The 144,179-nt window shown below is 35.8% G+C and overlaps 2 pseudogenes; both read left to right on the forward strand.

Moving 5' to 3' along the window:
* Positions 1-2,238: 2,238 nt before the first annotated feature.
* On the forward strand, positions 2,239-54,920 carry LOC131508072 (actin, cytoplasmic 2-like; annotated as a pseudogene).
* Positions 54,921-58,815: 3,895 nt separating this feature from the next.
* On the forward strand, positions 58,816-103,167 carry LOC131508073 (D-aminoacyl-tRNA deacylase 2-like; annotated as a pseudogene).
* Positions 103,168-144,179: the final 41,012 nt, after the last annotated feature.

Genomic DNA, 144,179 nt, shown 5'->3' on the forward strand with positions numbered 1-144,179 from the left:
AGTCATGTTTTGGACCTGCCACCAGGTGTGCTTCAATTTGTTCCTTGAAGTAGCCCTGGAAAGGAAAACAAACAAGAAAAACAGAAAACAAAAACACACATACAGGGGGGAAAAAAGCAAAAAAAAAAAAAAAAACAACCCAGAAATACAGCAACAAGTATAGAATAGGGTAGAGGAGGTGCTTATGTAAGAGTCCTTATCCCATACAAAGACAGAAATGACAGGGGCCGGGAAAAAGAAAAGAAAAGAAAAATTGACCAGACAGAGAAACTATTCAGCTTAATCCAGAGAGAGAGAGAAAGGAAAGGAAAGAAGATGTAGAACATGTATAAAGAGAATAGATTGAATATGTCTGCTTAAACCAACAACCAGAGTAACCATACTAGAGGAGGGAAGAGATATGGAGAAAAGGAAGGAAGTACGTGTATGTGTATATTTCTCTCTCTATATATATTTCTATGTGTGTGTGTGTGTGTGTGTGTGTGTATTTAGAGAGAGAGGATTGTCTGAGAATTAAATTGGGCAATGCAACAGTGCTGGTCTGGGGGATGGGCTGTCTGGTTTGTCAGTGTCAATCCAGCTGCAGTAGATAAGCAGCTACCCAGCAGAGGGGAGTGGTTTGGTGTCGGTGGGTCCTGCCTCTCCTGTGGGCCCACTGTCCCTTCCCTGAAGCCCCACCTTGTTGGTGATGGGGAGAAAAATGGCGACAGCCCAGTCTCTTCTTCACGGACCAGGTGTCCCAAACCACTCTGTTCAAGCCGTCCTCACTGTGCTAACGGTACAAACAAAGTGACTTGTCCTGCTCTGCCTACTCCCCTGCCTTCACTGGCGCTTGGCTGGGATTTAAACCCCGATGTCTTAAAGATTCCCACTGCCTGAATCCTGGCTCTCGGGAAGAGATGCCCCGCCGCCTCAGTGCCATGTGTGCAGTTTGTCCCACTCTGCCAACTCCCATGCTTCCCTGGTGCTCGGCTGGGACTTAAACCCTGATGTCTTTAAGGTTCCTACTCTGTCCCCGTTTTGGGGAAGTGCCGCCCTGTGCCGCTGATATATGGCCTGTGGCTGGTGGGCACAGGCAGCCTTTGCCCTTTGAGTGGGTATATACCCACAGCACTCCAGAGAGTGGATCGCTTTCTCCCAATGTGGACTGTTTCTCTGAACTAGTTACTGAGCCTGCAACTGGCTCCCCTCCTCCCAGGTGCGGGATCTGGGCAGCTGGCCCCAGTCTGGAGAAAGCCCCGCAGTTAGAGATTGGATCTTTCTCCACCCAACTTTGTGGTTTTTCTCTCCTCCAGATACTGTCCTACACTTTCCCAGCCTCTTTCTCTTCCCTTTGTCTCTTGGCAGAAAGGGATCCCTCCCCTCCCCTCTCCATTCCTCTGCCACTCGTTTGTTTTATCTCTCCCAGTTTGGGATCCAGGTACTTATGGCCCACCGGATTGTCCCCGTGGATCCTTGGAGGCATCTCTGTCACTTTGCCACCCAGACGCTTGGAGTTCAAAGTCCTTTGGCCTCAATACTGCTGTGTTTGCAAGACCAGGGAACTTCGGACCCCTCACTTCTTCACAATGTTGGCCCCCCCTCCCCAGAAACATATTAAATTCTTTTCCCCCAAGTTAAAATTGGTGACGGAGAAAAATTGGCATAACATATATATATATTTTCTTTTTTGCCTATATATGTTATGCATTCTCCAAAAAAAGATTAATCCCTAAAAAACATGTTCATACCATTGCTTTAAAATTAAAACAAACAAAACACCCCCCTCATTGGTTTACTAAGCTCAAAAGCAAAATGGGCTTTCTAATATGGGATACTCTTTCAGATAACTTATATTTCATGTATTTTTCAGCTGATATTTCACAAGGCTTTTCTGCTCATGATTCTGATAATCTTTCCACATTTTTACTTCCAAGAAACTTGCCAGAAGGGAGCAGGAGAAGATTGGCCGCTATAGCCAAAAATGTAAGAGCAAGTAGATCGTAGGGGAATCCAGCCAACCAGAGGGTGTTCCCATTAAATTGTCAAGTGCAGGTTATTTCAAGAGAACACTGAACTGCAGTGTAGATCTAGCATTTACCAAAATAAAAATGCACATGGCGTCAAGGATGTGACTGTAAATTATGGACTTACGGAAGCAGGTGATGTGGAAATTTCTATAATTCCCATTTTTGTCAGCATTCCTTTGAGAGCTATTTGTCTTGGTCTGCAACTTGATTGTGGTTTTTATCAGCCAGGATGAGCTCCTGTAGCAATGAACCCAACCCACAGTGGACAGATAAAAGCAGCAGAAACAATATCGAGGCTGATTTACACAGCACTTCTCATTTACATTCTTTACCTCTGCTCCGATTACCAGTGCCACTAATGTCACCATTTGTGAGGTGTTTTTTGGAGGCTTGCAGATATGAAATGGGTTCTGGAAGCCTCCAGGAATATATTTTAATAAGCTAAGGGAGAAAATAGTTATTAAGATAACAAAATGCTTTTGCACTGACACAATTAACAGGCATATTTTTTAAGCTGTTGGGGATAATAGCTGTTCTATTCATATAACTATCTTAAGGATACGAACTTTTGCTTTTACCTACAAAATGTGATTGTTTTATGCATGGGTGTGTGGGTGGAATGATGGTAGAGATAAAGGTATGTGTATTTACATCCACACTTTCCTGGAGTATTAAGTATACCCTAAATCGTAACATTAAATTAAAATTTTAAGGACAAATATTTGATTCATAGGTATATTTATATATTAGTAACTTTCAAATGAGAAGGTGTTTGATAAATAGTCATTTAGAGGCTGGATAAACCTTATCAATAATTTCTAGACAATGATTCTAAGCTGTTAAGGAAAATATTTTGTCTATGTATTTATTCCTTGACTGTCCACTAGAAATAAGGGAAGGTTGGAAAATGGGATATTAGATCTGTTTAAACATATACTAAATTAATAAACATATTTTCAAAAAAGTTTATAGACTAGTTCTTAACTCTCCAAGAAGCTGAGTGGATAAATATATTTAATGAAAGAAATATAATGTTAAAATATGCTTCTATTTGTGTTCATTATTCTTTTTATTTTAAAGTTGCTATTTTTTCTTTATCCCTTAGGGCTTCATTCCAAAAGACCAATTCTCTATTGGTATTAAAGTCATTCCCTGGCAGAAATGCAATGCTTAGGGGAACACATTAGCATTTCCTTCCCTACTAGTCTAGTTCAGTGGTTAAGAGCATAGGCTGTGGAGCCAGACTGCTTAGATTTGAATTTCAACTTTACAATTTAATAGCTGGGTGATTTAAAGCAAATTACTTAAACTCTCTCTAAGCATTCATCTTCTCTTTGGGGAAAAAATGGGAAAATACTTTCCTTATAGAAGAGGTATATGGTGAGGAGTAAAGCACTGAGCACAGTACCTGTCTCAGAGTAAAAACTAAATGAATGGGAGCCCTTATTATTTCCAAAATGTAATGGCATTCAGCAACCCCATGAGCAGCAGCTAACCAAGTATTAACTGTCTTGGTGACATTTAAAAGGCACGTGATGTCTACAAACATGTTACTGCACTGAGAATTATGATTGTGACCCATTTGTCTTCTCATCTAGAAGCTGATTTTTGGTGTTGCCCATTGCTAAATTCAGCCCCTTTATTCAAAGTTTACAAATTTACTAAGCTCTCATGGTTTTGGTAATTTTATTGACAATTTTAAAGGTCCTGTGGAGAAATCCTATTTAAAAATTCTACTTGATTCTTACCCAAGCCCATATTTTAAGTTTTTCTCCAGGAAGGGTTTATATAACCCCCATCATTGGCAACTGTCCTTTTCTTTAAACTTAACCCAGAGAACCAGAATCTCCTCACTATTGTCATTATACTGAGTAATTAAGACTAGATCCTGTTTCTACCTTTAAATTTTCTTTTTACCAATCATTTCATCTCCCAACAAAAAAAAAACCTTCCAATGGCAGATTCCTTTAGAATGTACTGATGGCTATATAAAAAAATCTTTCTCGGGGCTCCTGGGTGGCTCAGTCGGTTGAGTGACCCACTTTGGCTCAGGTCATGATCTGGTGGTCAGTGAGTTAGAGCCCTGCGTCGGGCTCTGTGCTGCCCAGCTTGGAGACTGGAGCCTGCTTTGGATTCTGTGTGTCTCTCTCTCTGCTCCACCCCTGCTCACGCTCTGTCTCTCTGTCTCTCAAAAGTGAATAAATGTTTTAAGAAAAATATTTCTCCCACCCTATTTCTCACCCTCCCTCCCCTTCTCTCTGTCCCTAGTATTTATTTCAATTTCTATTTAATTATTTGAGGCAAACACTTCCTTTGAATGTCATGTTTCCAACCTTTAATTCATAGACTCCATATTTGTTAAAGGAACAATTAAATGAGTCAGGGTAGGAATGTATTTCATAAACAAATTCAGAATGGAAACTTTACCTCAGGAAAACAATGTTTATATTCGGACACAGAACTATTTGTAAAACATAGGCTAATTATTATGCCTGGCCATGAGCATCATTCAATATAAGATTAAATTTCATAGATTTGAATACCTAGCATCCACATCCTCAAAAAATTTACTTTTACATTCATTCATCTGGGTTGTATTAGCATCAAAAATATATATCTTATTAGATCAATGATCCAGAGATTAAACTCATTATCTTTTGTGAAAGGAAATAGCTATAATTAATCAACTATTTTAAGCTTTCAGGAACATTAATACATTTACACACACACACACACACACACACACACACACACTCAGTGTTGAGCACTATATGCCTTCAATAAAGATGATCTATTAAGAGCTTACAGATATTGTTGATCAGAATATGGCATTTTACAGTTAGGTATCTGAGTTGTTATGATAATACATTAAAACATAATATTAAATGTCCCAAATCCATTACAAGACAATTCTATTTCTAAGAATTAAATAAGGCAGTGTATATTTTGAAATTTATAAATACATTTATAGTGATCTTTAGAAGAATCATGGACAGATTTTGCTAACGATCATTTACTATGGTTTGGGCAGTTTGAAATACCTACACTGTTAAGCCTTTAAAATTAAAACACCAAAATTTTAACATAAGATAATCTTTTTATAAAGCATATGAAAAAATAATTAGGAGATGAATTATGGCAAATTTGCACCAGGCAATGGTGTGTGAAACAGTCATACATAGGAGATGAGACTTTAACACCTGAGGAAAGAAAGGCAACATGGATTGGATTCTTACACATCCAGAAAATGCAAGAACAAGCTAAAAGTTACCTATGTTAAAACCATATTTAAAAAGATGTATAAGAACTACCAGTTGTCCTCCAGTACTTTCATCTGTGACTTATGGAAGCAACCCTTTGGTAGAGGATGCTCTGTGAGGTCTACCTGCCCCACAGCCAGAAGTAAACAGTGTTCCATTATCAATCAGGCTAGAACAAAGATGATGCATATGTTTTCGTTACTACAGTGATTAATTATTTTCACTGTGCCTTGGTTAATTTGCTCTGAATTATTGTACTTGCTCTCTTTTCACCAAGCTCATTTGCCTTCCTAACCGAGTACAGCACATAGACAATAACACTATGGTTCCATTAGTTCAGATGGCAGGTGGGCCTTAGAACTGAATCCGAATGGTAATAAGTAGTACAATTGAAAAAGACCAGTAGGGGCACAAGAAGAGGGGAAGAGGAAGAAGGGAAGGGACATTTATCCTTTTTAAAGGAAGCTTTGTGATTAAAGAAGAAAAAGACATAATGAGGCAATTTTATATATGTCATTTTTCATATGTAGAAACAACACAAAACTACTGGAAAAATAGATTATTCTCTGAGACTTAGAAGAACTTGGTCTAAAAACCCAAGAGTTTGTTCCTTATGGAAAAACAAGCCTCTTCTGTTCCTGTGCAGTAAATTTACCAGTAACAAGAGGAAATTAGCATGGAGATACTGGCTGTTAGCATCAGGATTTGATTTTTGCAAAGGATAAACAAGGACTTTTTATTTTATCTTTGCTTAATGAGCAAACTGGCTCCAAAGACATGCAAAACTTTTTCGGCATTGTGCCTACAACTTATGTCACAGCTTCAGGGAACAAGGTGTCAGCCCTGATGGTGCTCACACTAGGGACTTTATAGCTCATTCATTTCTGCCATGCTTCCCCCTCACCCAGGGTTACAGGGCCACAAGGGACAATGCACCCTTTGGACCATTTGTGGTTTATGAATTGTAAATCCAAAGAGAGGGAGAGACAGCTTGACTGAACCCAAATTATGTTACAATAGATGGTAATGAATGTCCTGTTTTAGCAGGATAATAGAACCCCTGCTTATTGGCAGTCATTCAGACTCGATCTCTCTCATCCATTTTCTCTCTTGGCCTTGACCCTAATCCAGCAATTGCACTTCCCCAGCTGCTCTTTAAGCTGCCTCATTAGCAGCGCACCATTGGGCAGCTCCCATGACAGTCATCCAATGGGATGAAAGTGACATGGGGCCAAAGACTGTAACTGATTGGCAAGCATTGCAATGAAATATGAGACAGGGTTAGATGAAGAAGGCTTTTGAGAGTGTTTGTAGAGACTGAACAGTTAAGGAATTTTAGTCACATGTTAACTTCACTATTCAGCTTCTTGTTTTCCTAAACTGTAGGAAAAAAGCCCACAAAATTCTTTATATATAGTCATAAAGGATAAATTTGGCATTAAATACATTTTTTTACTAAAATGTTAGGTTTATTTCACTGTATAATATAGATACTTTAGCCACAGAAATAGCTTAAATCCCATTGATATTTTCATAAAATTCTTAGAATAAGGTTGTAATTCAGCAACATGCTATTTTTAGAACCATTTAGAAATAAGCAAAAAATATCTACATCATTTGAGAAAATCTAGTGAATTTGTTATCTATTCTTTTCCTGTTATAAATCTAGTTTACATTTTTATAAATTCAAACAGAATGTAAATTTGTAGTAATAACTTGGCACTAAATTAACACAACTGAAAATAACTTTTTCAACATATATTATCTCCACATTAACTCTGTATCACAGAATTTATTCTAGTTATTGCAACATTCATGTAATACCCCACTTTAACTTCATTCTTATAACCTCCATGATATAAATTGTGTTAATGTTTATATTTATGTTGGTATTAATTCTTTTCATTGTCAAACTCCTCTACATCAAAGTAAGTAATTCTTTCCTCTGGACTCATAAAAAACATTTGTCATGTCTTGAAATTTCTTAGCTTCCAAATATTTAAATACTTACAGGCATTACCATTTTTATTCACCTGGTAATTTTTGAGTCTCTATAATGACCCAGGTACTATTCTGTAAGTCCCAGAACTATTCAAATTAGTCCAGTAGTGAACTTGTTTTCAAATCCTACCATTTGGTGGAAAAAGATATTTACTGGGCCACATAATAGAATGTAGTAAATGTGATGAAATGGGCATGACCTTAAGTGACATAGAAGTCTAGAAGAAAGCACATTAAGAATCTTTGAATTCCCCAGGAATGTACATCTGAACAAACCCTTACATTCATATATATAAGCTAACTGAAGGTAAGATTAGGTGAATGGAAAGTATTTCAGGCAGAGAGAAAACTATAAGGGCATCTAGAGCATGATTTTTTTTTTTTTTTAGTTTTTAACATTTATTTATTTTTGGGAGAGTACAAGCAGGGGAGGGTCATAGAGAGAGGGAGACACAGAATCTGAAGCAGGGTCCAGGCTCTGAGCTGTCAGCACAGAGCCTGACGTGGGGCTCAAACCCAGGAAGTGCGGGATCATGACTTGGGCCGAAGTTGGATGCTTAACCAACTGAGCAACCCAGACGCTCCTAGAACATGCTTTTTAAACTCTTGGAATGTAATGAACAGACATTATCAAGACAACTTAAGAGGTCAGGAGATATATACAAAGGGAAGTAAATAAAGTACAACTTTATGGAAATACAAACATGGGAATCTTCGTATAAGAAGACTTCATTGTGGGAAAGGAAGCATCATTGACAACCAAAGTCAGGTTCAGAGACCCAGTAGTTGCAGGAATATACATGAAGATTCATTCAGATGCTCTGTAATAATTCAACTACATTCCCTAGTCTTCTCTGTTTAGTTATCTTATTTGTTTATATGGTATCATTCTTACAAGTCTTGCAAGAGAGGAAGCATGATGGTTTCAGTATAACCAAAACCCTAGTTGCAGCTTTTTATAGCAATATAAGTCCTAAATTTATATTAGCTGCCCTTGAATCATATGTCCTTCCTTGCTTACATGAATGGTAACTAGGGAGAAGGTCAGAGAGTTGATGACTCAGTGGATTTTCAGGGTTAAGCTGCTTAAGGTTGAATCCTGCAGCAAGACTGTGGGAGGCACAGTTTTCTTTAGGAGGGATTATTGTTATAACAAGCCAATGAACGATGCTAGAATTCTGATAATTAAAGCCATGGAAGATTTCTATGATCTGTAGATCATGTGAGATTTATTTTAAAAAAAAAGTTTACTTAAATTTTATATTGCCAAGAGTTAAAATTCTATTAGTTACCTATATCATATTCTATTTCCCTAGTGGCAAGATAAGTTAATTTTCCTTTAAAAGTATATTCTGGGGCGCCTGGGTGTCTCAGTCAGTTAAGCATCCAATTCTCAGTTTCAGCTCAGATTATGATCTCATGGCTTTATGAGTTGGAGCCCCACATCGGGCTCCAAGCTAACAGTGTGGAGTGTGCTTGGCATTCTTTGTATTCCCCTCCCTCTGCCCCTCCCCTACAAGTGCTGTCTCTGTCTCTGTCAAAATAAATAAGCTTTAAAAAAATACACTCTATACATTCAGTGATTAAAATATTGTTTTGTGGTTATGTATAAGGTATCTGTCATCTTTCCCTATTCTTTTATCTAAATTATCTTTCAGTTTCTAGTTAAACTTGCCCTCTCTAATGGAAGTCTTCCTTTATTACTCCATATTGAATCTCTTTATACCTATAATTTTCCCATTTATACAGCACTTAATGACCTATTTCATTTACTTTAATTATTTTGTGTATTCCCATATTTTTTCAACTCAAGAATTCTCAATAGCAAAGATGTTATACTTCACCTTGCTGCCCCCACAATGCATTGCAAATTTGTTTTTCATTTGGTAGTTGTAATAAATACTACTTTACTGAAGGGGTTGAATCTGATATAAAGAATTTGGGGATGACAAGATTGTTTCAGAAGCCATCTGAGGCCGAATAGTAACCTAATTTTTTGGGGTCCTTCAGAAATACATAGGTTTACAAACTATAAGCAGAAATGTTATTTTTTTTCCTAGATAGATCTTTTGATTTGACTTTAAAAGTTTTTACCAAACACTGACATCTCACTTGAACTTTCTTAAATAGGATGTCTCATTCAGCATAATGGCTGTTTTCAATAAAACATGCTCACTAATGACCACAGTCTTTCCTTAGTAAACTAGAACCATTTGCAATCAAAAGTCCCCTACAGCTTATTTCTTGCGTAATAAGAGTGAGTGCATTTGGGAATATTTGTCTGCTGACTCAAGGTCTCCAAAGCATAGTGAACTGCCAATATTGATATTGTGCCTCAGCCATTGTCAATCTACTTTAGGAAAAGAACTGCCTTCTCTAGTGCAAAGACAAAAACAGTGGGCGATTTCTTTTTTCCTAATAAACTTTGACTTGCTCCAAGTGAGATGTATGGCCTACATGTACTCCTCTGTGGGACTGAGAAGACTAGTAAAAGTCAAAAGAGCCTATTTTAAATATAATAAACCTAATTATATCCAAGTTATTTTTGAGTACTCATTTCACTATATGAAACTATCATTACATTTCAAAGTGAAACACAGCCAGTCACCCAATATCGTTGTATATATTTGCAAGAATTCAAATGACTTAAATGTCCAAATTTCCCAAGAAACATTTGTAACCTGCTAGACAATGTGATGGGAAATGGGAAAGCAAACAGGTATTATACATGACCTGCAACCTCAAGAATGTGTAAAGGAAAGATTATTTTAATAACTATAATGCAGAGTAAAATGTGATAAATATGCAGAAAATATTACTGGATTCATGTTAAAGAAAAATTTTGTGTGTGTGTGTGTGTGTGTGTGTGTGTGTGTTTCAGAAAAGCAAAAGATAATTTTTCCTGAGTGAGTCCTGAAGAATGTCTGGTTTCTCCAGAGTCCAAATAGCAAGAGAAGTTCCCAAAGAGCTCTGCAATCAAAGATGGAGATAAATGAGAGTTCTCATTGTATTAGCAGAGTGGCTTGGTATAGGATAGATGGAATGAACAGGCTGTGCTTTCTTGCCAAGTCAATTAATTATTTGGCTTTTCCTTCCACCTCTTATTTCTTAAAATCTGGTGTCCTAAAATGCATAGAAGTCACCTTTGTTTTTATTTATTAATGTTTGTTTATTTTGAGAGAGAGAGAGAGAGAGAGAGAGAGAGAGAGAGAGTGTGTGTGTGTGTGTGTGTGTGTGTGTACACATTAAGTGGGGGAGAAGTGGAGAGAGAAAGAGAATCCTCAGCAGACTACATGCTGTCAGTGCGGAGCCTGACCTGGGGCCAACACAGGGCCCCACCCGGGGCTCAGTCTCACAAACTGGATCTTGACCTGAGCCAAAACCAAGAATTGGATGCTTTGGACTGAGCCACTTTTTTTTTTTTTTTTTTTTTTTTTTTTTTTTTTTTTTTTTTTTTTTTTTTTTTTTTAAAGTCAGTTGGAGGCCTGTGTCTAAGGCAAGGAAAAGATTGCTAAGCCAGGCTTTGCAATTGTTCTAAAGGATTCAGTAGTTTGTTTTTTTTGTTTGTTTTTTTTTTTTATAGAGTCCAACCAGATTGTAGAACACTAGAATTTGTAGAGAATTTTGACAAAACTCTGGCTAGGTTAACAAGATGTTAAAAAGGGGAACTATCTTTTTAACGTTTTCATAGTCTTAAAATCAGATGGATCAACCAGTCTTACATTTGAAAATGAGTGCTGAGCACCCATCCAGTGATGGGACTCAATCATTCAAAAACATACAGTGCTAAAGAATTCAGTAGGCAATTAGAGAAATAGATTTTTTTGAGACAACTTTAGGTATGCTGATAGTGTCACCTTCGGATCTTTAACACTTATCCTTGCGAGGATGCAAATTCGTAACTGAAAATTTTAAAACAGCCCGTGCCTGGAACACCCTACCAGGCAACAAAACAGAAAAAGTCTGCATTTGGTTATTGATTAATTCCCACAAAATGGTGAGTCAAGGATACTTTTCTGTGTGTTGTGTATGGAACGAGTGCTGGAAGTAGAAGTTGTAAAGCTCTGTCCCAGAGGACCCCATCAGGGTTTTGGAGCACTCAGCAGAAAAGGATCCAGTAGTACTCCCAAATACCCAGGTGCTAAGTAAGAAATGAAGAGTATCCAGGAGTGATGCATTCTCCCGAATCAAAGGAACTGTGAATGAATGACTTATTTTGAAATGAATCTCCAAAGCGTTCATCAAAATAAACATAGGAACAAGAGCCTGCTTTTGACAGCTGTCCAGCCTACGGATCTCTGTAGCCAGCTCATGAAGGTACATGTCAAGAAAGATACTTTTCATGCCCATAACACTCCTACTTCCCCCTGTTTTAAATTCTGGAGGTGTTAGTGGTACCACTAGTCAGAAGATATGTAAGTGCTAATGGTATAAAGAATAGAACTAATAAAACCCATACTCTTTTCTGGCTTCAGGCTTCCAAAAGTGGAGGAAAGAAGAAGTTTAATTTCAACTAAAATTTGGAAGATTAAAAAAAATTGTTTTAAGAGTAAACATGTTGCTACTGATCTGTTGGGGGATTAATGGGACCTGAAGTCTTTTAGTACCTGAAAATGACCATAAGTTGTCGGGTCCATCCTTGATTCAACCAAAAGGATGGTGAAGAAGCAGGACACAAAATTCATATGAAGGTTACAATCAGGACAAAATACTAGTAGGTGTTAGGTTTTATCCTGTGAGTCATGTGGTTTCAAAATAATAGTTACATTTATTTTTTTTATTATTTTAAAAAAAAATTTTTTTTCAACGTTTTTTATTTATTTTTGGGACAGAGAGAGACAGAGCATGAACGGGGGAGGGGCAGAGAGAGAGGGAGACACAGAATCGGAAACAGGCTCCAGGCTCTGAGCCATCAGCCCAGAGCCTGACGCGGGCCTCGAACTCACGGACCGCGAGATCGTGACCTGGCTGAAGTCTGACGCTTAACCGACTGCGCCACCCAGGCGCCCCAATAGTTACATTTATAATAAGGCAAATTGATTATGATATATTAAAAAAAGCCAATGCCCTGCTCAATGGTAAATTAAAGATTTGAAATTCTGGTTATTGGAATATCAAACTAATGATGAATGTTACAGTCTATATAGAATACAGGAATCTCAAATGGAACAAGGACTAAATGAATTATTTCATTTGGTAATTCAGAATAATATGAAAGTGGAAGACGAGATTGTCTTAAAGTGGATAGGAAATAAGAAATTGAAGATAGATGTCAGTAACTCTTACTCTTATTCTTTTCTCATAAATGAAAAAAAGTCTAGGGTGTGGGGTTCCAGTGCAAGATTTTGCTTAGCAATGAATCAAGTCGCCTAGGATGTATCCTAAATGAAACATAGGTAGTAAGAGTAATATTAATCATGAGAGTGACAAAACCAGCTTGTGTTTATTGGTTGCTTACTATATTTCAGGCCCTAGGCCAAGTAACTTATTACATTATATCATGTAATCGTCAAAACCTTTGATCACTATTTGATGATTTGATGATGAAGCCTCAGAGGAGCTAAAGAGCTCACCCTCATTGACCTAATAAATGATAGATTCTGGATTTTATCAAGAAGAGTCTATTTGCATACTCTTAATTTCTTGAAAAGAAAAAGGAACATCACTTATTCTGAGGCAGAATGGAAAGAGAATCAGGTAGTGTGCATATGCGGAAGAAGAAAATAGAAAGATTTCATTCCTGAAGTTTAAATGTTGTGAAGGTCTATGGCATTCCTAAATCTGTGCCCAACTTATAATTTCTGTAATGCTAGGGATGGACCACCATGAACCCTGTTTTTCAAAAGGATCTGCTGGATCTATTACATGGGGGATCCACTAGACTGCAGAAGTACGCAGATTCTGATTTGGGGACTGACTGCCTCTTATCAGGGAGAGAAGGCCTATATATATGGCACCCAAATAGTACTATTCAAATACAATCTAGCACTAAGTGCTATATGTAAGTGATGAATCACTAAATTCTACTCGTGAAACCAATATTACACTGTTAACTAACTAGAATTTAAATAAAAAGTTATATATATATATATGTATGTGTGTATATATATGTATGAGTATACATATGTATACACATGTATATATGTATATACACATATATACACATGTATGTATATATGCATATGCATATACATATGCACATACGTATATATACACATGTGTGTATATACATATATATACATATATATGTATGTGTATATATATACACACGTATGCATGTATATATATACATATACATATATACATATATGTATATGTATATATATACACATATATACATGCATACATGTGTATATATATACACGTATGTGTGTATATATATGCGTGCATGTATGTGTGTGTGTATTTTATATATATATATATATATATATATATATATATATATATATATATAATCCAACCCACTGCCTAGTATGCTGTTTATTGAGAAGAGACTAATCCCAAAACTGAGAGGATGAATTCACTCTTTAGGAAGCTTAGTCCATTAATTTTGATATCTTGGATATCTGTGCTCATCTTGAGCTCTGTTTTACATAATACTGGTGGCTGGGTAAAATAAAAGGTCTGTACTTATGTCTCCTTCACCTATGTCTCCATATTGAAATGGTAACAGTGACACAGGCAACTCTTGCTGATTGCAGGTATTAAGTCATGGAATAGACATTTTCCCAGTGACGCCACCAAAAGGTGTTTGAGGCAGCAAAACTCTTGGGTGAAAGGGATGTATTATCACTCTTGTTACTGTCAGCTCTAACAGATAAGGAAAGACAATTGAATCCAGCTATGAGACTGGCACTGTAAAAGTTTGTTCATTTACTTTACAATATCCAAGGCAGGATCCAACTTCCATATTAGTCTGAAATAGTCCTAATGATCTATGTTTCTCGTAAGATAAGAGAACATAGTTAATATTTGTTATTTATTATTTACTACACAGTATGATATTCATTCTATTTAAAAATATTGTCTGTTCAAATTATTGTAAATCCTGTAATGTAGAAATTATAATTATCTTTTTACTTTGGTAAGAAAACTGAGAGGGAAATAATACTTCATGTAGTTAATAGAAGATAGGGCCTAGGTTTGAAAGAAGTTCTGTTTTACTTCAAATCTAGAGCTTTTTTTTCTTTGAGATGTCTTTCTTTTTAATATAATTTATTGTCAAATTAGCTTATATATAATACCCACTGCTCATCCCAACAAGTGCCTTCCTCAATGCCCATCACCCATTTCCCCTCTCCTTCAAATCTAGAATGTTTAATCAATATATTAAGATAATCTTTGGGTAGCAATGACAGTAATTACAGGGCAGATGTGACCTAATGATTCTAGGAAAAAGGAAGGTGATTCAACTGCTTGTAACTGACCTCCAACTGAAGCAAAATAGCTTAATTAGGACCAGGTCTTAACCTACACCTGAATGATTCAAGACTGGATTGATGAAAAGCATTGTTCCTCAGAAATTCTGTGACGTCTGATGGACACTAGGCATTGGGCTTAATGCTACATGATTACCTAGAAATTACCCATTGGTGAATATGGTCTTCTAAAACACTTCCCACTTGATCAGGATTGCCTCAACAGTGGGCTGTATCCAAACCCTGGGGTTGATAAGCCTAAGTGATTGACAGATATCTACCCTTATTTTAAAACTTATCTTGCAACGTCGGTGTGGCCAGACCTATGGATTACATGGTTTATAAGATAATTTATAGCTTGTCTCTCAAATACATACACATGTAAGTATGTTGGGACCTCATGCCATTATTTGTTACTGAGAAGCATTCCTTGTAGTTGATCTGTTTTGGATACCGCGCAAGACAATATTATTTACTGAAGCGTAAAACCAAAACTTGCAAAATGACTTCACTCAAAGTTTAAGATAAAAATGTTCTAGCCTAGGGGCACCTGGGTGGTTCAGTTGGTTAAGCATCTGACTTCAGCTCAGGTCATGATTTCACAGGTGCATGAGTTCAAGCCCTGCATCACGCTCCATGCTAGCAGCTCAGAGCCTGGAGCCTGCTTCTGATTCTGTGTCTCCCTCTCCCTCTCTCTCTCTTTCCCCCCCCCCCCCCGCCCCCGCTTACCCTCTGTCTCTCAAAGATGAATAAACATTAAAAAATATAAAAAAAATATTCCAGCCTATAGTTGAAAAGAATTACATAGGAACATCAACCTACTGAATGAGAGGATCCACATGTTTATATCTCTTGCCATTTCAGTGCCCTTGTAGTTTTGTAGTTCTGGGCGGTTCAGTTTTGTTCTCTAATGCATTGGAAGGGTCAACAGTATTGATAGGTAATAGAAGGATCTGAGAATGTACCTCATCTCAAAGCTGGGGAAAAAGGCAGTTGCATGTTCTTCCTGATACACAGCCTAGCTCCTCCCAAACTCTTGCATGTTTTTTTTTTCCTTTACTTTTCCATATACAGCCACCCTGTAGTGATCTCAAGTAGGTATCCAACTTAAGGGTGAATCGATTAAAATGTCAAATGTCTTGATATTTTAACATGTTGAGTAATTTTGTGCAGAGTCAAGGAAAGTTCCGATACCAACCTTTTCTTTATTATCATTTTCTTTCTTCGAATAGAGCTTCCACTGAATTGAAAAGAAACCCCATGTACCAAACGATATAGGGCACAAAAAGGAGACTTGTGCCTAACGATCTATACAGACATATAATCAAGTAGTAATTGTAAACCTAGCTGATATGTGAGTGGAGTACAGTGTTAATGAAATTTCACAGCAGTTCTGGTAAGATGGTGATGGTTATTAAAGCTGACCCCCTTCAGCAAAGTAAATTGCCTTAGGTTTTAATTTTATTTTGACAGGATCCTTTATTACTTTTTCTGAAATCAATATTGACACACAGCACACTGTAGAAAACGCTAAACAATGCAGTACTCTCAACAGTGAAAATCTGAACAACAGGTGGTTTATACTTTTAGTTGCTACATATATCATGCACTGCACAAAAATTATATGTGACACATTGAAAAAAATGCTATGCATGCATTAATGTCATTAAGTGCATTTACTGTAGGCTCTAACTTTATATCCAATAAATACAAAAGGCAGTATGATCTGTCACCACCTTTGAAGGCTTCCTTCAAATGGATGATTAAGAAAGGTTACTATAAGTTTAAAAACATTCATATATCCTGATCCTGCTTTCAAGTACAAAGGCAACTTTGAATGTAGATCTTAATTTTTTGAGATTTTTTTTAAAGTGAAACTCAGAGAACGGAATACAATATGATACATAAAATGGATCTTAAAAATTATTTTACTAATTGAGTTTTCACACGTAGAAATCTAGAGGTTCTTTAGTTAAATAGATTAAGGTTACATAGTTAAATGGAAATAACCAGAACTAATGTCTCAGATAAGTTTGCCACTCTTGAAACAAGAGTTAAACATTTCAACAGGCAAAACTGAAGATGGTTCAAAGGAGAATATAGGTATATTGTACATACATGTATATGTATTTGCATATTTCTGTGTATGTGTGGGCACCATTAACTTAGCCCCATGCATTCTGTTATTCCTATCACATTTCAAACAAGACTTCTAATTGACAGATCTAAGAAGGTCCACTTTTAAAAAAATTAATGTTTATTCATATATTTTGAGAGAGAGTGACAGAGAGAGTAGGGGAAGTACAGAGAGAGAGGGAAAGAGAGAATTCCAAGCAGGATCCAGGCTGTCAGCACAGAGCCCGCCACAGGGCTCGGTCTCACAATCGTGAGATCATGACCTGAGCCAAAATTGCCAGTCACCCAACCAACAGAGCCGCTCAGATGCCCCAGACTTTTTATACTCAGAATAAAGGATTTATATATTAAGATATACTTTTTGCAGTGACATGTGTTGCAAAAATGTTACTTTGACCACTGAGTGTCAAAGGACAAAAGCTCTGTGATAAGCAGATAAGCAGCTTTCCCAGTTGTTGCTCGTCTGGGTGAATTCTGCTTTTCCAGTGCTTCTCTACCCTTGTCACCACCACTTTCAACTTTCCTAAGGAAAGCCTTCAACTTTCCTTAGGAGCCTCCACTTGTTTAAGGTTGTTACCTGTAGAACTCTTCCAACAGCATTAATTTTTTTTCTATGAACTTCACTGACATATATCCTGTTCTCATTTACCCAAAGCCCTTTCAAAAAGCTCAGCAATAATTTACTCACATTCCGTTCTGTGTGCTCTGCTCCATTCTAACCCTCTCTAAATTCTGTACATCATAACTACGCTCATTCTCGGAAGACAACTCGTAGAGCAGTACTCAATTTAACATCTCTGTAAGTTTCTGTCTTCATTCATTTTCTTTAATGCTACTGCTTTGTAGCCTAGAGGCCCATACTTTTCCTAGATATTTTGTCATTTCTTTTGTGCTTCCACATTTTTGCATCTTGCCTTTTCAAGGGTTTATCTCTCTTTCTGTTCCTGATTCTGTATTTTTTTGTGTAGATGTCACTCTAAAAAAAATCTCCGATTTTGGTCTCATCTTTAATTAGACACTAGTGATTTTTTTTTTTTTTTTTGCTAGTAATTCCATTACAAAGCATCTGGGATAAAAATACACATAGTGATTAGAAACAACCACCCAAGAATGAGCTTGCTGTTTTGCTGGACAATGTCATGAAAGCTAGCAAGTGTTCTGGGATCACTTGTGAATAATTGGGTAGATTTCAATTAATGTAACTCAGACATTAAAATAAATTCTGGAAAAAAAAAGATTATGTACGAATATGGAAAATAGATTATATTGTCAGAAGCTAAATTGATTAGCTTGACTTCATGGCAGTAGGCAAATATAGAAATTAAATGGTGAATTATCCTAAACAATATATAATATTCTCATTCATTTTGTGTAAAGGCATGACAAAAAATCTTTAGAAGCTGTGAAGCACTGCCATTATATTTATGCTCACTAAGCAGTATACCATAATTATTTAACTACAGTTTCAATGTTTTCATGTATGCAGCATTGCTGAGCCATTAGAAACTCAGTATTATTGTGTTCTTTTTCAATTACCTGAACATCCCCTGGGTCCAAGAGGATGAATAAGTTTTCAAAGATTGCTGACTCTCTTACTCTATTAGGAATGATTGTATCTACTCTTTCCACTTATATGAACCTATTTTTATTGGTGTTTGTTTAGCGACTTTAGACTTTTTATGAAGTCAATTAATAAAAGCCTTTTAAAAATTTAAATATAATGGGCACATAGCTATTTTCTTCCCACTAATGTTATTCAACTCTTTATATACAAAATTAAGGTCACCATAATATAAACCATTTATTGTTTTATCCAAGCGATATTTTTGGTTTTTCCTCTATGACTGTAAGAGCCCCTGTTTAGTCACTCCACTGAGAATATACAAAGAATAAATAAGTTTAAATTGCAGCATGTGGGATTTAAATGAGAAATAAATATAATACTTTTTCACAGTAGACACTGTTAAATAATAAACCTTATTTGTGGTTATTTTGTTAACTGATGGACTATATGTATTATATATTTTACTCTGCTGCTAGTATTTAATTGGCTTCTGTTTGGAGGAAACATATGAACAAAATGACTCAATGTTAGCCTTAATTCAAAGACAAGTATGAAAACTTTATGAAAAATCAAGAATGAAAAATGTTTTTTTTACTCACCTAGATTTTTTTTTTACAATAATAGTTACATAAATGTTTTAGCCTTAGTCAAAATTCTTGAATACAAAAAATGACTAGAAAAAGTGAAGTATCTTCTGCTCTTTGACACGGGAATAATGCTTAAATAGTATCTACTGCTTAACATTACTCTGTGTCAGGCATTTTTAAACATTTTATACATATTGTCACATCTAATCATTTCAACAGGCTCTTTAGGTATGTCTTACACTGGCTTATAGGTGAGAAAAAGAAACTTCAGAGAGGTTCTTTCACTTGACTTCGGTTGTTCAACTAAGAATAAATATAAAAGAAATTAAAATTCAGATTTCTGATATCATCTTTGACTCTAGGAGAAAAGTAATAGAAAATAAAGAAATATGAGTTGAGGATATGGTTATAGTAGCTTCAAATGTATACACTTCTAATGCTGTTAAATGAATGGATCAAATCATATTTTGTTTTCGTATGCACCAGTTGCCAATTGCTGTTGAAATGATTAAATATGACAATATGTGTAAATTGCTTAAAAATTCCTGCCTGGAATTTTGAGTTACTCTTTGTGTGAGTTGTAAAATTGTGGTGCTGTTACATTATTTTGCATGTGACATTCCATTTGTCCCAGTACCACCTATTGAAAAGACTATTCTTTCCCCCATTGTATATTGTTGGCTCCTTTGTTGCAAATTAATTGCCCATTTATGTGTGGGTTTATTTCTGGGTTCTCAGTTTCATTGACCTATATGTGTGTTTTTATGTTCTATTACTGTAGCTTTGTAATATAACTTTAAATTAGATAGTGTAATGCCTCCAGCTTTTTTGTTCTTGCTAAAGATTGCTTTGGCTATTTTGGGTCTTTTGTGGCCTCATATAAATTTTAGTGTAGTTTCATTTTTATGAAAAATGCCATTGGAATTTTGGTAGGGATTGCATTGAATCTGTAGGTTGTTTTGGGTGGTATGGACATTTAAAGAACATTAATTCTTCTAATACATAAGCAAGGATATCTTTCCATTTATTTGTGTCTTTTTCAGTTCCCTTCAACAATGTTCTGTAGTTTTCAGAGTACTAATTTTCTACTCCCTTGGTTAAATTTATTCCTAGAAATTCTCTTCATTTTAATGCAGTTGTAAATGGGATTATTTTCTTGATTTTTTTTCTTTCTGAGAGTTCCTTGTTAGTATGTAGAAATACAGCTGACTTTTGTATATTGATTTTATATCCTGCAACTTTTTAAAATTTATTTATTAGTTTTAATAGTTTTTTGGTGTAGACTTTAAGGTTTTCTATATATAATAACCTTCCATCTGCAAGTGGAGATAGTTTTACTTTTTCCTTCAAATTTGCATGCTTTCTTTCTTTTTCTTGTGTACCTGCACCAGATTGGACTTCTAAGTACTATGTTGAATAAAAGTGGTTAAAGTGGGCATCCTTGTCTTGATCATAGAGGAAAAGCTTTCAGTTTTTCACCATTGAGTGTGATAATAGTTTTGGGATTGCTATTTATGGCTTTGAATGAAAATGTTGAGGTTCCTTCTCTCTATACCCACTTTATGGAGTTACCATGAATGGATGTTAAATTTTGGCAAGTGGTTTTTCTGCATCTATTGAGATGACTATATGATTTTTGTCATTTATTTTGTCAACATGCTGTATCACATTGATTTGTGGATGTTGAACTATCCTCGCCTCCTTTAAATAAATCCCACTTCATCATGGATATGATTCTAATGAATTGTTGGATTTTTTTATTATTATTTTCTTGAGGATTTTTGCATCTATGTTCTTCAGGAGTATTGGCCTGCAATTTCCCTTTCTGGAGTGTTGGTCAGATTTCGGTATCGGCATATTGGTGGCCTTGTAAATGAGTTTGGAAGTTTTCACTTCTGTTCTAGTTTTTGGAAGACTTTGAGAAAGATTGGTGTTAGTTTTTCTTTAAATGTTTGGTAGAATATACCAGTGAAGCCACCTATCTTGTTTTTGGCTTTTGTTTGTTGGGAGCATTTTGATTGCTGATTCAATCTCCATACTATTAATTGTTATGTTCAGATTTTCTATTCGTGATTCTATCTTAGTAGATTGTATATTTTTAGGAATTTGTCAGTTTCTTTTAGGTTGTTTAGTTTGTTGATGTATAGTTGTCATAACAGTCTCAAGATCTTTTTTATTTCTGTGGTGTCGACTATATTTTTTTTTTGTTTCTGATTTTATTTGAGCATTCTCTTTTTTTCTTCTTGAGTTTAGCTAAAGTTTTATCACTTTCACATCTTTTCAAAAAAATAGCCCTTAGTTTTATTGATCTTTTCTATAGAACTTTTAGACACTATTTTATTATTTTCCACTCTGATCTTTTTTTTTTTTTATTTTACTAACAAAGATCCTAAATGACTTTGGGTTTCCTTTGTTCTTCTTTTCCTGGTATTTTGAGATCTAAAGTTAGGGTGTTTATTTGAGATTTTTCTTATTTTTTGATGTAAACAGTCATCGCTATGAACTTCCCTCTTAGAACTGTTTTTGCTGCATCCTGTAAGTCTTGGTATGTTGTGTTTCCATTTTCATTTGTCTGAAGATTTTTTTCTTCTTTGATACATTTATTGTTTGATAGCATGTTGTTCAATCTTAACCTATTTGTACATTTTTCATTTTTTCGTTAAAATTTCTAGTTTCACAACATTGTGGTCAGAAAAAATATGCTTCATATTATTTCAGTCTTCTTAAGACTTGTTTTGTGGACATATATCTTGGAGAATTTCCATGTTTTCTTAAGAATGTGTATTTGGCTTTTGAATGGGATGTTCTGTAAATGTCTGTTAATTCCATCTGGTCTAACGTGGCACTGAATCCCAATGTTTCCATATTGATTTTCTGTGTAGATATTGTATCAACTAATGAAAGCAGGTAATGAATGCCCTTACTATTAGCTCTCTGTGTGTTTCCTGTGTTAGGTCTTTAATATTTACTTTATATTTTGAGATGCTACTGCATTGGGCACTTCATATTTATAAATGTTATATCCTCTTATTGGATTGACCCCTTTATTATATATAATGACCTATTTTTTATAACTTAATACAGGCTTTGTCTTTGTCTATTTTGTTTAAAACATATAGAGCTCATCTTTTTTTTTTATTTCCATGCACATTGGAAAATCTTTTTCCACTTCTTCACTTTTAGTCTATGTGTGTTATTAAACTTGAAGGAAGTCTTTTTGTAGGCACCACATAGTTGGGTCTTGTTTTGTAATCCATTTGGCACTGTATGTCTTTTGATTAGAGAAGTTAGCCATTTATATTTAAAGTAACTTTTGATAAGTATTTATGGCATTTTAAATTGTTTTCTGATTTTTAATTCCTTTTTCCTTCTGTCCTCTTTCTTTTTGATTTGATGACTTCATTATTTAGTCAATTAAAATCCAAATGACTCCAATTCTGTGGGTGACTGTCTCCTTCATGGTAATTTAGGCATCCACATTCCTTCATTTCATGAGGCCTCAGTCATCCAAGACCTCTGCATCTGGATACAAGTGAGGAAAGAAGTACAGAAAGCACACCCTTTTCTTATCACATATTCTAGTCATGTGGCCCCTTCTAATTTTAAGGTTGTGAGAGAAAGAAAGAAGGTAGGAATTCTAGTTCCTGGCTGAGCAGCCATTTCCCAGTAAAAATTTTGCAATATAGAATTGGACACACATATTTGTTGGAAAGTTAGCCCTTTCTGCCTCACGAACCAAGTTGACTGGTGGAACTTTTGGAAAACAGATCCAAGGTGGAGGGAGGCCAGGTAACCAGGTTTCTCTATGCGGTATTTAGTTACCTATACAACAGGAACCTTAATGAAAACATAAAAAGGGCAACCATCCAGAGTTAAAAACATTGTCAGTTTGAAGAATCAAGTATGAAGTGCTGTATACTTTATTTTATAGAACATGCTATTGTCAGGAGGTTTGTGTCCCTCCACAACTCATATGTTCAAAGCTTAACACCAAGGTGATGGTATTGGTAGAAAGGGCCTTGTAGAAGTGCTTAAATCATAAAGATGAAACACTCATTAATGGGTTTAGTGCCTTTAAAAGAGAGATCCCTAGACCTTTGTACTGTGTGAGGACACAGTGAAAAAGCTCTGCCTGTAAACCAGCAAGAAGGCCTCACCAAAATGTGACCATCCTAGCACCCTGATCCTGGGCTTCTTAGCCTCCAGAAATGTGATAAATAAATTAGTTGTTGTTTGTAAGCTACCTCTTCTGTAGCATTTTGTTGTAGTGTCCCAGACAGACTGACAAAACAGCAATAAAAATTATATTCAAGTCTTGTGGAAAATCTATGAAAGATCAGAACTTTATTATTTCATACAATAACATGAAATTAAGCAATTTTGTTTTGTTATCAATGATAAAGTGGTGACATAAATTGTTAAGTGTCTTCAATTCAATGCCTGATGGCATTTGTCATTCATTTATACCAGGACTCCCTTTTTCACATGACAGATAGCTCACTCATTATTCTAGGCCTCATTAAAAGGGAATGTTTGATTAACATAGCTGTTGCTGCTTTCACAACAACTAAATGTTGACAGTGATTTTTTACTTATAGATATTTGACAATTGGCATGATCCTTAAAAGTTCTCAGAATTTGCTGTCTTGGAAAGGTATGAAAAAGGTAAAAACCTATTTCAGGATATCATGCTCATCATAGTAGACTGAATTTATGCAAGCCTCAAAAAGAGGACTTTTTGAAAGCATTTCCCTCCATCCCTCAGTGTATTATTATTTTTTTTAATAAAAAAGACTTGATGCTAGTAATAACACTCCTTTAAACAATGTGCTTCTTGAGTTGACAATGCTGGTATAGAAAATTCATTGTAAAGCAGATTGCATGTCAGACTTTTCTAGCAGGGGCCTTAAGACTAAAGCAGGAAACAAAATCTTTTTTTTTTTTAATGTTTAATTTTGAGACAGAGACAGAGATGGAGACAGTTTGTTTATTTTTGAGACAGAGAGAGACAGAGACAGAGACAGTGTGAGCTGGGGAGGGGCGGAAGAAGAGGTAGACACAGAATCCAAAGCAGGCTTCAGGCTCTGAGCTCTTAGCACAGAACCTCACACGGGGCTCAAACTCCTGAACTGTGAAATCATGACCTGAACCGAATCGACGTTTAACCTACTGAGCCGCCCAGGCCCCTCAAGAAACAAAATCTTAAAAACGGGTGATTCCATGCACATTTCCTTCTTGGAGTTCTCTTAATTCCTTCTAGGGTCTCTGCTTTGGACTTTTCATTTCCTCCTGGGAAACCTACTGGAGTTGGGAATTGAGGGAATTGTTCTATAAATCAATAAACACAGAAACCGATTCAAAATTATTTAGAAGCTAAATGTTTCAGCCTTTTTTCTTAGCAAAGTCTTCTCTAGCAACCAATTCTGAAAATTGAATATACCTCACTTTATAGATTTTCACATATTCATTTTCAAATAAGCTGGAGATCCTTTTATAAATAACCATATTGGACTATAGGTTTTCTTCCTCAGCTAGCAAACATAGGGCTTTGTATTTATCCTTTCATTTCCCCAATCATGTAGACTGAATGTTATCCTACCTCAGACTATTATTGGTACATTTATATTTGCACTGTAAAGTCAAAGTCAAAACAGTTAATTTAAAAGGTCAGTTCATGAAGAATTATCTAAGGCATATAGTGAATAAGAGTCAGAGACCACGCAACGTCCCTGCTGGACCCTCCATCAAACTATACTTACTGTCACCATAAGGTTGTGCTCAAAGCAACGGCATTAAGAGACTGGGCTTGAGTCAGGAGAATTGCCAGCACGGATCTGACATACCTGTTGTGTACACACAGTAAACCAACAAGCCTATTTAATGCCACAATTTAACTATAACGCTGGCTTTTACTGTGCATAGAGTTTAAAAGTCTCTGTTTTTAGCAAAGTGCTTTTCCACTAAATAAGCATATTTTTTGGATATTCTTTAACTTATGGTATCCTTATGAGGAAGGCAAATGAGAAAGCTCATAATCTTTACCTTATAAATGGGGGAGGTGTCAAAAGGTGAGAAAGGACTCCTTCTATTTCATCCACTGTCAAACTAAAAATAGGGTTCATGTGAATATTTACTTATGATCAATGTTTTTTTCTCTACAATTGTCTTTCAATTTGGAAGGACATAAAGATCATAATCTATACATGATGTTCAATGTTTGCATTTGCTTGTATCCATTTTTTTTTGTCTTCAGAATTATCTCTATATCTGATCTTATTAATGCAATGAACACATACTAGTTTTTCACATAAAAGCTGTTAAAGGTCAGCTAATGAACAAATGCTTTGTCAAGAATTTCAAGAACAATGTGTATGGAATATTTACAATTATTTATAGAGATGGGACTACTTAAACACTAGTTTTTAAATTACATATTATGAAGCATAAAACCAAAGCCTTCTGGAGCTGGCTTATTTTGGTTCACAGAGCAGGTTATTAAATTTTCAGGAATTCTACAAATACAAACTGGTAGTTAGTAATAATACATGTAAGAGATCATGCATATTAAAATACATTTTATTAAGGGTAGTAAGTACTCAAAATTTGTTTCCTAATTAAGTTACTTACTTTTCTCCATACCTTTTGCATCTGCATGTTTGAAATACTAGAAGACCTTCTACTGAGTATCTCTTCGCAACTCCTCTTCCAGTGGTCACTTTGATAGCTTAAATCAGCCATGGTGGGAATCTGCCACTAGAATCAGAAAACTCTACAAATCAGGACTTGATTTGTTGTTTCATTCATTTTCTAAGCCAGGGGTCAGTAAACTACCACCTGTGGGTCAGCAGCCTGCTTTTATAGCTAAAGTGTTTTTGGAACCTAGTCACGGCTGGCTGCTTTTGTCCTTTAATGGTAGAGTTGGGTAGTTGAAACAAATACTGTCTGGCCAGCAAGCTTGCATTGTATACCATCTGCCCTTTGAGAAGAAGTTTGCAAAACCTTGGACTTCAGAAAGCAAAGGAAAAAAAATGTTAATTATGCAGTTGGAATTTAAAAGTGTGTTGTGGGGCGCCTGGGTGGCGCAGTCGGTTAAGCGTCCGACTTCAGCCAGGTCACGATCTCGCGGTCCGTGAGTTCGAGCCCCGCGTCAGGCTCTGGGCTGATGGCTCGGAGCCTGGAGCCTGTTTCCGGTTCTGTGTCTCCCTCTCTCTCTGCCCCTCCCCCGTTCATGCTATGTCTCTCTCTGTCCCAAAAATAAATAAAAAACGTTGAAAAAAAAAATTTAAAAGTGTGTTGTGACTTTGGTCATCACATTGTGAATAATACAAAAAAAATAAACTATTCTATTATTCAAAAAATTATTCAATTCAGCAAAAAAGTCCCTAATGTTAAGAGTGAAGTTCCAATGCATGCCATCTTTTACTTCATCTGGCTTATTAAAGTAAATAAAAATATCCACCAACATTGGTCAGAATGATATTAAACACTGGCAATCATAGTGCCTATGAAGTTAGCAAAAATCAACAAAAAACATACTAGGAGAATCAGTTGGCTATATGAAATTTAGAATACAGAGTACTGTAAATTTTATTATTTGTATATTGTATGCTGTACAACATTTTATCTGAAAAATTTATAATAAACAAATGCATTTGCATATATGTATATATTTTGGGGAGGATCAGGGCTATCATTTACCAGAACACCACTGCTTAAAGTTATGTGCCTTTACCTCTGTTAAAACTACTTCAGAGATACCTAATTGTATTCATTATTATGCACTAATACAATAATATACATACAGGGGAGCTTGGGTGGCTTAGGCTGTTGAGTCTCTGACTCTCGATTTCGACTCAGGTAATGATACTAGGGTCTTGGGATTGAGCCTTGTGTTGGGGTTGGTGCTTAATATAGAGCCTGCTTGAGATATACATTTATTCATTCATTCATTCATTCATTCTCTCTCTCTCCCCCTCCCTGCCTCCCTCCATCCCTCTCCCTGTCTCTCTCTCTGTCCCTCTCCCCCACCTGTGCTTTTTCTCTCTAAAAAAAAAAAATAATAAAATAAGTACTATCCAAATACCTAATATGTAGTTGTATTACGTATCATTTTTGTGCTACTCACAAAATAATTTTCAAAATTGGCTTTATAGGAGTTTAATTCCTTTTCAATTGAAGTTACTTGAAGAAGTAAAGAATTTGGAACTAAAATATTAGCAAAATTTATACACAGAAAGAACTTGATCATTACACTGTTAAGAAGCTATTACACCCATTGTAGTTTATGGAAAAATCACATTATTAATTTTGATATAACTTTCAATATATTTGTCAATTGTGTATAGAAAGGGAGCCCTTTTCGTTAGACTTCTTCTTTAGAATTATCAAATACCATTTGTCCTTTTCCATGTTACTCATTAATGATTAAATAAAGATATAAATAGCCTATAAGTCAACTGTTTAGTATATGATCCTCTGTAAAAACAGAAATGGAAAAACCCAACTTTTTTACAATCAAGAAACAAGGTTTTAGTCTTCATTTTTCACAAAACAGCAGAAATCACCTCAGTAATAGTTTTTCACTATAAAAACTGAATTACTTCCTCAATTTGTTAGAATTCTAGGTGGAGTCAATTTTACATTCATTGAAAGAAATTGAAGGAGACAGACTATAATCTAGAGCTGTATAATTTAGCATTTTGAAGAATTTAATATTCAGCATGAACTTACAAAGCTTGTGTGATGAGTATTTCAGTTTTTGAACAATGCCTTTGCAGTTGGATTGTGAATATGCTATTCCATAGTATATTTTGGAAATTAGGTTTCAAAGGTTTAATGAAAGTAAATTTCAGTATTGTCAACCACAGCAACAGAATGTAACAGGAGAAAAAGTCAAAAACAAAAACTAAAACAATGTAGTAATAAGTACAATTCAAAACACGTTATTCTAAACAGTTGGTGAAATGTATATCTGTGCATAGAAGTAACAGAATGTCAACTATAATTTCTGGGATGATCAGAGAAAATCAAGGAAGAGTAGAAGGAAACACCTGGAGAGATTGGACAACACAAGAGCAAATTAAAAGTAAATTTTTTTCCAAGGGGCAGTGGAGGCTATAGAGCTTGGAAGTGAAGGATTGCGTCTACAGGGATGTATGGGTATATAATTCAAATTTTGCTGAAGAATTAATGGAAGACATCGGTTCAGGAGTTCATATCACTTGAGAGATTCTTGGGGAACTGAGTTGACACAGGAGTTCCCCAGCCCGTTCCACGACTGTCACATGGAGTTTTCAGGACTGAGAACCAGACTTTATTTTGTCCTTTTGTGTTTGGTGGGAACCGGTAGAATCTGATTGGAGTACTCTATGTAGCCATCGGGGAGGCAAGGATGACATGAATGGGTGCTTCATATTAAGTGAGAAGGACAGGATATTTCCCAAGATTTCAAGTGGAGAACATGAATAACATTTGAGAGATGCCAAAATGAAAATGTGAAGATAACGCAGAGAGCATGAGGTGATGTCCAAAAGGGATTGAGTATCAAGGTTCAGATGCAGTAGCAACAGTGGATTGAAAACATTGGCTCACAACTGGACCAAGAAGAACATAAAGACTGCTAGAATTTTCTGGTGACTCATGCAAGTAATCATTTCAGTCAATGGAATCATTTAGGGAAATTAAAAAACCATGACACTCTGGCCATGGCTCAGAACAATTAAATTAGAATGGCTGGACATAGGACCCAAACATCCTTATTTATTTATTTTTTTTTAAGTCTCCAGATCCTTGCAAAGCGCAACAAGGCTGAGGACCTTGCTTTAAAGGAATTTAAAGAACTCTATGCTCATTAGAATCACCTGGGAGCTTCTGCATACCAATGTGATTCCCTCCCCAAACTCATCTATTCAGAATCTGTGGGGATACAGCCCCAGAATGGGGATTAGTTGAGATCCAGGATTTTGTAATTTAAACAGCAAATTACCATGTCTCATTCTTTTTCACTGGAGTGGTTCCATGCTGGGACAATATGAAAATTAGCCTCAGTAAATTGAGCAAACTATGAAGACTCAAGAAAACAAAAAACAAAAAACAAACAAAATAAACCACTGTGTACTTTATAAAAACTATCATACTCTTCTTCATATTTTAACTTTACAGTTAAGTTTTAAAAGTTTTAATTTGATTGCTCTGTGTGTAAAAATGTGTTACATACAGATTTTTGTTATTTTGTATTATAATTCTCACGCAAAAAACACATTTGATTAAAAATTTTTAATGCTGAAAGCATGACTATTTTTTAGTACCATGTAGTTAAAAGAGCTAAAATAGAAACTCCTTAAAACCCATTCAACCAAGCGGATTCAATCTCTTCATTCCCCATTTTGTAAATATTCATCATCATGAAAGTCAAAGCATGTGAGTAATACTGTACTTGAATACTCAGAAAGGAAATTGTTGCGTAAATAATTAATGTTCCAAAAGGTTAAATTTAATTTGAAAGTAGGTGATTTTCTCTTGCCAGGGTTACTGACACTGAAGGGGAATAGTTCCTGACAGACTTCCTTATCAAAGGAAAATTAATGCTATTACGACCTTTTTTGTGTCATGTAGATTTACCAATATAATTTCTAATAATTAATCAACTGTGAAGAAAGAAACCCTTTTTTTCACCTTAAAGTTGGGCAAGAGAATTTAGAGTATTTAGAGAATTTAGAATGGATTTTTTGAATTGACAAAAGACACTGTAACAGTACAGGCATCCTGAATGTTTTACTTGAAATTTTAGGAATAAATAAATAATAGAAATCAATATAGTAAGATTTTCCTTTCTGGGATAAATATACTCCTGACGTCATTTTAAGATTTTTTTAAATCGTTGTTTTAATTCACAAAGTTTATTTACAGATAAATGATTTATATCACTAAATTCAAAGAAAAATGCCATGAAATTGTAAGATAAGCCTCTAGTTAAAAAAAAATTACCTGGAGAAAAGGAATGCAAATGAATATTTAGCTCACTAATAATATCTGATTTACTGGTCCAATTATTTAGCAACACTGATTGTATCAAAGTGTATCAAAACTTAATAGCGAAAACCACTTCATCCAAATGTTAAAAATACATTTTATGTATACACTGAACTTCTGGCACATTTTATTACGTTAATAGAATTTTGACAGAAAATAATCAAAAACATTTGTCAGGTGTTAGGAATTTGATTAATGTAACATTAAAGAGTATGTCTTTTACCTTTCTCACTTAAAAATGACGGTTTCCTTATCCTTGGTAATTTTAAGTGTAAACAATGGTACACACAAAAATAATCATTAACCACTAGGGCTCATACCCATGGCCAGTCATTCTGGAGTGCGTTTCAGGGTGTAAAGGAAATGTATCAATTCCTTCATAATAAAAAATATTTCAAACAGAAGCTTATCTTCAAACAAGAGCGGTTGGTCTATAATTTTTTTGTTGACCTTAATTAAGTCACTTCCTAATGAAAATAGTCAATCAACATTGATTTAACCACCAATGAAAGTCTTTTCTGATTTTACAAAGTAACCCCTGAATATTTCTCATTTTAGTTGCACATTAGGATAAAGATGTACCAGGCTGAGCAGAAAGCTTTCATGATTTATTTTATATAAACCAATATTTTAAGTCTAGGACATTTTATGCCATGGAGGTGTATTAGGAATTTTGACCTGTACATGAGAATAGGAAATTAAGAGCACCATGTGAATGTGTCACAATACTCACTTGCAGAGATGAGAAGTTGCTATTTTGGACCTAGCACCCTTTCTTTGCCAAAACTAACTTCATGACGCATCTCACACTAAAAGAAATACGTGTGTGATCTGTCCTATCCTGTGTTAGTGGAATACTATCAATTTCACCTGGTAACTCTTTGCTGAAAGAAATACTAAATGAGTCTTGTCATTAAGACTGTTTCAATGTCCATATGAACAATATTTTTTAAAAAATTCCCTCGTTCTATTTCACTCACATTTGAACCAGTGAAACTACAGAAGTTTTCAGTAGCTTCCAATTTCTAAAACCTCTCTAAGGTCATTTTCAAATGGATGAGTTAGCAAACATCTCTGATATGTTATGTCCCCTTAGACTATCTATTCGCTAGTAACAGCTTGAGAGCTATGAAAATTGAGCAATTACCTGAGGAAATGCTTTGTGGAGCCATGACCTTTGTCCCTTGTTGTCTCCATGGAGACTAACAGAAAAATGAATCATGTGTACTAGCTAAATAAACATTGATAAATATTGTGGACAGAAAAGGGCAACCATGATAAAATATATCAAAAAAATTTTTTTCTAACCTTTTACTTATACGATTGGTAATTATCTACTTTATAGTTAGAAAAATTGAGGCCCACATCATGTCTTTTGGATATATATAGAATCAGATAGCAAACTAAGAAAAAAAATATTTTGAATCTCCTATAGTGACCTGTCTATTGGTTTTACAACTCTGAGTACTAGGAATAAATGTATCAATTATGTTTGTAAAGTGTTTTAACAAAATTATTTGCCACCAGATGTGTTTTTTTCTACTGTAATAATCTCCATCACATATGTGTATATAGCATCCCTTCTTTGATCGCAAAAGTTTATCACCATTACAATGTGAAGACCCCAGCTTTATCAGGAATCCATTTGAAGGGAGAAAGAAGTCCACCTACTCACTAAAGCAGGTGGCAATCCATAAATGTCAGATACTCAGCCTGATTTTTCTGTTATTCCTGTTCTCAGGATTACTAAAGCAGGAAAATATGAGCAGGTGCCCTCAAAAAAATAAGGAGTTTCTACTAGAGGGAATAGAAACGAAAGGTGGTTTATTACATTTTTATTAAATCCACTCTCTCATTGTCATTTGGCCAATTAGCTTTCAAAAGCTGAGAAACAGAAAACACTTAGCAAGTGTTTAAAGTGTTTGTCACGTAACACTTCTTCAGCTAAGCCACCTCAATTTGTATATGTATATGCATCAGGATTAAGGATTTCTGCAGTTTTCTAATTTTACGCGCTATTTTGTTTTCTCAGACCCTGCAAAGATGAACAATAACTATATAATTAGGCAAACTATAGAATACATTTGTTCTCTCTTTTCTTAAAAGGATCATGTAACAAGTGTCAAATATTGACTGTGTCCATTCATTTTTCTTCTTCACTCAGCTCGTCTTCCTCATCCCACACTGAGCTGAGCAAAGCAATGCAACTTACTTTCTCTTCTTTTAGCAGGAGTTGTGAATGTATAAATTAAGGAGTCAGTCTTCCATTATCCTGGCAGTCGTGGTATTCAACATTCAGAGATGCAGTCCAGGTCAAAAAATAAGAAAAGTAAACTATCATGAACATTTTCTCTAAAAAATCTGCTTAGTATAGCAAGATATAAATGATAAAACTTTCAAGGACCATTATTGCAATTGTGTTCTAAAAATTACAGTAAAAACAATCAAAAGATGAATTATTAGGTAAAATTTGTCTCTTGTCATACATCTCTATTTCATTAGAAAATCCTCTTTAAAATAAGTGGTTCATTCTGAATAGGGAAAAAATAACACTTGGAATAATTACATTTCAATGTAATTATTACTAGTTTTAAGATATTCTAAAAGGCACTTTGAGCACAGAGATTAAGGACAAAAATCATTCTAACCACCTACTTGATGATTCTGTACTAAAGTTCTTTGAGTGTTCCTAAGTCTATGAAAGAGAGCCCTATCAGGAGTATAAGCCAAAATTTCCGTTTCAATATTTTGCTTAAGACATTAGAATTAAAATTTACATCGTTAAATAAAACCCACCACCTTTAACAGTTATCAAAATGCTGTTGAAGCATATTCCTCTGGTCAGTTTTGTTTTTTTTCGTGAAGAAACATTGTTTTTGTTTGTTTGTTTTGCTTTTGTATTTGGAAGAGAGAGCGTAAGTGGGGGAGGGACTGCACCCACAGCAGCAAGCCCAGTGCAGGGCTCAAACTCAGGAACCGAACCACAAGATCATGACCTGAGCAGAAGTCAGACAGATGCTCAACCAACTGAGCTACCTAGGCACACCCACATTGTTTTTATTTACATACACAATTAGCATTCTTACATGTATTATACTAGTGACTTCACAAAGTGCATTAAAAGCCATGTATGTGGAAAACACATTCTTTCACTAAAATAACATTTACCGGGAAGTAGTGAATTTTTGTTATGGTTACAAACATTTTTTAACATCAGCATTACATAGTATATTTCCTTGTCCCACAGTGAGGTATAAATATTTTTTTTCCATTGGAGTTGACACACAATGTTACATTAGCTTCAAGTGTACAACATAGTTGTTCAATAAGCTTATACATTTATAACATAGTGATTGAACAAATTTATATTTTATGCTATGCTTACCTGTAACAATACCATTGACTACATTCCCTTTGCTGTACCTTTCTATCCTCATGACTTACTCATTCCATAACTGGAAGCTTGTATCTCCCAATCCCTATCACCCATTCATTATGTCCATCCCCCCATTCCTCTCTCCTCTGGCATCCATAACATTCTCTGTGTTTATGGGTTTCTGCTTTTATGGATTCCATGTATAAATGAAATCATATGATATTTGTTTTTCCCTGTCTGATTTCACTTAATGTAATACCTTCTAGGTCCATCCATGTTGTCTCAAATGGCAAGATCTCATTCTTCCTTATGGCTGAGTAATATTTCATTGTACACATGCACACACACCTTCTTTATCCATTCATCTATAGATGGACATTTGGGTTGCTTCCATATCTTGGTTATTATAAATAGTGCTGCAATAAACATAGGGGTGCATATATCTTTTAGAATTAATTTTCATTTTGTTTTTTGGCTAAATACCCAGTAGTGGAATTATTGGATCTTATGGTATTTCTATTTTTATTTTTTCAGGAATCTCCATACTGTTTTCTATAGCAGCTGTACCAAATTACATTCCCATCAATAGTGTGTAGGGTTCCTTTAGTTTTCCACATCCTCACTGACACTTGTTATTTCTTGTGTTTTATTTATTTTTTTATTTTTTTATTTTTGCTATTCTTAGAGGTCTAAGGTATGTCTTTGGGGGTTTGATTTACATTTCCCTGATGATTAATGATGTTGAGCATCTTTTCATGTATGTTGGCCATTTGTATGTCTTCTTTGGAAAAATAACTATTCATGTGCTCTGCCCATTTAAAGTTATATAAGTTCTTTATATATTTTGGATGTTAACCCATTATCAGATACACAATAGGCAAATATATATTTCCATTGAGTACGTTGCCTTTCCATTTTGTTGTTGGTTTGCTTTGCTGTGCAAAACTTTTTATTTTGGTGTAGTCCTGATAGTTTATTTTTGTTTTTGTTGTCTTTTCCAAGGAGACATATCAAGAAAACTATTGCTAGGGTTGATGTCAATGAGATTACTGCCTGTATTCTAGGAGTTTAATGGTTTCAGGTTTCACTTTTAGGTCTTTAATCTGTTTTGAGTTTATTTTTGTGTATGGTATAAGAAAATGGTTCGGTTTCATTCTTTTGCATATAGCTGTCCAGTTTTCTTAACACCATTTATTAAAGAGACCATCTTTTTTTTACTATTGTATATTCTTGCCTTTTTTGGCTTATATTAATTGACTATCTAAGTGTGGGTCTATTTCTTGACTCTCTATTCTGTTCATTGATCTGTGTATCTATTTTGTGCTAATACCATACTGTTTTGATTACTATAGCTTTGCAGTATATCTTGAAATCTGGTATTGTGATACCTCTAGCTTTATTCCTCTTTCTCAAGATTGCTTTGGCTATTCAGGGTCTTTGGTAGTTCCACAGGAATTTTAGTATTATTTGTTCTAGTTCTGTGGAGAATGCTTTGTGATTGCTTTAATCTATAGATTGCTTCGGGTAGTATAGACTTTTTAACAGTATTGTTCTTTCAACCCATTAGCATGAAATATCTTTCCATTCATGACATCTTCAATTTCTTTCATCAATATTTTATAGTTTTCAGAGTTAGTTCTTTTACCCCTGGGTTAAGTTTATTCCTAGATATTTTATTCTTTCTGGTGCAATTGTAAATAGGACTGCTTTCTTAATTTCTCTTTCTGCTAACTGTTATTAGTGTATAGAAATACAATCAATTTCCATGTATTAATTTTTTACCCTGAAACTTTATTCATTTATTACTTCTAATAGATTTTTGGTAGAGTCTTTAGGGTTTTCTATGTATAGTAGGTCATCTGCAAATAGTGACAGTTTTATGTCTTCCTTACCAGTATTTGGTTACTTTTATATCTTTTCCTTCCTTGTTTGATAACTGTGGTTAGGACATGCAGTACCATGCTGAATAAAGTGGCAAGAATAGACATCTTTGTCTTATCCCTGATCTCAGAGGAAACATTTTCACTCTTTCACCATTGACTATAATGTTAGCTGTGGGTTTTTCATTTATGGTCTTTATTATGTTATGTTCCCTTTAAACCCACTTTGTTGAGAATTTTTGTGGTGAATGGATGTTCAATTATGTCATGTGTTTTCTTCAACTATTTAAATTGTCATATGATTTTTTAAGTATTATTTATTTATTTTGAGAGAGAGAGTGTGAGTGGGGGGTGGGACAGAGACAGAGAGGGAAATGGACCGAATTTCAAGTAGGCTCTGTGCTGTCAGTGCAGAGCCCAACACAGGGCTCAAACTCACAAACTATGAGATCATGACCTAAGCTGAAATCAAGACTTGTATGCTTAAACAACTGAGCCTCCCAGGCACCCTGATCATATGATTTTTATTTTTTATTTTGTTGATGTGGTCTATCATATTGATTGATTTACAAATATTAAGCCATCCTTCCATCTTGGGAATTAATCCTGAATGATAGTGGTAATGTTATTTTTAGTGTATTGTTAAATATAGTGTACTAATATTTTGTTGTGGATTTGCATCTACATTCATCAGGAATCTTGGCCTGTAGTTTTCCTTTTTTATATGTCTTTATCTGGTTTTGGTATCAGGGTAATGATAAGTGGTAGAATTCACATATGAATCCATCTGGTTCTGGACTTTTGTTTGTTGGGAGGTTTTTGATTACCAATTCACTTTTGTTACTAATAATTGGTCTGTTGAGATTTTCTATTTCTTTCTAATTCAGTGTAGGAAGGTTGTATGTTTCTAGACATTTATTCATTTATTCTAGGTTGTTCAGTTTGCTGGCATATAGTTTTTATAGTATACTCTTAACAATCCTTTGTATTTCTGTGGTGTCAGTTGTTACTTCTCTTTGGGGTCCTTTCTGTTTTTATCTCATAGGTCTAGCTAAAGTTGTATCAATTTTATTTATCTTTGCAAAGAACAAGATTTTGGGGTGATTGGCTGGCTCAGTTAGTAGAGCATGCAATTCTTGATCTTGAGGTTTTGAGTTTGAGCCCCACATTGGATGTAGAATTTAGTTTAAAAAATCCCTTGGTTTCATTGATCAAATTATACATGAACAGTTTAATACATTTCCCATTCTTTGAAACTAAAAAAAAAAAAAAAATGTCAGGATGAGGAGCTATACAAACATTTGGAGCTGTGGACTCGGGGAGCTGAGTACCTCTAAGCCTTGTACATGTAGTGGTCTCTCCCAAACCAGATAAAAACTTCACTGTTGAAAAGTGACAGTGGCTTGGTAGGTACATTAGGAAGAGAGGTGAGGTCGTGCAATATGTGGGGAATAGACTTTAGGATTCCAGAGGTAGGACAATTCTGGAAGATTGGGCTCAGGGTAGTACGGTGACATGGTTTGCTCAAATAAATATATATAAATAGTAATGATATCAAGGAAGTAAAATAATATTTAAGTTGGTGGAACTAAACTGCATAAAGTAGTTATCAAAGTTGTCTTCGCTAATGAAAGAATAGCTTATAAAAAGGTCTTTGCATAACTTGTAGGTAGAGTCCCTATAAGCCATTAATATTTTTATTTTGTTTTGTGGCTACATAATTTAAGAAAAAAAATTTTTTCAAATAATTATAGTTTAAACCTGGGAAATAATTATTCATTTACAAAGTATAATAGCATATATTTTCTTATTTGCATATAGCACCATGTTTCTGTCCCTAAATCTAACAGAACCCTTTAATATTTTAATAGGCACAATATCACTTATTTAGCAATTACTAAGTACCAAACACTGCATTAAACATCTGGCAAATAATTCTCACGTAATATATCAATAAATCCTCATGTAAAACTTAAGATGTTAATAATTATTATCCTCATTGAAAATTAAATATTTGAATTTGGAGAGCTTAAGAAATTTACCCATTTCATTTAGATGCTGATTGTTGGAGGCATGACCCAAACTCAGACCTATCGCTCCAGAATGTAAATGCTATACAATTTGATATTCTGGTTAGAAAAGTTTTGCTAAGAATAGATCCTCAGGATGCTTCTTTAGAAAGAATTTCATGGGAAGAGCAAGATGCATATTCTTTAGAGAATATTGCCAAGATTAATTACCTCAAGAAATTTGTAGACCTTTTTTACGCACTTGAGTTCTGCAAAGGAATTTGACGATAGAACTTTTTATTTTTAAAAAGTTTAAATGAATATTTAGTAGAAAACTTTATCATTTTGAAATGATATAAAGTAATGATAGAAAGGAAAATGTAGAATACAGTAAGTAGTCTCATGTAATATTCACAGTATAACATTGCCTGCAGTCAGAATCTTCTGTGATGGATACTATTCCAGTTCACTAATTCCTGGAGAAAAACAGAATATCTTGGAAGCTGTAAAAGAAAGGAGGAAAAGGGGACTATCTGAGGCTGTCATATTGACAGTGATTATAAAAGTTAGATGTAATTTGAGTACTGCCGAAGACATGATGGTGTTTTTTTAATAATTTTTCCATTAATTTTACATTTGATGATATTATTGCCTTAACTGTTTGATTTCATCATTTTGAGATATTATAATCTTGAAGAAAAAACTAAATACTTTGTTTAAATTTCAGGAATTTATGTCAGCATAACTATATCGTGTATTATTCTGTTACAGTAGGTATACCAAACCTTGGCCCAACAGATCTTAAAATATTTTTCCTCCATTTTAAACCTTTTTACATCCAAAGTGTGGAGGATATAGCAGAGGAATATGTACAAATCCCCATTCCACCTATTGTGGGTGTTTACAGTGACAGACTCTGTCAGTCACAAGACATAAATAACAGAATCCAGAAATGCTCTTGAACTCCCTTTGCGAGGAGTAAAACTTGCTATTAAATGAAATTAGATTCTCTCTAAATCTTAGCCAAGTCTTTATTTCACCTCTGAGAAATAAACTAGCTAAAAAAGAAACATTTATGTTCACAAAACTGGGTTACAGTGTCAGCCCATTGACATTCAGTCTTCCTCATAGTCATGGTTGTTGCCGTATAGTCGTGCCCTGGTAATTAATTTTCTTGTTAGGTCATAAGGGAGCACTTAAGGAAGAGCTGTAGTAGTTTGCTCCCTTGTACACTGGACAGATAAATCAGTGATCATGGATTATTTTTAAGCCTTTTAATGTTCATTTTAGAAGTAATGCCACACTCAAGAAAGATTTTACGTTTCTTTCTCTTTGTTTGAATTTTTCATCAGTAATAAGCCAACACTCAAAATTACATTTAACACACTCTTGCAAAAACAACAAAACAAAAACTTGCCATACTTTGGTTTTGTCTTGGTCTGGTCTTTGGCCTAAAAAGGATTCTAAAGAAACTACAATTCTCTTCTTGCCTAGAGATGAAGGCAGATGGTATTGAGTACATTTAGTTCTTCAACAACAGTTTTCTATAGCATTAGCAGTAAATCTACCATTTGCAATCTATTGTCTATTTAAATCTATTTAATCTACATTTAACAAGACACCTCTTATTCTTGTGAGTTAATTAAAGAGTTAGTAACTATTAAAAGGATACTAATTGAAATGCAATAAATAACCAAGTTGGTGTGTAATTAACCAAATTTACATAAGTAATAAACACAGTATTGCAGGCTTCCAGAATCAAGTTGAACTAATGCTGATAGTCTAATCTCATACAAGAGCAAATATCTAGGCTTTAATTAGCATAAAACAAAGTAGCTGTGGCAAATTAATTGTATATAATTTTTTTTAAGTAACTGCCAAAGAATAATGCAACTATGCCTTATGTGGTCTTTTAACATCATGGTGATCCCTATTAAACTTTCAATGTCTCTTTTCAGGAAGAGAACAGGTTCAGATAGGGGGCAAAGGATCACTCCCACCTTCATAGGATTTGTCATTCTCTCCAGCCACAACAATTGGTTACTTTTTGCATCCCTAGTTTACCCTTCATATGCCCTTCCGTACTCCATCTCCTACATATCATCATCCTCAATTTAAGAAATGTTTCTGTAGGACTTTCACAGCACATTCTAACTTAGGAGATCTATGCCCCTTGCAACTCCCTAACTTATTATGGTCTTGTGCATTTATGATATGATTTCATAGAAAATATATAGCTCATAGGTCTTAACAGACTTTTGAAAATAATCTCTTTTTTCTCCAGTGTGTGTGAATCTGCCTATAAAACACATTAATGCATCATAAAATGAATCCTAAAACTCCATCTGTGTGTTATTTTGGTGATGTAGCATGTCTTATTCAAGTAAATGGCCATAATATATTCTAAAATGAGGATAAGTGGAAGAAAGATAGAAGCCAATAGTAAACCAAAGTACTTTAGTATTTAGTGTGTAGTTATAGAAGAATATTTGCTGCTGTGAGACTTGTTGAGTATATTCATGGTTTTCCTTCTTTTTGCTAAATTATAAGTCTCCAATATGCAGGCTAAACAGAGTCTCTGTTTATCTCTGAAAATGTGGTATTTAGAGTGATTTTTTAGTAGTTTGTGACTCATGTGCAAATATTCTCCACTTAAATTCTTCTTGAATGTTTTCAGTTGCTTGGAAGAAAAATTAAGAATTTTTCTTTTAAGAAAAGTTTGTGTTATAATCCTTATACTGATATAAGACCATGTTATAATTAATAAATCATAATGTTAAAATTCACAAAGATTTCTCTGATTTAATTCTAAGGTTATTGCTTTTGTGGTCTAGGTAATCAGTCTTCACTCTCATTGATATTAAAAACAAAAACATTGGGTTAAAAAAATCAGATAAAAAATAACCTCTAAGAGTAACATGGATTTGGATAAAAATAAAATAGAAATAAATATGATTATATTCTTATTAAGAAGTAAATAATAGTAGCACATCCACCAAATATATTGGTGGTTTCAATAGTAAAAATAATTCATTAGAAGGGGCCAGCTAACATGTTTATTTCCAAAGAATCTGTAGTCTTTAAAAGAAATATTTAAGGAATAACAGCATTATATACTGAAAACACTTTTTTTAACTTTATTTTGAGAGTGAGAGAGAGGGAGAGCGTGCACGCAAGTGTAAGTGGGGGAGGGGCAGAGAGAGAGAGAAAGACATAGAGAGAGAGAGAGAGTGAGAGAGAGAGAATATCCTAAGCAGGCTCACAGAGTCCCACGAGGAACTGGGCTCGATCTCATGAACCATGAGATCATGACCTAAGATCATGACCTGAGAAGAAACCAAGAGTTAGCCACTTAACCAACTGAGCCACCCAAGAGCCCTTGAAAACCCTTTTTTAACAGTCTGGTTTAAGCCTTGCAAAAGGTTTCTGCTACTACCATTAAAATTACAAACTTTAAATTGCCATTGTGTTCACCTGATATGTAATAATGTAATGCAGGGAAGCATTATCTTCATTCTAAATATATTTAAGTCTTTATAAAATAATAAAGACAAAACATTTAATGGCAACAATAGGTTTTAGGGCTTTCTGTTAAACGTGAGAATAATTTGATCATTTTTCTGAATTATGTTCCCTTCTTGTTTGGTTTCTCAACAGCATTTTATATGGAGACATTTCTTGCTATGGCTAATAACTTGTTTTGCAAATAGCCCTTTTTTCAAATTATAAAGATTGATTATACAATTGAACAGTACAAATATTCATATATTTAGGTGTCTGTGAAATTGTTTTTCACAATGTTGAGTAATCAAGTTGACAGATTTGAGTGTGTGTGTGTGTGTGTGTGTGTGTGTGTGTGTGTGGCGAGCGTGTGTGTGTGTATGGGTATATAGCTGTGTCATGCACCCTGTCAGTTACTGGTATGGACTCCATGAAGGTGAAGGCTCTTTGCTCACAATCCATAAACCATATATCCAAGCTATTCTAATTCTTCTCATTTCTTTCCGTTGTCTGGAAGCTTGCATACACTAAGCTAGGGACTCTAAAGCTATGCTTCTGCTGCATATAGATGTTCTGTTATTAAAATTTACACAAGGAGTATTTTCCAAATTCATGGAGAAGAAAATAAGAAATAGCATTTTCTAAATTAAGTGTTATTTCTTAACCCTTTGTCATCTGCTATAAGAGCTTGCAGCTACATAGTGAAGGTTAGGGTAATGAATGCTAACAGAAAAACTGAAGGCATGTTTAGAACTGTAAAGCATTTTGTTAGACCAAGTGTGATTTTCATTTGCCTTTATGTAATATTGGCCCTTTCCACTGGTAAAAAATGATTTATATTTTGAATCCTAAAATCCAATGTCAATATTTCCTAGTGTTCACCAAAGAATGCTTTGACTTCCAGACGCTCAGCCACATGAACACTGAGAATATCTGCACTGAGCTTTTAATTTGACACTTCCTCAGTCTCTTCATTTTCTCCTGTTTTCCTCTCTCCAGAATGCTGACTTACATTCTTGCTGTTGGGGATTGAAGTGAAGTAATTCTACCTATTGTCTCCACAGCCAGCTCTAACTTAACTGTTCTGCCCAAGGACAAAATGTAAGCATTCGCCCTCATACCCAATTCTCCAGTAAGGAAAACTGTCTGAAAATCACTGCCTGCCCCTCCCCCAATGTCTGCTGCTATTTTCCTCTTCCAACACAGAAGGTATCTTAGATTTTCTGGGAACAGACTCTGAACAGAGATTTGCATGCACAAAGCTTATGAGGGATACTCTCAGGAATAACATCTGTTGGGAAGGAAGCAGGAATGTAGGGAAAGAAGAAAATTACAGTGTGGTTGGAATAATGCTATTGGAATAATGGCCTTAGCATTATTCCTGCATGGAACTCTGGAGTTAGGGTGACCATCAGAAATGTCTCAAATTGAGGCATGAGCCTGGGGTGATTTACTGTCCCTTCTGATGGCTCATTGGATGACTGCCAGTCCGAGGGAAGCATATAACCTTGGGTGAGGTCACTTTCACCTTCCAAGGTATTCTAGCAGTGCAGGCAAGAATGCCTTCTTCCCAAAGGTAGGTTGTATGGGTGATGAACCAAAGCATTCAACTGACTACTGACTAGAGTCAGTCACGAAAATTTGCTGGCCTTTCATTTTCCTAATTGCTATGACATAGCTTTCTATGTAAAGAAGTGCCATTTTGTTTTTAACCATTAAAGTCTTTTAAGACAAATAGTTTAAGGTATTCAAATAATTAGTTTCAATCATTTGTATGTAAGTATACAGATAAGGATAGATAAAAATGTGGAGATAATCTTATGAAATAAATACTGGCATTCTGAAAGTGATTCCCAAATTCAGGTTATAGCCAATAACCAAATAATGTTGCATCGTGTGCAGAATAGGTGAATTTTTTTTTAATTATAAATGTTTTATCCTCACAGATTATCTAGATCAACTAAGTGTTATAAATGCATTTTCTTATTCTTCTCTGGCCTGAAGCAAAGGAATATAAGAAAATATCAAATATTACTTATATCTCAATACTAATTATATTGAGCTATAATATGTGTAGGTAACAGGAATCATTGTTTTCTATCTGAGAAGTGTTTACTTGGAATCAAAATTGGGGAAAACTACTTAGTATTATAACAGGATACATGGGATGCCTGCATGTCTTAGTCCTTGAGCATCTGACTCTTGATTTTGGCTCAGGTCATGATCCCAGGGTCTTGGGATTCAGCTCCATGTTGGGCTCTGCACTGAGTGGGAAGCCTGCTTGAGATTCTCTCTCTCTCTCCTCCTGCTCCTCTCCCCTGCTCGCATGCTCTCTAATATGTTTTGTTAAAAAAAAAAACACAAAAAAACAAAATCAGGATAAGTAAACCATAAATTTATTCTTAGAACTTTTATAAACCTTATTGTGAGAATTAAAATTTTGTTATAACTTTCAATCAAAATTGTTGTTTTGATTGCACTCTGTTTAGATAAAATCTATCGCCACTTGTGTCTATTTTGAGATCTATTGTTATTGAGGAAATCTTATTATATGACCACATTTTGAGGCATAACTTTGATTTGTACCATATTACTTTCTCTTCCTGTACTCCTATAGCCAATTGAGAATTCTATCTCAATATAATAAAGCAGATTCCATCATTTGTAATGAAATAAACCTGCTATGGGTTTTATTGAAGTGAGGATAAATCCTGAATATCCACTTATGATTCTTACATTTATTCACTCAAAAATATTTATTATTCACCTATTATGCACGTCACATTTGGCCTTAATCTGTTGGAATATTTGGAAGTCTACTGAAAAATTATATATCTCAGAAAGGTCAGTGGAACTGATGATTAATAGATTCACTTTATAGAATATCCAAATTAGCTATTTCTAATGTCCAGAAAATATAGAAATTTAATAAATTGAATTACATATACTTAAGTATATAGTGTCAAATAATTTCTATTGTTTAGCCACCTATTGTATCATGTATTTGGTTTGTAAAAATTATCTACACTGGAAACACTGGTGAGCAAAGCATTGTATTAATTTGTGGTGGCATCTCATTCATACTGTTTTAGGCAAAAGGTATTCTAAAAAGGTGAACAATTCCAGAAAAATAGTAGTACATTCGCAGTTTAAAGTTTTGCCACAAGTCAAAACTATTAAAGCCTCAGACTGTTCACTCTAGTGTTAAGGTGAAGTTGGAACAGTTACATAGTTTTTCAGGCATTTTGGAGCAGTAATCTAGTAGTTCACTGCTTGAATATTGAAGTGTCACTTCTGGGAGTAACAGTCCTACTGAGTCACATCTTATAATTGGAAAAGCCCGACTCCTAAGTCAGAAACACATTTATGTTACATTTTCAATGTGTTTGCACTGGCAGTTATAGAACTTAGGAAATTTTATGTTCTTGTACAATTTATACAGGTAATGGATTTATTCATCCTCTTTTTTTTTCTTTTTATATGTAACGTTGATTTAGGTGATACCATACATTTAGGCGTATTTTTAATTCTATAGCAGTCATTACTCTAGCTTTAAGAAAGAAAGAGCAGACAATTTATGTTCAAAAACTCAGATCATAATAGGTTATCTTTTACATTTTGAAAGACTTTGTGAGTTTTCACCTGCCACAAATATCTACAAATGCTCTGTTTAACACAAATGTATTCTGCAGTGGGCAAATTTGCACATTCATGGGTTATGCACAAATCTCCTATGAAATACGGAGACTACCTGTCTCTTTCAGAAAAGGCTGCAACCAGTTTTCTCTCCTTGTCATCCCTGGGTCTGAAATAGCAAATGGAAATTAATTATTTTCAATGGATTATTACCTTAGAATAATAGATAGAAATTTCAATGAGTGAAAAGAACCCTTGGCTGAGAAAATATCGTGGCTAGGGGTACCTGAGTGGCTCAGTGTGTTAAGCATCCGACTTTGGTTCATATCATGATCTCACAGTTTGTGAGTTTGGGCCCCATGTCAGGCTCTGTGCTGACAGTTCAGAGCCCAGAGCCTGCTTTGGATTCTGTGTCTCCCTCTCTCTCTGCCTCTCCCCTGCTCGTGCTCTGTCTCTCTGTCTCCCTCTGTCAAAAATAAATAAACATTAAAAAATTAAAAAGAAAATATTGTGGCTAGGGAAATATTAATTATTCTAAATATTATGCTTTATCAAAAGCACATTCATAAACAAGTAGACAAATTTAGAGAGGTTAATAAAAATTACTAAAGATATGCTTTGCAAATTTACTTTAGTTAAAAGGGTCCTATCTGAGTTAAGTACCACGTCACGTAGAGGACCCTGAATCCGACCTTAATTTAGGATTCTATACTCATGAGCAACTCCTGAAATAGACTACTTATTTTAACTGGTAATTATACACACACACACACACACACACACACACACACACACACAAAATAGTGATATTCTAGTGAAATAGAATTCTTGTGTACAGGACCTACCTTGTGTTATATAATTAAAGTATGCTGTGTCATCATTCTGACTGTTGTGTTGTAGTTGGGGCTCATTAACGCAAAACATTGCTCAAGGTATTTAACTTCTGAGTTTTGAACCTAACTGAAAAGAATAATTACAAATGCAATGTGTAAATGAGGTAGAATCATGTTCTTCTGAGTTTGCTTTGCTTAATCTATTTAAAATTTCTGTGAGTTGGACTTGCCCAAACGTTAATCATAAAGAGGACAAAACACTCTCACAAGCCGAAAAACATTGTAATTTATAAAAAATAATATGATGCCCATAGGGGACTAACCTTAAATCAATGCCAGGTTGGGTTTCAAAATATTTTTAGCGTGTTTAAGTTGTACAAGATTTAGATGCTTTGCAGAGACATAATAAAAGATGACAGGTTAATTAAATATTGGAGATGCGCCAAAACACAGATCCCTCCTCATCACAGGGTTCAGCAGGTGCTTCCTTCTCAAGTGTTATATCTCAGTTGTAGGGAAGTTCACAAACTAATTAGGATCATGCTGGATGACTGGTTATTACTTGAATAACTTGGTATTCAGGGTTTAGGAATATTAACATGATATAACACTGGAGGAGCATGCAAACATTTACTAATAAAGTTTGTATTAACCCACACAAGTGCTATGCTTGTTTCTTTGTGTGTTTTTTGTTTTTTTGTGCTTTTTTAGAAATTTCACTTAAAATGAGCAGAAATAGCACATGGGGAAACAAAGATACAAAAATCTGTCTCACAAAAAGCAACCAAAAGTAAATCTAAGAGATCATTATTTCCTAAACTTGTGATGACGTGGTTAAGGGGTTGTTATATTGCAGGGTTAGCTTTGTCTGAATATTATCAGTTCCTTGATGATTTTTTTTGATAGACCAAATAATCTAAATTATAATCTTGTTTACACTAGAGTATCAGAATTCTAGGAACTTCTTAGAATTTTCTAATCAGATTATCTCCATTTATATTTTCTTTTTTATCTGTTTATACACTCCCACCTTCCACAGATGAAGATCTCTTTGAGGAACTTCATCTTTCATGTTTGCCAAGAAAATCTAGTATCAGAATAATTATAAGAGAAACTCGTTAAGTATTTAAGGTAAATTAATAACAGATTACAATGTTAATTATAGATCACTTACTTCAATGTATAATTTTTATATTATTGCAATTTATAATTAGTAACAGATTATGTAAATTGAATTTTTAGTAGGTTAACTTTCTATGTTTTGAACTCAATTGCCTGAGGGTATCCAAACACATCTTTATTCCTCATACAGAATCTCTTGTAAATCCTGTATCTGTGGATTTTCAGTGAATCACACATACAAACACATACTATAAACACTGATTACATTTTTATAACCTTTTTCTTTTCATTCTGAAGTGCAATCAAGTCTCATTTCTGTGCACCCAACCCATGCCATATAAATAAATCTATATTAATGGGACACTTTAAAATAGAGTCATAACAAGAAAGAGTAAATCACACAAAAAGTCATTTATATTTACCATTTAGAATCTCTTCACTCAAAGGCATGCATATTTTATAAGGAAACCATAACTGCACCAGATATTGGAGAGAAAATTATGACTCTGCTTGACCATGTGGTACCAGACAAATGTACCAGTTTTGGGTCCCAAAATGGTGAAATGCCTTCAAGCCAATCTGAAAGAAATAATAACAATTTGAAATAATGTGTGCTTAGTTTTCATTTGTACACCTCTGAGTACACTATTAATTTTGTGGTTAAAGGGCTATTACAGAAAAGAACAGAATGAAGTAATATTCAGCAGGTGCTAGACAATATGTGCACACGATAAGCATCAGGGAGCCACCTGGGTTTGTCTAACTCCAGCCAAATCAATCTTTTATCCAATAATGAAAGATGATTCAGACATAGAGGGAAAGAGAGCACAGCATTGTCTATCATTCCTAATGCAGTGATATACTTTTAGTGCAGATTAACTATTTGAAATCTCTCTTCCTCTCGCTCTCCATATACATATATTTATATACACAGATACATATATATGAAAATATCAATCTGTATAAATATAGATAACTGTATTTCTTTTTTTTTTTTTAATTTTTTTTTCAACGTTTTTTATTTATTTTTGGGACAGAGAGAGACAGAGCATGAACGGGGGAGGGGCAGAGAGAGAGGGAGACACAGAATCGGAAACAGGCTCCAGGCTCCGAGCCATCAGCCCAGAGCCTGACGCGGGGCTCAAACTCATGGACCGCGAGATCGTGACCTGGCTGAAGTCGGACGCTTAACCGACTGCGCCACCCAGGCACCCCTAGATAACTGTATTTCTACAGGCCTTCTTTGAAAGTTGAAATGTCCTAAAAGGAACTGGCTAGGCTGGATACAGCCTTTCTTTTCTCTAGTATTGAATTAAGAAGGAAAATATGTGTCATTCCCCAAGCAATAACAATCAATAAGCATTTATAGCATGCTTATTAATATTTTTGAGCATTATTAATGGTGGCTAGATCTGTGTAATTAGTGTCAGGTTATAGAATTAATTTATTTGTTCACCAAAGATTTAGGGAGTTTAAGCTGTGTCTAAGAGAGTTGCTACTGTGTGGTACATGGGATTCAGTTAATTGTGTCTTAGTTTCTTTCCTTTCATTTACAAAATAGAGACAATAATAGCTCTATTTTTTGAGGTTGTTTAGAAAGATGTAATAAGCTGATACAAAGAAAATTCTTGGAAGAATGTCTATTAGCACTTAGTAAGCACTGAATATATGGTAGAATACAGATAACATGCTATTTTTTTTGTTTTGATTAAAGAGATAAGCTCTAATTTTTTTTTATGTTTATTCATTTTTGAAAGACAGAGACAGAGCACAAGCAGGGGTGGGGCAGAGAGAGAGGGGGACACAGAATCTGAAGCAGGCTCCAGACTCTGAGCTGTCAGCACAGAGCCCGACGTGGGGCTCGAACTCACAAACTGCAAGATCATGACCTGAGCTGAAGTCAGATGCTCAACCGACTGAGCCACCCAGGCACTCCAAGAGATAAGCCCTAATTAAATCTTATACCAAATGCTGAGGGTCTGTCCAGACTTCTTCGTTTATTAGATACTATTTAAGTGGGAAAGACAGGTATTTACCAGGGGTTAGAATATTTTTTCCCTGAAATAATATTACTTTGATAGACATGGACTTTTAACTCTGTGAAGGCATTCTTTGCAGTGGGAAAGAAGAGCATGATGATTTTTAAGATTATGGCTTTGCCAATTTTTTTTTTTTTTTTGGTCTTTTCTATGGTCAGCAGCTTTTTTCTCCCTCAGATTATAGAAGAGGTAGCACACATCTCTGATATTATTTCACAGGTGATAATGCTGTTTATAAACCATCGGTGAGAAATGGTTGAATACCAATGTACAGTTTGCCTTACTTGTAGGAGGTATGAGAAAAGGTTAATACAAGGGATAAAAATGCTGTTTCCAGTATCCCAGTGGGTATTAGAGCCGAGCAGCTGAATGCTCTCATCCTTGGTAAGAAGCATGAGACTTGAGACGTAATAAAGTTTTATGATTTTGGTAAAATCATTAAATTCTCTGGGCCATTGTGTTATTATCTTAATGATGAAGACACTAGTTTAGTAAGGTACCATTGAGTACTAAAACGTTAGTATCTGTTCTGGTACACTTTTTGTAAGCTAAAAGAATGTCTCCTTTTACAGTTTACTGCAGTAGATGTGGAGTGACAATCATTCCTATCATTTTCAGTCTTTGAGTAGACAACCCTTATATAGAATTTTAAAAGAAAACGTGAAATATTCTCCATATTTCCTAGTCATGTCAACTATAAAGTACTTTAAACTACTTCAAGGAAGTGGCAGGTGCAAAAGTTTCTGATACTGTTCAGCTGTAGGACAGAAATGTTTAACTCTTTGGAATATCAGTCTAGTTTTCTGAGTTCATCATAAACAAACTAAATATTTTTATGAAAAGTGTCAATAAAAATCCCAGAAATGGTTGTGTTACCAAACAGTGTGGAGCAGATGATATATCAATATTTAATTTCCTACTGCATTAGATCTCCGCCTCCAAAGAAAATTATAAATTACTATAGATGTTTTCTGAATATGTGCAGCTCCATTCTTCATTGAACAAACTAAGTTGAAGAATGTAGCTTGAAGTATATTGAAAAATTTAAAAAAAATTATTAGGGGAAGAAGAGAATATTTTTTCCTGGTCTAAAAAATGTATTTAGAGAATATGCATCAATTTAATCTTTAAACCAAATTTATTACAAAATGTGCTAAGGCAGTGAACATGTTTTAAACGGTGTTCGTCTTTTTAAGGCGGGAAATAAGTTGCATTTACAATTTAATTCTAATCCATTTGGTTAGACAAGTTAAATGTGAGAATGTAAATAGAGAACCTGAAGAGAAGAGGAAAAAATCTCTTTGGAAACAGGCTATTTTTTTGTACCACTCTGTTAATTTGTCAAGACAAGGGTGTGAGCAAATTCAGGGTCAGAATGATTTATGGTGATTCATTCATTTTAATTATCTTTCTAAAGTTTTGAATAAACACTACTCAAACTCTTTTGGTCTTCTCTTTTTGGTTAATGGGCCTTTTATAAGAACATTGCATTGTAATTAAGTGATCAAATTCAGGCTGCTACAATAGAAAAAGCCATAAACTGCTTTCAGATTTCAGGAAGTGCAAAATCATCTCATTTCCTCTGACACCATAACTTTTATTGTTTGATTCATGCTTCTTCAACCTTTCTACCTCGTTTCTAAAACAGACCTTAGGTAACACTGAAAAAAAAACAAAAACTAGAATATATAGAAAACTAGAAACAAAGAGAAGATTATTTCTGGGAGGATAATGAGAATCAACTGAGATTCCAAAAGAAAGACACTTGGTCATGGAGAAGAGGACAATAAAGAAAAGCTCAAAAATATTGCTCATTTATTTCAACACTATAGAAGTTTTCAAATCCAGTTTTATTGCTTAGGAATGAGCATTTGAACCACAAATAATGGTCCTTTATTTTTAGAAGGTATCCAGGATTAGATATAACAATGCCTTCATGTGCTTCAAAGTAACTTATTCCCCCAAGCAATCATGATAAATAGAAAAGCCCACCATCATCTGAAACATTTAACTCTTCTATTGAGTTTCCCAAGTGTGTGCTCATTTTCCCCAAAGTAAGATTAAAAACAATTGTATGCAAACATTTCTGTGTCTTACACTATTCTAGTTTCTCTGAGGTATAAACAATAAATTTCCCCAGTGCCTCACTCATTTCCAGATCTTATTCCAAAAGAGTGCACAAACTAATTAAGAAAAATGCATTTATTAAAAAAATCCTGGGAATTTTTTGTTATCTCAGATGAGCACAGTACTTTGCAACAATTAAAAGCCTGCTTCGACCTGCATTAAAAGCTTTGCTAAGGGGCGCCTGGATGGCTCAGTCTGCTAAGAGTCCAACTTTGGCTCAGATCATGATCTCACAGTTCATGAATTTGAGTCCCGGGTCAGGTTCTGTGCTGACAGCTCAGAGCCTGGATCCTGGAGCCTGCTTTCGATTCTGTGTCTCCCTGTCTCTCTGCCCCTCCCCTGCTTGTGCAAGCTCTCTCGCTCTCTCTCTCTCTCTCTCTCTCTCTCTCTCTCTCTCTCTCTCAATAATAAACATTTTAAAAAATTTAAAAAAAACTTTGCCTATAGTAGCATCATATACTTTGTTACTTCCAACTGCTTTGATTTGAGCATATATATTTTAAAAATTGATTCCTGAAAAGTTTGAAAGTCTAGAAGAGGGGAAAAACCCATTATTAGCCTTAGAAATTCTATTTCTATCATTTTAAGGGTTAAATGTAAGATCTTTTACAAAGATAGACTCAGAGTCAAGGAAGTAAACACTGATTCAACTACCAGTAATCCAAAGTGGGGAAGAGCAGAGAAATGCCTTCAAAGCACAGACTAAAATCCCTTAGGGAAAAAGAAACCATTGAGATTTAGCAGTTCAGAAGAACTGCATATCATGACAACTGAAGATACTTGTGGTTCTTCGAAATGAAAAAACATTTCTTAGTTTTCTTACTAGACCAATAAGCAGTAGTCTAAACAGAAGTAGCTGAAGCTAACTCATTTGCATTTCCTTACGGACATGTGTGTGTAAGTCTGTTCTTAAGAAAAAAAATAAGAAGATGAAAGAAAAATTAAAATCTCATCTTAACCATGTATCTTCAGATATTGTGCATCGAAAGGTACAAACCTCATGAAATGTTTCTGCGGGATATGTTATGACAAAGAGGTTTTAAACTCCTCAATGTAACTGACAACGAGGCAGGTGATTAAAAAGGAAGGAAAGACTATAAGTTACAAGCATCATGAGAGAGATACTCAGATTTCATTAATTTACACATCTTTCTTTCCATGTTTCTCCTTGCCCATGCTGGCTCCAACATGCTGTGCCCAGACAAGGACTAATTTTCTCACCGCTCCTTACATATAGGTGAGACCATTTGAATATTTCTCTCTTAATGACATTTGAAGTGAAGGAATATATGACACTTTGAAGCCAATGATTTTAATTATTTTCAAGCCTCTTCTTCTCATTTTAAACTCACCTATGTTGGTGTTGGGAATCTCAGGTGGATACCCTACACTAAAATTATGACGAGTTGCTTATATTGTACATGAGCATTATGTCACTGGGAAAATTATTTCTTGAGTCACTTCAATGAAGTGGCTACTGATGATGACTTCCATGTAGCAAAGCTACAGCCTGAAGATCTGCTGCTTGATCTGACAGAAGTTCTGAATTTGGGGGCTTGTGACAACTTTATTTCTCACTTTAATTAATAAAATTGCAATCTGTTTTTTTTCCTTCAGTCTCCACTCTTTAGTTAGCATAAGACAGTCCCTGAGGGACTGATTATCCCTGAAAATAGAAAGAAGGGCATCCCTGAGCTTCTAAGGCAGAGAGCCAGATGCAGCCAGCCTTCTCTTTGATCATTTTATTATAATTTACATCTTCATTCATCCTAATCATTTTTAAGATGGGATATAAATGTGTTTGTTTCCAAGTAATCCATCTTTAGAACCCTAGTTTAACAATCTCTGCCTTTCTTATAAAATGTTAATGTTTTATTTTAAATCAAATACTAAGTTATATTGAGTACATTTGACCAGAAAGAAATTTGTCATACTGGTACATAGAAATTTTTGAGGTTATTAATAAATACATAAGTTGAATGTGATTCACTTTTTCTTGGAGGTATGTGTGGAATTCTGCATCTGCTTTTTTTTTAATTTTTTTTTTAATGTTTATTTATTTTTGAGACAGAGACAGAGCATGAACGGGAGAGGGTCAGAGAGAGAGGGAGACACAGAATCTGAAACAGGCTCCAGGCTCTGAGCTGTCAGCACAGAGCCCGACGCGGGGCTTGAACTCACGAACCCACAAGATCATGACCTGAGCCGAAGTCGGACGCTTAACCGACTGAGCCACCCAGGCACCCCTGCATCTGCTTTTATATTGAAATCTTACACAGTACATCCCCATATTTGGAAGATGTCATGGTGAAAGTGGTGGACAGAATAATAAACCCTTAAAAATATGCTAAACACAATCCCTGGAATGTGTATATTGTTTCTTTACATGGCAAAGAGTCAAAGGGCCTTTGCAGAAATGAATAGGGATATGTATTCTGAGATGGGAAATTATCCTGGATTATCCAATTGACCAAATCTAATCACATGAGTCCTTAAAAGCACAAAACTTTCTTGGCAGAGCTTAGAGACAGATGTGACCATGAAGAAGGGTCCAAGAACTGAAATAGTGCCTTTGCAGATTAGGGAAGGAGAGCCCAAGCTAAGGGATGTATAGATCTCTGGAAGCTAGAAAAGGCATGGAAACAGGTTTCCCCTAGAGCATTCTTGGGACGGGGTAAACACAGCCATCTTGACATCCTGAAATCTGTGGGGGACTTTTGACCTTCAGAAATGTAAAATAACAAATTTGTGTTGTTTTAGCTGCTAAATTTCTGGTAATGTGTTAGTATGGCAGTAGAAAACCAACATAGTAAATAATTTACATAGATTATAAGGAGATACTTGTGAAGGCACCATGTCATCTTGAAGATGAAGGACAAGAATAAAACAGAAGAAGAACTCTCAGAGAACCAACTGCACAAATAGCATATCATGGAGTCTCTTAGGGGAGTCTACATCTCACTAATGACTTTTAAAGGAGCAGTATCATTTGTACACAAAGGACACTCTTAACGGGACAAAGATGGTATGATCTCAAATTTGGGAAAAGCATGAAGTTGAAGGATTTTGGGTGATAAAAGAAGATGCACCAAGTATGAAAATATTTAAAATAGGATGCCAGCCTGTTTTTTTTTTTTTTTCTCACTGATATTCTTACCAACAGGACAGTAGACTAAGTATCCATGATCCAATTAAAAGAAACCTGGAAGTCTCACTCACTGTTCTCCCACTGCCTGGTCTCTGCATCCACTGCCGCCACCTCCACTTCCACCAACGGCAATAGTAGAGGAGATTGCTGGGCTGGTCATTGACAATGGCTCTGACAAGCTCAAGGCAGGCTTTGCTGGGGATGATATCCCCTGGCCATTTTCCCGCCCATGGTTGAGTGCCCCGGCAACAGGGCATTATCGTGAGCAGGGACCAGAAGGACTCCTACATAAGTGATGAGGCCCAAATCAAACTGGGCATCCTGACCCTCAAGTACCCCACTGAACATGGCATTGTTACCAACTGGGATGACATGGAGAAGATGGCACCATACCTTGTACAATGAGCTGTGTGTGGCTCCTGAGGAGCACCTCATGCTGCTGACCGAGGCCCCCTTGAACCCAAAGGCTAGCCATGAAAAGATGACTCAGATCATGTTCCAGACCTTCAAGACCCTCGCCATGTACATGGCCATCTAGGCTGTTCCCTCTTCGTATGCTTCTGGCCACGCCACTGGTATTGTCATGGGCTCTGGGGATGGGGTCACCCACACCATGCCCATCTATGATGGGTATACCCTGCCCCAAGCCATCCTGCATCTGGACCTGGCTGGCTGCTACCTGATGGAACCACCTCATGAAGATTCGTGGGTAGCTTGACTACAGCTTCACCACCACCACCACAGAATGGGAAATTGTGAGTGACATCAGGGAGAAGCTCTGTCATGTTGCCCTGGATTTCGAGCAGGAGATGGCCACTGCCACCCCTTCATCCTTCCTGGAGAAGATCTATGAGCTGCCTATGTGCAGGTGATTACCATTGGCAGTGAGTGGTTCCGCTGTACTGAGTGCTCCTCCAGCTCTCCTTTCTGTGTATGGAGTCCTGTGGTATCCACAAGACCACCTTCAACTCTATCTTGAAGTGTGACGTTGATATCTGAAAGGACTGCTATGCTAACATGGTGCTGTCTGGTGGGACCATCATATACCCGGGCATTGCCAACAGGATGCAGAAGGAGATCACAGACCAGCCTGATGAAAATCAAGATGATCTCTACTCCTGTACTTAAGTACTCTGTGTGTATTGGGGGCTACATTCTGCTGTCTCTCTTCCAGCAGATGCAGATCAGCAAGCAGGATTGTGATGGGTCTAGCCTCTCCATTATCCATCACAAATGCTTCTAAATGGAGGACATGTGTAGCATTTGCTACATGAGTGAATTCTGAGGTATACATTTGCCCAAATGTATACACCTCATGCTAGCCCCATGAAACTGGAATAAGCCTTTGAAAATAAACTTGTCTTTGAAGCTTGTATCTGATATCTGCACTGGATTGTAGGACTTATTTATTTATTTATTTATTTATTTATTTATTTATTTATTTATTTTGCATGTGAAAATCCGGTTTTCCTAATACCATTTAATGAAGATACTATCCTTTCCCCACTGAGTATTCTTGGTTCCCCTGTCCACTATTAATTGCCCATAATTACTCTTGGGCTTTTCATTCTGTTCCATAGAGTCTATGTGTCTGTTTTTATTCCTATACCATACTGTTTTGATTACTATAGTAATTATTGTAGAATAATTTGAAACCAAGAAGTGTGATGTCTACAACTTTATTCTTAATATTGCTTTACATTTCAAGGTCTTTGCTGGTACCATTTGAATTTCTGCAAAAAATTCATTGGGATTTTGATAGAAATTGCATTAAATCTATAGACTGGGGTAGTATTTTTTTAAAAATAATATTAACACTTCTGATCCATGAACACAAAATATCTATTTGTGTTTTCTTCTATTTCTTTCATCATCTTATATTTTTCAGAGTTGAGATCTTTCTCCTCATAGGGTAAATGTATTCCTAAATATTTCATTATTTTTTGATGCTTTGGTAAATGGGATTTGATAGATAATAGATAGCAGATATTTTTTTCAGACATTGTTGTTGTATAGATACATAAGTGTTTTTTGTCTGTTGATTTTGTATCCTAAAACTATACTGAGTTTATTATTCTATCAGTTTTTCTGGTGGCATTTTTAGTATTATCTACATCAAAGATCATGTCATCAACAAACATACAAGGTGACTTTTTTCTAATTTGGATGTCTTTTATTTCTTATTCTTGCCTAATCATTCTGGTTAGGACTTATGGTACTATGTTGAATAAAAGTGGCAAGAGTGGGCATCCTTGTCTTGTTCCTAATCTCAGACGGAAAGCCTACAACCTACCATCATTGAGTATATTAGTTGTGGACTTGTCATGTGTGGTTTTCAATATGTTGAGATATGTTTATTCTATACCCAATTTTTTTGAGAGTTTTTATCAAGACAGGATGTTGAATGTTATCTTTTAGCGTATCTACCCAGATGATCTTATGATTTTTATCTTTCATTCTATTAATGTGGTATATCACATTTATTGATTTGCATATGTGAAACTATTCTTGCATCACAGGGATAAGTCCCCTTTGATCATGACATGACCTTTTTCATGTGCTGTTGAATTTGGTTTGCTACTATTTTGTTGAGAATTTTACATCTATATTTATCGGGGATATTGGTCCATAGCTTTATTTTCTTGTAGTGCCCTTACCTGGCTTTGGTATTAGGGTAATGCTAACCTCATAAATGATTTTGAAAGTGTTCCCTCTTTAAATTTTTGGAAGATTTTGAGAAGGATTAGCTTTAATTCCTTAAATGTTTAGAATTCACCCGTGAAGCCACTTGGTTCTGAGCTTTTCTTTGTTGGGAAATTTTTGATTGCTGATTCAATTTCTTTACTTGTTTATTGATATGTTCAAATTTATATTTTTTTTCATTATGCAGATGTGGTAAGTTGCATGATTCAAATGTGGAAAGTTGTTTCTAGAAATTTATCAATTTATTTTAAGTAATACCATTTGTTGTCATAATTATTCATAGTAGGTTGTTAGGATTTTTTGCATTTCTTTTATCAGTTGTAGCATCTTTCATTTCTGATTTTACATATGGAAGTACTCCTTTTATTTTTTCTTGGTAAGTCCAACTGAAGGTTTGTCAATTTTTGTTTATCTTTTCAAAAAAACACCTCTTATCGTCTTTTATATATTTTTTCTCTATTCTCTGATCTTCTTCCTTTTGCTAACTTTGGGTTTATTTATTTATTTATTTATTTAGTTGCTTGAGGTTTAAACCTAGGTTATTTGAGATCTTTCTCTTTTTTTAATGTAGTCATTTATTGGTGTGAAAGTCCCTGTTAACACTGTGTCTGGTGCATCTCATAACTTTTGTTATGTTTTGCTTTCATTTTTTTGTTGCAAGATATTTTTTGGTTTCCCTTTTGATTTCTTCTTTGACCCATTGGTTGTTTAGGAGTGTGTGTAATTTTCACATATTGCAGATTTTCCAGAGCTCTTTTTGTTATTAATTTCCAGTTACACACCATTTTGGTCAGAAAAGAGAACTTTGTATGATTTGTTAAATTTGTTAAGATTTGTTTTGTTACCTAACATATAATCTCTCTTTGAAAATGTTTTATGTGCACTTAAGAAGAGTATATATTCTGCTTCTGTTAGATGCAAACTTTTGTATATATCTGTTAGGTCTATTTGGTCTAAAATATGGTTCAATTAAAACATTTCCTTTGTTGATTTACCCATTGTCAGGAGTGGGGAATTGAAGTGTCTTACTGTTATTGTATTGCTATCTACTACTCCCTTCACATCTGTTAGTACTTGCTTACTATATTTAGGTGCTTCTGTGTTGGGTATGTGTGTGTGTGTGTGTGTGTGTGTGTGTGTGTGTGTCCTCACAGCTGAAGTGAGTCTTTTATAGTTAGGTTTTGTGTTTTTTTGTTGTTGTTGTTATTTGTTGGTTGGTTTGTTTGTGTTTTTTGTTTGTTTTAATCCATTCAGCATACTATGCCTTTTGTAAGAACTGTCTCTCTCTTGCCATCTTGTTCATTGTTTTCTAGCTGATATGTGGTTCCTTTGTTTCTTGCCTCTTGCTGTCTTCCTTTGTAAATTGATGATTTTCTTTAGTGTGGTATACTTTGATTCCTATGTCTTCTTTTGGTTATCCCAGGGCTTACTTGAAACCTGATAGAGATATAAAGGTTTACTTTCAGCTGATGACAACTTAAGTTTGATCACACATAAAAACTCTACCCTTTTACTCCCCCCTACATTTGTTGTCAAAAATTACATCTTTTATATCATGTATTTATTAATATTTTTATAGTTATTGCTCTTTTAATTTTTAATGTTTATTTTTTGAAAGAGGGAGCATGATTGTGGGTGGGGCAGAGAGAGAGGGGGGGACAGAAGATCTGAAGCAGACTCGATGCTGATAGCAGAGTGCCTGACGTAGGGCTTGAACTCACAAATCTTGAGATCATTACCTGAGCTGAAATCAGATGCTTAACCAACTGGGCCACCCAGGTGTCCTTATAGTTATTGTTCTTTTAAATACCTTTGTTTTTTAATTTTTATACTCGAGGTATGTGGCTAACACACCACCATATTTCACCATTAAAGTATTCTGAATCTAACTATATACTTGGCTTTACCAGTGTGTTGTATATTTTACACGTTTTTATGGTACTAATTACTGTCCTTTCGTTTCAGCTTGAAGAGCTCTCTTCAGCATTTCTTGTAAGGAAAGTCTAGTGGTGTGAAATCCTTTAACTGTTGTGTGTTTAGGGATGTCTTTATATTGCCTTCATTTCTGAAAAACAACTTTGCTGAGTATTCTTGGTTGGCAATTTTCTTTCTTTCTTTCTTTCTTTCTTTCTTTCTTTCTTTCTTTCTTTCTTTCTTTCTTTCTTTCTTTCTTTCTTTCTTTCTTTCTTTCTTTCTTTCTCTCTTGTCTTTTAGCACTTTGAATATATCATTGTACTCACCTGGCCTGCAAAGTCTTTGATGAGAAACTGATAGCTTTATAAAGGTTCATGCAGGTGTAAAGATGGAATGGCTAACATGTGTGAATCCAGTGGTGCAGGCCACTAACTGGAGATAGGGCCGAATTCAGGCCCACAAACAGTTGTGAGGGTTTTTCTGTCTATGTGCACTTCTAAGGCTGCAGGATGTAACCATGAATGTGTATACAAGTGGTGGAGGCCAGTGACAGAATTCAGGCCAGTGGCATACCGAGCTATGGCTGGAGGACTAGTGCCAAAAGTGTGCACATGATGGTAGGGGTCCACCCTTGGGGACTGGCATTTAGCACTTGTGCAGTGGCAGAAGCCTGGGCTATCTGCCTGCCTGTTTGGATCCCAGGTTTTGGGAGGGGTTGGGGGAGGGCCTGGGAAAGATTTAGATGGTAGTGTCTGCAAACATGTATACCTGTGAGCCTAAAACTGGTGGAATCTGTAGGGGCTCTGTAGAGGCTGTGCTGGCTATTGGTTTCTTCAGTGGCAAAAGACCCTGGGGTCCTCTGAAGAGCAGGTCACTGGAAATTGTGGTTACTTCCACTGCATGGTTGTTACTGGTAGCCCCTGTTCTTCCTTATTTCCAGCTATCTCTGTATATCTGATAGTTGCTGGTCTCTGGGTGGGGTGAAAACTAAATGAGTTTTTCCTATAGTGCCCTGAATGGCTACAGAAGCTAGTCATTCACCCTGCATTCACTTTTCCAGTGGTGGGAGGGAAATCTTTCTAGCTGGCTTGTTCCTTCTTGGTGTTAAGCAGTGTGAGTCTGGGTGATGTGATGATGCAAGCAAAATGAAGCTGTTCTGCCTTTTTTTGTGTAATTATTATCAGGTTTTTTGTTCTATCATTCCTTTTTTTAAAATTTTTTTAACGTTTATTTTTGAGAGAGAAGCAGAATGTGAGTGGGGGAAGGGCAGAGAGAGAGAGAGAGAGAGAGAGAGAGAGAGAAAGACACAATCCAAAGCAGGCTCTAGGCTCCAAGCTGTCAGTATAAGGCCCCAAATTCCAACATGGGACTCGTACCCACAAACCATGAGATCATGACCTGATCTGGAGTTGGATGCTTAACCAACTGAGCCACCCAGGTGCCCCTGTTTTTTATTCTTAAGTGGACACCTTTGCTCTCCCAGAGCTGTTTTTGTTTATAGAAAGCTATCTTAAATTTTTATCTTTGGGTGGGAGTAACAGAGGCTGGGGTTTCCTAATTCACCATCTGGTGATGTCATACTTCTTGATTATGTTTTTTTCTTTCATGGAGTTTTTACCTACCCATGTGCCAGTGCAAGTTGCTCAAATATAGTAGCTTTATCACGTACTTTAATATTTACTAAAATAAATGACCCTGATCATCATTCCAAAAGATTACTACCTGTCTTTTCTTTTGGGAGGTTTATGGATTCAGGTCTTTAATCCATTTTGAGTTTGTTTTTGTGTATGGTATAGGAAAGTGGTCCAGTTTCATTCTTTTGCATGTAGATGTCCAGTTTTTCCCAACACCATTTATTAAAAATACTATATTTTCCCTGTTGGATATTTTTGTCTCCATTATAGATGAATTGACCATATAGGTGTGGGTTTATTTCTGGGCTCTCTATCCTGTTTTATTGATCTGTGTGTCTATTTTTATGGCAGTACCATACCATTTTTGTGGTTAATTGGAGCCTTTTGTGATTCCACAGAAATTTTAGTATTATTTGTTCTAATTCTGTGAAGAATGCTGTTTGTTTTTTTTGAGAATGATTGCATTGAATCTGTAGATTGTTTTGGGAAGCATAGATTTTTTAATATTACTTGTTCCAATCCATGAACATGGAATATCCATTTGTTTGTGTTGGCTTCAGTTTCTCTCATCAGTGTTTTACAGTTTTCAGAGTTAGTTCTTTTACTTCTTTAAGTTTATTTCCTAGATATTTTATACTTTTTGGTGCAATTATAAATGGATTATTCTCTTAATTTCTTTCTGCTAATTGTTGTTAGTGTATAGAAACACAACCAATTTCCATGTGTTAATTTTGTATCCTGAAACTTTATCTAATTTATTTATTGTAGTAGATTTTTGGTAGAGTCTTTAGGGTTTCCTATGTATAGTAGGTCATCTGCAAATAGTGACAGTTTTACATCTTCTTTATCAATTTAGATGCCTTTTATATCTTTTCCTTTTCTGATTACTATGGCTAGGACATGCAGTACCATGTTGAATAAAAATGGCAAGAATAGGCATCTTTGTCTTGTTTCTGATCTTAGAGGAAAATACTTTCTGTATTTCACCACAGGGTATGATGTTGGCCCTAGGTTTACATGTATGGCCTTTATTATGTTGAAGTATGTTCCCTTTAAAACCATTTTGTTGAAAGTTTTTATCATGAAGGGATGTTTTATTTTGTTGGGGCTTTTTCTGTATCTATGAGATGAACATATGGTTTTTATCCTTTCTCTTGTTAACATGATGTATCATATTGATTTGCAAGTGTTGAACCACCCTTGCATCCTTGGAATGAATCCCATTAGATCATGGTGAATTATTTTTTTAATGCATTATTGAAGTGGTCTACTAAGATTTTGTTGAGGATTTTTGCATCTATGTTCATCAGAGATATCAGCCTATAGTTTTGGGGTTTTTTTTCTGTTTTTTCCTTTCTTGTCTTTCTTTTTAGTGTCTTTGATTTTGGAATCCGGCTAATTCTGGCCTTGTAGAATGAATTTGAAAGTTTTCCTCCCTCTTCTGTTTTCTGGAATAGTTTAAGAAGAATAAGTATGATCTCTTCAAATGTTTGGAATAATTCACCTTCAAAGCTGTCTATTCCTGGACTTTTGTTTGTTGGGAGTTTTTGATTACCAATTCGATTTCATTACTTGTAATTGCTCTGCTCAAATTTTCTATTTATGATTCAGTTATGGAAGATTACATGTTTCCAGGAATTTGTCAATGTCTTCTAGGTTGTCTAATCTGTTAGCATATAATTCTTGTTAATATTCTTTTATAGTTCCTTGTATTTCTGTGGTGTCAGTTGTTATTTCTCCTTGATTTTGATTTTGTGTCCTCTCCTTTTTTTCTCTTTTCTTCTTGATGAGGCAGCTAAAGATTTATCGAGTTTATCTCTTCAAAGAACCAGCTCTTTGCTTCATTGATTTTTTTTGTTGTCTTTTTGAGTCTTTGTTTCATTTATTTCTGCTCTAATCTTTACCATTTCCTTCCCTCTACTTCCTTTGGGCTTTGTTGTTTTTCTAGCTCCTTTAGGTGTAGGGTTAGGTTGTTTATTTGGAGATCTTTCTTGTTTTTTGACACTGGTGTGTATTACTATAAACTTCCCTCTTAGAACTGCTTTGGCTATTTCTCACATTTTAGACCATTGTGTTTTCATTTTCCTTCATGTATTTTTATATTTCCTTTTTATTTCTTCAAATGTGTTTAGTAGTATGTTGTTTAGCTTTTACACGTTTGTGGGATTTTTTCAGTTTTTTTTCCTTGTATCTAGCTATTCTTATGTGTTATTCTGCATAAGGCATTTTAGAATAATTTTGACATCTTCAAATAATTTTAAAAATTATAATTACTCTTGGGGTTTTGATATTCTTCAAAATACAAATGTGCATCCTATGTGTATGAAGGAGGATTCATTCTAATTGTATACTGTGACATTAGAATTAGCTATCATACATTCATTTATTCATTTAACTATTGTTAAGTGCCTACCACATACCGTTTCCTGTGCTATGCATTGGGAATACAAAATAATGTAAACCTGTGTTTATGGAAGAAACAGAGAGGAAGAGAGATAGGAAATAAAACAGATAAATATATTCTACATATATTTGTCAGCTATTCCCACAATAATAATTTATGAGTTGCCATAAGACCTGGTGGCTTATAACAATAAATAATTGTTTTTCTTGATGTTTGGTCTGTCAGTGGATTCAGATGATTTTTCTTCAGGGTTCGTGTAGCCTGGGCTTGACTTGAGGCTGCAGATTGGATTCTGTCCCACAGGTTTCTTCATTCTCTTTTGACTAGAAACTGCTCAGACATGTCCTCCTCCCAGAATTTGGGAGTCCTAGGGACAAATCGAACCTCAGACTTGTGCAAAGCTTCTGTTTACATCACATCTATTTACATCCCACTGGCCATGTTAGGTCAGATGGTCAGAGAAGGATATTTTGCCTTAAGATACTTGACAAGAAAGTAATCCATTGAAATGTGTTAGAAGATGATAAATTGTATGGTTAAAAAAAACTGAGCAGGGGAAATGGTATTGAAGGCTTTGAGGGATTAAGTTGCAATTTAAATCATGTTGTCTGAATAGTCCTCACTGAGATGGCATTTAAACATAGATCTGAGGAAGGTGAGGGAGTTCTCTATGTGGATACCTCAAAGAATAGCAATCTAGACACAGGGATCACCCTACGCGTAGTCCTAAGGTGTGTATTTGTATACCATTTCAAAAAACAAAAAGTACATAGAATGATTGGAGTAAAGAAAGGGAGGTAGAATGAAGTAGGATAGGAATTAGAGATTTAAGTGGAAGCCACATCTTTAGAGCTATGTAGGTTGTTGTGAGGGCTTTGGCTTCTACTGAGTTGAGGAACCATGGCAGGATTTGATCAGAGGAGTTACATGATCTGATTCACTCTGACTTAAGTGCCAAGATGAGACTGTAGGGGAGTACGGGTAGAAGTAGGAAGACCAATTAGGACACTATTGCTGGAGTCTAAGTGAGAGATGATGGTGGCTTGGACCAAGGTTGTAGCAGTGGAGATGAAATTATATTTTGACAATTTTTTTTTTTTAATTTTTTTTTTTTTCTTCAACGTTTTTTTTTATTTATTTTTGGGACAGAGAGAGACAGAGCATGAACGGGGGAGGGGCAGAGAGAGAGGGAGACACAGAATCGGAAACAGGCTCCAGGCTCCGAGCCATCAGCCCAGAGCCTGACGCGGGGCTCGAACTCACGGACTGCGAGATCGTGACCTGGCTGAAGTCGGACGCTTAACCGACTGCGCCACCCAGGCGCCCCTATTTTGACAATTTTTATGTTTAAAGGTATGCTCAAAACTTGCATTGATTGAAATATGTAAGAAAATGGTTTGGAAACACTAAAGAGTATTACTGAAACTACCTACAGTATGATAGACTGTATGGAATACATTTTGGCTTTCTCTGCGATTGATCTCTTATTGGGTTCTCACCAATTCACAACTGCCAACCCTCTATATTTTAGTATCAAACTACTTACAGCTAATTGAAAATCTTTTATGCAACACATTTCTTCATGCCAATCCCTATGATATTATATGCCTCAGTGAATGTAATACACATGGTTTCCACATTCTGTAAATTTATCCTCTAATCTGGGAAAGAAACAATACACAAATATACAAACTTTTATGTAAACGTGAGTTTAGAGGAATTCTCTGAAAGAAATTAATGGAGTGATAGTCAAATGTGTGCAAAGTATGTGCAAAGGGACATCAAGAGAGGCAATATCTATGCCAGGGCCTAAAATTTGAAAAAAACGGCCAACTTTGCAAGGAACAGGAGGAATAGATTCACCATTTACACAGAGCCAACAGCTCTGGCCCTGAAAAATGTGCTAAAGTATATGCCTGATTTTTTATAAATGATAATGCATAAGTGTATTTTATTACTGGTTTAAACTTGTACTTCATACACTAACCAATTTGGTACCTATTAAGAGAAGAATAAAGAATCACTAGACCATTTTTTTGCACATTAAAAATAATCACTATAGTCACATTTGTCTCAGAATTTAACAAAGCTATGTTCTCTTCATGAAATATTATATCCAGGATATATCTTTAAAATTGGGAAAAATTAACTATTGAAACTCACAATTACTTCATATGATATTGCCATAAATAAAGCCAGTTTTATATGGTATTTATGAGCATAGGCTTGGAAGCTAACCAGACTGAGTGGAAAGCAGGCTCTGCTCCTTATTAGTGGGGTGACCTGGAACATGTTACTTAATCTCTAGGTGTCTCAGTTTCCTCATCAACAAAATGAGGGTTGTTGTGAGCATTATATTTATACATCTCAAATCTGTCATCATGCCTGGCATATGGAAAATAATTCATGAGTTATTTTTATAGCTCGTATTATTATTACATAGCCCCATATCTAATTAATTTTAATAATGTAAGCTTTATAGCATGTGAGAGAACCCAATGGGAAATGATTTTAGAATATTAACACATTGTGAATGATAGCATAAAAAGTATTCTCTAGAGAGTTATCTAGGGAGTGCTATAGCAATAACCATAGTTTGCTTGAACTATTCAAGTTTCTCTTCGATTTTGGGGTAATCCTAGATATTTAATAGTAATTATTTTTTTATTTTTTATTTTTTATTATTTTTTTATTTATCATAGTAATTATTGAAGTTAACAGAAAATAATTCTTGCATATAACCCATTAAATATTAAATGAATGTACCAAATATTTCTGGGTCAATTAACACATAAGTCTCTATTTCAACTATAGGCAGAGGTGAAGTTACTTCTAAAAAAAATACGATGCAATCATAAAATGTCTCATCCAGGGTAAAAGAGAATTTTAAAAATGTCATTCTATATCTTACTCCACTTTCAAATTATGAGCTGTATTTGGCAAGTCAAAGAGAGTCTTTTTTTAAGTTTATTGATTTATTTTGAGAAAGAGCATGCACACACCTGTGAACAGGTAGGGACAGAGAGAGAGGGAAAGAGAGAATCCCAAGCAGGCTCCTTACTCTCAGTATGGAGCCCGATGTGATACTCAAACTCACAAACCGTGAGATCATAACCTTAGCCAAAATCAGGTCAGGCATATAACTGACCAAGCCACCCAGGGGCCCCAAATCAAGAAGAATCTTGAGCAAAAGTCCTAGTGGACAAAACTACAGTAAAGAAGGTCTATATATAACACTGCTTTATTAATTGTATTTAAAGAAAGGAGAGATATAATTATTAAATCCAGTAGTGGGCAAACTCATCTCATCTAGATGCTAGAACTTTTTTGGATAGTAATCCTTTAATGTACCTTGCCATTTAAATGTGGTATTTCTTAAAATAAATAAATAAATAAATAAATAAATAAATAAATAAATAAATGTGGTATTTCTTAACTAGTTTCATTTTCACACATTAGTTCTAATAAAAAAATTGTTAAAGTTATTTAACAGTGTTAAACCAAGTGTTTTAGGGGCTACAAAATAGAAGTATGGCATGAGGCTTGTCTTCAAAGATCCCTGAGTCTGTTAAGAGGGAAGAGGCATATCCATGGTGAAGTACAACGTAGGTTTCATGAGAAATGCTTTAGAGGTTCACGGGAAAGAGATTAACATTCTAACAAGGATTTAAAAGCATTGAAATATGAATGCCTTGTGGGACAGAGAGGTGAAAGAGTAGTCTATGTGGAAGATAAAGGTGCATATATTATATTACACTTAGATGCATTCTTTTTTTTTTTAGACTCATTCTTCATATGCACAAGGAAGTATACTCTGCTATGCTTTTGAACTGGAAGACTCTTATACACATTTTCCAATGTTCGATACAGATAAGGATATAGAGTAAAACAATTTAAAAACAAAAAAACAACCAGAGAAAAATAATTTTAAAAAATAGGGCAAGAGTGACAATAGATGGCAAAGAGGTTTTGTCTCATTGTAAGTAAGACCACAGGGAAGATGGAGAAGTACTGGGTTGGAAAATGCTGGCCATAGGGCTCAGTCTTGGCAGTGTTCCACCTGATAGATCACAACTGATATGGTGGGTAGTAGTAGCTGTAGAAGCTGATCTTCTGACTTCCAAGGGAAGCTGGAATTCAGACTTGGAATATAAAACATCTCAATTTTTACATTTTTTATAGTGTATTTATCTTGAGAGAGAATGAGAGAGAGAGACAGAGACAGAACAAGTGGAGGAGTTCCAGGGAGAGAAAGAGAATCCCAAGCAGGCTCCTCACTGACAGAACAGAGCCCAATGCAGGGCTCAAATTCACGATCCGTGAGATCATGACCTGAACAGAAACCAAGAGTCAGATGCTTCACCAACTAGCCACCCAGGCTCTCCAAAGCATCTCAATTTTTAACAGTTGGATCAAGCTATTAAAAATTGGAGAAAAAAAAAGTCTGAGCCACACAAAATGCCTATGCTGGTTGAATTCAGCTAGAGTGGGAAGCGATTTGCAGTGCTCCCCGAAGTAATGTTTTATTCGGTTTTGAAAAAACAGTAGAATTTTTACCTCAGTGATCATTTCTAAAAATCTGAATTTGGCTCAGGTTCACAATAAATACAATATAAGACAAGAACTGTCAAGGTAGTGCACATTTATATAATTTATTCTTTCCTTAAAACCCTTCTTTGCTATGGAACTAAGAAAGTGCAGACAATGACATGGATACGTTTGCAAATGTGAGAATATATGATTCTAAATTTGTGCTCTAATACCTTTACCAAAACCATCAGCGCCCTACGTAACAAATTTATGAATCCATTAGTGGGTGCCATTGCCTCCCAGAAAGAATTTCTGGGAGTTATTAGATATAAAACTTTGCTGTTGCACAAAAGGTGATAAAACATTTACTTTCTAAACCATGGGGACAGTCTACTCACGACAAATTGAAGCATACGGAGACTCAGAAGTATTAACTCTGTAAGTTGCACTATTTTCTTTATAGACTTCTTTCCATAAGCCCTAGTTTGAAATCTCCTAAGTAGCTGGAGATGAGATCAACAAGAAATCTCAAGGTTCTCCAATAATCAATCATTTTATATGTTTCTCTTCCATATTTCCTTTTTTAAACGCTGTTTGGTTGAGAATATAATTTAAAGAAATCCTATTTTCTCATTCTCAAGGAATGAACATGGAAATAAGTGAAAACATAATTTTGAAATCTTTGCCTGGAATATCTAATTGACAGAAGGCAAAATTTTCTTTCACAAAATGTCTTTTCTCTGGTGGCATTGTATCATGATTTCTTATTTAAAACTGTTTTCCAAGGAACATTTTTCATATGAGCCATCACCATAATTCTGTTTCAATGCCTCAGCATCATTTTCAAACACTGACTGATACATAATTTAAGGATGGTTTTACTTAATTTACTGGGTCTTTTTTTCATTTCCTAAAAAATATATTTTTTATTTTTTCTTCTTAACTTCCCCTTTTACTCGTATGCCTTTTCTGTCTCCTCCTTTCATTGTATGGGAGCATGTTCCCTTAACCTCACCAAACCCTTGAATTTAATAGATCCCCCAGAAACCTTCCCCTTTTACTTCTGGCTCTCCCGGGACCGTATTTCATGGCAAAACCCTATTAGCTTATTTTGATGTTTTTATCTTTCTGTGATTAGGAACCAGTCCATGCGGCCAAAACAGACAATTTTCTGAGGGCACTAAGTGGGTTTTCAGATCTCCTGTGAAGAGGAATGAGCTTCAATAAAACATTAGGCCACTACCAAAGTTGACTGGCTTGAGCAATGTAACATCTTATGTGGTTCCTGCCTTTTACTGTAAGTTTACACTCCTATGAACATTAACTCTGCCCAGCTGTAGTGCTTTAAGTGAAGGTTTGCACGCAAATATGGCCTCCACGAAAGTTACCTCAGGCTAAAGTACTTCCATCATCGACAAAATTAAGCGTCACACTAGGTCTCTGGTGGTTTAGTTGGCCTCAGATTCAGTTGTGGCTCATGTTTTATTAATGTGGTGAGATTGTCCTTTATTTTCAGCCTCCCACAGCAGGTGAGCTTGTCATATTCACTAAGAGAGAACGAGAGAAGATTGCCAACCACTTGCGTGAATTGTTTCCACAGCTCTTAATTTCTGTTGAGAGGCACGCAATATAAACAAAGTTTTACTTAACTGCTGGAACATTTGTCAAGGATTTGATACACGCAAACCTCCATTTCTATACTATACTATGAAAACACTGCAGAGTCGCTCCTCTGAGTAACCCTGTGCATGCCAAGAGGAATCCCAGAACTAAGGTCTTTGAACACATCCTCTGGCAGTAGCTAGTGGAAAGAAATCTGACTACCCAGAAAACTAGACAGGTGGCCTGGAAATAAGTTAAAAATCACAGTCGGTAGTGTAGAAAGGTTCTGGTCCCTACAGAGATTTAACTTGTCTCCAGCTGAGTTTTTTGTGGTGGATGTGTGTACGTGCGCGTGTGTGTATATATGTGTGCATGTGTATTGGGTATAGAAAATAGAAAATCCTTAAAGTTATAAAGGTGTTAAAAGCTAAGATTTTTAAGTTTCCAGTGTGCTAGGCAAATCCTCAAATTTTATTTTATTCTCTGTAACCAACATATCAGTGAATGCAAAGATTATCTTTCCTGTCGACTAATAGAAATTAAAAAATTTTGCGGGGAGCCTGGGTGGCTCAGTTGGTTAAGTGTCTGACTTTGGCTCAGGTCATGATCTCGTGGCTGGTGAGTTAGAGCCCCGTCTGCTAACAGCTCAGAGCCTGGAGCCTGCTTCAGATTCTGTGTCTTCCTCTCTCTCTGCTCCTCCCCCACTCATGCTCGCTCTCTCTCTCTCTCACTCTCTCTGTCAAAAATAAATAAACATTAAAAAAAATTTAAAAAGAAAAAATTTTTAAAAATTTTCAATAATTATGAGGAGAATCCTTACTGTGTTTAATCCCTATTGGTATAAGCATTCATCTTTTAAAAATATTTACTGTGATTGCAATTTTTTTCTTAAATTTGAGAAGACCTATAGTTTAAAAGAGCAAGGTTACAGATTCTATATTACAAGTAATGACAATTTGCTGATCAATGGATTCTGTATATTAATCTAATTAGCTAGGTAATATGAGTTGAGAAAATGACCCAAGTGCATCATTTCTTTTTTCTTGAAATTGCAATACAATAAAAGACTTTTGTGAAAAACATAGCATTGAATTTAAAATTTAAACAGTATGTTTACTTTCTGTTCACTTTATTTTCTCTGAAAAATGTTGCAGTCTTGGAACTCAAACTATTCTAAAGGTTGTATGGATACAACCATAATCCATAATGTAAGTCAGGGAATGCTTTCTTCAGTATCTAGTATATTAATCTATTCATTGAATAATGGAAAAAATAGTTACTATTAGTGCTTTTAAAATATTCTGCCCTCAAATTATCTAGTTTGGCTGCAAATGCAAGTATGTTTACAACTTTTTTAGTCTGACTATAAATGACTATAAATTAAATGAGTATTGCCAAACTCGCCTCTTTTTTTTTTTTTTTTAATTTGCGCTTGGAAATCCTTATCTATGATTTCTAATTGTGTTTTGATTTACTTACATTTAGTCAAAATTTCTAGAATAAACAAATGATATGTAGAAGCTGAAGTTCATGTCTGAAACTTATACATATGAAATGCTGCTGTGTATATATATATATATATATACACACATATATATGTATATATATATGTATACACATATATATGTATATATATGTATACACATATATATATGTATACACATATACATATATGTATACACATATATATGTATATATATGTGTATATATATATTAGTGATCTAGAACTGATGTTAAAAATCTCATTACTATTTTCACAACATTAAAGTGGTTATCTTTTTAATTGTCACTTGATTATTAAAATAACATATGCCTTTTAAAGAATCATGACATAATTCTAGTATTCGGATATACATATTTTGTATTCTTCTAATTAATGCTTTAATCTATTTCCTTTATATTTAAATATAAAATTATTCTTTTAAATGGAGAGGTGATTGTTTTAACTCATGAGTTAAAATAATGTGAACAAAATTATCTAAAGAAACAAACAAAAAGAATACTGTACTTTTAAAAGGACCATCAGTAGTTTCAAATGCAATGCATTTCCAGGTAGAAGATTACTATTTACTGTGCTACAGAGAAGTCTTTCAGGTACCTAATCCATAATCTGACCTCAAAGTAGTTGCTTAATCAAGCTTAATTTAGAACCATTGTGTCGATTCCTGCTCATCAAGGTGTATCTGACATCGCCATTCATTGTTTGAAGAAGAGCATGTCATTCTTTGAGGAAGAACATGTGCTCTGGAATCATACAGACATAGATTTAATTCCTGTTCCAGGTCTCACTGGGTAAAGAACATTGGGTAAGTTACTTAAATTGCATTCATTTTCTCCATCTATAGCGTAAAGATATTAATAGTTACCAGCTTTAACAGCTGCTCTTTTTATGACAACACATACTAACATAAGGTGCTAGCACTTTACGGTAGATTAAATTCTGAAGGTGTTCCCCCAAGATTTCTGTTCTTAAACACTAATTTAGTTTCTGTTGTGAAGGGACTTTGCAGATGGAATCAAAATTGCTAATCAGCTGGGGCACCTGGGTGGCTCAGGCAGTTAAACATATGACTCTTGATATCGACTCAGGTCCTGATCTCCTAGTTGTTAGATTCAGCCCTGCGTTGGGCTCTGAGCTGAGCTTGGAGCCTGCTTAGGGTTCTCTCTATCCCTATTTCTCTCCCTGCCCCTGCCCTGCACTCTCTCTCTTTCTCTCAAAATCAGTAAGTGGACATTAAAAAAAATTATTAATTGACCTTAAAATAGGGAGATTATACTTGATTATCCAGGTAGACCCAATATAAACACCTAGGTCCTTTAAAGTAGAGAAGTTTCTCTGGCTGGACTCAGAGAAAGACTACATTTTTGGGTGGGGTGGCAGAAGAGAGATAATAGTGCCGAAGAGGTTAGCGATTCCGAATGTGTGGACCAGCCTTACTGTTGCAGGAAGGGCCACATGTAAAACATAACGAGGAATGTGGGCAGCCTCTAACAGGAAAGTCAGGCCCTGCGGCTGACAGGGATGAAACAGGGACCTCTCTCCCCTAGCTGCAAAGAAGTGAATTTAGCCAACAAATTAAATGAGCTTGGAAGGAAATTCATCCCTACAGTCTTGGGATAAGAAGGCAGCCTTACTGACATGTTGACTTCAGCCTTGTGAGACTCTATGCACAGCTGAGCTGTGCTTCTCCTGGACTTCTGACCCACACAGAATGTGAGATAATAAATACCTGTTGTTGTAAGCCACCAAGTTTATAGTAATTTGTTACAATTGCAGTAGAAAACTAACATGTACTTATTTGCTAAGAAGAAGTAATGGCAATGTGCAGCTGTTGGGAAGCAAGGATGTCTTTATTGATTGATTTGAATACACACATAGTGAAGAAACAAAGGCATTAACAGATGACATACAAATATCGAGGAAGCTAATGCATGATAAGGTGGAAAACATTAAAACCAACTTTCAGAGAAAGTAGGTGAATTTCTTCTCTCTTTCAAGCCTACCATGGTTACACAGACAAAATCAGGCAGGAATAAGGATGCAGTTGTTGAAGCTATTTGATGTGTCCTGAAAGTAGTTAAGCAGATTGCGCACAGGGCCTCGTGTGAGGAAAGCCACGGTGAGAGTTGAAGCTGGCTCAGAAAGAAAAGGGAAGGGAATGAAGATAGATGTGGTGCTGTGTTGAATAAAGCTTTCAACGAATTGATGACTCAAGAAACAATTCTAGTGCACATTGCTGTTTATGGAGTCATAGCTGATTTTGGCTTAATACAGAACTAGACTACCGATGTTGATAGTTTTTCTCCCTGGTGATCCATGTGGTTAACTCCCTCACTTGCCCTTGGTTTCTGTTCAAATATCACATCATGAGTGAGACCCGCTCTGATACTCTAAAGAAGCGTACCGTCTGTACCCCACTTCTGACCCCTCTTTATAACTTTATTTTTCTCCATGGAACTCATGAAGAAAACATTTACTTGTTTATCTCTTTCTTCCATTTGAATGTCTGCTTCAGGAACACAGGAAGCATATTGGTGCACTGTTCTGTATCTAGCATGTAGACAATTATATAATTTGCTCAATGATTGAGTGGATGAAAGAGAAATCTAAACTCTCGATTTCGGTTTGAAATACTCTCCTCCATGTTGTCAAAGTACTTCCCTGCATCATTCTGCTTGAAGCTTTCCAAAATGAAAATAAGTGAATCTGGATCAAAGTCAATTAAAATTAAAACTCATTAAAATATTTCTAGAGAAATTTTGTTCAACAGTCTAATTAGTGAGAATGTTTTCATTATTTTTTTTGGTATTAGTAATTTTAGCCATCTGTTTAGAGAATGCTTTTCTTTATTTTGTCCACTGTAAATTTAATTATAAGGACAAATGGTTCTATCCTAATACACTAGTGTGTTTCATGCCTCTTGTTATCATCAGCACCATTTGCAAATTATGTGTTTTTTAAATGCAAATTCTAATCCAATTGAGCTAGGTGGTAATGGTGGATCCACACTTTCATTTAAGAGAAGAGTTTATTTAGAAACAATGGAGTTTAAAGAGCTACTCCGTGTCAAGCAGTAGGATTAGCATTTAGTGCACCAAACTAAGGAAAATAGCAAGGGACTAATGTTTACTGAGTAATGAGAAGGCAGGTAAAGTTCTCAACTTTCTACTAAAAGAGCTAGTGTACATATTTCATTTTTTGTCCTATAGCATTGTTTATTAGCACTGTCTAATTTTTCTTATTGTTATGTGGCTAAACAATTTTAGCCACATCAAAACAGAGAGAAGAATTCAGATGTTGACATACCTGGGAAGTTTATCATGTCACATTTTTGAACCTTAACATTGTGGTCTTTTTTACTACATAGTTTCACATTTTCTTTGAAATATAAGGCTAAATAGCAACAAGGATTATTTGCATGAAATGAGTCCCCTCTGCGCAGTACCATCCATAAACAATGCATATGGTTCAATAATGCAAGTTGAAAATCAGGGTCCCATTTTAAAAAATTTTTTTTTTAACATTTATTTATTTTTGAGACAGAGAGAGACAGAGCATGAACGGGGCAGGGTCAGAGAGAGGGAGACACAGAATCCGAAACAGGCTCCAGGCTCTGAGCTGTCAGCACAGAGTCCGACGCGGGGCTCGAACTCACGGACCAGTGAGATCATGACCTGAGCCGAAGTCGGCCGCCTAACCGACTGAGCCACGCAGGCGCCCCCAGGGTCCCATTTTAAGATGATGGCAGGGTAACACAGGCTAAAATCAGTTCCTGCCATTTAATTAGATTTATTTTTATGAAAAGATGCTCAAGATTATTTCACTGGAGATATTATTTTAAGTTTTCTTCTTGAGTGCCATAATTATTGACACTGTTTTCAGCTAACCACAGCATTTTGACTGAGAAGTAATTCTACCATCACATTTCTGTCACGTGGTATAACTAATAGGCTCAATTTTTCCAGCAAAGCGAGTTAGATGTGTAAAAACAATTCAAAGCCAGTAAATGCAGTTCCTTGGAAACATTATAAGGAAATGTCACACAATAACATTTACCTGCTATGTTTTATTCTTTAACCCTCAAGCACTTTTGTTGTTTCCTGAGCTGAGATTAGTAACTTAAAAAGCTTTTATTAAACATGTACAATCTAAATGAAACACTCAACCAACTGTAAATTCTCTCAATTAGACTTCCTGCAAATGACAAGCGAGTGTGAATGTGCAATAAACCTTTGAATACCAGTGATTTAGGGCCAAGTAGCACTAGAGGATTTCTAGCAACAGATTGAATGCAATTGATTGTGTGGTAAAAGGCAAGAAAAGTGTGTGGTGGTTCCTTGTTTGCCCTTTCATTCCTTAAATCAAGAGAGGATACTTGAAATGCAAAATTTATATTAATGTGCTTTGAGCAACAACTTAGGGCACAGAAAAGACACAACCACTCCTAGGTTAACAGTTGCATTATTTCAAGTCACCAGACCTCAACTCCTTTTGAGCAATATAAGAATTACTTGTAGATAAGAAAAATTCATCCAACGTGTCATTTATTTGCTTTTTGTTTGTATGGAAGAACAATTTATGGTATTTCTTTATGGACCATAATAGACTTGCTTTAGACTCTCTGATGATAGAAGCTTACTGTATGTAAAGGAACTGCTTTGGTCCACATTAGCAGTTTTAAAATTTGATGGTGACAGCCAAACATATCTGCCTAAATATCCTATTTGACATTTATATTTATTTTCTGGAGTTCTGTATTTAATCTCCCGTGGAGAAAATTTTGGGACCTGTAAAATTTGTAGCTCAGTGATATGGTCTTGAAAAGTAAACAATATTTGCCTTTTAAATAGGAAGACCACAACAACAACTTTTAAAAGTATTCTATTTTATTTTGCAATATGTATATTTATCTTTAAAATACAGCACTTAAAATACAGCACTAAATTTTTACTATTTATGTATGCACACATCATACCAGGTTACATGGTGACAGCAAACAGTCCCAAATCTATGCGACTAAACAGTTTTCATTCTGTTTAATTCCTGTACTAAAAAACTATGAGTTTATCTGAGCAAAAATCATGATCTGGCAGTGCTGAACTAGAAATGGTTAGGAGCTCACTACTGGCAGGAGCTCTGAGAGACCTTTATAGAAAAGTGATGGAAGCAGAACCAGGAAATTATGATTGGCTGTAGTTTAAGCATTTGCCTTATATGGAAAAACTTAGCTGGCTATATGAGATTGGTTGTCCTTAGGTTTTGATTTCTTAACCTTGCAGGATATACTGGCTTAGATTTTGGTTTGCTTATGTAGGCTACAGAGGCATTAAAGCCACCTCAGTCTAATGGCCTCTTTGTTTAATTAAGTTAACAATTCTCATTCATGCTGGATGTCCATTAGCAGACAGAAACGGGGCATCTCAAACATGGTCACTTAAGGACCTAGGCTGATTGATCTTAAAAGCTGGTCATTACAGTTTCAGAAGGAAAGGAGGAAAGTGAGCTCTGGCAATTCTCAGTCCAAAGGTAATAAATAGATGCTGTGTTCACTTTCAACCAACAAAATGGCTGGTTTGCTTGTTTTCAATTTCCAGAAGACAGGTGAAATATTTCAAAATGCTACCTGACTTTATGGTTCTTTCTTAGCACAGTTTTCAAATCAACCACAACTGACATTGTGCTACTACATGCAAAGGTGATAAGTTGCCAAAATCGTGTACACATATTGGTAAGAATGTTTATACACTGACAATCTTCGGCTATTCTGTACTGAAGTTGTATCAATTCGCTGTTAGTAAAATAACTCTAAATTACAAAAATTTACAACTTCAGTGACATGTAAAAGTAAACAATAAGCTCAAGTATATTTATTTCAATAGTAAATGAATAAACAACAAAGTAACACAGGGGTTGGCAAGCTACTGCCTAATGGCCAAATAAGGCTTGAAAACTATTTTTGTATATCTCATTAAAACTAAGAATGGGTTTTACATTTTTAAATGGTTGAAAAAAACAAGGGAAAATATTGTGCAACCCATGAAAATAATATAAAATTCAAATTTCAGTCTCTAGGAGTAAAATTTTATTAGAATTTAGCTATGGCTGTTGGTTTATGTTATCTAAGACTATGTTGTACAACAGCAGAGTTGATAGTTGGTATTGAGACCATATGGCCCCGAAGCTGAAGATATTTACTGCCTTTTCCTTTATGGAAGAAAGTTCCTTGGCCCCTGAGCTAAAAAAATATATATATATCAGCTGACTTAGCTTGAGCTTGCCTGAGATGGCTCTCTTCCACATGTCTCTCTCCTTGTAGAACGGGCATATTCCTCTCATGGCAGTGATGACAGGCACGACTATATTTCGTAAAGATATCCTGGAATATCTTCACAAACATATAGAGAAAATTTGGCAATAGAAAAATTTGAAATATCTTATGTCTGACAGAATTTAGATCAAAGATGCCAAAAGAAAAAATAGATCTCCTGGAATAACTACCATATTTTGAATGATTAATGTGTCACAGACACCTGGTGCATATTTTCGGGTTTAATTCTATGCATTGAGATACAAGATGTATTATAAAATTTCCACAAATTTTTATACCTAGTTAGGTAAAAAAAAAAAAATAGGGTTAGAACTTCAGGTCTGTGTGCAATAGGCATGACCCTATGTCGTGGAAAGCACAGGAGAGTTCGAGATTTTGTGTATTGTCCAGCCTAATGATCAGTAGTTCCTCTTTTGTTCACAAAATTGCCTGGTTTGGATGATAAATTAGATGGTCACTCTAGTCTGAGTCCAATGCTTTCAATTGTGTCTCCTTGTATTAAAACAGAATAGGAGTCTAAATGTAAAAGCCCTGCACAATCTACCAACCTTCCTTTTGTCCTTAGCCAAAATGAATTTATAAAAAACTTATTTTAGAAATAAAATCCCTCATGCTCAGGATTTAGGCCCTTTATTTCCATTTTTAGAAGGGAGGGACTTTTCACCACAGTGATCTCAGCATTGTGGGATTCCTTTGAGTTCCTGCACATGTTGAAGCATTATTTTCTTATTCCTTTGGCTTCTGGATATGATCAATCTTGTGTTTTGGAACATTTTTTATATACTTCTTTGTGTTTGTGTTTTGACATTATTAGAGTTGGTCGTATGTGGTTTATAGAACATACATTCAGTAATAGGAAATAATTTGGGGAGACTTTCATACTAAATCTGATTTTGACTATTATCTCATTAGAACAACTGATCTCTCATTTTTCTACATAAATCAAAGTGGGATATACATAACACAACAAATGTATAGTCATAACCAAATATTGTTAAATGTAAGACAATGGAGAAATATGGGGTTTGTTTACCTGATTTTCAGTAATAGAAGTTAGAGCTTGAATTACTTACTAATTTAAAGTGTTAACTAAGTCCTTAAGCTTAAGAGTTTACAATTACAGTAAGTGTAGAAATTTTACTACTTTACTGCCTTCTTTGAATGTGTGTTAGTGTTAGTTTTTCTGGCCCCAAACCTGATCATATGCAGAGACCGGTTCTCAATTAACATTTATTGACTAACTGACTGACTGATTGATTGACTTAATGCACAAACTCAGTGAACTTGGAAGGTAAATTTGAGTTCTTTTATTAGAATTCAGTGATTAATCTGTTTATATATAACATTTTGTTCCAACTTTTTGAGACGGAAGTTTTACCAATAAAACCATAGTGATAGATCATATAAATTAACATAAGCAAACAGAAAATATAGTCAATAAAATTGAAAGATTTCTTTTAAAAAGTCATGGGAATATAAACAAGAAAGCTTCTCAAGTGGATGCTGTACAGAGAAATATCAGGTTCTATGTTTTAAATTTTTTAAATGTTTATTTACTTTTGAGAGAGATGGAACACAAGTAGGGGAGGGACAGAGAGAGAGAGAGGGAGACACAGAATCAAAAGCAGGCTCCAGGCTCTGAGCTGTCAGTACTGTGAGATCATGACCTGACCCTAAGTTGGACACTTAACCCATGGAGCCACCCAGGAGCCCCTCAGGTTCTATTTTTTTAAATAAAATATTTGTGTCTCATATTTAAGAAAGGATATAATGTTTTCCCCTTAGCAATTATGGCTAATAATGAACTCAAATTTGGAAAAATAGCCAAACATAAATTTGAAAAAAAACTTATATTTCCCATTTGAATTATGTATAAGCGTAGACACTCTGCTCTTACAGGGCTATAATCTTGAAAACACCAGTGGTTGGAAATCTTCAGGTGAAGAACAGATCTTATGTTAACTAGGAGTGGAGGGGCTACAAGGTAAAACTATGTAGGTGTATGCACTTAAAGCATATACTGGAAGAACTGAAAGGCTATTTCTGTGTATTTACTAGATTAATGTGTTTTTTTCAATCACGGACAATGCATTCTCCAATGCATTCTCCATTGTCTCTTTCTTGATTGCACAATCATAATGGGAAACAATATATTAGGTTCTCTTTGATGAAAGGAATCTGAGGTGAAAATAGATTCCCTTGGATAAAACGTGCATGTGAGAGTGTACGCATATAACCATGTGTAGCATCCCTCAGTCACATTCATCTTGAGGCAGTTCAGGGAGTTGTCGCTGCTTAAATTTGTAATTTTCAATATCACATAGAGAGCGATTGCAAACACTTTTTTTAAAAATGTTTATTTATTTTGAGAGAGACAAAGTGCAAGTGGTGGAAGGGTGGAGAGAGGGAAAGAGAGAATCCCAAGCAGGTTCTACACGTAGTGTGGGTGTGATATGGGGCTCGATTCCATGAACCATGAGATTATGACCAGAGCCAAAATCAAGAGCCATTTGACTGAGTCACGCAGGCATCCCCATTATAAAACCTTTTTAATGGATCATTAAGAAAATATAAATCATATCCATGATTCTCAAATAAGTCAAGGCTGGAGATAATGAGCTTTAGTTATGTTTCTTTTTGTTATCTTCAGATCATTTTGTCATTTTTTGAGCAGGTGATCCAGGTAGCTCCCAAGTCACTGATTGTCAAATTGACTGTATGTGAGAATTCTGATGTCCCTTCCCACATCAACTTTATTAGGTTTTTTTCTGTGGCGGCTTGGTCATGATGTTTGAAGTTTTCTAGGGGATTCCCATGTAAACCAGGGTGGAGAACCACTGAAGTAGAGTTCTGTTAGAGAACATTATTTTTCTTAATCTTTAGTTATCCTCCCCAGAAGGATGATAGAACTAAAATTTAAATTCAAGCCCTTGAAAGAGAAGTACAATAAAGAGAAGGGTGATGGCATGCATGCTGGCACATATCTTCTACATTTGATAAAGCAGTCTGGTTGGTCTCCTTATGATACAAACCACTGGGGAAGAACACACCAGTGAGGACTCCTGAACCTTGGCTTCCTTGCTCTGTAAATCTGGGGCCTTGGCAAGACCAGAGTTAGTGCCATATAGAGAGGAGACTGAGAAGGAGCCAGAATGGAGACCAACACTGAGAGTGAGGGTATATTTTTGTTTGCTTGGTTTTCCTAATTCAGAAAGAATTAAACTTCAGGAAATAAAAAAAGAGTTTAAAGATATATGAGATTCTTTTCTCTTTTTTCTTATCCTTGAAACTGACCCTGGGGCACCTGGGGGGCTCAGTTGGTTGAGTGTCTGACTTTGGTTCAGGTCATGATATCACAGTTGGTGGGTTTGAGCCTCACTACGGGCTTTGTGCTGACAGCGTGGAGCCTGCTTCTGATTCTCTGTCTTCTTCTCTCTCTGCCCCTCTCCCACTCATGCTCTTTCAAAAGTAAACATTACAAAATAAAAAATAAAAAAAAAAAACTTACCCTGCAAGAGAAGCAAGCAATAGAAATTAATTACATCATTTATTAAGCATACATTCATGCATGTCATGAGTGAGATATGAATCAGATATATTGCCTTTTTCTTAGAGTATATAAAAAATGCACATAAATAACTTTAATACTAGAAAGAAAATACTGTTACAAAAGTATTATATTTTTCTATTTTCTCTCTAAATACTATTAATATTTTAATATTTCCCTAATGATCAGCAATTCTAGATCTGTCCTATCCATATTCTCCAACACTACTTTCAGACAAAAATGAGGGCAGTAATAACTAATATTCTAAAAAGAAATAACCAAAAAAAAACCCCAAAACTATCCCAATATTTTGATACCTAAGTCAAAAAAACAGAAGCATTTGGTTTCAAGTCCTTTGTGGAGTAACCACTACAAAAGTCTGAAAAACCATCAATAAGTAGGGATAGAGGGAACATATCTCAACATTATAAAGGTCATATACAAAAAACCCACAGCTAATATCATCATCATCAATGGAGAAAAACTGAACTTTTCATCTACAGTCTGGAACAAAACAGGGATGTCAAGTCTTACCATTTTTATTTTTAAAAACTTGTTTTAATATTTATTTTTTTTGAGAGACAGAGACAGAGTGTGAGTGGGAAGGGACAGAGAGAGAGTGAGACACAGAATCCGAAGCAAACTGCAGGCTCTGAGTTGTCAGCACAGAGCCCCACGTGGGGCTCAAACTCATAAGCTGTGAGATCATGACCTGAGCTGAAGTCAGAAGCTTAACTGACTGAGCCACTCGGGAGCCCCAAGTCTCACCATTTTTATTTAAAATAGGCCTGGAAATCCTAATCTCAGCAATCAGAAAACAAAAAGAAACAAAGGGCATCCAAATTGGCAAGAAAGAAATCAAACTTTCACTATTTGCCAATGACATGATAATATATGTAGATATGTACTTCTATACACCAACAATGAAGAAGGATAAAGAGAAATCAAGGGATCAATCTCATTTACAATTGTACCAAAATCCATAAGATACCTAGGAATAAACCTAACCAAAGTAAAAGATCTGTATTCTGAAAACTATAAAACAATTTCGAAAGAAATTGAAGATGACACAAAGAAATGGAAAAACGTTCCATGCTCATGGATTGGAAAAGCAAATATTGTTAAAATGTCTATATTACCCAAAGCAATCTCCACATTTCTTTTTTGATTCTATCTTTTTATTTTTATTTATTTATTTATTTATTTTTAAATTTTTTTTTTCAACATTTTTTATTTATTTTTGGGACAGAGAGAGACAGAGCATGAACGGGGGAGGGGCAGAGAGAGAGGGAGACACAGAATCGGAAACAGGCTCCAGGCTCCGAGCCATCAGCCCAGAGCCTGACGCGGGGCTCGAACTCACGGACCGCGAGATCGTGACCTGGCTGAAGTCGGACGCTTAACCGACTGCGCCACCCAGGCGCCCCCATTTATTTTTTTTAATCTATGAAATTTACTGTCAAATTGGTTTCCATACAACACCCAGTGCTCATCCCAAAAGGTGCCCTCCTCAATACCCATCACCCACCCTGCCCTCCCTCCCACCCCCCATCAACCTTCAGTTTGTTCTCAGTTTTTAACAGTCTCTTATGCTTTGGCTCTCTCCCACTGTAACCTCTTTTTTTTTTTTTTCCTTCCCCTCCCCCATGGGTTTCTGTTACGTTTCTCAGGATCCACATAAGAGTGATACCATATGGTATCTGTCTTTCTCTGTATGGCTTCTTTCACTTAGCATCACTCTCTCTACTTCCATCCACGTTGCTACAAAAGGCCATATTTCATTTTTTCTCATTGCCACGTAGTATTCCATTGTGTATATAAACCACAATTTCTTTATCCATTCATCAGTTGATGAACATTTAGGCTCTTTCCATAATTTGGCTATTGTTGAGAGTGCTGCTATAAACATTGGGGTACAAGTGCCCCTATGCACCAGTACTCCTGTATCCCTCGGGTAAATTCCTAGCAGTGCTATTGCTGGGTCATAGGGTAGGTCTATTTTTAATTTTCTGAGGAACCTCCACACTGCTTTCCAGAGCGGCTGCACCAATTTGCATTCCCACCAACAGTGCAAGAGGGTTCCCATTTCTCCACATCCTCTCCAGCATCTATAGTCTCCTGATTTGTTCATTTTGGCCACTCTGACTGGCGTGAGGTGATATCTGAGTGTGGTTTTGATTTGTATTTCCCTGATAAGGAGCGACGTTGAACATCTTTTCATGTGCCTGTTGGCCATCCGGATGTCTTCTTTAGAGAAGTGTCTATTCATGTTTTCTGCCCATTTCTTCACTGGGTTATTTGTTTTTCGGGTATGGAGTTTGATGAACTCTTTATAGATTTTGGATACTAGCCCTTTGTCTGATATGTCATTTGCAAATATCTCTTTCCCATTCCGTTGGTTGCCTTTTAGTTTTGTTGGTTGTTTCCTTTGCTGTGCAGAAGCTTTTTATCTTCATAAGGTCCCAGTAATTCACTTTTGCTTTTAATTCCCTTGCCTTTGGGGATGTGCCGAGTAAGAGATTGCTACGGCTGAGGTCAGAGAGGTCTTTTCCTGCTTTCTCCTCTAAGGTTTTGATGGTTTCCTGTCTCACATTCAGGTCCTTTATCCATTTTGAGTTTATTTTTGTGAATGGTGTGAGAAAGTGGTCTAGTTTCAACCTTCTGCATGTTGCTGTCCAGTTCTCCCAGCACCATTTGTTAAAGAGACTGTCTTTTTTCCATTGGATGTTCTTATCTGCTTTGTCAAAGATTAGTTGGCCATACGTTTGTGGGTCTAGTTCTGGGGTTTCTATTCTATTCCATTGGTCTATGTGTCTGTTTTTGTGCCAATACCATGCTGTCTTGATGATGACAGCTTTGTAGTAGAGGCTAAAGTCTGGGATTGTGATGCCTCCTGCTTTGGTCATCTTCTTCAAAATTACTTTGGCTATTCGGGGCCTTTTGTGGTTCCATATGAATTTTAGGATTGCTTGTTCTAGTTTTGAGAAGAATGCTGGTGCAATCTTGATTGGGATTGCATTGAATGTGTAGATAGCTTTGGGTAGTATTGACATTTTGACAATATTTATTCTTCCAATCCATGAACAGGGAATGTCTTTCCATTTCTTTATATCTTCTTCAATTTCCTTCATAAGCTTTCTATAGTTTTCAGCATACAGATCTTTTACATCTTTGGTTAGATTTATTCCTAGGTATTTTATGCTTCTTGGTGCAATTGTGAATGGGATCAGTTTCTTGATTTGTCTTTCTGTTGCTTCATTGTTAGTGTATAAGAATGCAACTGATTTCTGTACATTGATTTTGTATCCTGCAACTTTGCTGAATTCATGTATCAGTTCTAGCAGACTTTTGGTGGAGTCTATCGGATTTTCCATGTATAATATCATGTCATCGGCAAAAAGCGAAAGCTTGACTTCATCTTTGCCAATTTTGATGCCTTTGAGTTCCTTTTGTTGTCTGATTGCTGATGCTAGAACTTCCAGCACTATGTTAAACAACAGCGGTGAGAGTGGGCATCCCTGTCGTGTTCCTGATCTCAGGGAAAAAGCTCTCAGTTTTTCCCCGTTGAGGATGATGTTAGCTGTGGGCTTTTCATAAATGGCTTTTATGATCTTTAAGTATGTTCCTTCTATCCCGACTTTCTCAAGGGTTTTTATTAAGAAAGGGTGCTGGATTTTGTCAAAGGCCTTTTCTGCATCGATTGACAGGATCATATGGTTCTTCTCTTTTTTTTTATTAATGTGATGTATCACGTTGATCGATTTGCGAATGTTGAACCAGCCCTGCATCCCAGGAATGAATCCCACTTGATCATGGTGAATAATTCTTTTTATATGCTGTTTAATTTGATTTGCTAGTATCTTATTGAGAATTTTTGCATCTATAGTCATCAGGGATATTGGCCTGTAGTTCTCTTTTTTTACTGGGTCTCTGTCTGGTTTAGGAATCAAAGTAATACTGGCTTCATAGAATGAGTCTGGAAGTTTTCCTTCCCTTTCTATTTCTTGGAATAGCTTGAGAAGGATAGGTATTATCTCTGCTTTAAACGTCTGGTAGAACTCCCCTGGCAAGCCATCTGGTCCTGGACTCTTATTTGTTGGGAGATTTTTGATAACCGATTCAATTTCTTCGCTGGTTATGGGTCTGTTCAAGCTTTCTATTTCCTCCTGATTGAGTTTTGGAAGAGTGTGGGTGTTTAGGAATTTGTCCATTTCTTCCAGGTTGTCCAATTTGTTGGCATATAATTTTTCATAGTATTCCCTGATAATTGTTTGTATCTCTGAGGGATTGGCTGTAATAATTCCATTTTCATTCATGATTTTATCTATTTGGGTCATCTCCCTTTTCTTTTTGAGAAGCCTGGCTAGAGGTTTGTCAATTTTGTTTATTTTTTCAAAAAACCAACTCTTGGTTTCGTTGATCTGCTCTACCGTTTTTTTAGATTCTGTATTGTTTATTTCTGCTCTGATCTTTATGATTTCTCTTCTTCTGCTGCGTTTAGGCTGCCTTTGCTGTTCTGCTTCTATTTCCTTTAGGTGTGCTGTTAGATTTTGTATTGGGGATTTTTCTTGTTTCTTGAGATAGGCCTGGATTGCGATGTATTTTCCTCTCAGGACTGCCTTTGCTGTGTCCCAAAGCGTTTGGATTGTTGTATTTTCATTTTTGTTTGTTTCCATATATTTTTTAATTTCTTCTCTAATTGCCTGGTTGACCCACTCATTTATTAGTAGGGTGTTCTTTAACCTCCATGCTTTTGGAGGTTTTCCAGACTTTTTCCTGAGGTTGATTTCAAGCTTCATAGCATTGTGGTCTGAAAGTATGCATGGTATAATTTCAATTCTTGTAAACTTATGAAGGGCTGTTTTGTGACCCAGTATATGATCTATCTTGGAGAATGTTCCATGTGCACTCGAGAAGAAAGTATATTCTGTTGCTTTGGGATGCAGAGTTCTAAATATATCTGTCAAGTCCATCTGATCCAATGTATCCTTCAGGGCCCTTGTTTCTTTATTGACTGTGTGTCTAGATGATCTATCCATTTCTGTAAGTGGGGTGTTAAAGACCCCTCCAATGACCACATTCTTATCAATAAGGTTGCTTATGTTTATGAGTAATTGTTTTATATATCTGGGGGCTCCGGTATTCGGTGCATAGATATTTATAATTGTTAGCTCTTCCTGATGGATAGACCCTGTAATTATTATATAATGCCCTTCTTCATCTCTTGTTACAGCCTTTAATTTAAAGTCTAGTTTGTCTGATATAATTATGGCTACTCCAGCTTTCTTTTGGCTTCCAGTAGCATGATAAATAGTTCTCCATCCCCTCACTCTCAATCTAAAGGTGTCCTCAGATCTAAAATGAGTCTCTGTAGACAGCAAATAGATGGGTCTTGTTTTTTTATCCATTCTGATACCCTATGTCTTTTGGTTGGCGCATTTAATCCATTTACATTCAGTGTTATTATAGAAAGATACGGGTTTAGAGTCATTGTGATCTCTGTATGTTTTATGCTTGTAGTGATGTCTCTGGTACTTTGTCTCACAGGATCCCCCTTAGGATTTCTTGTAGGGCTGGTTTCGTGGTGACAAATTCCTTCAGTTTTTGTTTGTTTGGGAAGACCTTTATCTCTCCTTCTATTCTAAATGACAGACTTGCTGGATAAAGGATTCTCGGCTGCATATTTTTTCTGTTTAGCACACTGAAGATATCGTGCCAAGCCTTTCTGGCCTGCCAAGTTTCAAAGGAGAGATCAGTCACGAGTCTTATAGGTCTGCCTTTATATGTGAGGGCACGTTTATCCCTTGCTGCTTTCAGAATTTTCTCTTTATCCTTGTATTTTGCCAGTTTCACTATGATATGTCGTGCAGAAGATCGATTCAAGTTACGTCTGAAGGGAGTTCTCTGTGCCTCTTGGATTTCAATGCCTTTTTCCTTCCCCAGTTCAGGGAAGTTCTCAGCTATAATTTCTTCAAGTACCCCTTCAGCACCTTTCCCTCTCTCTTCCTCCTCTGGGATACCAATTATGCGTATATTATTTCTTTTTAGTGTAACACTTAGTTCTCTAATTTTTCCCTCATACTCCTGGATTTTTTTATCTCTCTTTCTCTCAGCTTCCTCTTTTTCCATAACTTTATCTTCTAGTTCACCTATTCTCTCCTCTGCCTCTTCAATCCGAGCTGTCGTCATTTCCATTTTGTTTTGCATTTCGTTTAAAGCGCTTTTCAGCTGCTCGTGACTGTTCCTTAGTCTCTTGATCTCTGTGGCAAGAGATTCTCTGCTGTCCTGTATACTGTTTTCAAGCCCAGTGGTTAATTTTATGACTATTATTCTAAATTCACTTTCTGTTATATTATTTAAATCCTTTTTGATCAGTTCATTAGCTGTTGTTATTTCCTGGAGATTCTTCTGAGGGGAATTCTTCTGTTTGGTCATTTTGGATAGTCCCTGGAGTGGTGCGGACCTGCAGGGCACTTCCCCTGTGCTGTAGTGTATAACTGGAGTTGGTGGGCAGGGCCGCAGTCTGACCTGATGTCTGCCCCCAGCCCACCGCTGGGGCCACAGTCAGACCAGTGTGTGCCTTCTCTTCCCCTCTCCTAGGGGCGGGATTCCCTGTGGGTTGGCGTGGCCCGTCTGGGCTACTTGCACACTGCCAGGCTTGTGGTGCTGGGGATCTGGCGTATTAGCTGGGGTGGGTAGGCAAGGTGCACGGGGGCAGGAGGGGCAGGCTTAGCTCGCTTCTCCTTAGGTGATCCACTTCAGGAGGGGCCCTGTGGCAGCTGGAGGGAGTCAGATCCGCTGCCGGAGGTTTGGCTCTGCAGAAGCACAGAGTTGGGTGTTTGTGCAGAGGAGCGAGCAAGTTCCCTGGCAGGAACTGGTTCTCTTTGGGATTTTGGCTGGGGGATGGGCGGGGGAGATGGCGCTGGCGAGCACCTTTGTTCCCCACCAAGCTGAGCTCTGCCGTCCAGGGGCTCAGCAGCTCTCCCTCCCTTTGTCCTCCAGCCTTCCCACTTTCTGAGCAGAGCTGTTAACTTCTGACCTCCCCGAAGCTAAGTCGTGCTTGCTGTCAGAACACAGTCTGTCTGGCCCCTCCGCTTTTGCCAGCCAGACTCGGGGGCTCTGCTTGGCCGGCGAGCCGCCCCTCCACCCCGGCTCCCTCCCGCCAGTCCGTGGAGCGCGCACCGCCTCGCCGCCCTTCCTACCCTCTTCCGTGGGCCTCTTGTCTGCGCTTGGCTCTGGAGACTCCGTTCTGCTAATCCTCTGGTGGTTTTCTGGGTTATTTAGGCAGGTGTATGTGGAATCAAAGTGATCAGCAGGACGCGTGGTGAGCCCAGCGTCCTCCTGCGCTGCCATCTTTCCTCTCTCCAGCAATCTCCACATTTAATGCAATCACTATCAAAATACCAACATCGATTTTTCGTAACTAGAACAAAAAATCCCAGAATTTGTATGGAACCATAAAAGACCCCAAATAGCCAAAGCAATCTTGAAAAAGAAAAACAAAGCTGGACGCATCACAAACAGACTTCAAATTATATTACAAATATAGATGAGTTTGTATTCTTAGAATCTTATGTGTAGAATCACTCAGTGTTCTCTCTCTCTCTCTCTCTCTCTCTCTCTCCCCCCGTAATCTGGCTTATTTTCAAGTAGAATAATGATTTTTAGATTGTTCCATATGGTTGCTTACTTATCCATTCACTGTTGATAGATATTTTGACTGCTTCCATTTATGGGTCTTACTAATAAACCTGCTATGACATTTGTGAAAGAAAAAACAACAAATAAGTAGTGATCAAGACAATAGGGCACTGGCACAAAAACAGACACATAGATCAATGGAACAGAAGAGAAACCCCAGAAATGGATCCACAACTATATGGTTAACTAATCTTTGACAAAAAAGGAAAGAATACACAATGGAAAAGTCTTTTTAACAAATGGTGTTGGAAAAACTGGACAGCAGCCTGCAAAGGAATAAAACTGGACCAATTTCTTACATACAAAAGAAACTCAAAATGGATGAAAAACCTTAATGTGAGATAGGAAATCATCAAAATCCTAGAGGAGAACATAGGCAATAACTTCCTTGACATCAGCCATAGCAACTTATTAGAAATGTCTCCTTTAGTAAGGGAAACGAAAAAATAAACTATTGGGGCTTCATCAAGATAAAAAGCTTCTGTAAAGGGAAGGAAATAATCAACAAAACTGAAAGTCAACTTATGGAATGGGAGAAAATACTTGCAAATGATATATCTGGTAAAAGGCTAGTATTCAAAATATATAAAGAACTTATAAAAGTCAACACCTCAAAAAACAAGCCATCCAATTAAAAAATGAACAGAAGACATGAATAAACAATTTTTCAAAAACATGAAGTTAGATGACAGACACATGAAAAGATGCTCAACATCACTATCAGGGAAATACAATTGAAGGCTACAATGCACTATCACTTCCCACCTGTCAGAATGGCTAAAATTAACAGCACAGGAAACAGGTGTTGGGGAGAATGCAGAGAAAGGGGAACCCTCTTACACTGTTGGTGGGAATGAAAACTGGTACAGCCACTCTGAAAAACAGTATGAAAGTCCCTCAAAAAGTTAAAAATAGAACTACCCTGATTCAGCAATTGCACCTCTAGGTATTTACCCAAATGTTACAAAAATTCTGATTTGAAGGGTCACATGCACCCTGATGTTTATAGCAGTATTATTAATAATAGCCAAATCATGGAAAGAGCCCAAATGTCCACTGACTGATGAATAGATAAAGAAGATATGGTATTTATATAGAATGGAATATTACTCAACCATCAAAAAGAATCAAATCTTGCCATTTGCAATGACGTGTGGGGCTAGAGAGTGTACAGCTAAGTGAAATAAATCTGTCAGAGAAAGGCAAATACCATATGATTTCACTCATGTAGAATTTAAGAAACAAAACAGACATAAGGGAAAAAGAGTAAAAAGGTGGGGGGCAAACCAGAAAACAGACATCGAACTACAGAGAGCACGGGGATTATTATCAGAGAGGAGGTGGATGGGGGCATGGATTAAATGGGAGATGGGGATTAAGGAATTCACCTGTCATGATGAGCACAGGGTGATGTATGGAAGTGTTGGATTGCTATATTGCACACCTGAAATTAATATTACACTATAGGTTAACTAACTGGAATTTACATAAAAACTTGAAGCTAAAAAAAAATTAAAATGTCCAATTTTAATATTCACTCAGCATTATATATATAATATATACATAAAATAATATAAATATATAATTATATATATAGGTCATATCAACAAAATTGTAACTTTCTATAGTTTTTAAACTCCAAAGAACTTAGAAATTATTTAGGAAATCTTTTTATTATTTATTTGTTTTATTCCACTCACATTGGAAAAGTATGACTTTTGTGATATTAATTTCTGGCACAGAGTTAAAAACTCAGGGTCTTAGCATTCAGTTTTGTCTTATTTTATTTATCTCATGATTGTTTTCTTTGAACTGTAAGAGAAAGATCAACCAGATTATTGTTTATTATCTCAACATAAATGTCAGAAACCTATCTGTTTCAGACCTCAACATACAAATTGACGTATTCACAAAAGTAAACATTGTTAAGGGAAAATTCTAGAATATGAAAAATTTGTCAAGTAAATATTTAAGAAAAGTTTACCCATTATAAACATTGAGATTCATGGATTTATTAGAAATTAGAGCTATATGAATACAAACGGTTTAAAACATTTTAACGAAAAGAACACAGCTGCATCAATAGATTAAAAATACAGCATCACAGCTTATAAAAAATTTCATAGTAATAAATATAGCTAAGATAACTATTTTTCACATAATTTAACATTTCGTTAAATACTCTGGGAGGTTTTACAAGCAATTTTTAGAAAACAAGAAAAATAGTAGGGAGTATTGCCACATGGTACATTCAAGGAAATGATACAGGGAGACAAAATAGAAATCCCAAAAATCATACACAGACAAAATCAAACTCATTTAACAATATTGAGAATAAAACTATTTTGTTATGTAAAATTGATTAGTTTGAAATGTATATATTAAGTATATTTTTATAGTTTGAAATTGCCTGGTTTCTGGAAGGCAGAAGTTGGAAAATTTTGGGAAGGAGGTTCGAGAGAAAGCATGAGATGAAGTAAAATTATCATTGTTTTCCAAGTCTAGCAGATGATACATTAAAAATTATGTCCAAATTAACCTTTCCAGATTTATAGTAATTATAATATGCAGATTTTCATGTTTACCTGACTGAAAGTCTAGAGGAATTGGAGATTAACACAGACTCTAATATACATTATTTTTGTCAGCTGGGAAAGATATATGGACAAAGGGAAACTAATTCATAAAACAAAAAGACTTCTCTTTTTCTATTTGTAAGTGAAATAAAGTAAATTTATGTTGTGTCAAGTCATTTTAGACAAAGTGAATTGGGAAAGAAGTGAAAGTAAATGATCACTTCACAGATGCCTGAAGTTCACATGAAGTACTAAGATTGTGTGAAAGCATACTGAAAATCACCCTGAGTTCTGTTAAATGTTTTTGCTAGCATATTAAAAATAAATAAAAACCTGTCAAGAATGTTTGTTAAGTGGAACTCTGATATTCATGATCTTCCCACTGGGTTTAAATATCACTCTCTATTTCTGAGGTGCTCACTTATTATATAAGCAGCACATTAATAGAAAGACATTTCTTTAACCATTCAATTTTTGTGCCTGAAATCTTACATTTAAAAAAAAATCTTAAAGATAATGTTTTAGTAGTAAACACCACAGGTTTTTTCTAAATTAAGATAAATAAATCTAAATAAACCATGGCCATGGTGTTCTGTGTATAATAATAACATACAAAATAATGCCATGCAAATATATAGGTTTTTGAAAGCCCATGTTTCTTGCTTCCCAGAAAAGAAAGATTAACATAATGTATTTCTTTAAAAAACTAAAAACAACAACCAACTAAACTGGAACTTAAAAAGAAATCCCGAATAAATCATAAATAATTACATCCATTGCTTACAGATTACCTTTATGAATTACCTTTTGCTCATCCAAATTTGAAAATGTTGAGTAACACTTGCCTAAGAATTTTATTTTTGTAAATGTTTATTTTTGAGAGCGAGAGAGAGAGAGACAGACAGACAGAGAGAGAGGCGCGCAGGCACAGAATCCAAAGCAGGCTCCAGGCTCCGAGCTATCAGCATAGAGACAGAAGTGGGGCTCAAACTCACGAACTGTGAGATCATGACCTGAGGCAGTCAGACACCTAACCGACTGAGTCACCCAGGCGCCCCTTTCCTGAGAATTTTAAAAGAAGTAGTTTCTTTAGTTTTTATTTTCATTCTAGTTAACTTACAGTGTTATGTTAGTTTCAGGTGTACAATATAGTGATCCAATGATTCCATACATTACTCAGTGTTCATCACAGTAAGTGCCCTCCTTAATCCCTATTACGCTTTATCCCATCTGCCCACCTAACTTCCCTCTAGTAACCACCAAAGTGTTCTTTAGAGGTTACAACTCTGTTTTTGATTTGTTTCTTTCTCTCTTTTTTCCCTTTGCTCATTTGTTTTGTTTCTTAAATTCCACATATGAGTGAAAGCCCATGGTATTTGTCTTTCTCTAACTTATTTCGCTTAGCATTATACTTTCTAGCTCCATCCATGTCATTGTAAATGGCAAGGCTTCATTCTTTTATATGGCCGAATAATATTCTGTGTGTGTGTGTGTGTGTGTGTGTGTGTGTGTGTATGTGTGTGTGTATACACCTAATTATACACATACACACACACACTCCTTCCTTATCCATTCACCAGCTGATGTATACTGGGGCTGCTTCCATATCTTGGCTATTGTATACAATCTGCTATAAATATAGGGGTGAATGTATCCCTTTGAATTAGTGTTTTTGCATTCTTTAGGAAAATACCCAGTAGTGTGATTACTGGATCATAGGTAGTTCTATTTTTAACTTTTTGAGAAACCTCCATACTGTTTTCCAGAGTGGCTGCATCAATTTGTATTTCCACTAACAGTGCAAGAGGGTTTCCCTTTCTCCACATCCTCGCCAGTACTTGTCGTTGCTTGTGTTGTTGATTTTACCCATTTTGACAGGTATGAGGTGATATCTCATTGTAGTTTTGATTTACATTTTCCTGATGGCTAGTGATGATGAACATCTTTTCATGTGTCTTTTGGTCATCTGTATATTTTCTTCGGAGAAATGTCTGTTCATATCCTCTGCCCATTTTTAATTGGATTATTTGGTTTTGGGGTGTTGAGTTGTATAAATTTTTTATATATTTTGGATACTAACTCTTTATTGGATATGTCATTTGCAAATATCTTCTCCCATTCCATAGATTGCCCTTTAGTTTTGTTGGTTGTTTCCTTTGCTATGCAAAAGGTGTTTTTGTTTGTTTGTTTGTTTGTTTTCCTTTTTTTTTTCCTGATATAGTCCCAAGAGCTTATATTTGCTTTTGTTTCCCTGGCCTCAGGAGACATATCTACAAAAAAGTTACTTTGGCTGATGTCAAAGAAATTACTGCCTGTGTTCTCCTCTAAGATTTTATGGTTTATTTATTCATGGTTTCAGGTCTCACATTTAGGTCTTTCATCCATTTTGATTGTACTTTTGCATATGGTATAAGAAAGTGTCCCAGTTTCTTTCTTTTTTTAGGCTGCTGTCCAGTTTTCCCACCACCATTTATTGAAGAGATTGTCTTTTTCCGGTTAGATATTCTTTCCTGCTTTGCCAAAGAATAATTGACCATATAGATTTGGGTTCATTTCTGAGTCTTCTCTTCTGTTCCATCGTTTTTGTGCAAGTTCCATACTCTCTTCATGACTATAGCTTTGCAATTAACTTGAAGTCTAGAATTGTGATGTCTCCAGCTTTGCTTTTCATTTTCAAGATTGCTTTCGCTATTCGGGGTGTTTTGTGGTCCCATACAAATTTTAGGATTCTTTGTTCTAGTTCTGTGAAAAAGGATGTTCATATTTTGTTAGGGATTGCAGTACATGTGTAGGTTGCTTTGGGTAGTATAAACGTTTTTTTTTTTTTTTTTTTCAACGTTTTTTATTTATTTTTGGGACAGAGAGAGACAGAGCATGACGGGGGAGGGGCAGAGAGAGAGGGAGACACAGAATCGGAAACAGGCTCCAGGCTCCGAGCCATCAGCCCAGAGCCTGACGCGGGGCTCGAACTCACGGACCGCGAGATCGTGACCTGGCTGAAGTCGGACGCTTAACCGACTGCGCCACCCAGGCGCCCCTAGTATAAACGTTTTGACAATATTTGTTCTCCCAGTCCATGACCATGGAATGTTTTTCTACTTTTTTGTGTCTTTAATTTCTTTCATCAATGTTTTCTAGTTTTCAGAGTATACCTCTTTCACCTCTTTGGTTAGGTTTTTTCTGTGTATCTTATTTTTGGCACAATTGTAAATGGGATTTTTTCTTAATTTAACAGAACTAACTTTGAAGCTAGTCACAGGATTCTTTGTTTACAAAAATCTAATTTGACCTAAAAGCGTTTGTTCAGTCAATGATTTCAGCAATATTTTACTGGTTTATATTGCAGAAAAATTATTTTATGACAGTGTTTTTGAAATTTTTACATTAAACTTTAAAATCGCTTCAGTATTTCTAAGTATTGAATATTGAATACTCTGAATTTCAAAGAATTCTTTTGTTATTTCTCTTGATTGTTCATCTGAAATTTCTTACTCTTTCTTGTCATTCACGACATGGCTGTTTTTGAAGATACAAACCTTTCTTTAGATAGAAAAATGTAGTTTTCCTAAGAAAAATTATAGGTTTATCATATTTCAGATTCAATTTTAACATTATAAAATTTAAACTGGTTGGATCTTGATCTCATTCTTTTTTACTGAAATATTTGGTTTATAACATTAAGGTAAAACACAGTTGTGTTATTCTACACAATAAGTTTAAATTCGTAATATTGATTACACCCCAAATTTAAACTGCTAAATAATATTTACTATTTCTTTGTGCTTCTAATTTATTTCAAAGTCATTTAAAGTAATTTACTTCTGTATGTGGCTATGTCTCCTCCTTGATATAAAGTTGAGTTTCTTTACTTACTTTTTTCAATTTTTTTTTGGTGAAGGGGGCTTTTGTAAATTAAAATTTTCTTTGTGAATATGTAAAATATTTATATATTTTCTAAACCAAAACTACAGTAACAGGGTGTGTTTCGAAAAGGCACCCTTCCATCATTGCCTCTTCACCCTGTTCCTTTTCTTATCCAGAGATAACAATTTTTATTAAATTACAAGTTCAGTGAAAGGTTTTTCTTTATCTCTTAGTTTCAATTATGTTTTTCTTGGGATTTTACAGAGGAATAAATTTAATATTAGCCTGAGTTGGTGAAGAAATTGTTAGGACTAAACAAACCCCTTTTACTGAAGTTGAAAGTTTTCAGCTGAAATGGTTTCCATATAGGCCAGTGTTTTTCTTTTTTTCTCCTCTCCCTGCTTGTCCATCCGGCCTTTCTAGATTAGATGAGTGGTTTTTTTGCTTCTATTCTTCTTCATATATATTAGCTGTTGCTACTGGAAGGTGTTCACTTCATTTCTATTAGGGACAGAAATCCTTTCAACAGGAAACATGACTGAGAATAGCTGTGTGATTCCATTTACCATGTGAATATAACCCCACAAGCTAGACTTCACCTTGCTATTCTCCTCACCATTGGTCATGATGGTACCTTGATCAACAAATTTCTCTTAGTTTGTGTATTAGAGTCCTCCAGAGAAATAAAACCATAGTGGATTTATATAAAGAGATTGTAATAATTTAGCTCATGTTTTTATGGAGCCTGAGAAGTCCCATGATCTGTTATCTGCAAGATGGAAACCCCACAAAGCCATTGGTGTAATCCCAGTCCTATTCCCAAGGCCTAAAAACCAGGGGAGCTGATGGTGCAAATCTCAGTTCAACGGCAGGAGACTGATATCCTGGCTCAGGAAGGCATGAAAGAAGCAAAAAGGGGTGAATTCCTCCTTCATAAACCTTTTTGTTCTATTGGAGCCCTCACAGATTGGATGATACTCACCCACATTAGGGAAGACTATTTTAATGAGTCTACTCATTCAAGTGGTAATCTTACTCAGAAATACTCAAAGTCACAACCAAGAATATTGTTTAATCTGGACATCCATTTCCCTTGTCAAAGTTGACACATAAAATTAACCATCACAATTTATCTGCTTCCTCACTCTAGACTCAGCTTTATAAATGCAGGGGCCATGTTTAATGTCTTCCTCATTCTGTTCCTTTTGTCATACAACGATCTCCTTCACACTGAAATTCAAATACTTTCTTGGGAGTAAGCAGCTAATATTAAATATACAAACTCCTTATGAAGAAGTATGAAGATATAGGAGATGAACAATATAGCAAAAATATGATTTTTATGTTACTCTTATATGCATCATTTTACCTTAAGTATATATATACCTGAGGCATACCCATATCCCTATACTTTTGGCAACAATCACACTTTCATAAAACTTACTCATTTCTTTTCTAAAAATCTATTTCTTTCCCAGTTTTTGAAATTTTGCTTATTAGAATCATGAGTTTCTCAAGTTACAGAGTTTCCCACATCCAGTTATTTACCAAGTGATACTGATTCTATTTTCAGATTATCTCTTCAATCATTTTTTTTATGTATGCCTGTTTCCCCTGACTTAGTTTGGATATCAATTCTCTTTCCAAATCTTTTGTCCAATCTCTCTGTAGTGGCCTGTTTTGTTCTTCCATACACCATAATGAAGCTTGGATTTCTTTGTATAAAATATATCTTTCATATCACTCTTTGGTTAAGAAAAAGTATGCTTTTTAACACATAGGATTATGTCTAATATCTTTAAATTGGAAGTTAAATCTTGCAGATTTTGTCCCTATCTACTTGTTCAGTTATTTTCTATTTTGTAACCTATGTTCCAAGCTTTGTAAATCTCTATTAATTTCCTCTATATATGATGATCTTACCTTTAAGTCTATACTTTGCCTTTAATTCTTTGCCTTTAAGTCTATACTTTCTTCTGTTTGAAAAACCCTATGTTGCTCTCTGCCTAAAAGATATCTACTTATTTTTCACTTTCAAAGTAAATTATTATATTCTACTTTGATGATGTCAGATCCTACAAAGAATTAGTTGCCTCATTTTCTCTAACAATGATATAAACAAGAATAATTAGACTTTTATGTGCCATTTTCTTTCCATCGTGTTTTTATCAAATTCTTAAAACCACTCTTTTTCAGGTGATAAAGCTGAGGTTCAGAACCATTACTTAATTCAGCCAAGAGAATATAAGCTCAGTCCCTACTACTTAATGAACCCTTTAAAAAGCACCTCAATGAGTGTATTTGTAAATAATTCTTCATATTTAGATACACATTAATTCTCACCATACTGTTCATTTAACTCTCTTGCTTCTCATCTATTTGCTTATCTCCCTGAGAAGACCTTCATCCTCATTACTTTTTTTACTTTATTTCCACTCTAATTTCTCTGAGATAACCTGAAAAGGAACAGACCTTCTCCTTTTATCTATTTATTACTCTTAAGCATATCCAGCATGAGTTCTTTGTGTCCATAAGCAGTATAGTTGTCATTAATTACCCTGTCCAATTCTTGGTCTTCTATTTTCCACCTACTCTTGGCTTCCAGGATCTGAGTTCTGATCTCTTGCTTGAGTTAGAGTTACATCCCTTCTGTCTCTCTTGATTTCTTATTTACTTTATATTAGTAAGTGTATAGGCTACATATGGCTAAGGATGTAGTAAGAATGAGACCTAGACATCCTGGGTGACTCGGTTAAGCTTCTGACTTTGGCTCAGGTTATGATCTCGCAGTTCATGAGTTCAAGCCCTACTTTAGGCTCTCTGATGTTAGCACAGAGCCAAATGAACCCACTTCGGATCCTTTTCCCCCCTCTCTCACTGTCCCTTCCCCGCTTGCATGCATGTGCTCGCTCTCTCTCTCTCTCTCTCTCTCAAAAATAAATAAACATTTTTAAAAATATCATTCAGTAACCAAGATCCTTTATAAATCTGTCCATACTCCAAGGTATTGTCCTGATCTGCATGGTCCAAGACAAAGTACTACCAGGTCTGTGTTCTAACATTTTTTTCCAGGGGAAATAGTGCAATGCAATGATACATCAAAAGTTGCACATACCGCCTCTGTTCATATACCATTAGTGTGGACACAGTCATATGACCATATCAAACTGAAAGAGAGGTTGTAAAATACAGTCACCAGGTAGAGCGTCTGAAGGAGGAAAAGAGAATAGAAACTTAAAATTGGTTACTAGTGTGCACTACATTTATCTATTATTTATTGTGAAACCGTGCTAATTTAACATATATATATGTTTATTTCATAGAAAATTCTACACTTGAACTAGAAAGTCCTCAGTTTGAATCCTAGCACAACCATGAAACTCTTTGTACTTTGGAAATGACATTTTCTGTGCTATATTTTTTATGACTGAAACTAGTTTGTAGAAATGTTATCCATATACATTAAGTTAATCTTAATGTATTATCCACTGCATACTTCAGAAACATCATGCATGGTGACCAGAGAAAGTACCCTTAACGTTATGTTCATTCATTTTCCCAACAACTCATTTTTATTAAAGAGACTATCCTTTATCATTAAAAGGGAAAGTGATTGAAAATAATAATGATAAATGTTTTCTTACTGAAAAGAAGAAAGAATGGATATTGCAATAACGTTTAAAGAAAAAAATCCAAAATTACCGCTATTCGCATGACCATATGATCTCTCCCATAGACTTGTTCTGTGATCTTGAGCTTTTTTGTCTGTCCTCTCTTGGCCTCAGTTTTCTTATTTACAAAAACTTGATGATCTCCAAGTTTCTTTCCTTTACTAATGTTCCTGATTCTCTTTAGTTAAAAATATGTATTTATTAAACATTTTTTATGTGTAAGAGACTATATGGCATTTTTATTGCAAGGCAGTTTGATGATGATGATGAACTGTTGAATAAAACAGACCTATATTCCTCTGCTGAGAAGCTTACATTCTAATAAGATTGGTAATAAAAATTAAGGGAAAATAATGATGGGGTAATTAATATCAGAAGACATGAAAACCAGGCTTAGAAGAAAGAAAATGGATATATTTTTACAAATCTATGGTTTTCAGTAACATAAACTGTTATATACATAGTTTCTCATATAGTTATATATAGTTATGTATATAGTTTATTAGGTATATATTACCTTGGGATAATGTATAATTAAAACACAGCTTACATGTATCCCTAATGAATTTACTCAGCCTACTTTATCCCACTTCTACTCCTTCACCTACCTAAAAAACACATTACATAATTTATATGGAGTAGTATAGAACTCAAACATAATCTCCTGCATCTTCTTACTCTAGATGACTTTCTATAAAAGTGCTCAATGACACCCAGACAGATATTACATTTGTTTATTTTTTTAAATTTTTTTTCTTTTTTTTACATTTAAGTTTATTAATGGTGATATTAAGCAGTCTTTTGATACTAAATGATACTAGAAATAAAATAATTATTCTCTACTGAGGCTACATTCTGCCTATAAAAATATTTCATCTATGAAAACACTTGGCCTCTATAGCATCATTGGAGGATATTAGTCATGTGTGCCAGTAAAAAGGTCATAGCACAATAAATTTTAAATACACATGTTAAGTATAATTTGACACGGTTCAATATCTTAAAATATGCATTTTGTTATATCTTTATTCCAAGGCACATCTCCAGCTTTGAATTACTAACTGAATAAGTGAAAAAATTATTAACTGCCATGTAGTCCTTTTCAATTAATCCACATTAACTTTCTAACCTTAACGTCCATTGAGAGGTACCCACGTATACGTTTTCTGTTTGTCACTTAATCTTAGTATCTCATCTCTAAATTTGCTTATCATAATCACAAAAACTAATCTTTATGGAACTCCATGTGTGCGTGCTAGCTACAGTGATAAATTATTTTTTAATCCTCATCTAACTCGATGAGCTAGGTTGTTGTATTATAGTCACTTAATTATGACCAGAAAGTTAACCCAAATTAATGGTTATCATTATACAGAATAACTATTTCTAAGTCTATTTGACAATGCTTAAAATGCAAGATTTCTCTAAGAGGCATAGTGCTAACATTATTCTGTTTTTTTTTTTTCTAAGTATAGAGGACCATCTGCTAATTCAACAAGGCTGTTATATATTACCTTTCCCCCAATTCTGTTATATTCATGTATATATGAATATACACACAAAAGCATTCATTTAAAGTCAGTATACTACATCTATTACTTACATATAGAATATTTTCTAGTGATAAGTCCTAAGAAATTCTTAAGCACCCAAATAGCTTAGAGTTAAGACCACCAGCTTTTAGCAGTAAAACACCAGTTGAGTGAATTCTGTCCAGTTTTATTTTTGGTTACTTTCTTCTTTTAAATGTTGACTTGTGTTATCTGTGTAGATATTCATTGTAGATTATTGGGAAAGTACAGAAAACTGTTAGTTAAGACGTGGTCAATGCTCTTTGAGAACTGATAGTGGTGTCTTAAACAATGTAATAATCATACTCGTCTTTTCTAAAAATTCTGAAATGCCAGATGAGTCGGAGGGAAAGAGGTATCTTCTATACTGTTAGGCTACCATCCCCTAGGTTGTTGCTGTCACCATGTCTCATCTAAATAAGACTGAATGTCAGAAAACATACTTGAATGGGTAGCATTTTATTTTCAGGAATTATTAGACAGTGACTTTCACCATCTGCTGCTATCTTACTGGACAAAACATGGCAATTTTGAACTTACCAGAGTCTTGCTAATGTGGTGTTTAAGTAGATGGTCATGCATCCAGCTAAAATTATCAATGTTCTAGTATTAAAAAAAAGAAAAGGAGAGTGGGTATTGGGATCAGTAATCACTAAAGAAAAGTATCTCTCTGAGATTTTTAATGTTAATTTTGGATTAGTGTGATTAATGATGAAATAAATGTATGGAACATTAATTATTCCACAGTGTGGAGGTTTTAAGCTAGATCCCCAAAAATGCAAATTCTGGGTCAAAATATGGCAAACAAACCAAAAAAGTTAAAATCATGCCTAAATATGTCTCATAAAGATAGTACTAGTTTATGCTTAAACATAATTTATGCCTGAAAACTATGATATATTCCAGGATTTATTTATAACTTTGCAAGTGTGATAGACAAAATACTTTAAAACTGCACATTAGTTTCACTTTTAAGCATGATATATTTCTAAGTGAATTGGCCAATTTCGTTTGCTCTACACATTGTCTCCTTATGCATCTTCTTATTTTATGTAGAATCTAATGTTTCTTATGGAAACTTCATATATATCGCGGAGAGTAACACTTCACTAATAATGTTACTTTTAAATATTTTCCTAGTTTGATCTTTACTTCTTGTTTATTAACTTACTGCTTTTCTATGTTTTAGAACTTTAAAAGCTATATGTTTTCAGTACTCAAATCCATCAATAATATTTTTCAAGTGTCTTATCCTCAGTTATATTGAGATGTAATTGACATATCACCACATAAGTAAAGTGTACAGCATAATGATTTCACTTACCATTTCACATACCATGAAATGATTACTACAGTAAGTTAACTCTGATCACCTCATATAGATACAGGGAAAAAAAAAGAAAATACATTTATTTTTCCTGGTGATGAGAACATTGAGGATTTACTCTCAACAACTTTTATATATGCCGAACAACTTTTACATATGCCAAACAGCAGTGTTAACTATAGTCATCATGTTGTACATTACATCCCTAGTACTTGTAACTGAAAATTTGACCACCTTCCTCCATTTCCCCCTTCCCCACCCCTATTTCTGGTAATCACAGATCTGATGTTTTCTATGAATTTGTGTTATGTTTATCTATTTATTTATTTTTAAATTTCTAACACAGAAGTGAGAGCATACAGTATTGGTCCCATCCTCTCTCTCTCTCTCTCTCTCTCTCTCTTTCTTTTCTAGAAGTTTGTACCTCTTAGTCCCCTTCACATATTTTGCTCACCTTCAGCATCTCCCAGCTGTGGTAACCAACCAACACTTTGTTCTCTATAAGTTTGCTTTATTTTGTTTGTTTGTCTTGTTTAGATTCCACATATAAGTATTTGTCTTTTTCAGATTTATTTCACTTAGCATAATACTCTGTAAGTCCATCCATGATGTCACAAATGGCAACATTTCTTTCTTCTTTAATGCTGAGTAATATTCTGAGGCACAGGAATCCCTTGAAGATGCTACAAGTTCAGTTCCAGACCACAGCAATAAAGTGATCTTTACAACAAATATTTTTTCTGGTTCCCAATACATATATGAAAGTTCTGTTTCTACTGTAGACTAGTAAGTGTGCAATATCATTATGTCAAAAAAAATGTACGTACCTTAATGAAAAAATACTTTATTGCTAAAAAATGGTAACCATCATCTGAACTTTCAGCAAATCATAATCATTGATCATAGATCACCATTACAAATATAATAACAATGAAAAAGTTTGAAATATTACAAGAATTATCAAAATATGACAGACATGGAGTGAGCAAATGCTGAGAACAAAATGGGACTGATAGACTTGCTTGAGAGTTGCCATAAATCTTCAATTCGTAGAGAAGGCAGTATCTACAAAGTGCAATAAAGTGAGTACAATAAAATGAAGTATGTCCAGTGAAGGAATGCATATATACATACATAAATACATACATACGTATATCATCTTTATTCACTTATCAATGGACACTTAGGTTACTTTTATGTCTTAGCTATTGTAAATAATGCTGCAATATATATATAGATATAGATATAGATAGATATATATTGATATATATATATAGATATATATTGATATATATTGATACATATATATTGATATATATTGAATTGATATTTTTGTTTTCTTCAGATAAATACCCAAAAGTAGAATTGCTTGAACATATGATAGTTGGCTCACATCTTTTCATGGCTTGTAAGTTTGAGCCCCACATTGGGCTCTGTGCTGAGAGCTCACAGCCAGGAGCCTCTTTCAGATTCTGTGTCTCCCTCACTCGCTGCCCCTCCCCCACTCACTCTCTTGTCTCTCTTTGTCTCTCTCTCTCAAATTTACTTTATTAATAAAATTTAAAAAATTTGATTCACTAAAACAGCAGACCTTTGGAAATCTCTATTTACAAGTCATAGAAGAATCGAAATCCAATACAGTGTCTTAGCACAGGCTGCTATAACAAAATGCCATGGGCTAGGTGTCCTAAATAGCAGACATTTATTTCTTACAGTTCTGGATGTAAGTCTGACCTGAGATCAGAATGCCAACATCATTAAATTATGGTGAAGTCATCTGTCTTGCAGATGGCTGCTTTCTTGGTGTATCCTCAAATGGTGAAGAAATAGAAGAGAGAAGAAAGAAAGCAGGTTATCTGGTCTATTCTTTTTGGGCACTAATCTCATCCTGAGGACTGTATCCTCATGACCTCATCTAAACCTTATTACCTTCCAAAGGTCCCACCTCCAAATACTATCACATTGGGAGTTAAGACTTCACCATGTGAATTTTCGGGAAACACAGTCATTAACTACCAGAAAATGTACTCAAAATATAATTGTTCCAAAGATTACATATCAGTTACTATGGCTAAAAATGTAAATGGCCTCAAGCCCAGGACCTGGACATGTTAGATTGCCAGGGTTTGAGCCCAGGCTGAGGGTGGCTGGATACCTCAGGCCCGGGGAGTTCTGGATCAGTGCCTGCGGGGCTGGCTGTAAGTACACCCAGCCGAGGGGCTCACAGAGACCCAGGAGGTTCAGGGAGCATTAGTGATCTATGTGTGTTTTTCCAAGGCACCTAATAAAAAACTTCTTCACAAAATGGTTAATATGATTACGTGAAACAGAAAATGGCAAGCACGTGTCTGTATTAGAGCTCCTTGGCAACATTCTTATCATCCCTCAAGCCACCCTTGGTGGGAGAATAAAAGGCAGAAACATGCAGTATCACTCTAACTCTGGAAAAGCAGAAGGGTTAAAACTTTATCCACAATTTGTGACTCTGTGTGAAAAGGAATTAGCTGCTAACAGCAAGACAGCTGAAGCCACGGTTGTGGCAGGAACAGGATACTTACCTGAACAAACAGGAGTTATAAAGCTGGATACCAGTGGACCATATACACACCTAGATTAGTTTTGAAAAACTAAGTTAGCTTCTGCAATTTTTGTTTCAATTTTTTTTTTTAACGTTTATTTATTTTTGAGACAGAGACAGAGCATGACCAGGGGAGGGTCAGAGAGAGAGGGAAACACAGAATCTGAAACAGGCTCCAGGCTCCGAGCAGTCAGCACAGAGCCCGACGCCGCGGGGCTTGAACTCACGGACTGCGAGATCATGACCTGAGCCGAAGTCGGACGCTCAACCGACTGAGCCACCCAGGTGCCCCTGCAATTGTTTTGTGGTAGAAAATGATCTCAACTCTAATTATTTTCTTCCCCTTCTTTTTTTTTTTAATGTTTATTTTTGAGAGAGTGAGAGAGAGTGTGAGAAGGGGAGGGGCAGAGAGCGAGGGAGACACACAGTCCAAAGCAGGCTCCAGGCTCTGACCTGTCAGCACACAGCCGGTTGCAGAGCTTGAACTCACAAACCGCGAGATCATGACCTGAGCTGAAGTCAGACGTTTAACCCACTAAGTGACCCAAGTGCCCCATTCTTCCTCTTCTTCTTGAATATGCTAACCTGCAGCAATTTTAGATAAGAAAATCCTGGGTCCTATCCATAACTCTGTAACCTGCTAATTGGATGACCTTGTCAAGTCGCAAAACACTGTGTTAGGTAGACATGAGCAAGGAAGGATAAAGCAGGTGCTGGCCACACCTTTGGAGCCACCCTGAAAGTTAACAGTCAAACTTTCAGAGCTACCTCTAAGGGCTAACAGAACAGGAAAGGCCTTGCCACAGAGCTGGCTCAAAAGCCACAAGGGGACTTAGATGAGCATGTGCTCAAAATGTGCACCTTGCCCTTAAGTACTTTTAAGGTGACAACAAAAGCTCATAAGACACTCATAAATACACAATACATAAATAAATGCAAATAGAATGCATCATGGGTAGGTGCATGCTGAGAAGCCATAATGTCATATAACCACCAGGTGTCAATCAAAAATATCAATAAAGCCAAATTCACATGTACACAAAACAAGCTTAAAAGGTTGTAGGTAGAGCTTCTTGGAGCCATTGCCATCCTTCTTCTGGCAGTGGTCTGCTTTTACTCTTGCAAGTGTATTCTACTTACCTACTTGATAAACTCTATCTCCCCATTCTGATCTGGGATCTCCAATTCTTTGGTACATCTGGGACAAGAACTGAGTGACCCAATGACAGCTGGATCTCAGTCACCTTTCGTCCTGCTTTCTCTACACTTTCATTTGATAATTTGAACACTGCTTTCTATTCACTTTACAGTCATTGTGGGAATATTCTTAGGTGTATTTAAGTATTTTGCAGTGAATAATTTTGTTCAGTCAAGAAAAAATATATTTCTTAGACCCTCAAGTGTGTGTAGTATATAATAAAAATAACTATTTGCCTTAAAATTAGGTAAAATCCTGCACAAACTGAAAAAAAAATTCAACGGCCTTTGTTCTCACAAAATGCACAGACAATACTTTAGGTCTTGTGTAATACTGTAGAAGCATCTTTATTACTGCCTAAGTGATTTACAGTCTTGTGATATAACCACCACTGCTTCAGTAAACAAAAGAAAGCCATTTCAAATTCAATTATTAAAATGCTAACATTAGTTTGGGATGGAACCAAACAGAAAATCATTTGTGTCCATGGCTTAAAAGTAACATTATCCACAGTATGAAGTAACTTGAAACCAATATGGAGCCAAATGTAATGAAATTGAATAACTTTATTTTTCTTGATGGGTTCCAAGCGTCGTATTTTACCAAATTCAAAACTAAACTAGTCCCACCTGAGGCTTTTCCAGGAAGTGTCCCCTTTTAAGCTCTTATTTTGGATAGAAATAGAAGGGTGAACTATTCCTTTCTACAGTTAATGAGTAAATGTTGTTGAGTGCCTCCTATGTACTATTCCAAACACATGTGTAGCTTGTCTTATACACAGTTCTTTCTCTTCCATCTTTTCCTCCTCTTCCTTTTATATAGTGAATTCAGTGTGCTTTAGTCTTTCATTTCTTAATTTCTTTCTCCCCATTACTGCACTCTTGGTATCCCTTTGAACACCAAGTTCAAAGACAACAAAAAAAGTTCCACTGGTGTGTGCTGCCTATATAGAAAAGAAAAAGTAGAGTAAAATAATTTTCCATTAAAAGTGATTCAACTAATAACTCATTTTCCATTAAAGAGGACCCAAGCAGGTCTAAAGTCTGAGGTCTACTTGTCATCTGTTTTTCTATCTACAGTTGATTTGTAGGGAAATGTTTTCTAGCCCAAGACTTGTCTACACATTGAGAACTCCTCAATTAAGTCATTAGTCTACATTTTTTCCCTGACATTTACATTTAAATATCTAACTACCTACCTAGTGTATCTATATGGATTCTAACAGATACCTCAAGTCTGCATGTCTGAAAGTTCAGTTTTTGGTATTCATACCTCTCCCCACAATAGAAACAAACAGTGTGCCCCTCCCATGGTGATTCCTATCCCCTTAATGGAATTCCAACTTCATCATTCTAAGTGAACAAGTAAAAGTCTTAGAATCATTCTTGACTTTTCTTTATCTCTCACATATAATCCATGAGCAGATGGTGTTAGCTCTCCCTTCAAAATGAATCCAGACCCCTGCTTCTGACAACGACTGAGATAAGGTGGTCTAGTCCTATACCAGTATGTAAAGCGTTGGAAAAGTGAACAAAATATGACATAACTATTTTCAGATATCAGAAAATAGGAATTATAGGAATGTATCCCTTATTGAAAAAGAAAAATGTATGAGACTTATGTTTGCTCAGGATGTTGGCCTAGAAGGGATTTCTATACAATATGGCAACAGAAAATACAAGCAGAACATATGAGTCTTACTGAGATGTGAAAACAAAGATAGGCTATTGGGGAGGCTGAGGAAGCTGAAATTATCAGTAAGATGTACTGGATAAGAGAAAGCTATTGAGGAAAAATTCTCCATACATCTGCAGAAGAGTACCTGGAGTCTTTGGCTGTATATGTATATAATATACAAGTACAGAAAAACATCAAATACTGGGGAAATGTAATCTCAAAAACCTACAGAACTCAAACAGAACAGGGCGATGTTAGACTTCCATGAACCAGAGTGGGGAGACCTCACTGAATATTCAGGGCAGTCAGTTGAGACCTAGAAAATTCCTGCTTTATATAGACAGCTAAATCTAGATACTCCACAATATATCATTCACAATAGCTAGCATTCAGTAAAAATTGCTAGCAATATAAAAAGCAGAATACTATGGACAAAATATGTAAAATAGCTAAAGGTTAATGAAGTGAGGAAAACTTGATTGAACATGCTGGCTGCATGAAGTTGATGAAAACTGAAAATACCTGAATACTACAAAAGTTAGAGTGCTATTTATATAGGTTTCTCTACCTTAATGTGGGAGGTAGGGTGGGGAGCAATGGGTTAACTTTTTTTCTTCTCTTTAGTTAAATAAGTTGAGGGAAAAATCACCACTTAACAATCTCCAAAAACTTAAGAGATAGAAGCATTAAGAATCAAAGCCTACTAATAGTACAAAGAAGGAAGACAACAATGTTTCCTATAGTCTGGCCAAAGGGACCTAACCTGAGTCTGAACCAGTCTATGGATCGAACTTCAAATTTTCAGGAAATACAGGGACAAAGGAACATAATAAACTTTACCATAAGTGTGCAATTAGCAAAGATCAGACCGTGGGAAATTTTACAGGGCAAGATCCCTTAACCCACAAGCTGTAAGTAAACAAAAGGGATGGAGGAGGAATCTAGAGATTATAGGAAACTTAAAAGATAAATTTTAAAATGTCTTAATATAAAACTAGAGTTGTGATATAATAAAAGAATATTCATTTGGTCTTTGCCCTGTTTCCTGGCACAGAGCTTTTAAGACCCTTGAAATCTCCTGAGTGCTGGAAGGGTCTTTAGTATGTTACTGAGAAGATTCTTAGCTGAGAGGTCTATAGATAACTTTAGGATGGGGGCTGGTCACCAGAGGAACCAGCCATGTAATCACCAGTGGATTGGAACTTTTGGCTCCACACCCCACCCCAACACACATTAACACACTCCACAGAAGACCAAAAAATGCTAGCAACTGATTTAATCACTAATGGCCAATGATTTAGGCAATCATGCTTAAACCCTAAATTCTGCGGTTTGGAGAGTTTCTAGGTTGGTGAACATATACACATATGAGGAAACTGACATATCCCAAACTCCAAGGGGATGGAAGCTGCTATGCTTGAGAGACTCCCAGACCTTACGCACTTTATGTCTTCATCTGGCTCTTTATCTTTATCATTCATATAAACAAGTAATAGTAAATTTAAAAAACCCATAGGACTCAAATATTTTTTAGATCTTAAGTTTATAGGTATTTTATTTGTTTGCAAAATAGACTTTAATTTTTCTCATAATTACCTTCAATGTTAGTATCCTCCAAATTGTTTTCACAATAAATAAGACTGTCAGACTTATTCACAAAAAATAAGACTATTAACAGCTTTTAGTTCAAAGACTTCCAGGCATACTTTGTCAAAAAATTTTTAAGATGGAGCAGGAACATGGCTGTAAGCTAACACATGCCATCAGGAATATCCACACTATTTAAAAATGCCATGAAGCACCAACATAGTTGTGTTGAATGGATACTGAGTAATTGATTGAATGGTGCGGTGTAAGCTTAGCAGAAGAACTGTGCAAAAGCCATAGAATCAACTCTTGTTCCTATACATACTTTCTGACCAAATTGGAATCAATTATATGTGGAATTGGCTGCCACCCAGTCTTTCCTTCTCTGTGCTCTTTTCTCATAGTTATATTCTCCTCGCATGCACTTGAATTTATCACTATATAAATCTAATTTTGGTTTATGTGTGTATTCAACACATACTTATGAATGCTTAATAGATAAGAACCATCGCATAGTTGCCTCTGTGCTCCTGGAGACTTGCACATGAAATGAACTCATAAAAACTTCATGGAATGAACAAATCATAGGACTTCACAGGTAACTTGGCGCGGTGTAAAAAGGGCCTTCCTTCCCTGATCTACTGGTTGACGGTAGAATTTCGATGTGCTCTTTAAGCTTTTATTCTAAAACCTAGACATCTGTTGAAATATAAAGACATTTAGATATGTTAATCTGAAGGTAGGACAAAGCTAGAAACAGAATATATTAATTAAAATTTTGTATGGAGATTGTAGAGTCCCGTGCAGTTCTAAGAAAGAATATAGAAAGATCCCAAGTACAGTTTACCTAGTCTCCCCCGATGGTAACCTCTTCGAAAACTGTAACATGGTTTTTTTGTTGGTGTTTCACTGGACTAGTGCAGGTATTGACAGAAAGATGTTTCTGCTGTTAGGCTATCTTGATCTGGTCTTTTGCTAGAGAAAACAGGCTTTTCTTGGAGCTTTATTGATCTGTGTGTGTCCAGTTTGGCAGTTCCTGCAGTCCTCATCTGGGGTATATGGAGTAAGAAGGAGACCCAGGGGACTCACTGCTACATGTGCCTCATGCCCTGTCTCTAGGCAGTCTTCCCACTTCTTTCCACCTTTTAGAATTTACCTGTGCTTGTTTGTTCTGTTATGTCCAGGGTAATTATGACTGGAAGGAATGGAGTTATTGCATATTGGTGAACCAGAATATGCTTTTATTTTATTTCATTTTTGTCCTATTTATTTTTGAGAGAGAGAGAGAGAGAGCATGAGCAGGGTAGGGGCAGGGAGAGGGGGACAGAGGATCCAAAGTGGGATCTGTGCTGACAGCAGCAAGCCCAAAGCAGGGCTCAAACTCACGAACTGCAAGACCATGACCTGAGCTGAAGTCAGGCGTTCAACCAAGAAAACCACCCAGGGGCCCCTTTATTTCATGTTTTTATTTATGAAAATGAGAGAGCGCAAGCAGGGGAGGGGCAGAGAAAGAGGGAGACAGAGAATCTGAAGCAGGCTCTGTGCTGTCAGCAGAGAGCTCAACGTGGGGCTTGAACTCATGAAACATGAGATGATGACCTCAGCTGAAGTCTGATGCCTAATTGACTGAGCCACCCAGATGCCCTGGACATATTTTTAATATGTGTCAGTAAAATGGGTTTTGTAACCTATGGGAATGAAAAAGCTACAGATGGGATTAACCTGGGTTTGAGGAAAGAGAACATGTAGGCTATGCACCTATGAGTGTAGAAGAGGGATTGCTTATGGGAAGCATACAGTATAAGGAATAAAGAAAAACAAAAGACAAATTTGGATCACCATGCACCTTTTCCCTGAGGGATAGGCACAAGATGCTAATATTTCTGAACACTCAGAGGTTCTTGGGAGCACTGAATATACAGACAGTAATTAAGAGACCTACTATAGGGACATAATTTAATCCAAATGAACTGAAGAAACATCATATCTTTCTTCAAAATAGAAGTGAGATTATAATTTGGGTATCTATAAAAAAACACTTAGCATTAAATGTATTTGTAGAATATAATGTGGAAAAGGAAGGGAGAAAAAGAAAGAAACATTTGTTAGAAATTTCTAAGTATTGAGTCCTGATATAAATACGTTCTTGTCATTTTGAGAATACTGCATTGATATTTACTAAAAGCTTTTCTTAATCCTTTTTTGTTTGTTTGTTTGTTTTTTTTGTAAAAAGTTACACTCAGGGGCCTTTTATTTAGGCATGCTGAGGCAATATATCTCATTGCCTTGCCTACCAAAATATGCCTTCAATGACCTAAAAAATGATATCAATATTAACTGACACATCTTAAAAGCTTGAAAGAGACATTGCCATTCATAACACACAGCACTGTAATACTTTATTTATTTATTTCTAGAGAAAGAGAGAGAGCGTGTGAGGCAGGGAGGAGCAGGAGAGGGAGAAAGAGAGAATCTTAAGCAGGTTCCACACCCAGTGGGAGCCTGATCTCAGGACCCTGGGATCGTGACCTGAGCAGAAATCAAGAGTCTGATGCTTAACTAACTGAGCCATCCAGGCACCTCACAGAGCAATACTTTTAAAGTGTATTTCTTATCCATTTTTCTGTTCCAAGCTGCACTGGTGACATTGTGGCATTGTTTCCTGTCCTTTCTCTATAACCCTGCAGTCAGGCTCAGTCTCTGCCAGATCTCACCTTTCTTCTCCAATTAGCTCATTACTCTCTCCATTTTTAAATCAATCAAGCCCATTCTTAGATGCTTTCAAATCCCAAACCCCCAACCCAAACCCATTATGTATTATCAGATAACTAACCTGAAATTTAGCTAAAAGAGATTTATTTCTGGTTGTCAGACTGAGGGCCAACAATATGAAATAAATTTTGGGTTGTATCTTTTCTTACCAAATTGGAAAATATATGCTGCTTTTCTTTTAGATTTTGTAAGAATTGGAAGGTTGTTAGTCATGATGAGGTGTGAATGTGTAAATCAAATAGAAAAATGCGTATTTGTTATTTGAGGCAATTAAACTGGCATGACTGCAGATATAATCAGATTGGCAAATCCTCGTTAAGGAAGATCACTCATCTATCACGATCAGAGACTTAATTACTATTTTTTAAAAGTGCTAGGGCATCTCTGATGTTTTGAGGCTGCTTAGTGAACCGATGATCCTGACAATTTTTTCCCATTTTTAGAAAAAAAAAATGTTTAAGCCTCTTTGCAATGCCTTTCCAGTCTCATCATCGGAGAAGTGTAAGACCTGACTTCCCCAGTGAGGACAGGGATGATTCAGTGTTTATGGGAGTTCAATCAAGTTGCTTTATATAGCAGTGGTAGAAAACTTGGATGAATTATGAACTGTGGCTGTCTAATCTGATTATTCCACAGTCCAAAATTTTGTAATTGATGGGATGTTATGATTTTGTTTATAGGCAAGATTTTGATATTTGATTCACAAAAGCTCTTGTGCTGTCATTTATAAAGGAAATATTCATAAAAATAATAGCAGAACCAAACTTTAGTATTCTCAAAGGCATAGTATTTTAGTGAATAAACCATATTGAAAAAGGGAAGGAAAATAAATCAGTTTATATGTGATTTGGAATGGCTATTTTATTGAGATAAGTATAGATGGAAAAATAGTTTATTATAGCTATGTAGAAAAATTATCTTCTTCAAAATAGAATTTTTAAATATGAAAATAGTGATATAGCAAATGTTTATTGTGACTTTTCCAAGTAGTGGACAAATCTTGAAATTTGACATCAAAACAATATTTGTTTGAGGGTTGTCTTGCTTAATACTTCTTTCAGATTCAACATTTCATATATAAGATAAATATACTTAATTCACCCATTATTGTGGGAAATGAGATAATAGATGAAAAATTCCTGAAATAAAATACTTTTAATATATTTTAATAAGCTTTCCCCAGCATAAACTGTTCATGCACTAAATTTTCAATCCTTATTATGCCACCTGAAATTTTTTACCCTTAGTTTCTAAATCCCATGAGAAACTGAGATTCACAGATGAATAATGATATTGCTAAGATCACAAATGGATGACAGAGGTGGGATTTGAAGTCCTGTCATATGAGTTCTTGTCAAGAACTGATACCATTGCTCAAAATCTGCTTCTAGTAAATTCAGGTCACGTCATCATCCTTGATGATGTTTCTCCTAAATACGGTTGCCACATGCTTTATCAATGGATCTTACCTCATAGCTTCTTTTACTTTTTAGCCTTTCATTGTGCATCTTCTTAAACCTTTGAGTTTCCATGTTTAATCTGAAGTATAAAGCAAGATAACACTCAAATACTGTTTTTGTGCCACATTCCAAGATTTGTCTGCTATTTGTCTGTCTTTGAGTTTCTGTCAGGATTGCTTTCTCTACTTCAGTATCGAGGCTGCAGCAGGCTGTACAGCCATACTTTGCACAATAGAAACTTATGCTGAATATTTACTAAATTGGACTGGATTTGATTTTTCAGGAAGCAATACGTACATTAGCTAAGAACCCAGGCTCTGTAGTCACATTTCCAGCTTTCAGAGCTTATCTCACTTTATCATATCTCTTGTATTACTAAAGATAAGTCACTTAACACCTTGGTGCCTCAGTTTCCCATCTGTGTCGTGATGATAATAATTATACAATAATATACCTAACTTGTAGACTTAATGGAGGATTTAAATGAGAGAATAGATGAAAAGAGCTTAGAACAATACATGCCACATAAAAAGTGTTCCTTAATCTCTCTATTATTACAATTGTTTTTACTGCTTATCAACAGAAACCAAATGTTGTTAAGCATGCATGCCAACTTGTATAAGGAGTAGGAATAACATTTTCTCCTTTAGATGGAATTATAAGAGTGAAAGGGAAAACGTACACTTAGGAACTTAGGCACATGTCTAATGAATCAAATCGAAACAAATGCCCACTGCGTGTAGATGTTAAAAGAGGGCATTGTGTTCCTCCTGAGACATTTAGCTCCTGCTCTGATGATGTCTCTGTTCTACTAACTACTCAAGAGTAGCATGGTTAAATAGCACAGTTGTCTTCATGAAATAAAGGGGTGGACACATACTTTTAAAAGTGACAAAGAAATCACTTGTAAATCACAGCTAAAACTCCAGAAGATTTGGAAAACACGAATTGTAGCTTAAAATATCATAATGACTAAAACCAGCTTTTGTTGTATCCACAAAGTATACCTTCCTCAAAGTTTTGCCACCTACATTTTTGAAATTCGTGGACATTGGTTTCTAGAAAGAAAGAAAAAAAAAACATAACACAGTGTTCCCAACTGTAAAACTTTTGAAAATTGCAGTTATTTAAAAATTAGACTAATGACAACATAAAATCAGATTTGAGTAGGGACATCTAAGTTTACCCTTTAAGATGATAATATATTGTGAGAGAAAATAGATCTTATTTATTGATATATTATGTAGTAAACAATAAGATCACTGAAGAATACATACAAAAAAGTTCAAAAATGAAGTATAAGCTTAATGGTATTCTCCTACAAACATTAAAATAAATTGTAGTAGTATACATTTAAGGTTTTTTTTTTTTGTTTTCCTCTTTCTTGGTAGTAATTGAATATGTACTGTAGGTCGGTAATGTTTCCAAATGGATCGTGACTATTTCCTGTTGGCCTCTTGGCTGAGATCAAGTGTTATATGTTGTCTCTAGGGACTCTAGCCTGCACAACCCAAGAAATAGACTGTTATTTAATAAGCATTTAGCATCTTTTAACTAAAATGATGGTAACCAATATTACACTAAGTGCTCGATTATTTATGAGGAATCTGCTCAGTAAAGATGCTCAAGGCATTAGCTTCGATGAATCTTCATCATTTCCAACTATGTCAGATAGTAATCACACTCTATTTCTTTTCATCCTTTTACCTCTTGATCATTTTGCTCCTTGACACCTGATTTGATAACAAAACCCAGCTAAATATAGCTTAAAGCCTAAGTCCTACTGGTTTGGAAATACTTCACTCTTTTTCCTTTATGCTATCAAGATATTAATGGAACACCTATTGTATTCACTGTAACACTTTTTACAGACTGCTTGTGAGAGAGGTAACTCTATAGTGCATAGTAAATGGATACATCAGCCGTGTGTGTGTGTGTGTGTGTGTGTGTGTGTCCCTACAGAGTGCCAGAGAAAACTGAGAGGATAATGAACTTTTAGGTTCCCATATTTCAGCAAATGATTTTCTTGCCCTCCTCCAACTATCAATACTCAGGTATATTCATTTAAGATCTACTCTTCTATGTGATGCAGAGACTGATAACTCCTTACCCATTGTTTATTATCCTTTCATTGCTAAGAGAAATCAGATATTGTTGGAAAGAGGAAATTGGCCCCAAAAATGGAATATATCTGCTATCCTCCTATGTAGTTAAGATTACTATTTGACACTGTCTTCACCAAAGTGTTGTATATACCAAGCTGTTTCCTGGGGTTTCTGGGGAAGCACTTTAAAAGAGAATATAGCTGACCAATGTTGACTATTGGCCACTCATAGTTCTGCTTCCTTCTGTTGGGAAGACAGCTGCCACACTCCTAGCTGTCAGAGTGTGATTGCTAGGATTTTCCCTGAGGATGGAAGAGCAGAAAAACAAAAGGAGTTTGGATGTTTCTGGAATCATGGAGACCCCACTGGCCCAGGGTTGTCTGTCTCCAGATTTACCATTATGTGGCGTATTCATCATCAATTTTGTTTAAGTCACTCCTTCAACCAAGAAATATCATTCTTAATATACACCTTCCTAAGAGATTTATATTTTAGAAAGCACTTTGGAAGAACATAACACATTAGTATCTGAAGAACTTGATTAGCCTAAACTTTAGATTTCAGGTTATGATATATGAAACTTAACATATTTTGCAGTTCCACTAGTTGCCCTTATTAAACATATTTAAATACATGGAAAACCTTATCCTTGAAACATTGACTATTACTGTTTGAGGATTAATCAATTCCTGGATTACTAACCCTGACAAGCTATATGATTCCATGAGAGTAGAATCCATTTCTATCTTGTCCAAAATATCCCTAGGGCCTATCAAACAAGTTAACACATAGAAGATTCTGAATAAATATTTTTAAATGAATGAATAAATTAATGAAAAAGTGAACAAACTCATATTGTTCCCAAACGTGAACAACACTTATCAAACTTAAGTCATTCTTCTTTGATGTTAAAGAAATTTTGTGCATGTTTTCTGCTCTTTAACTAGCAAAGCCCTGCAGCAGTCATCCTCCAGATACAGACTTTTTGTTTTCTGAGGTGTCTTCCTCCCTTCTTGTCTCTCTTTTCTCACTTCTTTTTCTCCCTTTTACCACGTCTTCCATTTTTGTCTCTCTCCAGTTTATTTTGTTGATGTCCCTCACCAGCCCATTCGCTTAATGCTCCCAGCCTCTATCTTTTCAGCGAGCTCTGTACTCAAGATTCTGATTTTTTGAACCATGAAGATAGAGTGAATGTCGACGTGTATTGACTCTTTTCGCCAGAAATATAAATCCACTGAATTGTTTCCCATGAAAAGTTGCCTACCTCCCCCCCATCTGAACGCTAGTTTTCTTTCCCACAAAAGCAGAATTAGTTTGCTGATTAGTTGGTGTAATCTAGCCCTCATATGAGCTTAGAGGTATAATCAAAGCATCTTTTCATACTCGAATATTGCATTTTAAACCCACTTAACACATAACAACATGCAAAGATATAAAAAATGATCTTACATAGCCCCTTAAATATTAGATTGCACATCTCACTGAAATTGATTTTCAATACCTTTTAAGTTCATGAAAAGTGGATAAACTACTGTGGCCTGTTTAAAAAAAAAGTCAGAAAAACTGACTAAATTCACTGATCCTAGGTAGATTAATTTGGACTATTCGTCTTTATATTTTTAGCTTGATCTTGAGTTTTATATATATATATATATATATATATATATATATATACACACACACACACACATATGTGTATCTATATATATACAACCCCTCCTTACTCTGGCCCTGGTCAATTAGATTAAGTACTGAATTAAAATTTTTATATAATTTTTTACTGCATTTATTAGGGTCTCTTAGATGGAAGTACTGTCCAGATAGGGAAATAAAAGACTTTCTGTTCTTTGGATTCACTGGAAATCTTTGCTCATATAAACATTTCTGAGATGCAGGTTATCACCTGACCTTAGTTAATCCTTGAGACATACCAACATCCTAACTGCAGAGTTTATGCAGAGAAGGGAGACCACCTGATTTTTTAAAAATGTGTTTCAAGTGTCAGCTTTTGGCTTAATATCTTTGAGTGGCTCCCAGGTTAAAGGGACATTTCTGTATTTAGATTATGTATGGCATATGGGTTTGAGGAGATTGTTTAAAATTATATCCATCACATAACTCTCAGAAATTAACAAAGTGAAAAAAATTATAATAACTTGGATGGCACCAACTGTGACCTTATCAACTATAACAACAAGGTAACCTTCTCTGAGAGGCCAAGTCCTAGAGAAACTGCCAGAGCCCAGGCCTAAGGATAAAGTGAGTACAAAGTATATTAATTATGGAGGCATTTGATGTTTCCTCAAGCTTCTATAGGTGTTCAACAAAATGTGAATACCACCCTTCTGTTTTGATGTTTAAAATCTTCTTTCAAGTATCTAAATGCATAGTTTTATCTTTCTCATGAAGTAAATTAAAATTTGAATATTAACTATAAAATTCATTTTGGTGTTTTTATACATATAAACTACATAAAATGGAGGAATAAAAAATATTACAGAAAGTAAATTCAAGTGGAAAGAGTATGATAGTAGTCAAGAAAGTTCCAGTGCTATGTGCTTTTTTGCACATTTTATTATATTGAGATCTATACATTTTTTTAAATTCAGTTTGTAAATAAAATATGATTATAATACAATTATGTCTCAGAACTAGAAGGGAGTTTAGAGATAATTTTTAGCATATCTGTGACAGAAAATTCCCATTTTTGATAGATAGCACTAAAGTTAAAACTAGAATTCAAACCATTATAGTAATAATTCTCTGCTTTAAAAATTTAAAAATTTCACATTCAGCCAATTACTGTAAATCAAACTCTAGTTTACCACCATAAATAAAAAAGAAAACATTGTTGGAGAAAGATTTACTTTTAAAAGTTTTTAGGGGTCACATGATGGCTCAGTTGGCTAAGCAACCAACTCTTAATTTTGGCTCAGGTCATGATCTCAAAGTTTGTGGGATCGAGTCCTGCTTCCGGTTCTGTGCTGACAGCTTGAGATTCTCCCTCTCCCTGTCTCTCTGTCCTTCCCCTGCTCACACACACAAGCTCTCTTTCTCTCTCAAAATAAATACACATTATAAAAAGGGATTTTAGTAAGTAAAAAACACGGCAACATGAGGATGGCTTAAATCTTTTATTATTTTGCTTTATTAATGGCAAATAGAAATAAAATGACTGTATTCTAACATTGCTCAAATTGTTTTCTCTTTATGATCTTTTTATCATTAAAATAGAGCTTTACATTTATATACCACTTTGCAGTTTATTAAAATAAGAATTTGCAAATCTCTTTCACATTGTTATTGTTTGTTAAATGAGATTATATATCTGACAAATACTAATACAGTAAAACCTTGAATTGCAAGTAACTTGTTCATTTTGTGTTGCACAAGACAAGCAAACGTTTCTAAAAAAATTTAATTTGATAAATGAGCAGTGCCTTGTAATACAAGTAGTATGCGATACCCAAAGTCATATGATCACAACTGAACCAATGGTTCTCTTTCTCTCTCTCTCTCTCTCTCTTTCTCTCTCTCTCACACACACACACACACTGAGGAATTGTGGGTGATTGTTTCCCATGCTCGGATGCTCAGTCTCAGGCCTCAGTGTTTGGCAGAAATCAGTGATTTTTCAGAAATTTGGAAGGTGCCCACAACTGGAACTAGTGTATTTGTTGTCACTTGGAAGCACCTATGGACAGTCCTTTGCTTTTCCATACAAGGGGAAGCTTAGGAATGCTCTGCTTCATTCTAGGTCAGGCTGTCTGCAGATAGAGATCCTTTCCTCTGCTGTCTTATTGTCAGTTAGGTTAAATACGATATATGGCAAGAATTTATTAATCTGTACTGTAGTCAACATTTGTGTGAGCTCATACAATGGCCCCAATGGAGAAAAAGATTCCATTGAGCCAATAGATAACGATTCCATTAGTGATAGTGAAAATCGTCCTACACAATAACCCTCCTCTCTCTTGTCTCTCTCACACCAGACATGAAGGTTTTCAAAGGTAAGTGTTGATTAATTTATTTTTGTTTATATTTTGTATTTTATTTGTTATTTTGTATTATATTACACTATTATAATATTTATATGAACATATTTTTCGGTGGTGGAATGAATCATCTGAGTTTCCATTATTACTTATGGGGAAATTTGCTTTGATATGCAAGTGCTTTGCGTTACAAGCATGTTTCCACAATAAATTATGCTGGCAAACCAAGGTTTTACTGTACTTACAATTATAGTTGAAATAGGGGTGCCTGGGTGGCTCAGTCAGTTGAGCATCTGACTTTGGCTCAGGTCATGATCTCACCGTCTGTGAGTTTGAGTCCCGCGTCGGGCTCTGTGCTGACAGCTCCGAGCCTGGAGCCTGCTTCCAATTCTGTTTCTCCCTCTGTCTCACTGCCCCTCCCCACTCATGCTCTGTCTCTCTCTCTCTCTCTCTCTCTCTCTGTCAAAAATAAATAAACATCTAAAAAAATTATAGTTGAAATAGATAGAAATATGCATAGCAGATACTATGTATACGTGTGTGTATATTTTTAATTTTTATATTGACTTCAGCTGTTAAAAAGAAAATCCAGGAAAGTTTAACTGACAGGAGCAAATACTTAGGGCTTACAATTTATACATCTCCTAGAAATAATTTTTTCTAACTGTCCATAGAAAGATACAGGTGACCTTCTGCTGGCTGAGAAATACACGTCTAGTACCAGTAAATTTAAGAAACTTTTAGACTTTCGGAAATAAATTAGACTAAATAGAGGAGGAAAGAGAGATGCATAACTCAACCAACAAGTCAAGTAACAGCAGGAAATTAACAGAAAAGGGAATCTCTTTATGGAAACAGAAAAATTATCTATATTTCTGACAAGAGAAGCTTCTGGTCCCATATTTATGACTACCTTGATTCTACATTATGCCTTTGGCTAATTATAGTAGAAAACACACACATACATATAAGGGAAATAGACACTGGAATTAAAATAAAAAACAAAGCTAAAAAAAAATAAAATATATAAGATTACTTAGGAGACTCACTCTCCCCAAAACAAGCATGTGAATTTTAAAAATCATTACACTTTTTAAAAAATGCTTTTTTGGAGAAAAAAAAAAGCAAAATGAAGAACTTTATTTTCTAGATTTATCCACTTCAAAAGTATAAGCTGCTTCAGAAAGAAATGTAATTCTTTATTTTTTTAAATTTTTTTAATGTTTATTTCTTTTTGAGAGACAGAGACAGAGAGAGAGACAGAGTGTGAACGGGGGTGGAGCAGAGAGAGAGGGAGACACAGAATCTGAAGCAGGCTCCACGCTTTGAGCTGTCAGCACAGAGTCCAATGCAGGGCTTGAACCCACGAACTGTGAGATCATGACCTGAGCTGAAGTTGGATGCTTAACCATCTGAGCCACCCAGGCATCCCAGAAATATAATTCTTATTAGGAGAAAGGGGTGGGGGGGAGAAATCTTCAGAAATGTAGCTAACATGCAAGTCAGCTGGAAAGCTTAAAAAAAAAAAAAGGTTGTTTTTACTTAGCTATAGAAACACATCTTTGTTGCAAAATCATTATAATGTTAACTAATTTCTGAACTAAGCAAGGAGAAAATTGCAGGCAGAGCACCTGTTGGCAGATTTTACCAGCTGATTGACTCCTTTCTGCAATTTCAGAGCAATAAAGCCTTTGCTACTAGATTATTTCCAGAGTAGACTGGTTATTTCCTTAGTGGTACAATAATCAGTCCAGAGGAGCTCTGCTCTTAAGTTTTCAAGCAGGGAGTGTTGTGGAGAGCTGAGATTTTGCTGTGGGGTCTGTGTGTGTGGTACGTGTGCACGAGCTGGTACGTGTGTGTACTGTTGGTGAGGTGAGACTGGAGCTCTTTCATTATGATGAGAGTGATAGTTTTGTTATCATGGAAATCTCCAATGTGGTCATTTTTTTTCCTTAGCATATTTGAACATACAAATACTTTATACAGTTCCTTTTCTTTCCTTTCCTTTTCTTTATACAATCTCTTTTCATTTTTTTAATTTTTCTATTTATTTTTAATTTTTTTAACGTTTATTTATTTTTGAGAGAAAAAAAGGCAGAGTGCAAGCAAGGGAGGGGCAGAGAGAGAGAGAGAGAGAGGGAGACATAGAATTCGAAGCAGGCTCCAGGCTCTGGGTTGTCAGCACAGAGCCTAACCCAGGGCTGGAGCACATAAACTGTGAGATCCTGACCTGAGCTGAAGTCGGTCACTTAACCAACTGAACCACCCACTCATGGCTTTAATTTTTTGTTAAGCCATGGCAACGTTAAGAGACAAATATATATATTTAGACAAATTTTCATCTGATCCATAATCAATGAACCATAGACATAATTAGGAGCAATGTCAGCCCTGGGGCTAAAAGTCTAAGTTTTTAAAAAGTATTCCCTGCAGTTTATGTCACTTTCAATCTGCAAATATCTAAAATTTCAAAAACTTCATATGTGTCTGAACTTTGCTTTTAACTCTCGTGTCATGCCTGAAAATATCTTTTTTTATTTATTTTTTTAACATTTATTTATTTTTGAGACAAAGACAGAGCATGACAAGGGGAGGGTCAGAGAGAGAGGGAGACACAGAATCCGAAACAGGCTCCAGGCTCTGAGCTGTCAGCCCAGAGCCCGATGCGGGGCTTGAACTCACGACTGCAAGATAATGACCCCAGCCAAAGTCCGACGCCCAACTGACTGAGCCACCCAGGCGCCCCTGAAAATATCTTTTATTAAAACATTCCTAAAACTTGCAATAAAGATCTAGTTGCAAATACAATTTTCCCCCGTCACTCATTACATTCTCTAAGATTAATAAAATAGAATTCATATTTTGTCACATATTCTCCCAAAATTGATGCAAGTGGAATGCTCCACTTATATGTTATATGCTTTATAAATAATACATTTAATATTAGTTTTATATAGTTATTATTTTAATATATGTATTATCTCATATTGTGTGGGTAGATTTAATAATTTTAAGGTAAATAATATTTTGAAAGTTTAAGTTATGGAAATCAAGTGTTTAGCATATTTTTTCTACATTATAAATGATTATATTAAGTTTACATGCCTTATAATTACTTTTAAATTCCAATTTTCTTTGGCTGATTTGCTCTGAAAATTTACTACTATAAATGGATAATAAAATTGTGCATTATTGATTATTTGCATTTAAAAGAAATGAAATTATCTTCTGTGCAATTTTTCTCCTTAAAACAATAGGTTGAATAGCATAGCCAAATGAATAAACTCAATATTTCTTGCAATTTCTATAAAATTAGCAAGGCTTAAAAATCTATGTGTAGATTGGTATTACCAATCATATATAAAAATAAGACAGTATATAATGACCAAAGGTTTGCAGGAATCATATATAAATGATTTTGTAATCTTCCTTCCTGTCACCTAAGCCCTAATGCTCTACTGCATATTTGTAATATAACAAGTTGTTGTCCTTGGAATAAAGTTCTCATATATGATACAGGTATTGGAGTAAATTTTAGTTTGTAGGAAACATACTACTTTCCGTATATACTAAGTGTGTCAACTTAATCAAACGCCTCTATTAGATACAGTTCGTTGGCCTCAGAGAGGTAGACCCTCACAATGTCAGCAAAGACCTAAGTGGCAAAACTAAGCAAGATCAGAGAAGTGCCACCACTGATACTAAAGCCTTTTTGCAGCTCCCTAGGTTGTGCTTACTGTTTCCTGCCTTTGCTATTCCAGCAGGTGGAAACGTTCCAATGCTCACCGTTGCTTGCTTTTACTTTTAACCTTTAGTGATAATGCTGATGTTTATTTCATTTTAGGCTTTCATAGTACTGACCCATGAAATTTTGATACAGAGCATCATGGGTAAAAGTTAATAAATATTTCTCATTTCTAAGATGGTATTTCTGCAACAATGTAATATTTGTTACAGAGTAGTTAAATGGCATTCAATACATATATATCCCCTGCCAGATGACCTTAAAGGAACTGTATCATCTGGTCCCAATATACTTTTCTATAAAAACCCTCACAGGGCACCTGGGTGGCTCAGTCAGTTAAATGTCTGACTTTGTCACGATCTTAGGTTGTAATCTCAGGGTTTGTGAGTTTGAGCCCCTCTCAGGCTCTCTGTTGTCAGCACAGAACCCATTTCAGATCCTCTGTGCCCCTCTCTCTCTATGTACCCTGCCCCTGTTTGTGCTTTCTCTGTCTCAAAAATAAACAAACATTAAAAAAAAAAAAAAACAACCCTCACAAATTCCCTTCAAGAAACAAATGACAAATAAGGACAGTTGTCATTCTGCAATCACCATTAACATCTATGATCTTTCCTTTTCTCTGTTATTCATTATCTCAACTTTAAAGCTCAAATGTCACATTCTTCATGATTCTTTACCTGATATCCACATCAGAGTTAACATTACTCCAGTTGGTTTTCCCGTAAACTTACACTGTATCATTACATGGTTCATGATGCCTCGAATTACACCTCCTTGTCAGTCTTTCATGCTGATGAGACATTTACGTTCTGCCCCATTCCCATCCCCTCATTCTGGTACGTAGCCCAGTGGCTTAGAAATTGTAGTTGCTCCCCAAAGAGAGATCGATTGAATCACTGGAATCCTCTCATAAGTAGGGATGTTGACCCGATTGAATAGTACCTTTGATTTCATATTCAGTTTGTTAGCTCTATAAGAGCATACCTTAAATGTTATGGAAAAAAAGTTTTAAAAATTATTACATAAACACTTTTAGTTTCATCAATGCCATTCTGGCTGCTCTGAAACAAAGTGCCAGAGAGACCTCAGTATTAAGATAAGGAGAGATGAAATTTCAGCATAAACTATCAGGGTAATATAGTGGAGGAGCAAGCCCAGGGGCAGAAAATTTAGTTTGTAATTATAGCTCCAACATGACTGATGTTGGTGAATCTCTCCAAGTTGCTTATACTGCCTCAGTTTGTGTGTCTTTGGTAAAATTAAGGTGATGTATGAAATCATTTGTCAAAGTCTTGCCCCATCTTGGTTTGACAATTTTAGTTATGAATAAAGGCAAACAAAAGCACTTGAATTTTAAACTCTTAATATGTAAACAAAACTAGAGCAACAAAAACTCTTGCAACTAATTCTGGGGAAATTTATTGAATTAAATAATCATCTATCCTGGCTTTTTACAGATAGTCCTCATTTATGACTCTGTCCTCGTGTCCCATCTAGTTTAGCATTTTGTTTGAGTTTGAGTTTGTTTTAATATAATGAAGTACTGTTAATAATAATTATAGAAGTCAGAATGGGTATGGTAGATTGTCATTACAGCTCCTACCAAGATCTCCTCTAGTAGTGTGTATGATGTCTATGCTCTGGACAGAATTTTTGCTTTTATCACGTGAATAAATATTAAAGAAGATCAAAAATAGCCTGTCACTTCCCAAGAGTCCAAGAGGTAAGGTAATTGAAACCTCTCCTTTAAGACCAGCAGTACAGGTGGTCACCTGAAAAATAAGTGCGTTCTGATTCATGTGACCAGTCTTGGCTAGTAATAAGACAGGACAGCCCCCCTCAACCATTTGAAGCACAAGCCAGCTGCGCTATGTGCCAAGACCAGCAAGACACACGGCCATATCAGACTAGTTTTTGACAGAGTCACTGGAAACCTAAACAAGTATATTAGGCATGAGTAAAATACATGGGAAAAATATAAGTTAAGTAGTCTTGCCTTTGAATGTACGGCCTGAATGCTTTTGCCAGTTTTTGCAAGGTAAAAATCTCAATGCTGTTCATTTCCTTGTTTAGTGACCCCCGAGTGTTTTTTATTTTGTTTTATTTTACTTTTTAAAATAAACATTTATTCTAGGGTGGATTTAGGCTTACAGAAAAGTTGTAAAGGTGGTACAGAAAATTTGCAGATACCCCACACCCAGCTTCCCCTACTAGCAGCATCTTATATTAGTATGAGACATTTGTCACAAGTAATCAACTGATATTGACACATTATTTTTTAACTAACAGCCATACTTTCAGATTTCCTTGGTTGTTAAATAATGCCCTTTGTCCATTCCAGGATTCCATTTGTGATACCATTATCCACTTACTCATCATGTCTCCTTAGTCTTCTCCTGGTTGTGAAAGTTTCTCAGACTCATTCTCTTGGGATGTCTTTGGCAATTTTTCAGGAGTACTGAGATTGGCTAGAATGTTTCTTACTTAGGATTTGCCTGATGTCTTTTTTCTTTTTTCTCATGAGTAGATTGGATGTTTAGGTTTGTGAGAGGAAGACCATACAATGCCATTTTCATAATATCCTATCAAGAGTACCTACTATCAACATGACTTCTCTCTAAATTTTTTTATCGAAGTGTAGTTGACATACAATGTTGTATTATTTTCAGATGTACAACACAGTTATTCAACAATTATACACATTACCTGTGCTCACCATGATAAGTATAGTTACCATCTGTCACTAGACAAAGTTATTATAGTATTATTGACTTCTATTAATGTTAATCATAATTATGAGATAGCTTATGTTAGGCTTTTCCACTATAAAGTTTCTCTTCGTTATCTCTTTCCACATTGATTTCTTTGGAAGGAGGTCACTTAAGGAGGAGTGAAATGTTATGTTTTATCACCTTGAGGACAGAGTGTCTTCTGCATGCAATACTTGTCTATTCTCCTATATTTGTGCATTTAAGCACTTATTTATATCAACATGGGCTCCTGCATATTTGCTTTATATGTTGGATTTATTTACTTAGTTACTCAAATTTTTCTATCTTTGGCTTTTGGGAGCTCCTTTTTCTTTATGGCACACCACCATTACTGTTTTTCACTGTTTCCTTACTTTGTGCCACTATAGATCCTCCTGGCTCAGCCTTTATATATCCTAGCTCAATATTAGAATCAGACATTTCTCCAAAGAGCTTTGATTCCTTATGTTGGAAAATGTAATTAAAAACCAAGATCTAGGGGCGCCTGGGTGGCGCAGTCAGTTAAGCGTCCGACTTCAGCCAGGTCACGATCTCGCGGTCCGTGAGTTCGAGCCCCGCGTCAGGCTCTGGGCCGATGGCTCGGAGCCTGGAGCCTGTTTCCGATTCTGTGTCTCCCTCTCTCTCTGCCCCTCCCCCGTTCATGCTCTGTCTCTCTCTGTCCCAAAAATAAATTAAAAACGTTGAAAAAAAAAATTAAAAAAAAAAAAAAAAAAAACCAAGATCTAGGTGTTAGGTGTGTTTATTGCTTCTGCAGCATCATTGCTTCTAGCAAGTCTCAGAGGACAGAGCAAGGACATATATGCGTATACTAACTTATATTTACGTATATGTATAAAATGTTTATAATATTTATAAATCGTGTATGTGTATCCATCTGTATCTACATTGAGCTAAACATGAGTTCATACTGCTGTCTTCAATTCTATTGCCTAACCATATAAATCATTATTCTTGATTTTAACTTTCTACTTCAGCAGTACAAAATCTGGCTCCCACCATTCACCTCTATTTACTTAATTTTTAATTCCAATATACAAATATAGTAGCTTTTGAAGTATTAGCTCACACTTCCATGGGAAATACTTTTTCAACCACAGTACATTTCTTATGTTCAACTCCTTTTGCTTTTAGTTTTACAGACTCCATGCATTTCCAAAGTTACTTGGCTCGGCACCTTTGCTCCTTATCTCTTAGGTAAGGATCTTTCATACATTTGTGATACAGGTTCTTTCATCACAATCTATATTCAATCATTGGATACTCTGACCTTCTAAAAGACTTTTTACATTTATATGCATTAGGTTCATTTTTCTGTTGTAAAGTGCTATGGGTTTTAACACATGTCATGTATCCACCATTAAAATATCACAGAATAGTTTCGTCGTCCTAAAGTATCCCCTGTGCTTTACCAGCTCAACCCATTCCCCACTCCCCACCATCTGGCAACCACTCATCTGTTTATTGTCTCTATGGTTTTGCCTTTGTTAGCATGCAGCCTTTCCAAATTGACTTCTTTCACTTAGCAGTATGCATTTAGGATGCATCCACGTCTTTGTATGGCTTGATAGCTCAATTCCTTTTTATCACTGAATAGTCTTCCATTGCATGGAGGAACAACAGTGTATTTTTCCATTCATCTATTGAAGAAAATCTTGGTTGTTTTCACTTTTTGGAGATTATGAATAAAGCTGCTATAAGCATTCACATGTATTTGTCATATAGACATAAATTTTAAAACCAACTGGATAAATAAGTGGGCACGTGATTGCTAGATCATATGGTAAGACAATGTTTTACTTCGTAAGAAACTGCCAAACTGTCTTCCAAGTTTTGCAGTCCTATCAGCAATAAATGAGGATTTTCTATTGCCCTGCATCCTAACAATTGAAATTGTCAAGTTTCTGAATGTTAGTCATTCTAATAGGTGTGTTGTGGTATCTCATTGTTTTAATTTGCATTTCCTTAAAGATAAATGCTATTGAGCAGGTTTTTATATGCTTATTTGCCATCTGTGTATCTTTGTGTTGATGTGTCTATTCAGATTATTAGCTCATTTTTAATTGGATTGTTTTTTTATTGTTGAATTTGAAGAGTTCTTTGCATATTTTGAATATAATTCTTTTATTAGATATGTGTTTTGCAAATATATTCTCCCAGTCTATGGCTTGTCTTTTCATACTCTCACAGTATCTTAGGCTGAACAGAATATTTAATTTTGATAAAGTCCAATGTATTGATTCTTCTTTTTCATGGATCTTGTTTTTGGTGTCATATCTAAAAAGTCATCACCAAACCCAAGATCACTTTGATTTTCTTCTTACATTTTCTTCTCAAATTTTATGGTTTTGTAGTTTGCCTTTATATCCATGACCTATTTTTAGTTAATTTTTGTAAAAGGTATAAAATCTCTGGGTTCATTTTTGTTGTTGTTTCATAGACCTACAATTATTCCATCATCATTGGGTGAAAAGATTATCTTTATTCCATTGAATTGTTTTTGCCCCTTTGTCAAAATAAGTGAGCTGTATTTGTGTGTCTCCCTTTTGGCTTTATTCTGTTCCATTGGTATATGTTAGTTCTTTTGCTAATACCATGCAGTCTTGATTACTTTAACTTAATAGTAAGTCTTGAAATCAGGTGGTATGAGCTTTATTCTTATTTAATATGGTGTTAGCTATTTTAGATGTTTTGTCTCCCATATAAATTTTAGAATCAGTTTGTTGATATAAAATAGCTTGTAGGGGTTTTGATCAAATCTGTTGATCAAGTTGGGAAGAACTGACATCTTAACAATATCAAGTTTTCCAATCCATAAACAAGAATATCTCCACTTTTATCTGACTTTTTGATTTTTTTGTGAGTGTTTTATAATTTTCTAAAGATTCTATAGATACTTTGTTAGATTTATGTCCAAGTACTTCAGTTTTTTTGGTGCTCTTATAAATGTTATTTTTTTTTAAATTTCTAATTCTTGTTGTTTATTGTTGGTATATAGTAAAGCAAATGGCTTTTCTATATTTTTTGACTTTTCTCTATTAACTTTCCATCCTACAAACATGTTATACATCCTTATTAGTTTAACAAGTTCTTTTGTAGATTTGTAAGGGTGACATAGATAATCATGTTATTTACAAATAAAGGCAGTATTATTTTTTCCTTTCCAATTCGTAGAGAATTTATTTTCTTATCTTGCTGCAGTAAGAAAGGACTTCTGATATGATGTTGAACAAGAGTGGTGAAAGAGGACATCATCGCCTTCTTCCCAGTCTTGGAGAAAAAAAAATGTGAGTCTCTTAATACATATAATATTAGCTGTGGTTTTTTGCAAGTGTCCTTTAGCAAGTTGAAAAAGTATCCTTTAATTTCTAATGTGGTGAATTTTTATAATAAATGTTAGGTCTTGTTAAATGCTTTTTATCTATCAGTTGATCTGATCACATTTTTATTTGTTTATTCTTTGCCCTGTTGGCAAGATTGTTTTGCATTGATTGGTTTCTGAATATTGAACCAGACTCTCATACCTGGATTAAATCCCAGTTGGTACTTGGTATGGTATAAAATTCCTTTTACACAGTGTTGGGTTGCTTTGCTAATACTGTGTTTAGTATTTTTGTGTCTATATTTATGAGGAATATTAGTCTATAGTTATCCCTTTCTGTAATATGTTTATTTTGGCCTTAGGATAATACTAACCTCATAGAAGAGTTAGAAAGTGTTTCCTCTGCTTCTATTTCTAGAAAAGACTATGGAGAATGGTATCATTTCTTCTTAAGTTTAGTAGAAATCACCAGTGAAACCATTTGGGCTTGATGCTTTATTTTTTTTTCCTAAGTTACCAATTATTGATTCAATTTTTAAAAATAGATACAGCCTTCTTGAATAGCTATGTAGCTATTTAAATAGCTTAATATTTAAGCTTAAATAGCTCCTCCTCAGGGAGCATCTCTGTCTTGCAAAATCTTTCAGCTGTAATGTGCTGCTGTCATAATGGGATATTATTGGTTTGTGGTAAAGTGTAGATAGACAATAGATAATATTCTATATTCGTATGATTAAATCTTAGTTTTAGTGGGCTTGTGTTTCTGGGACATGACCATCAGAAATGTTTCCTTTGGTGATACAAAAAGGCAAGGGGAATACATTTCCAGAACTTTTATTTTGAGTTCTTAAATTGAATGAAGAAAAAAATCAAGTACTGATAATGACTAAATTTCTATTTCAGGCGTCTGATGAACTGATGTAAAACTGGTATCATTTAAAACTTTGTGAAGTTTCTTATCTCCTAATGGGGTCAATAATTAACAGTTATTACTTCACTTGGCATAAGTATATGTGAAATTAAGAAGTCATCTTACAATATAAACAAAGTCTTTCTCTACCCAGTGATATAAAAACACACTTTTTGCAGAAGAACAGTTCAATAGTTTTTACTAAACCAAAATGTAATGAACTAAAAAGACCTATGATTTGGCAGCACCTAAATTATAATACACTTAATGCTTCATCCAAAAAAAAGATAATGTTTTGGAGACGTCTGTCAGTAAAATTATTATTTAAAACAATTTTTTAATGTTTATTTATTTTTAACAGGGAGAGACAGAATGTGAGCAGGGGAGGGGCAGAGACAGGGAGACACAGAACCCGAAGCAGGCTCCCGGCTCTGAGCTGTCAGCACAGAGCCCAACATGGGCCTCAAACTCACGAGCTGTGAGATCATGACCTGAGCCAAAGTCAGATGCTCAACTGACTGAGCCACCCAGGGCACTCAGGTCCCCTTGTCAGTAAAATTATTTATCAAAGGAATAGAGATCGAATACAATACTTGCACAAATATTTTAGATAGAATATTTAAATATTTTTCTTTGAAATAAATTAGACTTTAGGAAAGTTCTCCATTTAGGTTAAATTGCTATGAGCTTATCAGACATCTTAGCTCCTAGCGAAACAATATATATTTTTTTTCAATTAACAATGTTGTGATCTACAGAGAAGTGCTAATTGAAGATGTACACTTGTCATTACCCAGTAAATGCAACTTTGAAGAAGATAGTAGACACGATTTGGTGGGAGGAGGGGAAAGACATAAAAATCCATTTATCCAAAAAAAAAAAAAGGTGCATTTTTCAGAAACCTTTTTCTAAAACTGACACAGTATTGGGGAAACAGCCCTGACAGAGAAATTGATTAAAGTATGTGAATATACTAGATTATTTTTGGTCTAAATTATCTTCTGTTTATTTAAATTCTAGTTAGTTTACAGTATAATATTAGTTTCAGGTGTACAATATAGTGATTCAACACTTCCATAGAATACCAGGTGCTCATCACAAGTGTCTCCTTAATCCCCATCACCTCCAGTAACCATCAGCTTGTTCTCTATAACTAAGAGTCTGTTGAGGCTCCTGGGTGGCTTAGTCGGTTGAGCGTCCAACTTCAGCTCAGGTTCACGACCTCGTGGTTCACAGGTTCAAGCCCCTCTGTGCTGACAGCTTAGAGCCTGGAGCCTGCTTCGGATTCTCTCTCTCTGCCCCTCCCCCACTCATGCTCTATTTCTCTCTCTCTCTCAAAAATAAATATAAACATTAAAAAAAAAAAGAATCTGTTTTCTGGGGGCATCTGGCTGACTCCGTTGGAAGAGCATGCAACTCTTGATCTCGGGGTCATGAGCCCCACACTAGGTGTAGAGATTACTGAAATAAATAAATAAACTTTTAAAAAGGTCTGTTTTCTAATTTGCCTCTCTCTCTTTTTTCCCTTTGCTCTCTTGTTTTGTTTCTTAAATTCCACATATGGGTGGAATCATGTGGTACTTGTCTTTCTCTGATTAGCTTCTTTCATTTAGCATATTACTCTCTAACTCAATCCACGTCATTGCAAATGGTGGTCTAAATTATTTTTCATGTTCTAACAATTATTTCAAGGCTCAATTTTTTCCTTTAATGTACATGAATGTTAGAAGAAATTTTCGTTTTGAAATTAGATTTTGAATAGAACTATTTCATAGATCACCAATAGAATCATTCAAGTGAAAAAATATTTAGAAAAAATGCAATTTTTACTATTTTGACACTCTCCACTATATAAAGAGTTTGTAGAATAAATTATTCAATTACCCTATTTATTGAGGATATATACAATGAAATCTAAAAATGTAGTTGCAAATAATTTTTTCGTTAAGATCTAATATTTAGTCTTATGAAACTATTAGGAAGTACAGATTACACGGTAATCTCTGTCAATTACAGTTATATCTCCCAATAGTTAATGCACATCCTCTCAGGATTAAGACACTTTTGTTTATAAGCATTCTAGGTTATCAAATACAGAAATTACTGCTTTCCTTTCTTTGAATTTATCTGTGTCAACTGGGACTGCAACAGTGAACACAGATTCACATCTTTGTAGCAAAAATAAAAATAGAAAACAACGCACTCTATGTTTAGCATAATTCATGCTTATTTCACAATCTGAACTCTATTCCAGGTACAAAATAGGATCATGTTGTGAGAATAACTTGCACTTCAGCTCTTTGAAGGTTGTAGTATATAAATGAACAAAGTAGTTAACTAGACTTGGAACCTCCTTTCACCTGAAAGATTAACACTTTGTATCTTTGTAAAAATACTATCTCCCACACTAAGAAGATTAACATCAGTACGTACAGGGGTGGTCCTTCACCACCAAAGGACAGAGAATTTCTAGCACATGTCTGCACTCATCCACCAAAAGAGGAAGAAGAGACATGAAGTTAGGATATTTTCTTCTGCTGCACCATGCTTCCTTGTGAAGCAGATATGCAAACATCCAAACTTTTGGGTGCCTCTTAAGTATTAAAGTAGAAGAATTATTGGCAGAGAGACCAAAGGCATCGGGGATGTAAAAAACTGAAGTGCACCATCCATTTGAAATGCCGTGAGTAATGTGCAGCCTGCTGATGGTGATGGATGATGATAGCCCCTTAGTCTGCACTAGCCACTTGGCTGAAAGGCAAATCGGGAATGCAAGGCAAACTCGGAGCTAGGCAGGCCATCAAAATAAATAAGTAAAAAGAAAGGACACTAAAAGGCAGTGGGTTGTTAGGATGAAGGGTTGTAATAAATGATGATGTCAGTGATAAATTGAGGTTGCTTATGCCATGGTTAGAATTTCAGGGAGGGAAACAGATTGGAAAACTCAGCACTACAGTTTTAGAAACCAGTTTTCAGAGTGCCAAGGTTCAGAAGCGAAACTTCTATGAGAAATGCAAAGCTAAAATTTTGGTAAAATCAGAAGATATAAATTAGTATCTGTTTTCAGTTATTTTCAGATACCAGAGAAGGTTGATTGTCAAAAGAAAGGTCTGTATCAGAAAATCAGGATAAACTGTAGTCAAAGTTCATTAGTCAGAGTGTGATTTCACAAGCCTTCCCTGGAGAAGTTTAATGGCTTATATACTGCTGGCACTAAACTTCTGTGACCCCTACTCACTCTGATCTCAGTGTTTCATATATGTTGTTAAGATGCCCTGGAAGGTATTTTGTTCTATTCATTCATTATATCAAGTTGGTCATATACTTGCTAAACTCTGTCTCTGTGTTCCTACCTATGTGTTGGTCTTTGTATCCATTGCTAATGAAAAAAACATTCTCTGCCTTTAAAAAGCTTTCCATCCTGGGTAGTGACTTAAAAAAAGTTTTTATGGTAATTTCAACAATTGATTTTAGAATGCTTGAGAGAGAATGAAATCGATGGGTATCTTTAAAAATTATGACCTTTCTAATACAGTAGTTTTTGTGTTGAAACGGCCCTCCTGGATAAGTGGGTACCTGGAGGCCAGTGATCTGGATACAGACGCAGGGAATTGAAGACAATGGGTCTGGCATCGGGGCAGGATTTCACAAGTCTTCAGTTTTCATGCCGTCAAGAAAAACCCAAAGATGATGTCATACAAATCAAGAGCCTAGCAAACAGTCTAAGGAAAATCACATCTGAGGAGAAAAAAATGGAAATAAAGCAGTAAGGGAGAAATTAGAGACACTAAAACAGAAAAAAAAATTGAATTTTGGGCATAGGGTAGGAGGCAGAGCTAGGACGCATCATTAGAGAGTTGTCATGTGCCTGTGACCTCACCAATAGGTGCAGAGAGAACTTTGAGGGGCACCAAATGGGTTCAGTTGAGGATGTATCTTTTTTTAAGTGTATTTATTTATTTTGAGAGGGAGCAAGCACATGAGCATGTATATATGCAGGGGAGGGGCAGAGATAAAGGGAGTGACAGAATCCCCGACAGAACCCGACATGGGGTTCAGTCTCAAACCTTGAATTCATGACCTGAGCCAAAATCAAAAGTCAGATGCTTAACTGACTGAGCCACCCAGGCCCCCCCAGGTGAGGATGTACCTTATCTATATAATAGAGGAGTCCTTGAGGCAAGATTTAAATGTCTATGTATAAATTTCTTAAATAAAATAAGCAAAGCCTAAATTAAAAACAAAAAAACTTTAACATTGGTAAATGTTTTTCTCCTTCAGTAAATTTAACAGAAGTAAGATATAACAAATATGTTAATTTCTGCTTATATTGTTTCATCTTGATTTAATTTTATTGTACTTTTATCTTAATTTTTCAGATGCACCCCAAATCATATAGAAGTAGTTATATTTGGTGTTTCTCCAACATATCCTTTGTACAGCTTTGCTCCTCCTTTCATCTATTTGCATCATTTTTAAAAAAATTTTTAAAGTTTATTTAGAGAAAGTGGGCATGTATGTGCAGGCACAGGGGAAGGGCAGAAAGAGGGAGAGAGAGAGGGAGAGGGAGAGGGAGAGGGAGAGGGAGAGAGAGAGAGAGAGAGAGAGAGAGAGAGAGAGAATATATCCCACACAGGCTCTGTGCTGTCAGCTCAGAGCCCAACACAGCGCTCAATCCCACAAACCGTGAGATTGTGACAGGAGCCAAAAACCAAGAGTTGGTTGCTTAACTGACTGAGCCACCCAGGTGCCCCTGTATGCTCAATTTGGACCAATATAGAAACCACCCTATTGCAGATTATAAGCCCCCCCTCCCCCCATCTTTTGAATATATGCAGCTTGGAATTTTCCTACTGCTGAAGGGTCTAGTGTCCCTGAGGCAAGCCCTGGTGGTATGTATGCCTTATGCTTTAGGCTTCTTCTAGTCCCCACTATGTTCATTAAATGTTTTTCTCTTTAAAACTACCCTTGCTGGAACTGAAACTGTGACTTCAATCTTAGATTATGTGACTGGCTTCACAGAGGTGATTCTGATGTGAAGGTTGGGAGAACAGCTTTGATCCCCACCAAAAACCCAATCAACTTTGGCCCTCCCCAAATTACTTCACATAATCTTTCCAGTACAAAAAATCTTGACTAAAAAGTCTTCTAATGCCCCCATCCAACCAAACGCTTACACCTTGCCTAATTCATTCCAGCTGCTCAGTAGAAATTGAATATTATTTCATACCCTGAAAATATAATAATTTTGCGTGTAACTTTGACTGTTTCTTGATATCTGCTTTTGGTAGGCTGCCCTGTCCCACCCAATAATTTCTCTGAGCCCTCTTGCTCCTAAGACTAGTTTAATTAAAATTCTATTTCCCTTACAACCTTAGAGTTCACTGATGGTTGTTATAACTGAGGGAGGACGTTCTACAGCTTAGTGCTCTCCCCAAATCCTGTTCTCTGTCTTCTTTTCTATCTCCATTGGCGTTAATGGCCTTTTTAACCCCCTTAGGGCTCAGAACTGAGCTTCTCCCATTCTACTACCATCTACCTAAAAAATGTGAAGCATAATCTCAATAAAGGGATTTTATGAGGTATTTTTTATGTTTCTCCAATACATTATTCATGTATACATGCTTTTATATTTTGAATTATGTTCATTAAAAAAAAAAAATTCTAAATTGAGAGTCGGCCAAAGAAAATGAATGCTTCTGTCAGACACAGGTTAAGTAAGAACTTTACTCTTTCGAAAATTATTTTCTTAAATGACTTTATAAGTATAATGTTTTATAGAGATGCAAAACAACAAGAACAACACTATAGCAAATAAAACTATGAAAGCGGAAAGCATCTTCTTTCAAAGCGTTTGTTCTTGACCTAGAAATCCTTCAGTGTATGTTTGTCTCTAAGGACACGTTCTGTGCAACAGAATTTTTTTCAGTGCAACCTTGAACATGTCTCAGCACCAGTCCGTTAAACCTCAGAAAATGCTGTGATAAGATACAGTGTGTGAGTATGAGGGTGCATGAGCATGTACGTGTCTGTTCACTCTGTGCCACTGCTTTCGCCACCTCCTATCCTAGCTTACTGAGCTACTTGAAAAGAAACACTTTGAAACACAAAGGGCTTTTTCATCTCTCACCAGTGATTACCCACTCTGATTCATTCACACCTGAGAAAACACAGAAAGTCATAGACTGACTCTCTTGGTATTACTGTTTAGATGACGGTTATTGGCTACCCTGTAAAATTTAATAGAAGAATGGCAGAATCTCATTCTGTTACCCATCTCCCAGTTCATGGCTCTACTTCTCTTACTTTCATACTCCCCAAACTTAAACTGAACATTAGAAATGTAACTATGTTTTTAGCTTAGAAATGAAAATTAGACAACAGAGCAGCAAAACATAGATATATGGGGACATGAGGGAAAAATCAACAGAGCAATGGGAACTAATAGTCTCTGATGTATCCAGTATGCCTGCCAGTTTGTAATCTACATCACTTGATCCTCAAAATAGTCCCAAAAGGAAGTATTATTTAGCTCACTTACAGAGAAGAGAAATAAAGGGTCTGGAAATGTTAACTAATTTTGCTCCAACGACTTAAGTGGGTAAGAGGCAAAGCTTGAACCCCAGTACAGCATGTTCCCAAAGATACCTCTCCACTAGGTACTTACCCCTGAGAATGCTGTGCTCAGTCATGCCCTAGGTATACACCTCATTTTCTGCAGACCTCCCTCCTTCTCTAAGCATGCCAATAATTCTTTAAATACAGTCTAAAACTTGTTTCTTCAGCAAACTTCACAGGTTCCTCTGTATTTTATCCTACAGAAGTCACCGTAACACTTATTTCTTCCCTCCTTTTAACCCTAAGTGTTCATCATGTGCATACCACGTGTACAATCACGTAGCATCCTACATTGTTAATAACTTTTCACGTGGGCTCCTTTTCTCTTCAGTGGGGTTGTAAATTCCAACTGTCTAAAGCTGAGTTATCAGTCAATCGGCAGATAAGCCCTGAGACCTTTCTGTGATGGAAACATTGTGTAAAGTGAAATGGTGGATAAAACAATTTGAGCAGTAAATAAAAAGTCTGAAAAGCCAGTACCTGACTCGGTACACAAATGCCACAATAATCCTAAATTACACACCGCAACAACACTCAGGGTTTATAAAAGATAAGCCTCTGTTCTCACACTTAACTGGTATGTGAATTGACTGTCCTTCAGCTGCAGGCTGTGGTTTGGTCCAGTTTGGCTCCAGGTAGGCTGGGTCAGTTCTATAGGTGCCTGGCTCTAGGGCACAGGCTAAAGGAGCTCTCTGTGGGGAATGGCTTTCTTTAGAAACTTAGCTACCATGTTTGACATCCCAAAAGGATTCCCTATAAATTACAAAATAATTTTTAGTAATAACCACAAGATAAGCATGTGTTAATCAGTAATAATCAATATTCTTTTATGTTTTGTTTTGTTTTTTAATTTTTTTAACGTTTTATTTATTTTTAAAAAAAAATTTTTTTTTCAACGTTTTTTATTTATTTTTGGGACAGAGAGAGACAGAGCATGAACGGGGGAGGGGCAGAGAGAGAGGGAGACACAGAATCGGAAACAGTCTCCAGGCTCCGAGCCATCAGCCCAGAGCCTGACGCGGGGCTCGAACTCACGGACCGCGAGATCGTGACCTGGCTGAAGTCGGACGCTTAACCGACTGCGCCACCCAGGCGCCCCACGTTTTATTTATTTTTGAGACAGAGACAGAGCATGAACGGGGGGTGGGGGGTTGGCAGAGAGAGAGGGAGACACAGAATTGGAAGCAGGCTCCAGGCTCTGAGCCATCAGCCCAGAGCCCGACGCGGGGCTCGAACTCACGGACCGCGAGATCATGACCTGAGCTGAAGTTGGACGCTTAACCGACTGAGCCACCCAGGTGCCCCAGTGATAATCAATATTCTATTGTGTAAATTAAATTGGATAATACTCAAATTCGATAAACCTTATATTAAAACTAAAATTTGCATTCACAAAGCAAAAACATTTACCCGTTAAAATTTACTCTTTTCATGTTCTTTGTTTAACACAAATACAAACTCCACATGGCTACTCACAATGGCAGACATAGAGTAGAAGTTCTGTTTCTACATCTTAAAAAAAAATTTTTTTTTAATGTTATTTATTTTAGAGACAGAGCATGAGCGAGGGAGGGGCAGAGAGACAGGAAGTCACAGAATCTGAAGCAGACTCCAGTCTCCAAACTGTCAGCAGAGAGCCTGACACAGGGCTCTAACCCACAAACCATGAGATCATGACCTGAGCCAAAGTCGGACACTTAACCAACTGAGCCATCCAGGAGCCCCTGTTTCTACATCTTTATAATCACTGTAAAACTGTCATTTAAAAAAGATCTTTCGGTTAGAAGCAGGAGTATGCAATACCAGAGTGGTTGCAGACTCAAACTGCTCCGGAAGTAAGGTTGTGAGTGATCTTGAGAGATTATGAATTTACTCAAAATGAATTTGCATAGCTTAGCCTGCTGTGCTGGTGACTGACTCAGGCAGTCATTATCTGGAAACTTGGCTCAACAAAAGTTTCTTGAGGTTTTTGTTTGTTTGTTTGTTTGTTTGTTTGTTTTCTTTGAGGGGGTGGGGTGGGTAGGGGCTGTACTCCATTCCTTGTAACTCTCTCTCTGCTTCTGTGGTACACAGACGGAATTTCTAGAGTTCATATGTCAAGCTTTACCACATGATCTCAATTCCAGTCTCTCTTCATATCATGCCCAATAACATCCTATTGATTGTACCAGGTCATATAGCCACGCTCAAAGTCAAGGGGTAGGGAAGTATACCTTTCCAATGATGAATACATGACCTGGTATGAGGAATAAAAATTGAGATCAGTATTTCTTTTTATTTTTAAGTTTATGTATTCTGAGAGAGAAAGGAGAGAGAGAGAGAGAGAGAGAGAGAGAGAGAGAGAGGTGGGGGGAGGAGTGTGTGTACAGGGGAAGGGCAAAGAGAGAGAGACAGGGAATCCCAAGCAGGCTCTGTACTGTCAGCAGAGTCCTATGTGGAGCTCAATCTCACAAACTATGAGATCCTGACCTGAGTCAAAATCAAAAGTCTGACACTCAACCCGAGCAGAAATCAAGAGTCTGACACTCAACCAACTGGCCACCCAGGTACCCTAGAAATCAGTATTTCAATCCACTTCAGCAAATAATTAAAATAAATGATGTATTTTATGAGTGAAGGATGTTCAACTTACAGAGAAAAAATTCTGGTTATGAAAGGAATTCTCAGGAAAATGTTTAGAATTATGTGTAACTGGCATCTTTGAATAAATTCTAAGCATACATCCATGAGAGTGGTTTGTATGCACTGTAAGATTTACAAAATCACATATTGAGTATATAAAATGAATTCTACTTCTTTCTGTGGATCTCTTCTCTTCAGCCATATCCCTAGGAGTAGACCTTGGCATAGTAAAGGCATAAAAGAGTAAATATCTAGTAAGCTACTAACTAGCTAAAGTGTATATAGCAATGCTAATTAATCCCTATTAAAATTCCATTGATAGGGGCGCCTGGGTGGCGCAGTCGGTTAAGCGTCCGACTTCAGCCAGGTCACGATCTCACGGTCCGTGAGTTCGAGCCCCGCGTCAGGCTCTGGGCCTGGAGCCTGTTTCCGATTCTGTGTCTCCCTCGCTCTCTGTCCCTCCCCCGTTCATGCTCTGTCTCTCTCTGTCCCAAAAAATAAAAAATAAAATAAAAAAAAAAAATTCCATTGATAAAGGCCCTTTTCATTAACTATTCTATGATGGCTAACTTCTATGCATGTTTTGAATAACAAAGTAATTAGAAACTAAATGCAAAGGGTTTATGGTTTCTTTAACAAATAGAAAAATAAAACAAAAGTTAGTATTCATTTGGAAATGAAAAAAGGTCAGTTCCTTTTAGAGTTGTTGAAGTCTTTAAAAGTATTATTTGTAGGGGCGCCTGGGTGGCGCAGTCGGTTAAGCGTCCGACTTCAGCCAGGTCACGATCTCGCAGTCTGTGAGTTCGAGCCCCGCGTCGGGCTCTGGGCTGATGGCTCGGAGCCTGAAGCCTGTTTCCGTTTCTGTGTCTCCCTCTCTCTCTGCCCCTCCCCCGTTCATACTCTGTCTCTCTCTGTCCCAAAAATAAATAAAAAACGTTGAAAAAAAAATTTTTAAAAAAAAAGTATTATTTGTAGAAAATTATAAAACAAAGAATTTGTAGGGGGGCCTGAGTGGTTGAGTCGGTTAAGCATCCAACTCTTGATTTCTGCTCAGGTCCTGATCTCCTGGTTTGTGGGTTCAAGTCCCATGTCTGCTCTTTGCTGACAGCATGGAGCCTTCTTGGGATTTTCTGACTTCCCCTCTCTCTGCACCTCCCCCACTCGGGCTCTGTCTCTCTAAAAATAAACATTAAAAGAAATAAAGAATTTGTATTATTAACAGATGTGCTTGTAAAAATACATGCATTTATAAACTCTCATTTTTAATTGTGATGGTAGCCATGGCATAAATAATTGAAATATACAAACATTTCTTAAATCGAATTCCTTATTATCATGCCCATAGCCATTTCCATTCTTTTTCAGTGAGTACCCAAAATAGCCATATCAGGATCACCTCCTTGTCTTTGGGCTTTTACATCAAGTTTGGGGAATGTTCAGTCAGTTTACAACCGATTGAGGTTCACATTGTAAATTCTCCCTTCATCAGTGGTATTTCCAAAAAGTGTTTGTTTTGTTTTGTTTTGTTTTCCAGTGATGCTTCTCCAGAATGACCACAGTCTTTATATGACACTAACTTCTCTCTGCTGCTCAATTTTTGTCATTTCTTGGTCTCTTTCTGACTTGGGTTATGGTTGCTGAATGGCTCTTCTGTCTCTGAATTTTTGGATGGTAGTGGGGTTTGACAATCATTGTCCATTTTGAGTCAAACTAAAAAAGATAATCTTCATTGAACTCATGAAGTCTATGAAACATCCCCCAGATCAGGCCCCACATGGCTGAATTAGCTCTTGGTTTTTACACCTGTTTTATAGATTTCTCCAACTGCAGTTCCTAAACCAGCAGCCCTTACTGAACTTAACATTAGTAATTTTGTATTCAGAATTCCTCTTTCCCTTGATGTTTTCTCAAAGATTTTCAAAAATTCTTTAGAATGTCAGTGGGATTTTCTAGGAAAAGATATGATGTATGCATTATAGCTTTAAATATAATCCTAGTTATATTAAACTAAGTAGTGTATTGCTACTTAAACATGTAGCTTTAGTATTTTATTATATATTGTAAATGTGGCAAATATTGCAACCTAAGACAATTCCTCTGTGCTTATCACACAATGACAATTCCAGACAAGTGTTGCTGTAGCTTTGTTTGGCTTTGTTTTTCTCTCTCACTCATAATTGTGTATCACTGCTAGAGCAGCAAAGAAAAAGTGAATACTGTTTACTCTTCAGAATATGGTAAGTGCCTGAGGAGTGTCCTGTGTACTCTGGGACCTATAATTGTAATGGAGAAAATTGGTTTAGTTAGATTCATTGTAACACTGTGAATCAAGCTAATTGCTATTTTCAATGTAGGCTCCACAATGCTAATAAGACAAGCAAAATAACTATTTGTTCATTCAACATGTGTTCGCTGACCAGTGACAATTTTGGAGCCAAAGAAAGGATCAGAGGACAAGGAGAGAATTTAACAAAGTAGATTTTTGTTAAATGATAGAATTTCAAGAAAACCCAAATTCAGAATGATCATTATAGCAAAGGTCCTTTGTGTAAACTGGTGAGAGAAATCCAGTGTGTAGATATCTAAAGAATTTGAACTATTAGGAGCACTGACCCCCACACAGTTGAAAATCCCCTTATAATTTGGACTCTCCTAAAATGTAACTACTCATATAGCCTACTATTGACTGGAACCCTTACTGATAACATAATCTATTATCTCAGATTTTATGTGTTACATGTACTACATACTATATTCTTACAAGAGAGTGAGCTAGAGAAAAGAAAGTTTTATTCAGAAAATCATAAGGAAAATATATTGATAATATTATACCGTATTTATCAAAAAGCTGCTGTAAGTGGACCTACATAGTTCAAATCCATGTACTTCCATACTATTTTTTTGTACACAAAATGGTCCTCTAAACATTTTACATATATTCAACATTCAATCCGCACAATAATCCTCTGAGATAAATAATATCATTATTCCTTTTTTTTTTTTTTTTTACATTAAAAAACTGAGAGGTAGAGAGGTAAAGTAATTTGCCCACGATTATCCAACTAACTCTTGCTCAGTCTGGGATTTGAATCCAGTTTGGTTCCAGAGTCTGCTGTTAATCAATAAGATGCAAATACATTTCTTTGCTATTTCATATGAAGAGAAATGAATCCTGGCAGGGGTACAACTAAAAGTCTTTCAAGTAATTTATATTATCAGATTGTATCTCATGTGAGTAACCGGGCCTGCAGAAAAGTGGTCACTAGAACCATTAAACTTAAATATCTTGAGAACAATGTGCCTTTTCATGGGAATGGAAGACAAGATACACAATAGTGAGAAAACTAATAGGTTGTCTCTCTACTTCCATATTTACAATACTTCTGAGATGATTCATTGATAACCCTGAAGAATGTGACAGTCACTTAAAGCCGTATATAGTTATGTAACTGATTCATTTGTCACTGCTAAAAGTACAATAATATAGTGGAAAGCGCAACGGGTTTGAAATAAAAAGACATTCAGTTTTTAAGTTATGCAATCTACTATTTCTGAATCTCTAAATATAAAATATAGTATGACACTTGAATTGGGATGTGGGTTTGGTAAGATGCCAATTGATTAGCCTTCTCTCTCTCTCTCTCTCTCTCTCTTTTTAATGTTTATTTTTGAGAGAGAGAAAGAGCATGTGAGTGAGCTGGGGAGGGGCAGAGAAAGAGGGAGACAGAAGATAAGAAGTGGGCTCGGCGCTGACAGCAGGGAGACTGATGAGGGGCTCCAACTCATGAACCACCAGATTATGAACTGAGCCAAAGTTGAACACTCAACCTACTCAGCCACCCAGGTACCCCTTTCAGCTCTTCAAGAGACGGCTGTTTTCTCTCCGCATCCTTCAGAAACACTGGGCCTGAACTTGGAATATGATACCCCCTTGCTTTCCAATGCTGCATTTTGATTAATCTCCGTTCCTTCACTATAAAAGCATTGACTGAATATCATGTCATCAAACTCTACTACCTATCACCTCTCCTTGCTGCAGACATCTCTTAACACTTGGAGAACTCTCCCTCGTTCCATGACGATTATAGCATCTGGATTACTGTCACTGACTCTAATACTGCCCATGACCCAGTTTTTTTTCATTTTCAATATTTATATGGCTGATTTAGCTAGTAGCCTATCCTCTCAATTTGGTGACCAGGTCCTCTCCTACAAAGATTTTGTCCGTGTCCTTTCTCAGCTGCTCACAAAAAAGGAAAAAAATATTATCTCACAGACTCCAATGTGTGTTTTATGAAGTTGAATACTGTCTTGCTCACAGTTGAATCATGAATGCCCTGGCAGAGCTGGCAAAAAGGAGCCACTCAGTGCTCATATACTGAATGAATAAGTAGTTAAAAGACATCAGCAAATATTCATCAACTAAGTCAATGCTGTCAATCTCACCAGGGTGCCAATCAGTCTGAAATAGTTTTCCAGCGTCTACAACCTATACACTTAACCTGAATTGGGAGAAATCTCTGAATAAGAGTTTAGGATGATACCCCATGTACCATATTGAAGTGGAAGCAGTGAAAGATGTATCCTCTCATCATACTGCCTTCTCAGAAAGGGCAGGGATGGGTCTTCCAGAAAGAGTAAAACTGAATAAACACATAAGTAGATAATTATTCTGGTGTTGCAGGCATAGTGCTTTCTGGAGGCTTTCTTCCTTTAGTATCCATCCTACTTTTAATATTTGTGTGTGTGTGTTCATTTTCTTCCTAAATGATGATAAAAACATGAGTTTCTGATAACAACCACCTTCAATTAGAGCAGGCACCCCTCAAATGAAATGTATTCATTCACATTTCCCTTTGCCCCCCCCCTTTGCTAATTATTTATGAATTTTCCAGTTTTCAGTAAAATCTTCTGGTATTTTAGCACTGCACCACAAAGACAGGGACTGTATCTTTTTGCGCTAAAACTCTCCATCTAGGGACGCCTGGGTGTCTCAGTCAGTTAAACATCTGACTTCTGCTCAGGTCATGATCTCACAGCTGTGGCTTCGTGCCCCACATTGGGTTTTGTGCTGACAGCTCAGAGCCTGGAGCCTGCTTCCAATTCTGTGTCTCCCTCTCTCTCTCTGCCCCTCCCCTGCTCATACTGTCTGTCTGTCTCTCAAAAAATAAATAAACATTAAAATAAAAAAATTAAAACTCTCCATCCAGTGGAAGGATGATTTGCCATTTTTGGTCCTAAATTTATCTCAGTTGGAGATTCATTGCTAGCAGTTTTCTGATTGGTGAAGCTGCTTTGATGCCTACAAGGCCTGGTGTCTCCACAGCACCTCCACACTATGGGCCTCCCCACCACCCCATTCTTCCCTTTTCAGAAATCTGAATGTCCCAACCCTTGAGGTACTTGTATTTCTCTAATGACAGCAGAATTTTTTTTTTTTGCTCCGTTTTTCTTTAGTGGGTGGTTTCTTTTTTTTCTTTTTCTTTTTCTTTTTTTTGCCATTACTCTTCAGACAAGTTTAGGCAAGTTTAAAAAGAAAAAAAGTAAGCTACTTTGGGTGGGTGTTGACTCCTTTCCTGTCATGGTGTTATCCTGGGCTACCACTATTTGAAATTTTGAGGGGTAGCATTTTTTCCCATTCTCTTTGCTTTTTGCACAAGATATTTTACTTTCCACCATCTGGTTCCGATACTGTCTTATAGGGTGCCTTACAGGGAGTGCTATAGAGCCAATTTCTTTTTTGTCTGCAGACAAGCAATTGTCATTCTAGCTCACCCAGTGCTGGGTACAGTCACCTAGAATGTAATGTTTGATGAGCCCAATACTTCCATTTCCTCGAACTTCAGCTGTATATGGTTTTCCCATCTAGAACTTTGCAATGAGTCTCACCGAGAATTCCCTTGTAATATAGTTTCACAGTATCGCATGGCACAGACATCTTTACTTTATAGACAATTACCTGTAACTATTTCATGGTTGTGCTAATGCTTGAATTAACCTATGCTCTCCTAAGCAGTCTTCCTCACCCCATTATCTTCAAACTGAACTATGCATTGATGAAATATAGCTATCCTAGGCTTTAGGCAGTGGTTCCAAAATATTTCCTATTGACTGCCTAACTGTAATTTTAAGATGCAGGCTCATACTTTTTTCTGTATGGATTTTTTCCCCTGGAAATTCCTTTTGCTTTGTTTCTGAGACCTCTGTTTTTTGCTCCTCTTAGATGCAGTTTAGCTCTAGTTCTACTGCCTGAGCCAGAAACAACTAAAATA

Source organism: Neofelis nebulosa, chromosome 3 (genome assembly GCF_028018385.1).
Source record: "Neofelis nebulosa isolate mNeoNeb1 chromosome 3, mNeoNeb1.pri, whole genome shotgun sequence".
Classification (NCBI taxonomy): domain Eukaryota; kingdom Metazoa; phylum Chordata; class Mammalia; order Carnivora; family Felidae; genus Neofelis; species Neofelis nebulosa.